At 49.3% G+C, this 134,252-nt stretch overlaps 3 protein-coding genes and 1 long non-coding RNA gene across 6 annotated transcripts; 2 read left to right on the forward strand and 2 right to left on the reverse strand.

Moving 5' to 3' along the window:
• Positions 1-6,039: 6,039 nt before the first annotated feature.
• On the reverse strand, positions 6,040-86,816 carry LOC139999758 (uncharacterized). The gene is made up of 3 exons (XR_011805268.1): positions 86,694-86,816; positions 7,062-7,175; positions 6,040-6,397 (listed from the first exon to the last, which is right to left on the reverse strand). It is a non-coding gene; the product is annotated as an uncharacterized lncRNA (long non-coding RNA).
• MUC16 (mucin 16, cell surface associated) lies at positions 37,405-79,456 on the forward strand. Its single transcript, XM_072029278.1, has 67 exons — positions 37,405-37,554; positions 38,395-38,883; positions 39,065-39,292; positions 39,950-40,448; positions 40,551-40,612; positions 40,722-41,000; positions 41,862-42,421; positions 42,459-42,678; positions 43,366-44,129; positions 44,167-44,416; positions 45,074-45,837; positions 45,875-46,124; positions 46,782-47,545; positions 47,583-47,832; positions 48,490-49,253; positions 49,291-49,540; positions 50,198-50,961; positions 50,999-51,248; positions 51,906-52,413; positions 52,507-52,568; positions 52,678-52,956; positions 53,614-54,121; positions 54,215-54,276; positions 54,386-54,664; positions 55,322-56,085; positions 56,123-56,372; positions 57,030-57,657; positions 57,908-58,050; positions 58,738-59,501; positions 59,539-59,788; positions 60,467-60,953; positions 61,047-61,108; positions 61,218-61,466; positions 61,575-61,642; positions 62,480-62,917; positions 62,955-63,204; positions 63,883-64,369; positions 64,463-64,524; positions 64,634-64,882; positions 64,992-65,059; positions 65,897-66,334; positions 66,405-66,591; positions 67,280-67,907; positions 68,161-68,285; positions 68,404-68,471; positions 68,921-69,093; positions 69,687-69,713; positions 69,988-70,133; positions 70,237-70,304; positions 70,490-70,662; positions 70,945-70,971; positions 71,166-71,314; positions 71,398-71,465; positions 71,759-71,931; positions 72,477-72,503; positions 72,673-72,815; positions 72,956-73,023; positions 73,355-73,527; positions 73,982-74,145; positions 74,864-74,931; positions 75,632-75,786; positions 76,291-76,454; positions 76,553-76,617; positions 77,269-77,444; positions 77,546-77,590; positions 78,196-78,275; positions 79,253-79,456. Exons 1-67 carry the CDS (start codon positions 37,405-37,407, stop codon positions 79,349-79,351), a joined length of 18,351 nt encoding a protein of 6,116 aa, XP_071885379.1. The 3' UTR covers positions 79,352-79,456.
• LOC101802332 (actin-like protein 9) lies at positions 83,498-86,070 on the forward strand. Its single transcript, XM_072029097.1, has 2 exons — positions 83,498-83,591; positions 84,675-86,070. Exons 1-2 carry the CDS (start codon positions 83,498-83,500, stop codon positions 85,967-85,969), a joined length of 1,389 nt encoding a protein of 462 aa, XP_071885198.1. The 3' UTR covers positions 85,970-86,070.
• A 10,848-nt stretch (positions 86,817-97,664) lies between the features above and the next one.
• Positions 97,665-118,644, reverse strand: NFILZ (NFIL3 like basic leucine zipper). Of its 3 annotated transcripts, none has more exons than XM_021278518.4 (3): positions 118,119-118,644; positions 104,524-104,684; positions 97,665-101,413 (listed from the first exon to the last, which is right to left on the reverse strand). In XM_021278518.4, exon 3 carries the CDS (start codon positions 101,389-101,391, stop codon positions 100,495-100,497), a length of 897 nt encoding a protein of 298 aa, XP_021134193.1. In that variant the 5' UTR covers positions 101,392-101,413; positions 104,524-104,684; positions 118,119-118,644; the 3' UTR covers positions 97,665-100,494. The 3 variants fall into 3 exon arrangements, with proteins under 3 accessions (XP_021134193.1, XP_038025203.1, XP_021134194.1); XM_038169275.2 differs by having other exon boundaries at positions 117,982-118,644; XM_021278519.4 differs by lacking the exon at positions 104,524-104,684.
• Positions 118,645-134,252: the final 15,608 nt, after the last annotated feature.

A 134,252-nucleotide genomic window follows, 5' to 3' on the forward strand; every position in this document is an offset into this window, starting at 1 on the left:
CCACTGAGAGTTAAAAATAGGCTGAGAAACTAGGAGGGGATGCAGAACTGAAGCCAAACCACAACATGAAATTTCTGTGCATATGTCCCATCCGCTGAGGCGGAGAGCTCTGCATGGTATGGGGTGTGAGTGTAGACCCCAGCATGGCCAGCAGCAGGTTGGCTCCTCGACCTACATTTTCTCCTAGTAGATGGGAGAAGATGCACAGGAAGCTCAGGGCAGGGTAGAAGAGTTCAAGCCATTTGCATTTGGAGACCAATGGCATTTGACTTAAACAATCTCACCTCTTTCCCCCCCCCCCCCCCAGATGAGAGATAATGAAAGAGCTTGAAGCCAAAAATAATAGATCATGTTCACAACCAGTCTTAGTAAAGAATATCTGTTAACTAAAATAATGACAATTTAAAGTTTCTTAAATAAATTGTATTATTTGGATTTACAAATGGGTTGAAGATGTAAAATAGAACAACACCAAGACAGCAGGGAATCGGGACAGAAAAAATATGTGCATATCTCAGTAAATGCTATCAGTTAAGAACTCAGCTAAGGAACATCACCAGATATTCAGGGATGAGGGGTAATGCATCCACATACTGAAAGGTGCATGGATATGAAATAAAGGAAGCACAAGGCAGGGAGACTCTCATTCAGTAGTGAGACAGCTCCCTCTGCAATTAAACTCTCAGAACTGAAGCAACAATCTGTTGGTTAACTACCACAATGGAGAGTGGAGGCTTTCTCTATGGACACAGCCTTTGCAGAGCTGAACACACTTGTGATGCCTACACCCCAAGCAGACAACCTTTGCCATCAGTGCAAGACAACTAGTTGGTGCTGAGTGTTCCCACTGCTGTTGGAGAAAGAACCTAGCTCTGCAGGGGCAATGCCTCTGGAAACAACTCAGCTATTATTTGCTACCCAGTAAAAAGTAGACTTTCCTGGGAGGAGGCAAAAACAAATAGATGTTGCAATAAATCATCCATACAAGCTGGACAGGTGTCCTGAAAAAGGTGTTTATTAATTCGATTATGCTAAGTACCAACACGGAATGAAGTCAAGGCAGGTAACTCTTGCCACAGCAGCCATAAAGCAGTCCTTTTACAAGGGTATTATTCCTTATGCATTATTTACCTGTGCTGTTAACTTTTAGGTCTAATTTCCATCAATTCCTTTGTAAAAGCTGTAAAAAAAAAATCAAGTATATAGAAATCAACGTTTTATCCTAAGCATATGCATACAGGAAATTACATAAGAACTCCCCTCCAGAAACTCCCTAATAAACTCAGAGGAGACTGGGCTGTGTTTGGATCTAATGACAGCACTACTGCAGGTAGCAAACAGCTCTGATTCCCCTATCAATGTGGAGTAACCCAGCCTTCTTTGAAATTGTACTGCAGAACAGAACAGAATTTTCTATTGTGTCCCTGTCAGGTATAGACTAATCCTGGAACTGGTATTGCATCAGCTCTTACAACCTAGTATTTTATATTTCATTGCCACAGAATGGAAGGATCCAGTTTGCTAATACATACGATGATGCCACAAATGACAGCCTGCATTTTGAACTGTGCTGTTATAACTAATTAGACAAAGTGTTCTTACATTAATTATTCCAGATGATGGAAAAAAAAAAAGTAATTTAATATTCTATACAAAAGATGTCAAGGTTAATGATTCAATCAGAAGAACTGCTAGCAGAAAAGAACTCCACATGACAGAAATTATGATATTAAATGAATAAAAAGAATTAAAGACTTAAGAATTAAAGGTGGCACCTACAAAAATCCAACATCCCCCTCTTGTACAATTATAAGGTTATATACATATATATATATATATATTTTTTTTTTTCAGATAAGCAAACCTTTGCTCTTTCACATTATATTTTCTCCAAACAAATTCACCAAGACCTACATTTGTAGCACAAAATGCTTCAAAAATCCTTCAAACATGAAGATTATTGCAGGGGGTGGTGTGAAAATCGGCCTGTTCAACTGCAGCATGAGTGTCACCAGTCTGTACCTTGGCACTCTGCCTTTAGGCACTGCGTGCAAGAGCCAGACACGGGTTCATATTTAAAGCTATAATTCGTCCCACTGCCACTGTACTATAGGGTTTATATCTTCAGTATAATGAAGATTATTTTTTTCCTATCAGATCCGTTTTGCCTCAAGCTAAGGAATCACATCACATTAAATACACTTAGGGGACCCCCCACCCTAAAAATCATCTCTTCTTTGTAAGTCTGTTTCTCACTTTTACTTGTTAATTATAAAACCACCTGTAAGATCTTAATTTAAAATGGATGCCTTTAGCTGAGTGCTCCAAAGATGTTGAGAAGTTTAATTAGGCAGCTATGGAAGCCTTGTGGAAGTAAAATACCAGTGTGTTCAGCACTGGGCTTTGGCACAGGGACAGACACAGTCCCCAGCGCTGTGCTCTGCCTTGTCCCTGCCTGCCTGTGTCTGCCAGTACACCAGCTGTGCATGAAGGAAAATGAGAACCAGGCTCTGCTCCTGCAAAGGGAAATGCGGGGGTTGCAAAGTCCCTTGTAATTTTAGTTAAGCCTGTAAAGGCAGGATGTAAAATGCTACCAGACAACCTCATTATGAAGTCCAACTTGGTAGACTGAGCTCAGGTTCCTTGTTGCTTTTTCCTTACAGTAAATGTTTGCCCCCTTTCATTCTGCATTGCTCCAACAAAGCCCAAATACCTTGTGTTTTATTGCTGCATGGTGACAAGGGCTGACCTTTCCCTCCACTCCCTCTACAAAAGCTTTTGTGTTTTATGTGTTGCTAGGAGGGAAGACATGGAAGGACGACTGTACCGCGTTAGCTTTGCCTTTGCCTTCTTCCCACCCCAAGGTGCGCTGCACGAGCTCAGTCTTTACCCATTGGCAGCTGCCACAGGAAGGAACAGATTCAATACAGAATTTAATCTGTAGTTAAACAGAAAGACAAAATGGCTTGGTCAGACAACAAGGGTTTTAAATGCCCTGCCATGAAACAGCACGAATACCAGGTGTACCTAAAAGACCACTGAACTGATACTGCTAATGAGACCATGACCTTGAGCAAAAAGCACAGCACCCTTGTGCCAGCACTAGCAGATGCTTCAGAAGAAGTGTACCAACCTCACAGGGTACGAGCAAAAAACAACTACTTCAAAAACAAACTACTTAGTTGCTTTAAAATATCTAGCTTTCAATTAGCCTTTTATGATTCCTTACTGTTGTCTTTTATTCACATCTGCAATGCTACTTCGTGAGGTATAGGATGGCCTCTAGTGGCCCACACAACGCACAAAGAGACCCTGTCTTATTTCTCTTAGCAAGGTATACACACAACAAGGGCAAAGAGGCAAACACAAGCCATGCACCAAAAACAGTCAGGACCGATAGCAGAAAACGTCCACACAACATCCCCACCCCCATACAAATAAAAAATAAAATAAAATAAAATAAAATAAAATAAAATAAAATAAAATAAAATAAAATAAAATAAAATAAAATAAAATAGTAACTTATGAGATCCACTTTTCATTTCTAGAAACATGGATAAAACCAATCTCACATCTTTGTTTAAGAAATCTGCCTTTGCAGAACCTCTGCCTTATTAGGACAACAAGGACACGGTCAGGGTCAGGGTGGTATCACTTTGGTATGAAATGAGCTCAGTGATCTCATTCCAGTCCCAAAAGGATGTTTTTGAACATTTCCAGTCCACTACTAGGATTGGCACCTGATGATTATTCAGCTCTCTGGGTATCTGAACCCACATGCAATGGCAGAGGGAGAGTTACCCTCCATTACATTCACTGCAGCAGCAGCACTAGGAATCAGGAGACAATGTAGTTTGCTTTTGGGAACACTAATCTCAATTCATCCCTCTAGTGCCAGTATAGGAGCAGCAACAGAAGGGCTGTGTGCCTTGTCTCTTGTCAATCGTAGGGTTTGCGCATTTCTGGACGAAATGAGAGAGCTGGGGTGCAAGAGATCCCTTGCATGCCTGCATGCCTCTGTCCTAGCCTACTTCTGTTTCTAAAGTCTATGCAGTTACATGTCCACATATTCTTATTCAGTCACGGTAATATTTGCATTTGGAGATCTCCCCTCTTCCCAGCTTGATAACTACAGCTGAAGAAACCCTTTCTTTCCTTCCTTCTTTCCTTTTTTTTTACTTCTTTCTTTCTTTCCTTCCTTCTTTCCTTCTCTCTCTCTCTCTCTCTCTCTCTCTCTCTCTCTGTTTCTTTCTTTTTCTCCAACATCAGACCCTCTTGCCACAAATCTATTTTTACATACAAAGACTTAGCTGGTGATACAGGTCCTGATGAAAGTTTTAAATGGATGCACAAACATAACCGCATTTTTGTAAGCATAAATCAACAGATCGGGTCCACAGCCTCCTTGCCCAGATAACAACAGGCTTCTTAAATGAAGCAGGACTTTAAGGTGTGTCAGCTGCTCAGCTAACAGAGCAACACTACCTGAGTTACTTCCATAACATTTGGAATTTGCTTGCAGAGGTAGCAGAGTTTCGAGGAGCCTGAAGCAATCTCATTTGGACAAGTAGTCGCAAGGCAACAAAATGAAATGGAAACATCGCTCAATGCAATACCTTGTAAAAACTACATTCATAGTCTTGGCATTTTATTTCAACATATGCACAGCAGGTAGGATGCATCTTGTGTTATTTCATACAATGCTCCAGGGGAATTTTAAGCTTTATAATGAAAGGGGAAGATTTTAAAAAGAAAACTGTGTATGTGTATCTATATGTCAAATCTGTACATCTGTGCTTAACTGTATGAAAGCTAGGACCAATAGCAGCAGATTGTATGGAAAATTTTCCTGCAGAATATTTGTCCAAACATATATGTACATTGCTGAGGTGTAAAATTAAGGCAGAACATAACTGAGATAATTTGTAGTAACAATATATTATTCTGGGAATGGCAAGGAGAGAAAAAGTCCAAAACAGTTAAAATTTGAGCAGCCTGTGCCTTGTGATGAGAGGTAAGGTTTCTGCAAGTAGTTGATCAGCCATAAGGTAGGTGACAATAACTGCAAAGGAGTTTGAGCAAATGGATCAAAGCTGCAACTTCAGCAGTTTGAAGTTGTTCTTGCTATTTTTCTCTCTCTCAATATTAAAGGAAATAAGCATAAGTATCTTGGTTCAGGTAGCAATAAGGTCCATGTTCTGGTAAAATAAAAAAAATCTCTCACCAAATTATTATTATTTTTTTAAACAATTGATGGGATTGTGCCAACTTCCATTATTTGGGTAAACAGAAAAAAGTTATTTCCACCACATTCTGTGATTTACCCCCAGACTGCAAGTATCCTCTACCCAAGAGTTCAGCACACCAAAAAGAAAATGTCCTTGCAATTTCTGCACACATAGCCTGTCCCAGTCCAGTTCAGCTCAGTACAAACACCAGAAGGTAAAATTCCAATCAGGTATAAGAACATAAATCTAATTTGTGGCATAAGAAGAGATATCTAGAAAGAAGGTTTCAATATTCATCATACAGGGCTCCCGTCTGTGCCTGTAAAACTGCTACAGGCACCCAGAGGGTCCCTTATTAAAACTGGTACACATCCATTGATCTCTAAAGGAAAATTTAAAACAAAAACAACCACAAAAAAGTCATTGTATACCATCTGCTTACACTTTAGAGTTTTTCTTTATGCCACTGCAGACCAGTGATTCTCTCCATGCAGCACAGAGAAGCACAACCCAGCCACCTGGGACTTCTGGGCCCTTTTGAGCCATGTTCTCTTGCTGCTTTGAGGAAGTACCTGTGTTGGAGATGTTCTTCAGGTGTGGCACAACCTTAGCAAAGGAGCTGTTGAGAGATCTGCTCAGACAGCAGTAGTGAAACAGTTTAATGACAAGAAGTAAATGAAAATAAAATAGAATGAAACTAGAGGAAACCGCTTCCTTTCACAGCCCTTACCTGCTCTGTGTTTAAAGTGCAGTTCTTCATTAATACCAGCAGAAGGAAGTATTTGGTTACAAACAAAATGCTGAAACCTGATAAATCAATCATAGTGTACTTTATTGAGTGTTCATTAACACAGGACAGTCAAAGAATGACATTTATTATGATTTTTTTCCCAACCGATTTATAAAAGTACTCATGTTTTCCAACTAAGGTTTTCTTTGTCACATCAGCAGAAGTGCAGGAATTATTTCTGTTTGAGAACACAAGTTCTCTCAAGGAAGTTCACTCCTGGTCAAACCAGCAGGCTTAAAAACCAGATCATCATCAGCCTTTCTGAAGGTGCTTCATGCTTTCCAGACTAGTCAGACCTTCCCTTCTCTTTCATTTACATTTCCAAAAAAAAATGAGTGTACACAGGTAGGTGTTCCAGGCAGGTACAAACAACTGGGTGCTGCAGTGGGAAAAAAAAAAATTAAAAAAAAATAAAAAAATGCTGCCTTGTATGAATGTTACCAGAGAAATCTCATGATTTTTTTTTTTTATTATTATTATTATTTATTTTTTTTTTATGGGAACTCAGATCATCCCGTGTAGCAAGCTTTGCCTTTAAATCACAAAGATGTTTACGACAGGATTAATTTCCATGAGTGGATTTTGCCTGCAAAGTCTTTTTATTTTGTAGTAGTAGTAAGGCCTGCCTCTAGGCATATATCTCTGTCCCTTCTCCCTTGTAGGATTTTGATGCTTGGTAGACTGAAATAATAATCAGACACCTCTGGATATTTGTACTTAAAGCAAAAGCAGGATTAAAATACATTTTTCCATACACCTTTAGAATTTTCAGAATTAGTCCCAAAGCTGATTTGCTTTGATTTTATTTTTCACCATACTTTTCATTACTATCTCTCTCTTTCTCTCTAAATGACTCTAGAATGCTGGAAACATTTCCTCCATTTAAAACAAACAAACAAACAAAAAACATTTGATACATACAGATAAAGCAAAAGAAAAATCACATTAAAGACAGCTAACTGAGCAGAAGTGAATTGTGAATCACAAATCGTTTCTCCCTTACTACCACTTGAAGAAAGGTCAAGGACAGTTGTTCAACTTACCTAACTGCTTGCACAACCAGGCAAGAACTCACACACGTCAGTCCTTCAGACCATGACATACGTGGTTGCCATAATTTCAGAAACTTCGGGAGGAACTTCTAATCGTTATCCAACCTGTGCAAAACAACCAATTAAGAATGTCTTTGTATCACATAAACACATGGAAATTGCATTTTATAGTGAAATAGCATTTATGTGAACAAGTCCAAGCTTCCAAGAACTATTTGAAGTAGAACAACTGAATTTATATTAGTTTTGTCGTGAATGTATTAGCCAGTTTACTACGTTACCTGTGAAAATGGCATTTAAACATAAATTATCTCAAGCATTTACAAAAAAAAACTTGGATATTCAAAGCAGAACTGTACCCAGCAAGTTCTACAACACAGAAAATATGACAATTTTTCAATCAAACAAAATGTTTCACTATTGCTTATAAACCAGCTGATTAAATTATAAGTGTATGCCAGAGACTTTTCAGACCATACAAACATCTATTGGCCTACAGGCACTGCTATTTGAAAATTGTGCCCCAGCCTGCATTGTTGTTTGAAGATTGACCCTCCTACACTAAGAACTGAGTTGATACTGAAGCCTCTCCAGCAGGGAACAGGCATGAAAAGATTGTTGGCATTTTCCGTAACCAGAACATATAGTTTAGTGGGAAATGTTAACTGGAATCTAATGGAAAGTACAGATTATTACTTTTTTTTCCTATGTCCATCTTGGACAACAAATTTCAACTTTGGAAGAAGTGAGAGACATTCATTCTGGGAAACAAAGAAAGAGAATGAGGATGGGAATTGAGGGATGAGGGAATCCAAAGCCATATAGAGTCTATGGTGTAATTTACACCTGTAATTCATGCCCTTTGTAGATTACTCATGATAAATAATTAAATAGACACAAAGCTTTGTGCTAAACTCATTCACTGTTGTCAGTGGTCCAAAATAGCTGAAAAGCTTTAATTATCTTCTCAGTTCATGGCTAAAGTCATGGCTATAGTAGTCTGTCTTCCTAAAACTAAACTGTCTGGTCATCTAGCAATAACAGCACATACATTCACTGAATTCTGCCACTATCTACTTTCATGCATCAAAGGTGTTCTCCTGAACTGATTTTTTCTATTCTCTCATTCAGATGCAATGAGAGATATTCTAGGGGATCAATGAGACTGAATAGAGTTGTTTTCTTGCAGTTAAAGCAGTGAGAACTAATCTTGGCCCCCCAAAATTTGTAGGATTCAGCTAGGAAAGGAATGATGAGGCCAACAGTTTTTCTTAGCAAACAAACTAGTCAGTATACAGAAATTCACAAAACACTAACGGGAAATATTTTCTCATCCTTAAAAAAGCTGTGCAACTGAAATGCAAAACTCATAAAAATTACTGATCGAAAGTAACTTCCTTTCTGTTGCATATCCACCCTGAACTTAAATATCTAAGAGATGAATGTGTGATATGGGATTGTGACCTTACTAAGGGTGTAAACTAGTCCTCATCCCTGATAATTTCATGCTCAGATTAATGCACACTGACCTTTTCAAACAGCAACTTTCTTATTTACTTTACGTAGAGGGAAAGTACCATATTCTAATTTTTAAATCCTTGGGCTGTAAGGTACAAGCAGGTGTGTCACTCACCAAACCCTCAAAGTATTGGCATTATGCAAGGTGCTTTAGTTTAAGAACATTGCACCTTGATCATCAGACTCATCTTCTTCCCTTCACTGTGAGAGTTATTTCCACAATACCAAGAGCCCAGTGTATACTGGAGAGAATTTTGGACTCATTTGGAAATCTATAGTCTTTTAAGAAAAAAGATGGATTGGACAACAAATTTATCTTGGTATAAGTTTATATATATTATCCTACCATTATGCTGCTTTTCAGGTAAGTTTAATTTATTTGCTACTTTGAGAGAAAAACATTCTCAATTAGTATTGTAAAGGTTTACATACCATTAAAGTGAAATGACTACCACTAAAAACTATAAGCAAAGATAACATTGTACTTATGCCTACATAGATACGTAAACAATACCGTTGATTTAATTTATTCAGAAATATATTGTACTGCAAGTGAAAAAAACTTTGCAGTACAATTTTGGGAGCGGCATGATTATTGTGGTCATTGATTTGTCATTTTTTTTTAGCACTCACATTTAATCAATTTTTTATCAGTTAGGAGAAAATGATGGATAGGAAAACATGGTTTTCCACGTAGTGAAGAATAAAAACAGGGAGGTACTGACAAAAGATGAACTGAACTGACTTCGTTTATCAAAATTCAGAACAAATTGTTACGCTTAGTTCTAGGAATCAAAGTTAATTTCATTTTCTGTTTTATTAAAGAATTAGTGAAATGTTAATGTTTACTAGACAATCTGCTTATGTACAAACTTCATTTAATTAAATTTATTTTTATTATTATTATTATTATTTTTTACCTGTGTAAAAGCACTATATGAAGAATGAAATTTTCAATGGCAACAAAATGACACAGGTCTCAGACTAGAGAATTCCCAAATCACTAAAACAATAATTCCTATAAAATAGGAATTAGCCATGTCAATAGCTCAGAATTTAAAAATTAGAAGGCATTAAACAAAAACAACAAAAAATAAACCAAGATATTTGTTTGATTTCAAGTTTGATTTCTTTCTACATGGAAAGCAGTTTTATAGTAGTTACTATTCAAAAGTAAAAATTTCAATTTCTGAAATGCATTCTGAAACATTTACAGTTAAAAGCCCAAATGACGTACAGAGTAATATTAACAAAAACACTCAAGACAAGTGAATACATGTTAAAGAAGAATAAAAACCAAGAAATGTCTTAGAAATATATATAAATACCATTGCACTCAGAAGTGGCTTAATTAATATCAGCTTACATAAAAGGAATTAACACTTTTAATAATGAATTACAAAAGAAACAAAAAATAAACATTCCTTTAAATAATACAGGCCTCCCTATGCTGGCAAATACCTCCAATATGGCTACTACTATGGAAAGGTCACTTCCTTTACACACCTAAGCTGTGACTGTGACACCTTCTCCCACTTCTCCCACAGGAGCTGCTGTCTCCACCACAGCTGTGGAAACATCTAGCAGTGAGAGCCAGGCCACATCTGTTCCTACCACGACAGCTTCTCCCACTTCCACTCCGCCACAACCTTCAGCTACTCAGGCAAAAAGTACAGGCCTCTCTACCAAGTCGGAAAACTCCAGCCCAGCTCTGGGAACAACCACAGAAGTCACTTGGAGCACAGCTGGCACATCCTCTACTGCTCTGCTAAGTAGCACTCCGCCAGAGACCTTAACCACTCCAACCACCATCCTCAGGGAAACGTCCACCTCTGCTACTGGGGCAACGTCTCTTCCTGCAGCCACCTCAGCTGTGACTCTCAGCACTACTCTGGAGACGGCTTCTTCCTCACCTGGGACAACAGCTGCACCAACCACCGCTCTATCAACTGCCTCCACAGCTACAATCTCAAGCACCTCACCCACCGAGACAGGAGCTGCTGTCTCCACCACAGCTGTGGAAACATCTAGCAGTGAGAGCCAGGCCACATCTGTTCCTACCACGACAGCTTCTCCCACTTCCACTCCACCACAACCTTCAGCTACTCAGGCAAAAAGTACAGGCCTCTCTACCAAGTCGGAAAACTCCAGCCCAGCTCTGGGAACAACCACAGAAGTCACTTGGAGCACAGCTGGCACATCCTCTACTGCTCTGCTACCTAGCACTCCGCCAGAGACCTTAACCACTCCAACCACCATCCTCAGGGAAACGTCCACCTCTGCTACTGGGGCAACGTCTCTTCCTGCAGCCACCTCAGCTGTGACTCTCAGCACTACTCTGGAGACGGCTTCTTCCTCACCTGGGACAACAGCTGCACCAACCACCGCTCTATCAACTGCCTCCACAGCTACAATCTCAAGCACCTCACCCACCGAGACAGGAGCTGCTGTCTCCACCACAGCTGTGGAAACATCTAGCAGTGAGAGCCAGGCCACATCTGTTCCTACCACGACAGCTTCTCCCACTTCCACTCCACCACAACCTTCAGCTACTCAGGCAAAAAGTACAGGCCTCTCTACCAAGTCGGAAAACTCCAGCCCAGCTCTGGGAACAACCACAGAAGTCACTTGGAGCACAGCTGGCACATCCTCTACTGCTCTGCTAAGTAGCACTCCGCCAGAGACCTTAACCACTCCAACCACCATCCTCAGGGAAACGTCCACCTCTGCTACTGGGGCAACGTCTCTTCCTGCAGCCACCTCAGCTGTGACTCTCAGCACTACTCTGGAGACGGCTTCTTCCTCACCTGGGACAACAGCTGCACCAACCACCGCTCTATCAACTGCCTCCACAGCTACAATCTCAAGCACCTCACCCACCGAGACAGGAGCTGCTGTCTCCACCACAGCTGTGGAAACATCTAGCAGTGAGAGCCAGGCCACATCTGTTCCTACCACGACAGCTTCTCCCACTTCCACTCCACCACAACCTTCAGCTACTCAGGCAAAAAGTACAGGCCTCTCTACCAAGTCGGAAAACTCCAGCCCAGCTCTGGGAACAACCACAGAAGTCACTTGGAGCACAGCTGGCACATCCTCTACTGCTCTGCTAAGTAGCACTCCGCCAGAGACCTTAACCACTCCAACCACCATCCTCAGGGAAACGTCCACCTCTGCTACTGGGGCAACGTCTCTTCCTGCAGCCACCTCAGCTGTGACTCTCAGCACTACTCTGGAGACGGCTTCTTCCTCACCTGGGACAACAGCTGCACCAACCACCGCTCTATCAACTGCCTCCACAGCTACAATCTCAAGCACCTCACCCACCGAGACAGGAGCTGCTGTCTCCACCACAGCTGTGGAAACATCTAGCAGTGAGAGCCAGGCCACATCTGTTCCTACCACGACAGCTTCTCCCACTTCCACTCCACCACAACCTTCAGCTACTCAGGCGAAAAGTACAGGTCTCTCTACCAAGTCGGAAAACTCCAGCCCAGCTCTGGGAACAACCACAGAAGTCACTTGGAGCACAGCTGGCACATCCTCTACTGCTCTGCTAAGTAGCACTCCGCCAGAGACCTTAACCACTCCAACCACCATCCTCAGGGAAACGTCCACCTCTGCTACTGGGGCAACGTCTCTTCCTGCAGCCACCTCAGCTGTGACTCTCAGCACTACTCTGGAGACGGCTTCTTCCTCACCTGGGACAACAGCTGCACCAACCACCGCTCTATCAACTGCCTCCACAGCTACAATCTCAAGCACCTCACCCACCGAGACAGGAGCTGCTGTCTCCACCACAGCTGTGGAAACATCTAGCAGTGAGAGCCAGGCCACATCTGTTCCTACCACGACAGCTTCTCCCACTTCCACTCCACCACAACCTTCAGCTACTCAGGCAAAAAGTACAGGCCTCTCTACCAAGTCCGAAAACTCCAGCCCAGCTCTGGGAACAACCACAGAAGTCACTTGGAGCACAGCTGGCACATCCTCTACTGCTCTGCTAAGTAGCACTCCGCCAGAGACCTTAACCACTCCAACCACCATCCTCAGGGAAACGTCCACCTCTGCTACTGGGGCAACGTCTCTTCCTGCAGCCACCTCAGCTGTGACTCTCAGCACTACTCTGGAGACGGCTTCTTCCTCACCTGGGACAACAGCTGCACCAACCACCGCTCTATCAACTGCCTCCACAGCTACAATCTCAAGCACCTCACCCACCGAGACAGGAGCTGCTGTCTCCACCACAGCTGTGGAAACATCTAGCAGTGAGAGCCAGGCCACATCTGTTCCTACCATGACAGCTTCTCCCACTTCCACTCCACCACAACCTTCAGCTACTCAGGCAAAAAGTACAGGCCTCTCTACCAAGTCGGAAAACTCCAGCCCAGCTCTGGGAACAACCACAGAAGTCACTTGGAGCACAGCTGGCACATCCTCTACTGCTCTGCTAAGTAGCACTCCGCCAGAGACCTTAACCACTCCAACCACCATCCTCAGGGAAACGTCCACCTCTGCTACTGGGGCAACGTCTCTTCCTGCAGCCACCTCAGCTGTGACTCTCAGCACTACTCTGGAGACGGCTTCTTCCTCACCTGGGACAACAGCTGCACCAACCACCGCTCTATCAACTGCCTCCACAGCTACAATCTCAAGCACCTCACCCACCGAGACAGGAGCTGCTGTCTCCACCACAGCTGTGGAAACATCTAGCAGTGAGAGCCAGGCCACATCTGTTCCTACCACGACAGCTTCTCCCACTTCCACTCCACCACAACCTTCAGCTACTCAGGCGAAAAGTACAGGTCTCTCTACCAAGTCGGAAAACTCCAGCCCAGCTCTGGGAACAACCACAGAAGTCACTTGGAGCACAGCTGGCACATCCTCTACTGCTCTGCTAAGTAGCACTCCGCCAGAGACCTTAACCACTCCAACCACCATCCTCAGGGAAACGTCCACCTCTGCTACTGGGGCAACGTCTCTTCCTGCAGCCACCTCAGCTGTGACTCTCAGCACTACTCTGGAGACGGCTTCTTCCTCACCTGGGACAACAGCTGCACCAACCACCGCTCTATCAACTGCCTCCACAGCTACAATCTCAAGCACCTCACCCACCGAGACAGGAGCTGCTGTCTCCACCACAGCTGTGGAAACATCTAGCAGTGAGAGCCAGGCCACATCTGTTCCTACCACGACAGCTTCTCCCACTTCCACTCCACCACAACCTTCAGCTACTCAGGCAAAAAGTACAGGCCTCTCTACCAAGTCGGAAAACTCCAGCCCAGCTCTGGGAACAACCACAGAAGTCACTTGGAGCACAGCTGGCACATCCTCTACTGCTCTGCTAAGTAGCACTCCGCCAGAGACCTTAACCACTCCAACCACCATCCTCAGGGAAACGTCCACCTCTGCTACTGGGGCAACGTCTCTTCCTGCAGCCACCTCAGCTGTGACTCTCAGCACTACTCTGGAGACGGCTTCTTCCTCACCTGGGACAACAGCTGCACCAACCACCGCTCTATCAACTGCCTCCACAGCTACAATCTCAAGCACCTCACCCACCGAGACAGGAGCTGCTGTCTCCACCACAGCTGTGGAAACATCTAGCAGTGAGAGCCAGGCCACATCTGTTCCTACCACGACAGCTTCTCCCACTTCCACTCCACCACAACCTTCAGCTACTCAGGCAAAAAGTACAGGCCTCTCTACCAAGTCGGAAAACTCCAGCCCAGCTCTGGGAACAACCACAGAAGTCACTTGGAGCACAGCTGGCACATCCTCTACTGCTCTGCTAAGTAGCACTCCGCCAGAGACCTTAACCACTCCAACCACCATCCTCAGGGAAACGTCCACCTCTGCTACTGGGGCAACGTCTCTTCCTGCAGCCACCTCAGCTGTGACTCTCAGCACTACTCTGGAGACGGCTTCTTCCTCACCTGGGACAACAGCTGCACCAACCACCGCTCTATCAACTGCCTCCACAGCTACAATCTCAAGCACCTCACCCACCAAGACAGGAGCTGCTGTCTCCACCACAGCTGTGGAAACATCTAGCAGTGAGAGCCAGGCCACATCTGTTCCTACCACGACAGCTTCTCCCATTTCCACTCCACCACAACCTTCAGCTACTCAGGCAAAAAGTACAGGCCTCTCTACCAAGTCGGAAAACTCCAGCCCAGCTCTGGGAACAACCACAGAAGTCACTTGGAGCACAGCTGGCACATCCTCTACTGCTCTGCTAAGTAGCACTCCGCCAGAGACCTTAACCACTCCAACCACCATCCTCAGGGAAACGTCCACCTCTGCTACTGGGGCAACGTCTCTTCCTGCAGCCACCTCAGCTGTGACTCTCAGCACTACTCTGGAGACGGCTTCTTCCTCACCTGGGACAACAGCTGCACCAACCACCGCTCTATCAACTGCCTCCACAGCTACAATCTCAAGCACCTCACCCACCGAGACAGGAGCTGCTGTCTCTACCACAGCTGTGGAAACATCTAGCAGTGAGAGCCAGGCCACATCTGTTCCTACCACGACAGCTTCTCCCACTTCCACTCCACCACAACCTTCAGCTACTCAGGCAAAAAGTACAGGTCTCTCTACAAAGTCGGAAAACTCCAGCCCAGCTCTGGGAACAACCACAGAAGTCACTTGGAGCACAGCTGGCACATCCTCTACTGCTCTGCTAAGTAGCACTCCGCCAGAGACCTTAACCACTCCAACCACCATCCTCAGGGAAACGTCCACCTCTGCTACTGGGGCAACGTCTCTTCCTGCAGCCACCTCAGCTGTGACTCTCAGCACTACTCTGGAGACGGCTTCTTCCTCACCTGGGACAACAGCTGCACCAACCACCGCTCTATCAACTGCCTCCACAGCTACAATCTCAAGCACCTCACCCACCGAGACAGGAGCTGCTGTCTCCACCACAGCTGTGGAAACATCTAGCAGTGAGAGCCAGGCCACATCTGTTCCTACCACGACAGCTTCTCCCACTTCCACTCCACCACAACCTTCAGCTACTCAGGCAAAAAGTACAGGTCTCTCTACCAAGTCGGAAAACTCCAGCCCAGCTCTGGGAACAACCACAGAAGTCACTTGGAGCACAGCTGGCACATCCTCTACTGCTCTGCTAAGTAGCACTCCGCCAGAGACCTTAACCACTCCAACCACCATCCTCAGGGAAACGTCCACCTCTGCTACTGGGGCAACGTCTCTTCCTGCAGCCACCTCAGCTGTGACTCTCAGCACTACTCTGGAGACGGCTTCTTCCTCACCTGGGACAACAGCTGCACCAACCACCGCTCTATCAACTGCCTCCACAGCTACAATCTCAAGCACCTCACCCACCGAGACAGGAGCTGCTGTCTCTACCACAGCTGTGGAACCATCTAGCAGTGAGAGCCAGGCCACATCTGTTCCTACCACGACAGCTTCTCCCACTTCCACTCCACCACAACCTTCAGCTACTCAGGCAAAAAGTACAGGTCTCTCTACCAAGTCGGAAAACTCCAGCCCAGCTCTGGGAACAACCACAGAAGTCACTTGGAGCACAGCTGGCACATCCTCTACTGCTCTGCTAAGTAGCACTCCGCCAGAGACCTTAACCACTCCAACCACCATCCTCAGGGAAACGTCCACCTCTGCTACTGGGGCAACGTCTCTTCCTGCAGCCACCTCAGCTGTGACTCTCAGCACTACTCTGGAGACGGCTTCTTCCTCACCTGGGACAACAGCTGCACCAACCACCGCTCTATCAACTGCCTCCACAGCTACAATCTCAAGCACCTCACCCACCGAGACAGGAGCTGCTGTCTCCACCACAGCTGTGGAAACATCTAGCAGTGAGAGCCAGGCCACATCTGTTCCTACCACGACAGCTTCTCCCACTTCCACTCCACCACAACCTTCAGCTACTCAGGCAAAAAGTACAGGTCTCTCTACCAAGTCGGAAAACTCCAGCCCAGCTCTGGGAACAACCACAGAAGTCACTTGGAGCACAGCTGGCACATCCTCTACTGCTCTGCTAAGTAGCACTCCGCCAGAGACCTTAACCACTCCAACCACCATCCTCAGGGAAACGTCCACCTCTGCTACTGGGGCAACGTCTCTTCCTGCAGCCACCTCAGCTGTGACTCTCAGCACTACTCTGGAGCCGGCTTCTTCCTCACCTGGGACAACAGCTGCACCAACCACCGCTCTATCAACTGCCTCCACAGCTACAATCTCAAGCACCTCACCCACCGAGACAGGAGCTGCTGTCTCCACCACAGCTGTGGAAACATCTAGCAGTGAGAGCCAGGCCACATCTGTTCCTACCACGACAGCTTCTCCCACTTCCACTCCACCACAACCTTCAGCTACTCAGGCAAAAAGTACAGGCCTCTCTACCAAGTCGGAAAACTCCAGCCCAGCTCTGGGAACAACCACAGAAGTCACTTGGAGCACAGCTGGCACATCCTCTACTGCTCTGCTAAGTAGCACTCCGCCAGAGACCTTAACCACTCCAACCACCATCCTCAGGGAAACGTCCACCTCTGCTACTGGGGCAACGTCTCTTCCTGCAGCCACCTCAGCTGTGACTCTCAGCACTACTCTGGAGACGGCTTCTTCCTCACCTGGGACAACAGCTGCACCAACCACCGCTCTATCAACTGCCTCCACAGCTACAATCTCAAGCACCTCACCCACCGAGACAGGAGCTGCTGTCTCCACCACAGCTGTGGAAACATCTAGCAGTGAGAGCCAGGCCACATCTGTTCCTACCACGACAGCTTCTCCCACTTCCACTCCACCACAAACTTCAGCTACTCAGGCAAAAAGTACAGGTCTCTCTACCAAGTCGGAAAACTCCAGCCCAGCTCTGGGAACAACCACAGAAGTCACTTGGAGCACAGCTGGCACATCCTCTACTGCTCTGCTAAGTAGCACTCCGCCAGAGACCTTAACCACTCCAACCACCATCCTCAGGGAAACGTCCACCTCTGCTACTGGGGCAACGTCTCTTCCTGCAGCCACCTCAGCTGTGACTCTCAGCACTACTCTGGAGACGGCTTCTTCCTCACCTGGGACAACAGCTGCACCAACCACCGCTCTATCAACTGCCTCCACAGCTACAATCTCAAGCACCTCACCCACCGAGACAGGAGCTGCTGTCTCCACCACAGCTGTGGAAACATCTAGCAGTGAGAGCCAGGCCACATCTGTTCCTACCACGACAGCTTCTCCCACTTCCACTCCACCACAACCTTCAGCTACTCAGGCAAAAAGTACAGGCCTCTCTACCAAGTCGGAAAACTCCAGCCCAGCTCTGGGAACAACCACAGAAGTCACTTGGAGCACAGCTGGCACATCCTCTACTGCTCTGCTAAGTAGCACTCCGCCAGAGACCTTAACCACTCCAACCACCATCCTCAGGGAAACGTCCACCTCTGCTACTGGGGCAACGTCTCTTCCTGCAGCCACCTCAGCTGTGACTCTCAGCACTACTCTGGAGACGGCTTCTTCCTCACCTGGGACAACAGCTGCACCAACCACCGCTCTATCAACTGCCTCCACAGCTACAATCTCAAGCACCTCACCCACCGAGACAGGAGCTGCTGTCTCCACCACAGCTGTGGAAACATCTAGCAGTGAGAGCCAGGCCACATCTGTTCCTACTACGACAGCTTCTCCCACTTCCACTCCACCACAACCTTCAGCTACTCAGGCAAAAAGTACAGGTCTCTCTACCAAGTCGGAAAACTCCAGCCCAGCTCTGGGAACAACCACAGAAGTCACTTGGAGCACAGCTGGCACATCCTCTACTGCTCTGCTAAGTAGCACTCCGCCAGAGACCTTAACCACTCCAACCACCATCCTCAGGGAAACGTCCACCTCTGCTACTGGGGCAACGTCTCTTCCTGCAGCCACCTCAGCTGTGACTCTCAGCACTACTCTGGAGACGGCTTCTTCCTCACCTGGGACAACAGCTGCACCAACCACCGCTCTATCAACTGCCTCCACAGCTACAATCTCAAGCACCTCACCCACCGAGACAGGAGCTGCTGTCTCCACCACAGCTGTGGAAACATCTAGCAGTGAGAGCCAGGCCACATCTGTTCCTACCACGACAGCTTCTCCCACTTCCACTCCACCACAACCTTCAGCTACTCAGGCAAAAAGTACAGGCCTCTCTACCAAGTCGGAAAACTCCAGCCCAGCTCTGGGAACAACCACAGAAGTCACTTGGAGCACAGCTGGCACATCCTCTACTGCTCTGCTAAGTAGCACTCCGCCAGAGACCTTAACCACTCCAACCACCATCCTCAGGGAAACGTCCACCTCTGCTACTGGGGCAACGTCTCTTCCTGCAGCCACCTCAGCTGTGACTCTCAGCACTACTCTGGAGACGGCTTCTTCCTCACCTGGGACAACAGCTGCACCAACCACCGCTCTATCAACTGCCTCCACAGCTACAATCTCAAGCACCTCACCCACCGAGACAGGAGCTGCTGTCTCCACCACAGCTGTGGAAACATCTAGCAGTGAGAGCCAGGCCACATCTGTTCCTACCACGACAGCTTCTCCCACTTCCACTCCACCACAACCTTCAGCTACTCAGGCAAAAAGTACAGGCCTCTCTACCAAGTCGGAAAACTCCAGCCCAGCTCTGGGAACAACCACAGAAGTCACTTGGAGCACAGCTGGCACATCCTCTACTGCTCTGCTAAGTAGCACTCCGCCAGAGACCTTAACCACTCCAACCACCATCCTCAGGGAAACGTCCACCTCTGCTACTGGGGCAACGTCCCTTCCTGCAGCCACCTCAGCTGTGACTCTCAGCACTACTCTGGAGACGGCTTCTTCCTCACCTGGGACAACAGCTGCACCAACCACCGCTCTATCAACTGCCTCCACAGCTACAATCTCAAGCACCTCACCCACCGAGACAGGAGCTGCTGTCTCCACCACAGCTGTGGAAACATCTAGCAGTGAGAGCCAGGCCACATCTGTTCCTACCACGACAGCTTCTCCCATTTCCACTCCACCACAACCTTCAGCTACTCAGGCAAAAAGTACAGGCCTCTCTACCATGTCGGAAAACTCCAGCCCAGCTCTGGGAACAACCACAGAAGTCACTTGGAGCACAGCTGGCACATCCTCTACTGCTCTGCTAAGTAGCACTCCGCCAGAGACCTTAACCACTCCAACCACCATCCTCAGGGAAACGTCCACCTCTGCTACTGGGGCAACGTCTCTTCCTGCAGCCACCTCAGCTGTGACTCTCAGCACTACTCTGGAGACGGCTTCTTCCTCACCTGGGACAACAGCTGCACCAACCACCGCTCTATCAACTGCCTCCACAGCTACAATCTCAAGCACCTCACCCACCGAGACAGGAGCTGCTGTCTCTACCACAGCTGTGGAAACATCTAGCAGTGAGAGCCAGGCCACATCTGTTCCTACCACGACAGCTTCTCCCACTTCCACTCCACCACAACCTTCAGCTACTCAGGCAAAAAGTACAGGTCTCTCTACCAAGTCGGAAAACTCCAGCCCAGCTCTGGGAACAACCACAGAAGTCACTTGGAGCACAGCTGGCACATCCTCTACTGCTCTGCTAAGTAGCACTCCGCCAGAGACCTTAACCACTCCAACCACCATCCTCAGGGAAACGTCCACCTCTGCTACTGGGGCAACGTCTCTTCCTGCAGCCACCTCAGCTGTGACTCTCAGCACTACTCTGGAGACGGCTTCTTCCTCACCTGGGACAACAGCTGCACCAACCACCACTCTATCAACTGCCTCCACAGCTACAATCTCAAGCACCTCACCCACCGAGACAGGAGCTGCTGTCTCCACCACAGCTGTGGAAACATCTAGCAGTGAGAGCCAGGCCACATCTGTTCCTACCACGACAGCTTCTCCCACTTCCACTCCACCACAACCTTCAGCTACTCAGGCAAAAAGTACAGGCCTCTCTACCAAGTCGGAAAACTCCAGCCCAGCTCTGGGAACAACCACAGAAGTCACTTGGAGCACAGCTGGCACATCCTCTACTGCTCCACTAACTAGCACTCCACCAGAGACCTTAACCACTCCAACCACCATCCTCAGGGAAACGTCCACCTCTGCTACTGGGGCAACGTCCCTTCCTGCAGCCACCTCAGCTGTGACTCTCAGCACTACTCTGGAGACGGCTTCTTCCTCACCTGGGACAACAGCTGCACCAACCACCGCTCTATCAACTGCCTCCACAGCTACAATCTCAAGCACCTCACCCACCGAGACAGGAGCTGCTGTCTCCACCACAGCTGTGGAAACATCTAGCAGTGAGAGCCAGGCCACATCTGTTCCTACCACGACAGCTTCTCCCACTTCCACTCCACCACAACCTTCAGCTACTCAGGCAAAAAGTACAGGCCTCTCTACCAAGTCCGAAAACTCCAGCCCAGCTCTGGGAACAACCACAGAAGTCACTTGGAGCACAGCTGGCACATCCTCTACTGCTCTGCTACCTAGCACTCCGCCAGAGACCTTAACCACTCCAACCACCATCCTCAGGGAAACGTCCACCTCTGCTACTGGGGCAACGTCTCTTCCTGCAGCCACCTCAGCTGTGACTCTCAGCACTACTCTGGAGACGGCTTCTTCCTCACCTGGGACAACAGCTGCACCAACCACCGCTCTATCAACTGCCTCCACAGCTACAATCTCAAGCACCTCACCCACCGAGACAGGAGCTGCTGTCTCCACCACAGCTGTGGAAACATCTAGCAGTGAGAGCCAGGCCACATCTGTTCCTACCACGACAGCTTCTCCCACTTCCACTCCACCACAACCTTCAGCTACTCAGGCAAAAAGTACAGGCCTCTCTACCAAGTCGGAAAACTCCAGCCCAGCTCTGGGAACAACCACAGAAGTCACTTGGAGCACAGCTGGCACATCCTCTACTGCTCTGCTAAGTAGCACTCCGCCAGAGACCTTAACCACTCCAACCACCATCCTCAGGGAAACTTCCACCTCTGCTATTGAGGCACGGTCCCTTCCTGCAGCCACCTCAGCTGTGACTCTCAGCACTACTCTGGAGACGGCTTCTTCCTCACCTGGGACAACAGCTGCACCAACCACCGCTCTATCAACTGCCTCCACAGCTACAATCTCAAGCACCTCACCCACCGAGACAGGAGCTGCTGTCTCCACCACAGCTGTGGAAACATCTAGCAGTGAGAGCCAGGCCACATCTGTTCCTACCACGACAGCTTCTCCCACTTCCACTCCACCACAACCTTCAGCTACTCAGGCAAAAAGTACAGGCCTCTCTACCAAGTCGGAAAACTCCAGCCCAGCTCTGGGAACAACCACAGAAGTCACTTGGAGCACAGCTGGCACATCCTCTACTGCTCTGCTAAGTAGCACTCCGCCAGAGACCTTAACCACTCCAACCACCATCCTCAGGGAAACGTCCACCTCTGCTACTGGGGCAACGTCTCTTCCTGCAGCCACCTCAGCTGTGACTCTCAGCACTACTCTGGAGACGGCTTCTTCCTCACCTGGGACAACAGCTGCACCAACCACCGCTCTATCAACTGCCTCCACAGCTACAATCTCAAGCACCTCACCCACCGAGACAGGAGCTGCTGTCTCCACCACAGCTGTGGAAACATCTAGCAGTGAGAGCCAGGCCACATCTGTTCCTACCACGACAGCTTCTCCCACTTCCACTCCACCACAACCTTCAGCTACTCAGGCAAAAAGTACAGGCCTCTCTACCAAGTCGGAAAACTCCAGCCCAGCTCTGGGAACAACCACAGAAGTCACTTGGAGCACAGCTGGCACATCCTCTACTGCTCTGCTAAGTAGCACTCCGCCAGAGACCTTAACCACTCCAACCACCATCCTCAGGGAAACGTCCACCTCTGCTACTGGGGCAACGTCCCTTCCTGCAGCCACCTCAGCTGTGACTCTCAGCACTACTCTGGAGACGGCTTCTTCCTCACCTGGGACAACAGCTGCACCAACCACCGCTCTATCAACTGTCTCCACAGCTACAATCGCAAGCACCTCACCCACCGAGACAGGAGCTGCTGTCTCCACCACAGCTGTGGAAACATCTAGCAGTGAGAACCAGGCCACATCTGTTCCTACCACGACAGCTTCTCCCACTTCCACTCCACCACAACCTTCAGCTACTCAGGCAAAAAGTACAGGCCTCTCTACCAAGTCGGAAAACTCCAGCCCAGCTCTGGGAACAACCACAGAAGTCACTTGGAGCACAGCTGGCACATCCTCTACTGCTCTGCTACCTAGCACTCCGCCAGAGACCTTAACCACTCCAACCACCATCCTCAGGGAAACGTCCACCTCTGCTACTGGGGCAACGTCTCTTCCTGCAGCCACCTCAGCTGTGACTCTCAGCACTACTCTGGAGACGGCTTCTTCCTCACCTGGGACAACAGCTGCACCAACCACCGCTCTATCAACTGCCTCCACAGCTACAATCTCAAGCACCTCACCCACCGAGACAGGAGCTGCTGTCTCCACCACAGCTGTGGAAACATCTAGCAGTGAGAGCCAGGCCACATCTGTTCCTACCACGACAGCTTCTCCCACTTCCACTCCACCACAACCTTCAGCTACTCAGGCAAAAAGTACAGGCCTCTCTACCAAGTCGGAAAACTCCAGCCCAGCTCTGGGAACAACCACAGAAGTCACTTGGAGCACAGCTGGCACATCCTCTACTGCTCTGCTAAGTAGCACTCCGCCAGAGACCTTAACCACTCCAACCACCATCCTCAGGGAAACTTCCACCTCTGCTATTGAGGCACGGTCCCTTCCTGCAGCCACCTCAGCTGTGACTCTCAGCACTACTCTGGAGACGGCTTCTTCCTCACCTGGGACAACAGCTGCACCAACCACCGCTCTATCAACTGCCTCCACAGCTACAATCTCAAGCACCTCACCCACCGAGACAGGAGCTGCTGTCTCCACCACAGCTGTGGAAACATCTAGCAGTGAGAGCCAGGCCACATCTGTTCCTACCACGACAGCTTCTCCCACTTCCACTCCACCACAACCTTCAGCTACTCAGGCAAAAAGTACAGGCCTCTCTACCAAGTCGGAAAACTCCAGCCCAGCTCTGGGAACAACCACAGAAGTCACTTGGAGCACAGCTGGCACATCCTCTACTGCTCCACTAACTAGCACTCCACCAGAGACCTTAACCACTCCAACCACCATCCTCAGGGAAACGTCCACCTCTGCTACTGGGGCAACGTCTCTTCCTGCAGCCACCTCAGCTGTGACTCTCAGCACTACTCTGGAGACGGCTTCTTCCTCACCTGGGACAACAGCTGCACCAACCACCGCTCTATCAACTGCCTCCACAGCTACAATCTCAAGCACCTCACCCACCGAGACAGGAGCTGCTGTCTCCACCACAGCTGTGGAAACATCTAGCAGTGAGAGCCAGGCCACATCTGTTCCTACCACGACAGCTTCTCCCACTTCCACTCCACCACAACCTTCAGCTACTCAGGCAAAAAGTACAGGCCTCTCTACCAAGTCGGAAAACTCCAGCCCAGCTCTGGGAACAACCACAGAAGTCACTTGGAGCACAGCTGGCACATCCTCTACTGCTCTGCTAAGTAGCACTCCGCCAGAGACCTTAACCACTCCAACCACCATCCTCAGGGAAACGTCCACCTCTGCTACTGGGGCAACGTCTCTTCCTGCAGCCACCTCAGCTGTGACTCTCAGCACTACTCTGGAGACGGCTTCTTCCTCACCTGGGACAACAGCTGCACCAACCACCGCTCTATCAACTGCCTCCACAGCTACAATCTCAAGCACCTCACCCACCGAGACAGGAGCTGCTGTCTCCACCACAGCTGTGGAAACATCTAGCAGTGAGAGCCAGGCCACATCTGTTCCTACCACGACAGCTTCTCCCACTTCCACTCCACCACAACCTTCAGCTACTCAGGCAAAAAGTACAGGCCTCTCTACCAAGTCGGAAAACTCCAGCCCAGCTCTGGGAACAACCACAGAAGTCACTTGGAGCACAGCTGGCACATCCTCTACTGCTCTGCTAAGTAGCACTCCGCCAGAGACCTTAACCACTCCAACCACCATCCTCAGGGAAACGTCCACCTCTGCTACTGAGGCAACGTCTCTTCCTGCAGCCACCTCAGCTGTGACTCTCAGCACTACTCTGGAGACGGCTTCTTCCTCACCTGGGACAACAGCTGCACCAACCACCGCTCTATCAACTGCCTCCACAGCTACAATCTCAAGCACCTCACCCACTGAGACAGGAGCTGCTGTCTCCACCACAGCTGTGGAAACATCTAGCAGTGAGAGCCAGGCCACATCTGTTCCTACCACGACAGCTTCTCCCACTTCCACTCCACCACAACCTTCAGCTACTCAGGCAAAAAGTACAGGCCTCTCTACCAAGTCGGAAAACTCCAGCCCAGCTCTGGGAACAACCACAGAAGTCACTTGGAGCACAGCTGGCACATCCTCTACTGCTCTGCTAAGTAGCACTCCGCCAGAGACCTTAACCACTCCAACCACCATCCTCAGGGAAACGTCCACCTCTGCTACTGGGGCAACGTCTCTTCCTGCAGCCACCTCAGCTGTGACTCTCAGCACTACTCTGGAGACGGCTTCTTCCTCACCTGGGACAACAGCTGCACCAACCACCGCTCTATCAACTGCCTCCACAGCTACAATCTCAAGCACCTCACCCACCGAGACAGGAGCTGCTGTCTCCACCACAGCTGTGGAAACATCTAGCAGTGAGAGCCAGGCCACATCTGTTCCTACCACGACAGCTTCTCCCACTTCCACTCCACCACAACCTTCAGCTACTCAGGCAAAAAGTACAGGCCTCTCTACCAAGTCGGAAAACTCCAGCCCAGCTCTGGGAACAACCACAGAAGTCACTTGGAGCACAGCTGGCACATCCTCTACTGCTCTGCTAAGTAGCACTCCGCCAGAGACCTTAACCACTCCAACCACCATCCTCAGGGAAACATCCACCTCTGCTACTGGGGCAACGTCTCTTCCTGCAGCCACCTCAGCTGTGACTCTCAGCACTACTCTGGAGACGGCTTCTTCCTCACCTGGGACAACAGCTGCACCAACCACCGCTCTATCAACTGCCTCCACAGCTACAATCTCAAGCACCTCACCCACCGAGACAGGAGCTGCTGTCTCCACCACAGCTGTGGAAACATCTAGCAGTGAGAGCCAGGCCACATCTGTTCCTACCACGACAGCTTCTCCCACTTCCACTCCACCACAACCTTCAGCTACTCAGGCAAAAAGTACAGGCCTCTCTACCAAGTCGGAAAACTCCAGCCCAGCTCTGGGAACAACCACAGAAGTCACTTGGAGCACAGCTGGCACATCCTCTACTGCTCTGCTAAGTAGCACTCCGCCAGAGACCTTAACCACTCCAACCACCATCCTCAAGGAAACGTCCACCTCTGCTACTGGGGCAACGTCTCTTCCTGCAGCCACCTCAGCTGTGACTCTCAGCACTACTCTGGAGACGGCTTCTTCCTCACCTGGGACAACAGCTGCACCAACCACCGCTCTATCAACTGCCTCCACAGCTACAATCTCAAGCACCTCACCCACCGAGACAGGAGCTGCTGTCTCCACCACAGCTGTGGAAACATCTAGCAGTGAGAGCCAGGCCACATCTGTTCCTACCACGACAGCTTCTCCCACTTCCACTCCACCACAACCTTCAGCTACTCAGGCAAAAAGTACAGGCCTCTCTACCAAGTCGGAAAACTCCAGCCCAGCTCTGGGAACAACCACAGAAGTCACTTGGAGCACAGCTGGCACATCCTCTACTGCTCTGCTAAGTAGCACTCCGCCAGAGACCTTAACCACTCCAACCACCATCCTCAGGGAAACGTCCACCTCTGCTACTGGGGCAACGTCTCTTCCTGCAGCCACCTCAGCTGTGACTCTCAGCACTACTCTGGAGCCGGCTTCTTCCTCACCTGGGACAACAGCTGCACCAACCACCGCTCTATCAACTGCCTCCACAGCTACAATCTCAAGCACCTCACCCACCGAGACAGGAGCTGCTGTCTCCACCACAGCTGTGGAAACATCTAGCAGTGAGAGCCAGGCCACATCTGTTCCTACCACGACAGCCTCTCCCACTTCCACTCCACCACAAACTTCAGCTACTCAGGCAAAAAGTACAGGCCTCTCTACCACGTCCGAAAACTCCAGCCCAGCTCTGGGAACAACCACAGAAGTCACTTGGAGCACAGCTGGCACATCCTCTACTGCTCTGCTAAGTAGCACTCCGCCAGAGACCTTAACCACTCCAACCACCATCCTCAGGGAAACGTCCACCTCTGCTACTGGGGCAACGTCTCTTCCTGCAGCCACCTCAGCTGTGACTCTCAGCACTACTCTGGAGACGGCTTCTTCCTCACCTGGGACAACAGCTGCACCAACCACCGCTCTATCAACTGCCTCCACAGCTACAATCTCAAGCACCTCACCCACCGAGACAGGAGCTGCTGTCTCCACCACAGCTGTGGAAACATCTAGCAGTGAGAGCCAGGCCACATCTGTTCCTACCACGACAGCTTCTCCCACTTCCACTCCACCACAACCTTCAGCTACTCAGGCAAAAAGTACAGGCCTCTCTACCAAGTCGGAAAACTCCAGCCCAGCTCTGGGAACAACCACAGAAGTCACTTGGAGCACAGCTGGCACATCCTCTACTGCTCTGCTAAGTAGCACTCCGCCAGAGACCTTAACCACTCCAACCACCATCCTCAGGGAAACGTCCACCTCTGCTACTGGGGCAACGTCTCTTCCTGCAGCCACCTCAGCTGTGACTCTCAGCACTACTCTGGAGACGGCTTCTTCCTCACCTGGGACAACAGCTGCACCAACCACCGCTCTATCAACTGCCTCCACAGCTACAATCTCAAGCACCTCACCCACCGAGACAGGAGCTGCTGTCTCCACCACAGCTGTGGAAACATCTAGCAGTGAGAGCCAGGCCACATCTGTTCCTACCACGACAGCTTCTCCCACTTCCACTCCACCACAACCTTCAGCTACTCAGGCAAAAAGTACAGGCCTCTCTACCAAGTCGGAAAACTCCAGCCCAGCTCTGGGAACAACCACAGAAGTCACTTGGAGCACAGCTGGCACATCCTCTACTGCTCTGCTAAGTAGCACTCCGCCAGAGACCTTAACCACTCCAACCACCATCCTCAGGGAAACGTCCACCTCTGCTACTGGGGCAACGTCTCTTCCTGCAGCCACCTCAGCTGTGACTCTCAGCACTACTCTGGAGACGGCTTCTTCCTCACCTGGGACAACAGCTGCACCAACCACCGCTCTATCAACTGCCTCCACAGCTACAATCTCAAGCACCTCACCCACCGAGACAGGAGCTGCTGTCTCCACCACAGCTGTGGAAACATCTAGCAGTGAGAGCCAGGCCACATCTGTTCCTACCACGACAGCTTCTCCCACTTCCACTCCACCACAACCTTCAGCTACTCAGGCAAAAAGTACAGGCCTCTCTACCAAGTCGGAAAACTCCAGCCCAGCTCTGGGAACAACCACAGAAGTCACTTGGAGCACAGCTGGCACATCCTCTACTGCTCTGCTAAGTAGCACTCCGCCAGAGACCTTAACCACTCCAACCACCATCCTCAGGGAAACGTCCACCTCTGCTACTGGGGCAACGTCTCTTCCTGCAGCCACCTCAGCTGTGACTCTCAGCACTACTCTGGAGACGGCTTCTTCCTCACCTGGGACAACAGCTGCACCAACCACCGCTCTATCAACTGCCTCCACAGCTACAATCTCAAGCACCTCACCCACCGAGACAGGAGCTGCTGTCTCCACCACAGCTGTGGAAACATCTAGCAGTGAGAGCCAGGCCACATCTGTTCCTACCACGACAGCTTCTCCCACTTCCACTCCACCACAACCTTCAGCTACTCAGGCAAAAAGTACAGGCCTCTCTACCAAGTCGGAAAACTCCAGCCCAGCTCTGGGAACAACCACAGAAGTCACTTGGAGCACAGCTGGCACATCCTCTACTGCTCTGCTAAGTAGCACTCCGCCAGAGACCTTAACCACTCCAACCACCATCCTCAGGGAAACGTCCACCTCTGCTACTGGGGCAACGTCTCTTCCTGCAGCCACCTCAGCTGTGACTCTCAGCACTACTCTGGAGACGGCTTCTTCCTCACCTGGGACAACAGCTGCACCAACCACCGCTCTATCAACTGCCTCCACAGCTACAATCTCAAGCACCTCACCCACCGAGACAGGAGCTGCTGTCTCCACCACAGCTGTGGAAACATCTAGCAGTGAGAACCAGGCCACATCTGTTCCTACCACGACAGCTTCTCCCACTTCCACTCCACCACAACCTTCAGCTACTCAGGCAAAAAGTACAGGCCTCTCTACCAAGTCGGAAAACTCCAGCCCAGCTCTGGGAACAACCACAGAAGTCACTTGGAGCACAGCTGGCACATCCTCTACTGCTCTGCTAAGTAGCACTCCGCCAGAGACCTTAACCACTCCAACCACCATCCTCAGGGAAACGTCCACCTCTGCTACTGGGGCAACGTCTCTTCCTGCAGCCACCTCAGCTGTGACTCTCAGCACTACTCTGGAGACGGCTTCTTCCTCACCTGGGACAACAGCTGCACCAACCACCGCTCTATCAACTGCCTCCACAGCTACAATCTCAAGCACCTCACCCACCGAGACAGGAGCTGCTGTCTCCACCACAGCTGTGGAAACATCTAGCAGTGAGAGCCAGGCCACATCTGTTCCTACCACGACAGCTTCTCCCACTTCCACTCCACCACAACCTTCAGCTACTCAGGCAAAAAGTACAGGCCTCTCTACCAAGTCCGAAAACTCCAGCCCAGCTCTGGGAACAACCACAGAAGTCACTTGGAGCACAGCTGGCACATCCTCTACTGCTCTGCTAAGTAGCACTCCGCCAGAGACCTTAACCACTCCAACCACCATCCTCAGGGAAACGTCCACCTCTGCTACTGGGGCAACGTCTCTTCCTGCAGCCACCTCAGCTGTGACTCTCAGCACTACTCTGGAGACGGCTTCTTCCTCACCTGGGACAACAGCTGCACCAACCACCGCTCTATCAACTGCCTCCACAGCTACAATCTCAAGCACCTCACCCACCGAGACAGGAGCTGCTGTCTCCACCACAGCTGTGGAAACATCTAGCAGTGAGAGCCAGGCCACATCTGTTCCTACCACGACAGCCTCTCCCACTTCCACTCCACCACAAACTTCAGCTACTCAGGCAAAAAGTACAGGCCTCTCTACCACGTCCGAAAACTCCAGCCCAGCTCTGGGAACAACCACAGAAGTCACTTGGAGCACAGCTGGCACATCCTCTACTGCTCTGCTAAGTAGCACTCCGCCAGAGACCTTAACCACTCCAACCACCATCCTCAGGGAAACGTCCACCTCTGCTACTGGGGCAACGTCTCTTCCTGCAGCCACCTCAGCTGTGACTCTCAGCACTACTCTGGAGACGGCTTCTTCCTCACCTGGGACAACAGCTGCACCAACCACCGCTCTATCAACTGCCTCCACAGCTACAATCTCAAGCACCTCACCCACCGAGACAGGAGCTACTGTCTCCACCACAGCTGTGGAAACATCTAGCAGTGAGAGCCAGGCCACATCTGTTCCTACCACGACAGCTTCTCCCACTTCCACTCCACCACAACCTTCAGCTACTCAGGCAAAAAGTACAGGCCTCTCTACCAAGTCGGAAAACTCCAGCCCAGCTCTGGGAACAACCACAGAAGTCACTTGGAGCACAGCTGGCACATCCTCTACTGCTCTGCTAAGTAGCACTCCGCCAGAGACCTTAACCACTCCAACCACCATCCTCAGGGAAACGTCCACCTCTGCTACTGGGGCAACGTCTCTTCCTGCAGCCACCTCAGCTGTGACTCTCAGCACTACTCTGGAGACGGCTTCTTCCTCACCTGGGACAACAGCTGCACCAACCACCGCTCTATCAACTGCCTCCACAGCTACAATCTCAAGCACCTCACCCACCGAGACAGGAGCTGCTGTCTCCACCACAGCTGTGGAACCATCTAGCAGTGAGAGCCAGGCCACATCTGTTCCTACCACGACAGCTTCTCCCACTTCCACTCCACCACAACCTTCAGCTACTCAGGCAAAAAGTACAGGCCTCTCTACCACGTCCGAAAACTCGAGCCCAGCTCTGGGAACAACCACAGAAGTCACTTGGAGCACAGCTGGCACATCCTCTACTGCTCTGCTAAGTAGCACTCCGCCAGAGACCTTAACCACTCCAACCACCATCCTCAGGGAAACGTCCACCTCTGCTACTGGGGCAACGTCTCTTCCTGCAGCCACCTCAGCTGTGACTCTCAGCACTACTCTGGAGACGGCTTCTTCCTCACCTGGGACAACAGCTGCACCAACCACCGCTCTATCAACTGCCTCCACAGCTACAATCTCAAGCACCTCACCCACCGAGACAGGAGCTGCTGTCTCCACCACAGCTGTGGAAACATCTAGCAGTGAGAACCAGGCCACATCTGTTCCTACCACGACAGCTTCTCCCACTTCCACTCCACCACAACCTTCAGCTACTCAGGCAAAAAGTACAGGCCTCTCTACCAAGTCGGAAAACTCCAGCCCAGCTCTGGGAACAACCACAGAAGTCACTTGGAGCACAGCTGGCACATCCTCTACTGCTCTGCTAAGTAGCACTCCGCCAGAGACCTTAACCACTCCAACCACCATCCTCAGGGAAACGTCCACCTCTGCTACTGGGGCAACGTCTCTTCCTGCAGCCACCTCAGCTGTGACTCTCAGCACTACTCTGGAGACGGCTTCTTCCTCACCTGGGACAACAGCTGTACCAACCACCGCTCTATCAACTGCCTCCACAGCTACAATCTCAAGCACCTCACCCACCGAGACAGGAGCTGCTGTCTCCACCACAGCTGTGGAAACATCTAGCAGTGAGAGCCAGGCCACATCTGTTCCTACCACGACAGCTTCTCCCACTTCCACTCCACCACAACCTTCAGCTACTCAGGCAAAAAGTACAGGCCTCTCTACCAAGTCGGAAAACTCCAGCCCAGCTCTGGGAACAACCACAGAAGTCACTTGGAGCACAGCTGGCACATCCTCTACTGCTCTGCTAAGTAGCACTCCGCCAGAGACCTTAACCACTCCAACCACCATCCTCAGGGAAACGTCCACCTCTGCTACTGGGGCAACGTCTCTTCCTGCAGCCACCTCAGCTGTGACTCTCAGCACTACTCTGGAGACGGCTTCTTCCTCACCTGGGACAACAGCTGTACCAACCACCGCTCTATCAACTGCCTCCACAGCTACAATCTCAAGCACCTCACCCACCGAGACAGGAGCTGCTGTCTCCACCACAGCTGTGGAAACATCTAGCAGTGAGAGCCAGGCCACATCTGTTCCTACCACGACAGCTTCTCCCACTTCCACTCCACCACAACCTTCAGCTACTCAGGCAAAAAGTACAGGCCTCTCTACCAAGTCGGAAAACTCCAGCCCAGCTCTGGGAACAACCACAGAAGTCACTTGGAGCACAGCTGGCACATCCTCTACTGCTCCACTAACTAGCACTCCACCAGAGACCTTAACCACTCCAACCACCATCCTCAGGGAAACGTCCACCTCTGCTACTGGGGCAACGTCTCTTCCTGCAGCCACCTCAGCTGTGACTCTCAGCACTACTCTGGAGACGGCTTCTTCCTCACCTGGGACAACAGCTGCACCAACCACCGCTCTATCAACTGCCTCCACAGCTACAATCTCAAGCACCTCACCCACCGAGACAGGAGCTGCTGTCTCCACCACAGCTGTGGAAACATCTAGCAGTGAGAGCCAGGCCACATCTGTTCCTACCACGACAGCTTCTCCCACTTCCACTCCACCACAACCTTCAGCTACTCAGGCAAAAAGTACAGGCCTCTCTACCACGTCCGAAAACTCCAGCCCAGCTCTGGGAACAACCACAGAAGTCACTTGGAGCACAGCTGGCACATCCTCTACTGCTCTGCTAAGTAGCACTCCGCCAGAGACCTTAACCACTCCAACCACCATCCTCAGGGAAACGTCCACCTCTGCTACTGGGGCAACGTCTCTTCCTGCAGCCACCTCAGCTGTGACTCTCAGCACTACTCTGGAGACGGCTTCTTCCTCACCTGGGACAACAGCTGCACCAACCACCGCTCTATCAACTGCCTCCACAGCTACAATCTCAAGCACCTCACCCACCGAGACAGGAGCTGCTGTCTCCACCACAGCTGTGGAAACATCTAGCAGTGAGAACCAGGCCACATCTGTTCCTACCACGACAGCTTCTCCCACTTCCACTCCACCACAACCTTCAGCTACTCAGGCAAAAAGTACAGGCCTCTCTACCACGTCCGAAAACTCCAGCCCAGCTCTGGGAACAACCACAGAAGTCACTTGGAGCACAGCTGGCACATCCTCTACTGCTCTGCTAAGTAGCATTCCGCCAGAGACCTTAACCACTCCAACCACCATCCTCAGGGAAACGTCCACCTCTGCTACTGGGGCAACGTCTCTTCCTGCAGCCACCTCAGCTGTGACTCTCAGCACTACTCTGGAGACGGCTTCTTCCTCACCTGGGACAACAGCTGCACCAACCACCGCTCTATCAACTGCCTCCACAGCTACAATCTCAAGCACCTCACCCACCGAGACAGGAGCTGCTGTCTCCACCACAGCTGTGGAAACATCTAGCAGTGAGAGCCAGGCCACATCTGTTCCTACCACGACAGCCTCTCCCACTTCCACTCCACCACAACCTTCAGCTACTCAGGCAAAAAGTACAGGTCTCTCTACCATGTCCGAAAACTCCAGCCCAGCTCTGGGAACAACCACAGAAGTCACTTGGAGCACAGCTGGCACATCCTCTACTGCTCTGCTAAGTAGCACTCCGCCAGAGACCTTAACCACTCCAACCACCATCCTCAGGGAAACGTCCACCTCTGCTACTGGGGCAACGTCTCTTCCTGCAGCCACCTCAGCTGTGACTCTCAGCACTACTCTGGAGACGGCTTCTTCCTCACCTGGGACAACAGCTGCACCAACCACCGCTCTATCAACTGCCTCCACAGCTACAATCTCAAGCACCTCACCCACCGAGACAGGAGCTGCTGTCTCCACCACAGCTGTGGAAACATCTAGCAGTGAGAGCCAGGCCACATCTGTTCCTACCACGACAGCTTCTCCCACTTCCACTCCACCACAACCTTCAGCTACTCAGGCAAAAAGTACAGGCCTCTCTACCAAGTCCGAAAACTCCAGCCCAGCTCTGGGAACAACCACAGAAGTCACTTGGAGCACAGCTGGCACATCCTCTACTGCTCTGCTAAGTAGCACTCCGCCAGAGACCTTAACCACTCCAACCACCATCCTCAGGGAAACGTCCACCTCTGCTACTGGGGCAACGTCTCTTCCTGCAGCCACCTCAGCTGTGACTCTCAGCACTACTCTGGAGACGGCTCCTTCCTCACCTGGGACAACAGCTGCACCAACCACCGCTCTATCAACTGCCTCCACAGCTACAATCTCAAGCACCTCACCCACCGAGACAGGAGCTGCTGTCTCCACCACAGCTGTGGAAACATCTAGCAGTGAGAGCCAGGCCACATCTGTTCCTACCACGACAGCTTCTCCCACTTCCACTCAACCACAACCTTCAGCTACTCAGGCAAAAAGTACAGGCCTCTCTACCAAGTCGGAAAACTCCAGCCCAGCTCTGGGAACAACCACAGAAGTCACTTGGAGCACAGCTGGCACATCCTCTACTGCTCTGCTAAGTAGCACTCCGCCAGAGACCTTAACCACTCCAACCACCATCCTCAGGGAAACGTCCACCTCTGCTACTGGGGCAACGTCTCTTCCTGCAGCCACCTCAGCTGTGACTCTCAGCACTACTCTGGAGACGGCTCCTTCCTCACCTGGGACAACAGCTGCACCAACCACCGCTCTATCAACTGCCTCCACAGCTACAATCTCAAGCACCTCACCCACCGAGACAGGAGCTGCTGTCTCCACCATAGCTGTGGAAACATCTAGCAGTGAGAGCCAGGCCACATCTGTTCCTACCACGACAGCTTCTCCCACTTCCACTCCACCACAACCTTCAGCTACTCAGGCAAAAAGTACAGGCCTCTCTACCAAGTCGGAAAACTCCAGCCCAGCTCTGGGAACAACCACAGAAGTCACTTGGAGCACAGCTGGCACATCCTCTACTGCTCTGCTAAGTAGCACTCCGCCAGAGACCTTAACCACTCCAACCACCATCCTCAGGGAAACGTCCACCTCTGCTACTGGGGCAACGTCTCTTCCTGCAGCCACCTCAGCTGTGACTCTCAGCACTACTCTGGAGACGGCTTCTTCCTCACCTGGGACAACAGCTGCACCAACCACCGCTCTATCAACTGCCTCCACAGCTACAATCTCAAGCACCTCACCCACCGAGACAGGAGCTGCTGTCTCCACCACAGCTGTGGAAACATCTAGCAGTGAGAGCCAGGCCACATCTGTTCCTACCACGACAGCTTCTCCCACTTCCACTCCACCACAACCTTCAGCTACTCAGGCAAAAAGTACAGGCCTCTCTACCAAGTCCGAAAACTCCAGCCCAGCTCTGGGAACAACCACAGAAGTCACTTGGAGCACAGCTGGCACATCCTCTACTGCTCTGCTAAGTAGCACTCCGCCAGAGACCTTAACCACTCCAACCACCATCCTCAGGGAAACGTCCACCTCTGCTACTGGGGCAACGTCTCTTCCTGCAGCCACCTCAGCTGTGACTCTCAGCACTACTCTGGAGACGGCTTCTTCGCCACCTGGGACAACAGCTGCACCAACCACCGCTCTATCAACTGCCTCCACAGCTACAATCTCAAGCACCTCACCCACCGAGACAGGAGCTGCTGTCTCCACCACAGCTGTGGAAACATCTAGCAGTGAGAGCCAGGCCACATCTGTTCCTACCACGACAGCTTCTCCCACTTCCACTCAACCACAACCTTCAGCTACTCAGGCAAAAAGTACAGGCCTCTCTACCAAGTCGGAAAACTCCAGCCCAGCTCTGGGAACAACCACAGAAGTCACTTGGAGCACAGCTGGCACATCCTCTACTGCTCTGCTAAGTAGCACTCCGCCAGAGACCTTAACCACTCCAACCACCATCCTCAGGGAAACGTCCACCTCTGCTACTGGGGCAACGTCTCTTCCTGCAGCCACCTCAGCTGTGACTCTCAGCACTACTCTGGAGACGGCTTCTTCCTCACCTGGGACAACAGCTGCACCAACCACCGCTCTATCAACTGCCTCCACAGCTACAATCTCAAGCACCTCACCCACCGAGACAGGAGCTGCTGTCTCCACCACAGCTGTGGAAACATCTAGCAGTGAGAGCCAGGCCACATCTGTTCCTACCACGACAGCTTCTCCCACTTCCACTCCACCACAACCTTCAGCTACTCAGGCAAAAAGTACAGGCCTCTCTACCAAGTCGGAAAACTCCAGCCCAGCTCTGGGAACAACCACAGAAGTCACTTGGAGCACAGCTGGCACATCCTCTACTGCTCTGCTAAGTAGCACTCCGCCAGAGACCTTAACCACTCCAACCACCATCCTCAGGGAAACGTCCACCTCTGCTACTGGGGCAACGTCTCTTCCTGCAGCCACCTCAGCTGTGACTCTCAGCACTACTCTGGAGACGGCTTCTTCGCCACCTGGGACAACAGCTGCACCAACCACCGCTCTATCAACTGCCTCCACAGCTACAATCTCAAGCACCTCACCCACCGAGACAGGAGCTGCTGTCTCCACCACAGCTGTGGAAATATCTAGCAGTGAGAGCCAGGCCACATCTGTTCCTACCACGACAGCTTCTCCCACTTCCACTCCACCACAACCTTCAGCTACACAGGCAAAAAGTACAGGCCTCTCTACCAAGTCGGAAAACTCCAGCCCAGCTCTGGGAACAACCACAGAAGTCACTTGGAGCACAGCTGGCACATCCTCTACTGCTCTGCTAAGTAGCACTCCGCCAGAGACCTTAACCACTCCAACCACCATCCTCAGGGAAACGTCCACCTCTGCTACTGGGGCAACGTCTCTTCCTGCAGCCACCTCAGCTGTGACTCTCAGCACTACTCTGGAGACGGCTTCTTCCTCACCTGGGACAACAGCTGTACCAACCACCGCTCTATCAACTGCCTCCACAGCTACAATCTCAAGCACCTCACCCACTGAGACAGGAGCTGCTGTCTCCACCACAGCTGTGGAAACATCTAGCAGTGAGAGCCAGGCCACATCTGTTCCTACCACGACAGCTTCTCCCACTTCCACTCCACCACAACCTTCAGCTACTCAGGCAAAATGTACAGGCCTCTCTACCAAGTCGGAAAACTCCAGCCCAGCTCTGGGAACAACCACAGAAGTCACTTGGAGCACAGCTGGCACATCCTCTACTGCTCTGCTAAGTAGCACTCCGCCAGAGACCTTAACCACTCCAACCACCATCCTCAGGGAAACTTCCACCTCTGCTACTGGGGCAACGTCTCTTCCTGCAGCCACCTCAGCTGTGACTCTCAGCACTGCTCTGGAGACGGCTTCTTCCTCACCTGGAACAACAGCTGCTATATCATTTATATCTCTGGCCACAATCACACCTCGAGAGACTGTAAGGAGTCCAGTGACAAACCAAATGGAAAGTACTTCTCATCTACTAACTACCACTGCAGGTCCCGAGCATTTCACCATCAACTTCACCATCACCAATCTCCCCTACGATTCCAACCTGGCCACTCCAAACTCGGCAAGGCTCAACACTACCCGGAGAGTCATGACCACCTTGGTAGGTAGCCCACGGCAGTGCCACGGCCAGGCCTCCTGCTGGCCCCTGCACCGGCTGGAGTGCAGGGAGAGGCACAGGGCTCACTTGTGAAACCTCTCTCGTTGGCAGCTCAACCGCCTTCTGAAGGATAGCAGCATTGGCCCCGCTTTTCTTGCTTGTGGAACGACGGCCTTCAGGTATGGGGGGAGCCCGAGTGTCCCTCTGCAGGTCCCATGAGTACTGGGTAGCCCGTCACGCTTCTGCTCTCCCCGCCAGCAGGATGGAGCGGGGACCATCTCCCTGCTGCCCTCCTCCCTCAGGGCCTCCCGTCGCTGCCCTCCCTCTCACTTGTGGGTCACAGCGTAGCCCCGAGAACGACTCCAAAGCCTGACCTTGCCCGGTGCTTTCTGACAAACGCCACAGGTTTAGAGGAGGCAGGAGAGGAAGGGCAGGCCGGCCGTGCCTGACGGCGGAATACAGAACACACATGCCCCACAAAGAGTCACGGAATTTCTAGGTTGGGAAAGACCTCAAGATCGTCGAGTCCAACCTCTGACCTAACACTAACAGTCCCCACTAAACCATATCCCTAAGCTCTACATCTAAACGTTTTTTAAAGACTTCCAGGGATGGTGACTCCACCACTTCCAAGGGCAGCCTGTTCCAATGTCTAACAACCCTTTCGGTAAAGAAGTTCTTCCTAAGATCCAACCTAAAACTCCCCTGACGCAACTTAAGCCCATTCCCCCTCGTCCTGTCACCAGGCACGTGGGAGAACAGACCAAACCCCACCTCGCCACAGCCTCCTTTGAGGTACCTGTAGAGAGCGATAAGGTCGCCCCTGAGCCTCCTTTTCTCCAGGCTGAACAAACCCAGCTCCCTCAGCTGCTCCTCGTAGGACTTGTTCTACAGGCCCCTCACCAGCTTTGTCGCCCTTCTCTGGACAAAGAAGTGGCTGCAGGAGCCCCAGGGCCTCAGCTTGCAGTGACAGGGCACAGAAGAGGGGCGCTCAGGCACGGGTTTGTGTTTTCCAGGCCAGTGGGGCGAGGGGACAACACAGGCGTGGACGCCGTCTGCACCTACACAAAGGAGCCCTCCGCGCCAGGCTTGGACAGGGTGGGCCTTTACCACGAAGTGAGCAACAAGACCGGAGGCATCTCGCGCCTGGGCCCCTACAACCTGGACAGAGACAGCCTCTACGTCAACGGTGACCAAGGCCTCTCCCTCTGCCTTCCTGCGGCTGCCTTCCCCAGCCCTCGCCCGTCCCCTTTCCCGACTCCAGCTCATCCCTCTCTCCCCCTTTTTCCAGGTTACAACGAACCACCAGTCACACCCAGTGAGTACCTCGCAGCAACGAGATGGACCCCGAGGGCAACCAGCGCCTCGCGAACCGCTTCCCCTGGGCAGGGGTGGTTGTGGGGCTGGGCTCGCAAACCCTGTCACAAGCGGGGAGCCTGCCAGCCTTCCCCATCGTGACTAGTGCCAGGGAGGAGGGCTGGCTGGCCAGAAACCTCTGCGCTTGTCCACCCAGTGCCTCCACAGCCTGGCTCCTGCGCCATCTCACTGCGCGTCCATGCTTCTTGCAGCTCCCACTCATCCACCAACGACCACTGCAGGCCCCGAGCGTTTCACCATCAACTTCACCATCACCAATCTCCCCTACGATTCCAACCTGGCCACTCCAAACTCGGCAAGGCTCAACACTACCCGGAGAGTCATGACCACCTTGGTAGGTAGCCCACGGCAGTGCCACGGCCAGGCCTCCTGCTGGCCCCTGCACCGGCTGGAGTGCAGGGAGAGGCACAGGGCTCACTTGTGAAACCTCTCTCGTTGGCAGCTCAACCGCCTTCTGAAGGATAGCAGCATTGGCCCCGCTTTTCTTGCTTGTGGAACGACGGCCTTCAGGTATGGGGGGAGCCCGAGTGTCCCTCTGCAGGTCCCATGAGTACTGGGTAGCCCGTCACGCTTCTGCTCTCCCCGCCAGCAGGATGGAGCGGGGACCATCTCCCTGCTGCCCTCCTCCCTCAGGGCCTCCCGTCGCTGCCCTCCCTCTCACTTGTGGGTCACAGCGTAGCCCCGAGAACGACTCCAAAGCCTGACCTTGCCCGGTGCTTTCTGACAAACGCCACAGGTTTAGAGGAGGCAGGAGAGGAAGGGCAGGCCGGCCGTGCCTGACGGCGGAATACAGAACACACATGCCCCACAAAGAGTCACGGAATTTCTAGGTTGGGAAAGACCTCAAGATCGTCGAGTCCAACCTCTGACCTAACACTAACAGTCCCCACTAAACCATATCCCTAAGCTCTACATCTAAACGTTTTTTAAAGACTTCCAGGGATGGTGACTCCACCACTTCCAAGGGCAGCCTGTTCCAATGTCTAACAACCCTTTCGGTAAAGAAGTTCTTCCTAAGATCCAACCTAAAACTCCCCTGACGCAACTTAAGCCCATTCCCCCTCGTCCTGTCACCAGGCACGTGGGAGAACAGACCAAACCCCACCTCGCCACAGCCTCCTTTGAGGTACCTGTAGAGAGCGATAAGGTCGCCCCTGAGCCTCCTTTTCTCCAGGCTGAACAAACCCAGCTCCCTCAGCCGCTCCTCGTAGGACTTGTTCTACAGGCCCCTCACCAGCTTTGTCGCCCTTCTCTGGACAAAGAAGTGGCTGCAGGAGCCCCAGGGCCTCAGCTTGCAGTGACAGGGCACAGAAGAGGGGCGCTCAGGCACGGGTTTGTGTTTTCCAGGCCAGTGGGGCGAGGGGACAACACAGGCGTGGACGCCGTCTGCACCTACACAAAGGAGCCCTCCGCGCCAGGCTTGGACAGGGTGGGCCTTTACCACGAAGTGAGCAACAAGACCGGAGGCATCTCGCGCCTGGGCCCCTACAACCTGGACAGAGACAGCCTCTACGTCAACGGTGACCAAGGCCTCTCCCTCTGCCTTCCTGTGGCTGCCTTCCCCAGCCCTCGCCCGTCCCCTTTCCCGACTCCAGCTCATCCCTCTCTCCCCCTTTTTCCAGGTTACAACGAACCACCAGTCACACCCAGTGAGTACCTCGCAGCAACGAGATGGACCCCGAGGGCAACCAGCGCCTCGCGAACCGCTTCCCCCGGGCAGGGGTGGTTGTGGGGCTGGGCTCGCAAACCCTGTCACAAGCGGGGAGCCTGCCAGCCTTCCCCATCGTGACTAGTGCCAGGGAGGAGGGCTGGCTGGCCAGAGACCTCTGCGCTTGTCCACCCAGTGCCTCCACAGCCTGGCTCCTGCGCCATCTCACTGCGCGTCCATGCTTCTTGCAGCTCCCACTCATCCACCAACGACCACTGCAGGCCCCGAGCGTTTCACCATCAACTTCACCATCACCAATCTCCCCTACGATTCCAACCTGGCCACTCCAAACTCGGCAAGGCTCAACACTACCCGGAGAGTCATGACCACCTTGGTAGGTAGCCCACGGCAGTGCCACGGCCAGGCCTCCTGCTGGCCCCTGCACCGGCTGGAGTGCAGGGAGAGGCACAGGGCTCACTTGTGAAACCTCTCTCGTTGGCAGCTCAACCGCCTTCTGAAGGATAGCAGCATTGGCCCCGCTTTTCTTGCTTGTGGAACGACGGCCTTCAGGTATGGGGGGAGCCCGAGTGTCCCTCTGCAGGTCCCATGAGTACTGGGTAGCCCGTCACGCTTCTGCTCTCCCCGCCAGCAGGATGGAGCGGGGACCATCTCCCTGCTGCCCTCCTCCCTCAGGGCCTCCCGTCGCTGCCCTCCCTCTCACTTGTGGGTCACAGCGTAGCCCCGAGAACGACTCCAAAGCCTGACCTTGCCCGGTGCTTTCTGACAAACGCCACAGGTTTAGAGGAGGCAGGAGAGGAAGGGCAGGCCGGCCGTGCCTGACGGCGGAATACAGAACACACATGCCCCACAAAGAGTCACGGAATTTCTAGGTTGGGAAAGACCTCAAGATCGTCGAGTCCAACCTCTGACCTAACACTAACAGTCCCCACTAAACCATATCCCTAAGCTCTACATCTAAACGTTTTTTAAAGACTTCCAGGGATGGTGACTCCACCACTTCCAAGGGCAGCCTGTTCCAATGTCTAACAACCCTTTCGGTAAAGAAGTTCTTCCTAAGATCCAACCTAAAACTCCCCTGACGCAACTTAAGCCCATTCCCCCTCGTCCTGTCACCAGGCACGTGGGAGAACAGACCAAACCCCACCTCGCCACAGCCTCCTTTGAGGTACCTGTAGAGAGCGATAAGGTCGCCCCTGAGCCTCCTTTTCTCCAGGCTGAACAAACCCAGCTCCCTCAGCCGCTCCTCGTAGGACTTGTTCTACAGGCCCCTCACCAGCTTTGTCGTCCTTCCCTGGACAAAGAAGTGGCTGCAGGAGCCCCAGGGCCTCAGCTTGCAGTGACAGGGCACAGAAGAGGGGCGCTCAGGCACGGGTTTGTGTTTTCCAGGCCAGTGGGGCGAGGGGACAACACAGGCGTGGACGCCGTCTGCACCTACACAAAGGAGCCCTCCGCGCCAGGCTTGGACAGGGTGGGCCTTTACCACGAAGTGAGCAACAAGACCGGAGGCATCTCGCGCCTGGGCCCCTACAACCTGGACAGAGACAGCCTCTACGTCAACGGTGACCAAGGCCTCTCCCTCTGCCTTCCTGCGGCTGCCTTCCCCAGCCCTCGCCCGTCCCCTTTCCCGACTCCAGCTCATCCCTCTCTCCCCCTTTTTCCAGGTTACAACGAACCACCAGTCACACCCAGTGAGTACCTCGCAGCAACGAGATGGACCCCGAGGGCAACCAGCGCCTCGCGAACCGCTTCCCCCGGGCAGGGGTGGTTGTGGGGCTGGGCTCGCAAACCCTGTCACAAGCGGGGAGCCTGCCAGCCTTCCCCATCGTGACTAGTGCCAGGGAGGAGGGCTGGCTGGCCAGAGACCTCTGCGCTTGTCCACCCAGTGCCTCCACAGCCTGGCTCCTGCGCCATCTCACTGCGCGTCCATGCTTCTTGCAGCTCCCACTCATCCACCAACGACCACTGCAGGCCCCGAGCGTTTCACCATCAACTTCACCATCACCAATCTCCCCTACGATTCCAACCTGGCCACTCCAAACTCGGCAAGGCTCAACACTACCCGGAGAGTCATGACCACCTTGGTAGGTAGCCCATGGCAGTGCCACGGCCAGGCCTCGTGCTGGCCCCTGCACCGGCTGGAGTGCAGGGAGAGGCACAGGGCTCACTTGTGAAACCTCTCTCGTTGGCAGCTCAACCGCCTTCTGAAGGATAGCAGCATTGGCCCCGCTTTTCTTGCTTGTGGAACGACGGCCTTCAGGTATGGGGGGAGCCCGAGTGTCCCTCTGCAGGTCCCATGATTACTGGGTAGCCCGTCACGCTTCTGCTCTCCCCGCCAGCAGGATGGAGCGGGGACCATCTCCCTGCTGCCCTCCTCCCTCAGGGCCTCCCGTCGCTGCCCTCCCTCTCACTTGTGGGTCACAGCGTAGCCCCGAGAACGACTCCAAAGCCTGACCTTGCCCGGTGCTTTCTGACAAACGCCACAGGTTTAGAGGAGGCAGGAGAGGAAGGGCAGGCCGGCCGTGCCTGACGGCGGAATACAGAACACACATGCCCCACAAAGAGTCACGGAATTTCTAGGTTGGGAAAGACCTCAAGATCGTCGAGTCCAACCTCTGACCTAACACTAACTGTCCCCACTAAACCATATCCCTAAGCTCTACATCTAAACGTTTTTTAAAGACTTCCAGGGATGGTGACTCCACCACTTCCAAGGGCAGCCTGTTCCAATGTCTAACAACCCTTTCGGTAAAGAAGTTCTTCCTAAGATCCAACCTAAAACTCCCCTGACGCAACTTAAGCCCATTCCCCCTCGTCCTGTCACCAGGCACGTGGGAGAACAGACCAAACCCCACCTCGCCACAGCCTCCTTTGAGGTACCTGTAGAGAGCGATAAGGTCGCCCCTGAGCCTCCTTTTCTCCAGGCTGAACAAACCCAGCTCCCTCAGCCGCTCCTCGTAGGACTTGTTCTACAGGCCCCTCACCAGCTTTGTCGCCCTTCTCTGGACAAAGAAGTGGCTGCAGGAGCCCCAGGGCCTCAGCTTGCAGTGACAGGGCACAGAAGAGGGGCGCTCAGGCACGGGTTTGTGTTTTCCAGGCCAGTGGGGCGAGGGGACAACACAGGCGTGGACGCCGTCTGCACCTACACAAAGGAGCCCTCCGCGCCAGGCTTGGACAGGGTGGGCCTTTACCACGAAGTGAGCAACAAGACCGGAGGCATCTCGCGCCTGGGCCCCTACAACCTGGACAGAGACAGCCTCTACGTCAACGGTGACCAAGGCCTCTCCCTCTGCCTTCCTGCGGCTGCCTTCCCCAGCCCTCGCCCGTCCCCTTTCCCGACTCCAGCTCATCCCTCTCTCCCCCTTTTTCCAGGTTACAACGAACCACCAGTCACACCCAGTGAGTACCTCGCAGCAACGAGATGGACCCCGAGGGCAACCAGCGCCTCGCGAACCGCTTCCCCCGGGCAGGGGTGGTTGTGGGGCTGGGCTCGCAAACCCTGTCACAAGCGGGGAGCCTGCCAGCCTTCCCCATCGTGACTAGTGCCAGGGAGGAGGGCTGGCTGGCCAGAGACCTCTGCGCTTGTCCACCCAGTGCCTCCACAGCCTGGCTCCTGCGCCATCTCACTGCGCGTCCATGCTTCTTGCAGCTCCCACTCATCCACCAACGACCACTGCAGGCCCCGAGCGTTTCACCATCAACTTCACCATCACCAATCTCCCCTACGATTCCAACCTGGCCACTCCAAACTCGGCAAGGCTCAACACTACCCGGAGAGTCATGACCACCTTGGTAGGTAGCCCACGGCAGTGCCACGGCCAGGCCTCCTGCTGGCCCCTGCACCGGCTGGAGTGCAGGGAGAGGCACAGGGCTCACTTGTGAAACCTCTCTCGTTGGCAGCTCAACCGCCTTCTGAAGGATAGCAGCATTGGCCCCGCTTTTCTTGCTTGTGGAACGACGGCCTTCAGGTATGGGGGGAGCCCGAGTGTCCCTCTGCAGGTCCCATGAGTACTGGGTAGCCCGTCACGCTTCTGCTCTCCCCGCCAGCAGGATGGAGCGGGGACCATCTCCCTGCTGCCCTCCTCCCTCAGGGCCTCCCGTCGCTGCCCTCCCTCTCACTTGTGGGTCACAGCGTAGCCCCGAGAACGACTCCAAAGCCTGACCTTGCCCGGTGCTTTCTGACAAACGCCACAGGTTTAGAGGAGGCAGGAGAGGAAGGGCAGGCCGGCCGTGCCTGACGGCGGAATACAGAACACACATGCCCCACAAAGAGTCACGGAATTTCTAGGTTGGGAAAGACCTCAAGATCGTCGAGTCCAACCTCTGACCTAACACTAACAGTCCCCACTAAACCATATCCCTAAGCTCTACATCTAAACGTTTTTTAAAGACTTCCAGGGATGGTGACTCCACCACTTCCAAGGGCAGCCTGTTCCAATGTCTAACAACCCTTTCGGTAAAGAAGTTCTTCCTAAGATCCAACCTAAAACTCCCCTGACGCAACTTAAGCCCATTCCCCCTCGTCCTGTCACCAGGCACGTGGGAGAACAGACCAAACCCCACCTCGCCACAGCCTCCTTTGAGGTACCTGTAGAGAGCGATAAGGTCGCCCCTGAGCCTCCTTTTCTCCAGGCTGAACAAACCCAGCTCCCTCAGCCGCTCCTCGTAGGACTTGTTCTACAGGCCCCTCACCAGCTTTGTCGCCCTTCTCTGGACAAAGAAGTGGCTGCAGGAGCCCCAGGGCCTCAGCTTGCAGTGACAGGGCACAGAAGAGGGGCGCTCAGGCACGGGTTTGTGTTTTCCAGGCCAGTGGGGCGAGGGGACAACACAGGCGTGGACGCCGTCTGCACCTACACAAAGGAGCCCTCCGCGCCAGGCTTGGACAGGGTGGGCCTTTACCACGAAGTGAGCAACAAGACCGGAGGCATCTCGCGCCTGGGCCCCTACAACCTGGACAGAGACAGCCTCTACGTCAACGGTGACCAAGGCCTCTCCCTCTGCCTTCCTGCGGCTGCCTTCCCCAGCCCTCGCCCGTCCCCTTTCCCGACTCCAGCTCATCCCTCTCTCCCCCTTTTTCCAGGTTACAACGAACCACCAGTCACACCCAGTGAGTACCTCGCAGCAACGAGATGGACCCCGAGGGCAACCAGCGCCTCGCGAACCGCTTCCCCCGGGCAGGGGTGGTTGTGGGGCTGGGCTCGCAAACCCTGTCACAAGCGGGGAGCCTGCCAGCCTTCCCCATCGTGACTAGTGCCAGGGAGGAGGGCTGGCTGGCCAGAGACCTCTGCGCTTGTCCACCCAGTGCCTCCACAGCCTGGCTCCTGCGCCATCTCACTGCGCGTCCATGCTTCTTGCAGCTCCCACTCATCCACCAACGACCACTGCAGGCCCCGAGCGTTTCACCATCAACTTCACCATCACCAATCTCCCCTACGATTCCAACCTGGCCACTCCAAACTCGGCAAGGCTCAACACTACCCGGAGAGTCATGACCACCTTGGTAGGTAGCCCACGGCAGTGCCACGGCCAGGCCTCCTGCTGGCCCCTGCACCGGCTGGAGTGCAGGGAGAGGCACAGGGCTCACTTGTGAAACCTCTCTCGTTGGCAGCTCAACCGCCTTCTGAAGGATAGCAGCATTGGCCCCGCTTTTCTTGCTTGTGGAACGACGGCCTTCAGGTATGGGGGGAGCCCGAGTGTCCCTCTGCAGGTCCCATGAGTACTGGGTAGCCCGTCACGCTTCTGCTCTCCCCGCCAGCAGGATGGAGCGGGGACCATCTCCCTGCTGCCCTCCTCCCTCAGGGCCTCCCGTCGCTGCCCTCCCTCTCACTTGTGGGTCACAGCGTAGCCCCGAGAACGACTCCAAAGCCTGACCTTGCCCGGTGCTTTCTGACAAACGCCACAGGTTTAGAGGAGGCAGGAGAGGAAGGGCAGGCCGGCCGTGCCTGACGGCGGAATACAGAACACACATGCCCCACAAAGAGTCACGGAATTTCTAGGTTGGGAAAGACCTCAAGATCGTCGAGTCCAACCTCTGACCTAACACTAACAGTCCCCACTAAACCATATCCCTAAGCTCTACATCTAAACGTTTTTTAAAGACTTCCAGGGATGGTGACTCCACCACTTCCAAGGGCAGCCTGTTCCAATGTCTAACAACCCTTTCGGTAAAGAAGTTCTTCCTAAGATCCAACCTAAAACTCCCCTGACGCAACTTAAGCCCATTCCCCCTCGTCCTGTCACCAGGCACGTGGGAGAACAGACCAAACCCCACCTCGCCACAGCCTCCTTTGAGGTACCTGTAGAGAGCGATAAGGTCGCCCCTGAGCCTCCTTTTCTCCAGGCTGAACAAACCCAGCTCCCTCAGCCGCTCCTCGTAGGACTTGTTCTACAGGCCCCTCACCAGCTTTGTCGCCCTTCTCTGGACAAAGAAGTGGCTGCAGGAGCCCCAGGGCCTCAGCTTGCAGTGACAGGGCACAGAAGAGGGGCGCTCAGGCACGGGTTTGTGTTTTCCAGGCCAGTGGGGCGAGGGGACAACACAGGCGTGGACGCCGTCTGCACCTACACAAAGGAGCCCTCCGCGCCAGGCTTGGACAGGGTGGGCCTTTACCACGAAGTGAGCAACAAGACCGGAGGCATCTCGCGCCTGGGCCCCTACAACCTGGACAGAGACAGCCTCTACGTCAACGGTGACCAAGGCCTCTCCCTCTGCCTTCCTGCGGCTGCCTTCCCCAGCCCTCGCCCGTCCCCTTTCCCGACTCCAGCTCATCCCTCTCTCCCCCTTTTTCCAGGTTACAACGAACCACCAGTCACACCCAGTGAGTACCTCGCAGCAACGAGATGGACCCCGAGGGCAACCAGCGCCTCGCGAACCGCTTCCCCCGGGCAGGGGTGGTTGTGGGGCTGGGCTCGCAAACCCTGTCACAAGCGGGGAGCCTGCCAGCCTTCCCCATCGTGACTAGTGCCAGGGAGGAGGGCTGGCTGGCCAGAGACCTCTGCGCTTGTCCACCCAGTGCCTCCACAGCCTGGCTCCTGCGCCATCTCACTGCGCGTCCATGCTTCTTGCAGCTCCCACTCATCCACCAACGACCACTGCAGGCCCCGAGCGTTTCACCATCAACTTCACCATCACCAATCTCCCCTACGATTCCAACCTGGCCACTCCAAACTCGGCAAGGCTCAACACTACCCGGAGAGTCATGACCACCTTGGTAGGTAGCCCACGGCAGTGCCACGGCCAGGCCTCCTGCTGGCCCCTGCACCGGCTGGAGTGCAGGGAGAGGCACAGGGCTCACTTGTGAAACCTCTCTCGTTGGCAGCTCAACCGCCTTCTGAAGGATAGCAGCATTGGCCCCGCTTTTCTTGCTTGTGGAACGACGGCCTTCAGGTATGGGGGGAGCCCGAGTGTCCCTCTGCAGGTCCCATGAGTACTGGGTAGCCCGTCACGCTTCTGCTCTCCCCGCCAGCAGGATGGAGCGGGGACCATCTCCCTGCTGCCCTCCTCCCTCAGGGCCTCCCGTCGCTGCCCTCCCTCTCACTTGTGGGTCACAGCGTAGCCCCGAGAACGACTCCAAAGCCTGACCTTGCCCGGTGCTTTCTGACAAACGCCACAGGTTTAGAGGAGGCAGGAGAGGAAGGGCAGGCCGGCCGTGCCTGACGGCGGAATACAGAACACACATGCCCCACAAAGAGTCACGGAATTTCTAGGTTGGGAAAGACCTCAAGATCGTCGAGTCCAACCTCTGACCTAACACTAACTGTCCCCACTAAACCATATCCCTAAGCTCTACATCTAAACGTTTTTTAAAGACTTCCAGGGATGGTGACTCCACCACTTCCAAGGGCAGCCTGTTCCAATGTCTAACAACCCTTTCGGTAAAGAAGTTCTTCCTAAGATCCAACCTAAAACTCCCCTGACGCAACTTAAGCCCATTCCCCCTCGTCCTGTCACCAGGCACGTGGGAGAACAGACCAAACCCCACCTCGCCACAGCCTCCTTTGAGGTACCTGTAGAGAGCGATAAGGTCGCCCCTGAGCCTCCTTTTCTCCAGGCTGAACAAACCCAGCTCCCTCAGCCGCTCCTCGTAGGACTTGTTCTACAGGCCCCTCACCAGCTTTGTCGCCCTTCTCTGGACAAAGAAGTGGCTGCAGGAGCCCCAGGGCCTCAGCTTGCAGTGACAGGGCACAGAAGAGGGGCGCTCAGGCACGGGTTTGTGTTTTCCAGGCCAGTGGGGCGAGGGGACAACACAGGCGTGGACGCCGTCTGCACCTACACAAAGGAGCCCTCCGCGCCAGGCTTGGACAGGGTGGGCCTTTACCACGAAGTGAGCAACAAGACCGGAGGCATCTCGCGCCTGGGCCCCTACAACCTGGACAGAGACAGCCTCTACGTCAACGGTGACCAAGGCCTCTCCCTCTGCCTTCCTGCGGCTGCCTTCCCCAGCCCTCGCCCGTCCCCTTTCCCGACTCCAGCTCATCCCTCTCTCCCCCTTTTTCCAGGTTACAACGAACCACCAGTCACACCCAGTGAGTACCTCGCAGCAACGAGATGGACCCCGAGGGCAACCAGCGCCTCGCGAACCGCTTCCCCCGGGCAGGGGTGGTTGTGGGGCTGGGCTCGCAAACCCTGTCACAAGCGGGGAGCCTGCCAGCCTTCCCCATCGTGACTAGTGCCAGGGAGGAGGGCTGGCTGGCCAGAGACCTCTGCGCTTGTCCACCCAGTGCCTCCACAGCCTGGCTCCTGCGCCATCTCACTGCGCGTCCATGCTTCTTGCAGCTCCCACTCATCCACCAACGACCACTGCAGGCCCCGAGCGTTTCACCATCAACTTCACCATCACCAATCTCCCCTACGATTCCAACCTGGCCACTCCAAACTCGGCAAGGCTCAACACTACCCGGAGAGTCATGACCACCTTGGTAGGTAGCCCACGGCAGTGCCACGGCCAGGCCTCCTGCTGGCCCCTGCACCGGCTGGAGTGCAGGGAGAGGCACAGGGCTCACTTGTGAAACCTCTCTCGTTGGCAGCTCAACCGCCTTCTGAAGGATAGCAGCATTGGCCCCGCTTTTCTTGCTTGTGGAACGACGGCCTTCAGGTATGGGGGGAGCCCGAGTGTCCCTCTGCAGGTCCCATGAGTACTGGGTAGCCCGTCACGCTTCTGCTCTCCCCGCCAGCAGGATGGAGCGGGGACCATCTCCCTGCTGCCCTCCTCCCTCAGGGCCTCCCGTCGCTGCCCTCCCTCTCACTTGTGGGTCACAGCGTAGCCCCGAGAACGACTCCAAAGCCTGACCTTGCCCGGTGCTTTCTGACAAACGCCACAGGTTTAGAGGAGGCAGGAGAGGAAGGGCAGGCCGGCCGTGCCTGACGGCGGAATACAGAACACACATGCCCCACAAAGAGTCACGGAATTTCTAGGTTGGGAAAGACCTCAAGATCGTCGAGTCCAACCTCTGACCTAACACTAACAGTCCCCACTAAACCATATCCCTAAGCTCTACATCTAAACGTTTTTTAAAGACTTCCAGGGATGGTGACTCCACCACTTCCAAGGGCAGCCTGTTCCAATGTCTAACAACCCTTTCGGTAAAGAAGTTCTTCCTAAGATCCAACCTAAAACTCCCCTGACGCAACTTAAGCCCATTCCCCCTCGTCCTGTCACCAGGCACGTGGGAGAACAGACCAAACCCCACCTCGCCACAGCCTCCTTTGAGGTACCTGTAGAGAGCGATAAGGTCGCCCCTGAGCCTCCTTTTCTCCAGGCTGAACAAACCCAGCTCCCTCAGCCGCTCCTCGTAGGACTTGTTCTACAGGCCCCTCACCAGCTTTGTCGCCCTTCTCTGGACAAAGAAGTGGCTGCAGGAGCCCCAGGGCCTCAGCTTGCAGTGACAGGGCACAGAAGAGGGGCGCTCAGGCACGGGTTTGTGTTTTCCAGGCCAGTGGGGCGAGGGGACAACACAGGCGTGGACGCCGTCTGCACCTACACAAAGGAGCCCTCCGCGCCAGGCTTGGACAGGGTGGGCCTTTACCACGAAGTGAGCAACAAGACCGGAGGCATCTCGCGCCTGGGCCCCTACAACCTGGACAGAGACAGCCTCTACGTCAACGGTGACCAAGGCCTCTCCCTCTGCCTTCCTGCGGCTGCCTTCCCCAGCCCTCGCCCGTCCCCTTTCCCGACTCCAGCTCATCCCTCTCTCCCCCTTTTTCCAGGTTACAACGAACCACCAGTCACACCCAGTGAGTACCTCGCAGCAACGAGATGGACCCCGAGGGCAACCAGCGCCTCGCGAACCGCTTCCCCCGGGCAGGGGTGGTTGTGGGGCTGGGCTCGCAAACCCTGTCACAAGCGGGGAGCCTGCCAGCCTTCCCCATCGTGACTAGTGCCAGGGAGGAGGGCTGGCTGGCCAGAGACCTCTGCGCTTGTCCACCCAGTGCCTCCACAGCCTGGCTCCTGCGCCATCTCACTGCGCGTCCATGCTTCTTGCAGCTCCCACTCATCCACCAACGACCACTGCAGGCCCCGAGCGTTTCACCATCAACTTCACCATCACCAATCTCCCCTACGATTCCAACCTGGCCACTCCAAACTCGGCAAGGCTCAACACTACCCGGAGAGTCATGACCACCTTGGTAGGTAGCCCACGGCAGTGCCACGGCCAGGCCTCCTGCTGGCCCCTGCACCGGCTGGAGTGCAGGGAGAGGCACAGGGCTCACTTGTGAAACCTCTCTCGTTGGCAGCTCAACCGCCTTCTGAAGGATAGCAGCATTGGCCCCGCTTTTCTTGCTTGTGGAACGACGGCCTTCAGGTATGGGGGGAGCCCGAGTGTCCCTCTGCAGGTCCCATGAGTACTGGGTAGCCCGTCACGCTTCTGCTCTCCCCGCCAGCAGGATGGAGCGGGGACCATCTCCCTGCTGCCCTCCTCCCTCAGGGCCTCCCGTCGCTGCCCTCCCTCTCACTTGTGGGTCACAGCGTAGCCCCGAGAACGACTCCAAAGCCTGACCTTGCCCGGTGCTTTCTGACAAACGCCACAGGTTTAGAGGAGGCAGGAGAGGAAGGGCAGGCCGGCCGTGCCTGACGGCGGAATACAGAACACACATGCCCCACAAAGAGTCACGGAATTTCTAGGTTGGGAAAGACCTCAAGATCGTCGAGTCCAACCTCTGACCTAACACTAACTGTCCCCACTAAACCATATCCCTAAGCTCTACATCTAAACGTTTTTTAAAGACTTCCAGGGATGGTGACTCCACCACTTCCAAGGGCAGCCTGTTCCAATGTCTAACAACCCTTTCGGTAAAGAAGTTCTTCCTAAGATCCAACCTAAAACTCCCCTGACGCAACTTAAGCCCATTCCCCCTCGTCCTGTCACCAGGCACGTGGGAGAACAGACCAAACCCCACCTCGCCACAGCCTCCTTTGAGGTACCTGTAGAGAGCGATAAGGTCGCCCCTGAGCCTCCTTTTCTCCAGGCTGAACAAACCCAGCTCCCTCAGCCGCTCCTCGTAGGACTTGTTCTACAGGCCCCTCACCAGCTTTGTCGCCCTTCTCTGGACAAAGAAGTGGCTGCAGGAGCCCCAGGGCCTCAGCTTGCAGTGACAGGGCACAGAAGAGGGGCGCTCAGGCACGGGTTTGTGTTTTCCAGGCCAGTGGGGCGAGGGGACAACACAGGCGTGGACGCCGTCTGCACCTACACAAAGGAGCCCTCCGCGCCAGGCTTGGACAGGGTGGGCCTTTACCACGAAGTGAGCAACAAGACCGGAGGCATCTCGCGCCTGGGCCCCTACAACCTGGACAGAGACAGCCTCTACGTCAACGGTGACCAAGGCCCCTCCCTCTGCCTTCCTGCGGCTGCCTTCCCCAGCCCTCGCCCGTCCCCTTTCCCGACTCCAGCTCATCCCTCTCTCCCCCTTTTTCCAGGTTACAACGAACCACCAGTCACACCCAGTGAGTACCTCGCAGCAACGAGATGGACCCCGAGGGCAACCAGCGCCTCGCGAACCGCTTCCCCCGGGCAGGGGTGGTTGTGGGGCTGGGCTCGCAAACCCTGTCACAAGCGGGGAGCCTGCCAGCCTTCCCCATCGTGACTAGTGCCAGGGAGGAGGGCTGGCTGGCCAGAGACCTCTGCGCTTGTCCACCCAGTGCCTCCACAGCCTGGCTCCTGCGCCATCTCACTGCGCGTCCATGCTTCTTGCAGCTCCCACTCATCCACCAACGACCACTGCAGGCCCCGAGCGTTTCACCATCAACTTCACCATCACCAATCTCCCCTACGATTCCAACCTGGCCACTCCAAACTCGGCAAGGCTCAACACTACCCGGAGAGTCATGACCACCTTGGTAGGTAGCCCACGGCAGTGCCACGGCCAGGCCTCCTGCTGGCCCCTGCACCGGCTGGAGTGCAGGGAGAGGCACAGGGCTCACTTGTGAAACCTCTCTCGTTGGCAGCTCAACCGCCTTCTGAAGGATAGCAGCATTGGCCCCGCTTTTCTTGCTTGTGGAACGACGGCCTTCAGGTATGGGGGGAGCCCGAGTGTCCCTCTGCAGGTCCCATGAGTACTGGGTAGCCCGTCACGCTTCTGCTCTCCCCGCCAGCAGGATGGAGCGGGGACCATCTCCCTGCTGCCCTCCTCCCTCAGGGCCTCCCGTCGCTGCCCTCCCTCTCACTTGTGGGTCACAGCGTAGCCCCGAGAACGACTCCAAAGCCTGACCTTGCCCGGTGCTTTCTGACAAACGCCACAGGTTTAGAGGAGGCAGGAGAGGAAGGGCAGGCCGGCCGTGCCTGACGGCGGAATACAGAACACACATGCCCCACAAAGAGTCACGGAATTTCTAGGTTGGGAAAGACCTCAAGATCGTCGAGTCCAACCTCTGACCTAACACTAACTGTCCCCACTAAACCATATCCCTAAGCTCTACATCTAAACGTTTTTTAAAGACTTCCAGGGATGGTGACTCCACCACTTCCAAGGGCAGCCTGTTCCAATGTCTAACAACCCTTTCGGTAAAGAAGTTCTTCCTAAGATCCAACCTAAAACTCCCCTGACGCAACTTAAGCCCATTCCCCCTCGTCCTGTCACCAGGCACGTGGGAGAACAGACCAAACCCCACCTCGCCACAGCCTCCTTTGAGGTACCTGTAGAGAGCGATAAGGTCGCCCCTGAGCCTCCTTTTCTCCAGGCTGAACAAACCCAGCTCCCTCAGCCGCTCCTCGTAGGACTTGTTCTACAGGCCCCTCACCAGCTTTGTCGCCCTTCTCTGGACAAAGAAGTGGCTGCAGGAGCCCCAGGGCCTCAGCTTGCAGTGACAGGGCACAGAAGAGGGGCGCTCAGGCACGGGTTTGTGTTTTCCAGGCCAGTGGGGCGAGGGGACAACACAGGCGTGGACGCCGTCTGCACCTACACAAAGGAGCCCTCCGCGCCAGGCTTGGACAGGGTGGGCCTTTACCACGAAGTGAGCAACAAGACCGGAGGCATCTCGCGCCTGGGCCCCTACAACCTGGACAGAGACAGCCTCTACGTCAACGGTGACCAAGGCCCCTCCCTCTGCCTTCCTGCGGCTGCCTTCCCCAGCCCTCGCCCGTCCCCTTTCCCGACTCCAGCTCATCCCTCTCTCCCCCTTTTTCCAGGTTACAACGAACCACCAGTCACACCCAGTGAGTACCTCGCAGCAACGAGATGGACCCCGAGGGCAACCAGCGCCTCGCGAACCGCTTCCCCCGGGCAGGGGTGGTTGTGGGGCTGGGCTCGCAAACCCTGTCACAAGCGGGGAGCCTGCCAGCCTTCCCCATCGTGACTAGTGCCAGGGAGGAGGGCTGGCTGGCCAGAGACCTCTGCGCTTGTCCACCCAGTGCCTCCACAGCCTGGCTCCTGCGCCATCTCACTGCGCGTCCATGCTTCTTGCAGCTCCCACTCATCCACCAACGACCACTGCAGGCCCCGAGCGTTTCACCATCAACTTCACCATCACCAATCTCCCCTACGATTCCAACCTGGCCACTCCAAACTCGGCAAGGCTCAACACTACCCGGAGAGTCATGACCACCTTGGTAGGTAGCCCACGGCAGTGCCACGGCCAGGCCTCCTGCTGGCCCCTGCACCGGCTGGAGTGCAGGGAGAGGCACAGGGCTCACTTGTGAAACCTCTCTCGTTGGCAGCTCAACCGCCTTCTGAAGGATAGCAGCATTGGCCCCGCTTTTCTTGCTTGTGGAACGACGGCCTTCAGGTATGGGGGGAGCCCGAGTGTCCCTCTGCAGGTCCCATGAGTACTGGGTAGCCCGTCACGCTTCTGCTCTCCCCGCCAGCAGGATGGAGCGGGGACCATCTCCCTGCTGCCCTCCTCCCTCAGGGCCTCCCGTCGCTGCCCTCCCTCTCACTTGTGGGTCACAGCGTAGCCCCGAGAACGACTCCAAAGCCTGACCTTGCCCGGTGCTTTCTGACAAACGCCACAGGTTTAGAGGAGGCAGGAGAGGAAGGGCAGGCCGGCCGTGCCTGACGGCGGAATACAGAACACACATGCCCCACAAAGAGTCACGGAATTTCTAGGTTGGGAAAGACCTCAAGATCGTCGAGTCCAACCTCTGACCTAACACTAACAGTCCCCACTAAACCATATCCCTAAGCTCTACATCTAAACGTTTTTTAAAGACTTCCAGGGATGGTGACTCCACCACTTCCAAGGGCAGCCTGTTCCAATGTCTAACAACCCTTTCGGTAAAGAAGTTCTTCCTAAGATCCAACCTAAAACTCCCCTGACGCAACTTAAGCCCATTCCCCCTCGTCCTGTCACCAGGCACGTGGGAGAACAGACCAAACCCCACCTCGCCACAGCCTCCTTTGAGGTACCTGTAGAGAGCGATAAGGTCGCCCCTGAGCCTCCTTTTCTCCAGGCTGAACAAACCCAGCTCCCTCAGCCGCTCCTCGTAGGACTTGTTCTACAGGCCCCTCACCAGCTTTGTCGCCCTTCTCTGGACAAAGAAGTGGCTGCAGGAGCCCCAGGGCCTCAGCTTGCAGTGACAGGGCACAGAAGAGGGGCGCTCAGGCACGGGTTTGTGTTTTCCAGGCCAGTGGGGCGAGGGGACAACACAGGCGTGGACGCCGTCTGCACCTACACAAAGGAGCCCTCCGCGCCAGGCTTGGACAGGGTGGGCCTTTACCACGAAGTGAGCAACAAGACCGGAGGCATCTCGCGCCTGGGCCCCTACAACCTGGACAGAGACAGCCTCTACGTCAACGGTGACCAAGGCCTCTCCCTCTGCCTTCCTGCGGCTGCCTTCCCCAGCCCTCGCCCGTCCCCTTTCCCGACTCCAGCTCATCCCTCTCTCCCCCTTTTTCCAGGTTACAACGAACCACCAGTCACACCCAGTGAGTACCTCGCAGCAACGAGATGGACCCCGAGGGCAACCAGCGCCTCGCGAACCGCTTCCCCCGGGCAGGGGTGGTTGTGGGGCTGGGCTCGCAAACCCTGTCACAAGCGGGGAGCCTGCCAGCCTTCCCCATCGTGACTAGTGCCAGGGAGGAGGGCTGGCTGGCCAGAGACCTCTGCGCTTGTCCACCCAGTGCCTCCACAGCCTGGCTCCTGCGCCATCTCACTGCGCGTCCATGCTTCTTGCAGCTCCCACTCATCCACCAACGACCACTGCAGGCCCCGAGCGTTTCACCATCAACTTCACCATCACCAATCTCCCCTACGATTCCAACCTGGCCACTCCAAACTCGGCAAGGCTCAACACTACCCGGAGAGTCATGACCACCTTGGTAGGTAGCCCACGGCAGTGCCACGGCCAGGCCTCCTGCTGGCCCCTGCACCGGCTGGAGTGCAGGGAGAGGCACAGGGCTCACTTGTGAAACCTCTCTCGTTGGCAGCTCAACCGCCTTCTGAAGGATAGCAGCATTGGCCCCGCTTTTCTTGCTTGTGGAACGACGGCCTTCAGGTATGGGGGGAGCCCGAGTGTCCCTCTGCAGGTCCCATGAGTACTGGGTAGCCCGTCACGCTTCTGCTCTCCCCGCCAGCAGGATGGAGCGGGGACCATCTCCCTGCTGCCCTCCTCCCTCAGGGCCTCCCGTCGCTGCCCTCCCTCTCACTTGTGGGTCACAGCGTAGCCCCGAGAACGACTCCAAAGCCTGACCTTGCCCGGTGCTTTCTGACAAACGCCACAGGTTTAGAGGAGGCAGGAGAGGAAGGGCAGGCCGGCCGTGCCTGACGGCGGAATACAGAACACACATGCCCCACAAAGAGTCACGGAATTTCTAGGTTGGGAAAGACCTCAAGATCGTCGAGTCCAACCTCTGACCTAACACTAACTGTCCCCACTAAACCATATCCCTAAGCTCTACATCTAAACGTTTTTTAAAGACTTCCAGGGATGGTGACTCCACCACTTCCAAGGGCAGCCTGTTCCAATGTCTAACAACCCTTTCGGTAAAGAAGTTCTTCCTAAGATCCAACCTAAAACTCCCCTGACGCAACTTAAGCCCATTCCCCCTCGTCCTGTCACCAGGCACGTGGGAGAACAGACCAAACCCCACCTCGCCACAGCCTCCTTTGAGGTACCTGTAGAGAGCGATAAGGTCGCCCCTGAGCCTCCTTTTCTCCAGGCTGAACAAACCCAGCTCCCTCAGCCGCTCCTCGTAGGACTTGTTCTACAGGCCCCTCACCAGCTTTGTCGCCCTTCTCTGGACAAAGAAGTGGCTGCAGGAGCCCCAGGGCCTCAGCTTGCAGTGACAGGGCACAGAAGAGGGGCGCTCAGGCACGGGTTTGTGTTTTCCAGGCCAGTGGGGCGAGGGGACAACACAGGCGTGGACGCCGTCTGCACCTACACAAAGGAGCCCTCCGCGCCAGGCTTGGACAGGGTGGGCCTTTACCACGAAGTGAGCAACAAGACCGGAGGCATCTCGCGCCTGGGCCCCTACAACCTGGACAGAGACAGCCTCTACGTCAACGGTGACCAAGGCCTCTCCCTCTGCCTTCCTGCGGCTGCCTTCCCCAGCCCTCGCCCGTCCCCTTTCCCGACTCCAGCTCATCCCTCTCTCCCCCTTTTTCCAGGTTACAACGAACCACCAGTCATACCCAGTGAGTACCTCGCAGCAACGAGATGGACCCCGAGGGCAACCAGCGCCTCGCGAACCGCTTCCCCCGGGCAGGGGTGGTTGTGGGGCTGGGCTCGCAAACCCTGTCACAAGCGGGGAGCCTGCCAGCCTTCCCCATCGTGACTAGTGCCAGGGAGGAGGGCTGGCTGGCCAGAGACCTCTGCGCTTGTCCACCCAGTGCCTCCACAGCCTGGCTCCTGCGCCATCTCACTGCGCGTCCATGCTTCTTGCAGCTCCCACTCATCCACCAACGACCACTGCAGGCCCCGAGCGTTTCACCATCAACTTCACCATCACCAATCTCCCCTACGATTCCAACCTGGCCACTCCAAACTCGGCAAGGCTCAACACTACCCGGAGAGTCATGACCACCTTGGTAGGTAGCCCACGGCAGTGCCACGGCCAGGCCTCCTGCTGGCCCCTGCACCGGCTGGAGTGCAGGGAGAGGCACAGGGCTCACTTGTGAAACCTCTCTCGTTGGCAGCTCAACCGCCTTCTGAAGGATAGCAGCATTGGCCCAGCTTTTCTTGCTTGTGGAACGACGGCCTTCAGGTATGGGGGGAGCCCGAGTGTCCCTCTGCAGGTCCCATGAGTACTGGGTAGCCCGTCACGCTTCTGCTCTCCCCGCCAGCAGGATGGAGCGGGGACCATCTCCCTGCTGCCCTCCTCCCTCAGGGCCTCCCGTCGCTGCCCTCCCTCTCACTTGTGGGTCACAGCGTAGCCCCGAGAACGACTCCAAAGCCTGACCTTGCCCGGTGCTTTCTGACAAACGCCACAGGTTTAGAGGAGGCAGGAGAGGAAGGGCAGGCCGGCCGTGCCTGACGGCGGAATACAGAACACACATGCCCCACAAAGAGTCACGGAATTTCTAGGTTGGGAAAGACCTCAAGATCGTCGAGTCCAACCTCTGACCTAACACTAACAGTCCCCACTAAACCATATCCCTAAGCTCTACATCTAAACGTTTTTTAAAGACTTCCAGGGATGGTGACTCCACCACTTCCAAGGGCAGCCTGTTCCAATGTCTAACAACCCTTTCGGTAAAGAAGTTCTTCCTAAGATCCAACCTAAAACTCCCCTGACGCAACTTAAGCCCATTCCCCCTCGTCCTGTCACCAGGCACGTGGGAGAACAGACCAAACCCCACCTCGCCACAGCCTCCTTTGAGGTACCTGTAGAGAGCGATAAGGTCGCCCCTGAGCCTCCTTTTCTCCAGGCTGAACAAACCCAGCTCCCTCAGCCGCTCCTCGTAGGACTTGTTCTACAGGCCCCTCACCAGCTTTGTCGCCCTTCTCTGGACAAAGAAGTGGCTGCAGGAGCCCCAGGGCCTCAGCTTGCAGTGACAGGGCACAGAAGAGGGGCGCTCAGGCACGGGTTTGTGTTTTCCAGGCCAGTGGGGCGAGGGGACAACACAGGCGTGGACGCCGTCTGCACCTACACAAAGGAGCCCTCCGCGCCAGGCTTGGACAGGGTGGGCCTTTACCACGAAGTGAGCAACAAGACCGGAGGCATCTCGCGCCTGGGCCCCTACAACCTGGACAGAGACAGCCTCTACGTCAACGGTGACCAAGGCCTCTCCCTCTGCCTTCCTGCGGCTGCCTTCCCCAGCCCTCGCCCGTCCCCTTTCCCGACTCCAGCTCATCCCTCTCTCCCCCTTTTTCCAGGTTACAACGAACCACCAGTCACACCCAGTGAGTACCTCGCAGCAACGAGATGGACCCCGAGGGCAACCAGCGCCTCGCGAACCGCTTCCCCCGGGCAGGGGTGGTTGTGGGGCTGGGCTCGCAAACCCTGTCACAAGCGGGGAGCCTGCCAGCCTTCCCCATCGTGACTAGTGCCAGGGAGGAGGGCTGGCTGGCCAGAGACCTCTGCGCTTGTCCACCCAGTGCCTCCACAGCCTGGCTCCTGCGCCATCTCACTGCGCGTCCATGCTTCTTGCAGCTCCCACTCATCCACCAACGACCACTGCAGGCCCCGAGCGTTTCACCATCAACTTCACCATCACCAATCTCCCCTACGATTCCAACCTGGCCACTCCAAACTCGGCAAGGCTCAACACTACCCGGAGAGTCATGACCACCTTGGTAGGTAGCCCACGGCAGTGCCACGGCCAGGCCTCCTGCTGGCCCCTGCACCGGCTGGAGTGCAGGGAGAGGCACAGGGCTCACTTGTGAAACCTCTCTCGTTGGCAGCTCAACCGCCTTCTGAAGGATAGCAGCATTGGCCCCGCTTTTCTTGCTTGTGGAACGACGGCCTTCAGGTATGGGGGGAGCCCGAGTGTCCCTCTGCAGGTCCCATGAGTACTGGGTAGCCCGTCACGCTTCTGCTCTCCCCGCCAGCAGGATGGAGCGGGGACCATCTCCCTGCTGCCCTCCTCCCTCAGGGCCTCCCGTCGCTGCCCTCCCTCTCACTTGTGGGTCACAGCGTAGCCCCGAGAACGACTCCAAAGCCTGACCTTGCCCGGTGCTTTCTGACAAACGCCACAGGTTTAGAGGAGGCAGGAGAGGAAGGGCAGGCCGGCCGTGCCTGACGGCGGAATACAGAACACACATGCCCCACAAAGAGTCACGGAATTTCTAGGTTGGGAAAGACCTCAAGATCGTCGAGTCCAACCTCTGACCTAACACTAACAGTCCCCACTAAACCATATCCCTAAGCTCTACATCTAAACGTTTTTTAAAGACTTCCAGGGATGGTGACTCCACCACTTCCAAGGGCAGCCTGTTCCAATGTCTAACAACCCTTTTGGTAAAGAAGTTCTTCCTAAGATCCAACCTAAAACTCCCCTGACGCAACTTAAGCCCATTCCCCCTCGTCCTGTCACCAGGCACGTGGGAGAACAGACCAAACCCCACCTCGCCACAGCCTCCTTTGAGGTACCTGTAGAGAGCGATAAGGTCGCCCCTGAGCCTCCTTTTCTCCAGGCTGAACAAACCCAGCTCCCTCAGCCGCTCCTCGTAGGACTTGTTCTACAGGCCCCTCACCAGCTTTGTCGCCCTTCTCTGGACAAAGAAGTGGCTGCAGGAGCCCCAGGGCCTCAGCTTGCAGTGACAGGGCACAGAAGAGGGGCGCTCAGGCACGGGTTTGTGTTTTCCAGGCCAGTGGGGCGAGGGGACAACACAGGCGTGGACGCCGTCTGCACCTACACAAAGGAGCCCTCCGCGCCAGGCTTGGACAGGGTGGGCCTTTACCACGAAGTGAGCAACAAGACCGGAGGCATCTCGCGCCTGGGCCCCTACAACCTGGACAGAGACAGCCTCTACGTCAACGGTGACCAAGGCCCCTCCCTCTGCCTTCCTGCGGCTGCCTTCCCCAGCCCTCGCCCGTCCCCTTTCCCGACTCCAGCTCATCCCTCTCTCCCCCTTTTTCCAGGTTACAACGAACCACCAGTCACACCCAGTGAGTACCTCGCAGCAACGAGATGGACCCCGAGGGCAACCAGCGCCTCGCGAACCGCTTCCCCCGGGCAGGGGTGGTTGTGGGGCTGGGCTCGCAAACCCTGTCACAAGCGGGGAGCCTGCCAGCCTTCCCCATCGTGACTAGTGCCAGGGAGGAGGGCTGGCTGGCCAGAGACCTCTGCGCTTGTCCACCCAGTGCCTCCACAGCCTGGCTCCTGCGCCATCTCACTGCGCGTCCATGCTTCTTGCAGCTCCCACTCATCCACCAACGACCACTGCAGGCCCCGAGCGTTTCACCATCAACTTCACCATCACCAATCTCCCCTACGATTCCAACCTGGCCACTCCAAACTCGGCAAGGCTCAACACTACCCGGAGAGTCATGACCACCTTGGTAGGTAGCCCACGGCAGTGCCACGGCCAGGCCTCCTGCTGGCCCCTGCACCGGCTGGAGTGCAGGGAGAGGCACAGGGCTCACTTGTGAAACCTCTCTTGTTGGCAGCTCAACCGCCTTCTGAAGGATAGCAGCATTGGCCCCGCTTTTCTTGCTTGTGGAACGACGGCCTTCAGGTATGGGGGGAGCCCGAGTGTCCCTCTGCAGGTCCCATGAGTACTGGGTAGCCCGTCACGCTTCTGCTCTCCCCGCCAGCAGGATGGAGCGGGGACCATCTCCCTGCTGCCCTCCTCCCTCAGGGCCTCCCGTCGCTGCCCTCCCTCTCACTTGTGGGTCACAGCGTAGCCCCGAGAACGACTCCAAAGCCTGACCTTGCCCGGTGCTTTCTGACAAACGCCACAGGTTTAGAGGAGGCAGGAGAGGAAGGGCAGGCCGGCCGTGCCTGACGGCGGAATACAGAACACACATGCCCCACAAAGAGTCACGGAATTTCTAGGTTGGGAAAGACCTCAAGATCGTCGAGTCCAACCTCTGACCTAACACTAACAGTCCCCACTAAACCATATCCCTAAGCTCTACATCTAAACGTTTTTTAAAGACTTCCAGGGATGGTGACTCCACCACTTCCAAGGGCAGCCTGTTCCAATGTCTAACAACCCTTTCGGTAAAGAAGTTCTTCCTAAGATCCAACCTAAAACTCCCCTGACGCAACTTAAGCCCATTCCCCCTCGTCCTGTCACCAGGCACGTGGGAGAACAGACCAAACCCCACCTCGCCACAGCCTCCTTTGAGGTACCTGTAGAGAGCGATAAGGTCGCCCCTGAGCCTCCTTTTCTCCAGGCTGAACAAACCCAGCTCCCTCAGCCGCTCCTCGTAGGACTTGTTCTACAGGCCCCTCACCAGCTTTGTCGCCCTTCTCTGGACAAAGAAGTGGCTGCAGGAGCCCCAGGGCCTCAGCTTGCAGTGACAGGGCACAGAAGAGGGGCGCTCAGGCACGGGTTTGTGTTTTCCAGGCCTGTGGGGCGAGGGGACAACACAGGCGTGGACGCCGTCTGCACCTACACAAAGGAGCCCTCCGCGCCAGGCTTGGACAGGGTGGGCCTTTACCACGAAGTGAGCAACAAGACCGGAGGCATCTCGCGCCTGGGCCCCTACAACCTGGACAGAGACAGCCTCTACGTCAACGGTGACCAAGGCCTCTCCCTCTGCCTTCCTGCGGCTGCCTTCCCCAGCCCTCGCCCGTCCCCTTTCCCGACTCCAGCTCATCCCTCTCTCCCCCTTTTTCCAGGTTACAACGAACCACCAGTCACACCCAGTGAGTACCTCGCAGCAACGAGATGGACCCCGAGGGCAACCAGCGCCTCGCGAACCGCTTCCCCCGGGCAGGGGTGGTTGTGGGGCTGGGCTCGCAAACCCTGTCACAAGCGGGGAGCCTGCCAGCCTTCCCCATCGTGACTAGTGCCAGGGAGGAGGGCTGGCTGGCCAGAGACCTCTGCGCTTGTCCACCCAGTGCCTCCACAGCCTGGCTCCTGCGCCATCTCACTGCGCGTCCATGCTTCTTGCAGCTCCCACTCATCCACCAACGACCACTGCAGGCCCCGAGCGTTTCACCATCAACTTCACCATCACCAATCTCCCCTACGATTCCAACCTGGCCACTCCAAACTCGGCAAGGCTCAACACTACCCGGAGAGTCATGACCACCTTGGTAGGTAGCCCACGGCAGTGCCACGGCCAGGCCTCCTGCTGGCCCCTGCACCGGCTGGAGTGCAGGGAGAGGCACAGGGCTCACTTGTGAAACCTCTCTCGTTGGCAGCTCAACCGCCTTCTGAAGGATAGCAGCATTGGCCCCGCTTTTCTTGCTTGTGGAACGACGGCCTTCAGGTATGGGGGGAGCCCGAGTGTCCCTCTGCAGGTCCCATGAGTACTGGGTAGCCCGTCATGCTTCTGCTCTCCCCGCCAGCAGGATGGAGCGGGGACCATCTCCCTGCTGCCCTCCTCCCTCAGGGCCTCCCGTCGCTGCCCTCCCTCTCACTTGTGGGTCACAGCGTAGCCCCGAGAACGACTCCAAAGCCTGACCTTGCACGGTGCTTTCTGACAAACGCCACAGGTTTAGAGGAGGCAGGAGAGGAAGGGCAGGCCGGCCGTGCCTGACGGCGGAATACAGAACACACATGCCCCACAAAGAGTCACGGAATTTCTAGGTTGGGAAAGACCTCAAGATCGTCGAGTCCAACCTCTGACCTAACACTAACAGTCCCCACTAAACCATATCCCTAAGCTCTACATCTAAACGTTTTTTAAAGACTTCCAGGGATGGTGACTCCACCACTTCCAAGGGCAGCCTGTTCCAATGTCTAACAACCCTTTTGGTAAAGAAGTTCTTCCTAAGATCCAACCTAAAACTCCCCTGACGCAACTTAAGCCCATTCCCCCTCGTCCTGTCACCAGGCACGTGGGAGAACAGACCAAACCCCACCTCGCCACAGCCTCCTTTGAGGTACCTGTAGAGAGCGATAAGGTCGCCCCTGAGCCTCCTTTTCTCCAGGCTGAACAAACCCAGCTCCCTCAGCCGCTCCTCGTAGGACTTGTTCTACAGGCCCCTCACCAGCTTTGTCGCCCTTCTCTGGACAAAGAAGTGGCTGCAGGAGCCCCAGGGCCTCAGCTTGCAGTGACAGGGCACAGAAGAGGGGCGCTCAGGCACGGGTTTGTGTTTTCCAGGCCAGTGGGGCGAGGGGACAACACAGGCGTGGACGCCGTCTGCACCTACACAAAGGAGCCCTCCGCGCCAGGCTTGGACAGGGTGGGCCTTTACCACGAAGTGAGCAACAAGACCGGAGGCATCTCGCGCCTGGGCCCCTACAACCTGGACAGAGACAGCCTCTACGTCAACGGTGACCAAGGCCCCTCCCTCTGCCTTCCTGCGGCTGCCTTCCCCAGCCCTCGCCCGTCCCCTTTCCCGACTCCAGCTCATCCCTCTCTCCCCCTTTTTCCAGGTTACAACGAACCACCAGTCACACCCAGTGAGTACCTCGCAGCAACGAGATGGACCCCGAGGGCAACCAGCGCCTCGCGAACCGCTTCCCCCGGGCAGGGGTGGTTGTGGGGCTGGGCTCGCAAACCCTGTCACAAGCGGGGAGCCTGCCAGCCTTCCCCATCGTGACTAGTGCCAGGGAGGAGGGCTGGCTGGCCAGAGACCTCTGCGCTTGTCCACCCAGTGCCTCCACAGCCTGGCTCCTGCGCCATCTCACTGCGCGTCCATGCTTCTTGCAGCTCCCACTCATCCACCAACGACCACTGCAGGCCCCGAGCGTTTCACCATCAACTTCACCATCACCAATCTCCCCTACGATTCCAACCTGGCCACTCCAAACTCGGCAAGGCTCAACACTACCCGGAGAGTCATGACCACCTTGGTAGGTAGCCCACGGCAGTGCCACGGCCAGGCCTCCTGCTAGGCCCCTGCACCGGCTGGAGTGCAGGGAGAGGCACAGGGCTCACTTGTGAAACCTCTCTCGTTGGCAGCTCAACCGCCTTCTGAAGGATAGCAGCATTGGCCCCGCTTTTCTTGCTTGTGGAACGACGGCCTTCAGGTATGGGGGGAGCCCGAGTGTCCCTCTGCAGGTCCCATGAGTACTGGGTAGCCCGTCACGCTTCTGCTCTCCCCGCCAGCAGGATGGAGCGGGGACCATCTCCCTGCTGCCCTCCTCCCTCAGGGCCTCCCGTCGCTGCCCTCCCTCTCACTTGTGGGTCACAGCGTAGCCCCGAGAACGACTCCAAAGCCTGACCTTGCCCGGTGCTTTCTGACAAACGCCACAGGTTTAGAGGAGGCAGGAGAGGAAGGGCAGGCCGGCCGTGCCTGACGGCGGAATACAGAACACACATGCCCCACAAAGAGTCACGGAATTTCTAGGTTGGGAAAGACCTCAAGATCGTCGAGTCCAACCTCTGACCTAACACTAACAGTCCCCACTAAACCATATCCCTAAGCTCTACATCTAAACGTTTTTTAAAGACTTCCAGGGATGGTGACTCCACCACTTCCAAGGGCAGCCTGTTCCAATGTCTAACAACCCTTTCGGTAAAGAAGTTCTTCCTAAGATCCAACCTAAAACTCCCCTGACGCAACTTAAGCCCATTCCCCCTCGTCCTGTCACCAGGCACGTGGGAGAACAGACCAAACCCCACCTCGCCACAGCCTCCTTTGAGGTACCTGTAGAGAGCGATAAGGTCGCCCCTGAGCCTCCTTTTCTCCAGGCTGAACAAACCCAGCTCCCTCAGCCGCTCCTCGTAGGACTTGTTCTACAGGCCCCTCACCAGCTTTGTCGCCCTTCTCTGGACAAAGAAGTGGCTGCAGGAGCCCCAGGGCCTCAGCTTGCAGTGACAGGGCACAGAAGAGGGGCGCTCAGGCACGGGTTTGTGTTTTCCAGGCCTGTGGGGCGAGGGGACAACACAGGCGTGGACGCCGTCTGCACCTACACAAAGGAGCCCTCCGCGCCAGGCTTGGACAGGGTGGGCCTTTACCACGAAGTGAGCAACAAGACCGGAGGCATCTCGCGCCTGGGCCCCTACAACCTGGACAGAGACAGCCTCTACGTCAACGGTGACCAAGGCCTCTCCCTCTGCCTTCCTGCGGCTGCCTTCCCCAGCCCTCGCCCGTCCCCTTTCCCGACTCCAGCTCATCCCTCTCTCCCCCTTTTTCCAGGTTACAACGAACCACCAGTCACACCCAGTGAGTACCTCGCAGCAACGAGATGGACCCCGAGGGCAACCAGCGCCTCGCGAACCGCTTCCCCCGGGCAGGGGTGGTTGTGGGGCTGGGCTCGCAAACCCTGTCACAAGCGGGGAGCCTGCCAGCCTTCCCCATCGTGACTAGTGCCAGGGAGGAGGGCTGGCTGGCCAGAGACCTCTGCGCTTGTCCACCCAGTGCCTCCACAGCCTGGCTCCTGCGCCATCTCACTGCGCGTCCATGCTTCTTGCAGCTCCCACTCATCCACCAACGACCACTGCAGGCCCCGAGCGTTTCACCATCAACTTCACCATCACCAATCTCCCCTACGATTCCAACCTGGCCACTCCAAACTCGGCAAGGCTCAACACTACCCGGAGAGTCATGACCACCTTGGTAGGTAGCCCACGGCAGTGCCACGGCCAGGCCTCCTGCTAGGCCCCTGCACCGGCTGGAGTGCAGGGAGAGGCACAGGGCTCACTTGTGAAACCTCTCTCGTTGGCAGCTCAACCGCCTTCTGAAGAATAGCAGCATTGGCCCAGCTTTTCTTGCTTGTGGAACGACGGCCTTCAGGTATGGGGGGAGCCCGAGTGTCCCTCTGCAGGTCCCATGAGTACTGGGTAGCCCGTCACGCTTCTGCTCTCCCCGCCAGCAGGATGGAGCGGGGACCATCTCCCTGCTGCCCTCCTCCCTCAGGGCCTCCCGTCGCTGCCCTCCCTCTCACTTGTGGGTCACAGCGTAGCCCCGAGAACGACTCCAAAGCCTGACCTTGCCCGGTGCTTTCTGACAAACGCCACAGGTTTAGAGGAGGCAGGAGAGGAAGGGCAGGCCGGCCGTGCCTGACGGCGGAATACAGAACACACATGCCCCACAAAGAGTCACGGAATTTCTAGGTTGGGAAAGACCTCAAGATCGTCGAGTCCAACCTCTGACCTAACACTAACAGTCCCCACTAAACCATATCCCTAAGCTCTACATCTAAACGTTTTTTAAAGACTTCCAGGGATGGTGACTCCACCACTTCCAAGGGCAGCCTGTTCCAATGTCTAACAACCCTTTCGGTAAAGAAGTTCTTCCTAAGATCCAACCTAAAACTCCCCTGACGCAACTTAAGCCCATTCCCCCTCGTCCTGTCACCAGGCACGTGGGAGAACAGACCAAACCCCACCTCGCCACAGCCTCCTTTGAGGTACCTGTAGAGAGCGATAAGGTCGCCCCTGAGCCTCCTTTTCTCCAGGCTGAACAAACCCAGCTCCCTCAGCCGCTCCTCGTAGGACTTGTTCTACAGGCCCCTCACCAGCTTTGTCGCCCTTCTCTGGACAAAGAAGTGGCTGCAGGAGCCCCAGGGCCTCAGCTTGCAGTGACAGGGCACAGAAGAGGGGCGCTCAGGCACGGGTTTGTGTTTTCCAGGCCAGTGGGGCGAGGGGACAACACAGGCGTGGACGCCGTCTGCACCTACACAAAGGAGCCCTCCGCGCCAGGCTTGGACAGGGTGGGCCTTTACCACGAAGTGAGCAACAAGACCGGAGGCATCTCGCGCCTGGGCCCCTACAACCTGGACAGAGACAGCCTCTACGTCAACGGTGACCAAGGCCTCTCCCTCTGCCTTCCTGCGGCTGCCTTCCCCAGCCCTCGCCCGTCCCCTTTCCCGACTCCAGCTCATCCCTCTCTCCCCCTTTTTCCAGGTTACAACGAACCACCAGTCACACCCAGTGAGTACCTCGCAGCAACGAGATGGACCCTGTAATTTGCTTCCTGCTCGTTCTGCTTGCTCTTCAATTTCATGTTCGACAGTTTATTTTTATGACTTATGGCATTAAGATTTTATGGTTTTGTTTGTTTTTTTTTTTGTTTTGTTTCAGTATCATACTAGAACATTTTATCTTTGAGGGAGTTCTCTGTCCCTGTCCTTTACTATTTTATATTTTGATGAATTTTTTGTTTTTGTTTTTGTTTTTCTTGTAGCTTCCTCTTTTCTAATAGAGAGAAATTTCACAGTCAACTTCACTATTACCAATCTTCTCTACTCATCATTGGGAGATATGAATTCTGAAATATTCAGTGCTGCAAATCAAAATCTTACATACCTGGTGAGTTTCAGTCAGGATCCTCTTGTGGCTATGTTCTACTTTGTTATTGTTTTTATTATTATTATTATTATTATTATTAATTATTCACTTTATTTTATAATGTTTTCTATCTTGTCAGCTTGACCGTATGCTCAAGAACAGCAGCATTAAGGCTGTTTTCAGAGGATGTACAGTGATGGTACTAAGGTATTCAGATCTTGATAGATTTTTCTTATAGAACATAATGAATTTTCATACTTTTACTGACAATAAGGATTATGTAGCTGTTAGTATATAGGATTAAGGCAGGCATTATCATATAATCCTTTCCTGATTTCGTGTGCTAGTAACCTGATAGAGCTGTTAAATTCTTTTAAATGTCATTACATAATTTCTTCTATGTTGATTGCGTTGATTTCACACCAACTTTACATGAAGGTGGTCTAATTTTCAATACAATTTAGTTAGATCATAGAAATGCTATTCCAATTGCATAAAGCAACATAAATTAGTTTCAAGAATTTGAAGGCATTCATTCAAATAATAACATCATTATACAGTATTTTAAGATTAAATCCAATTCCATGGTAGTGTGCAAACAAATGCAAACAAATGCACAGAGGTGTCATTCAGGTCTGCAAATGTGTGATTTTTAGGTCTGTGAAGAATAGAGAGGTCAGTGCTATGGATGCAGTCTGCACATACAAAGCCAATGCTACTCCTACAGAATTTGACCAAATCAAGGTTTACCATGAGTTGAGCAAGATGACAGCCAACTGCACTGAACTAGGACCCTACAGGCTGGATGCAGCCAGCTTTTATGTTAATGGTAAGTAGCTGAGCTGATGGCAGGAGGGAATCCTCTTCTGACTATTGATTTGTTATCAGACAGATGGAAAATTTGATTTGCTACATAACTGCAGAAGCAATAAAAACTTGAAGAAAGGGCACAAGCAAATACTAGGGAAGCAAAGCAAAGAAGCCATAATTTTTGCACCTTAGTACTAAGCAATCTATAGCGTACCATGAAGTTATTCTCCAGAAAGTATAACAACTGACCTCCCAACATACACTAGAAAAGCACTTCCCTGCAGAAGAACAGTACTAGAACAGGACACCACTTGACAAAAGTTGTACTTAAATTGTCAATGTAGAAATTAAATTAGGTTTCTGCAACAGGTAAATTCCCTTTCAACATCCTTAAGAAAGGAATAATTCTGTGCACTAGGGAAAGCAGCAGTTTGCCATTAACATACAGACATAAAATGAATTTATGCTTAGACAGTCATCAAATCGGCCCTTCCTAAAAAATGTTTATGTAGGCTGTCTCAAACAAAAATGATTCAAGTTGTGTTCTACTGCGGACAAAGCATTCCAAATTATAAGCCAGTTTCTCAAATACTGTCCTTTCCCCCCCTCCAGGTTATAATGAACTGCAGCCTGGACTATGTAAGTACTTTTAAATATCAATTGAAATGGCAAGAAGATTTTGTTAGGTAGTGAAAAAAAATGCACTAACCGAACAAGAGCACAACACTTATAAATTAGTGTCATGAAAATCTGGCAGCCTGTTAGGAAACTACAGCTGCTATGACCCTAAAGCTGATTAGAATATCTAATAATCTATCTAATGAGAATATTAATTTTTTCTTACAGGGATTTTCTCTAAGGATAATGATTGTAATTTATATTTTCAAACAATAATCTACCTTGCTCTTTACAGTCATTGATCAAAGTACAAAACATCTGTCACCACCAGTAAGAAACTTCACATTGAACTTCACTATAACCAACCTCCCATTCACTGCAGACCTGGGGATGCCAAATTCTAAAAAATTCAAATCAACTGAGAAAGTCATGTACAATTATGTAAGTCTGGCAGAATCATTCCTTGCTTAGGCACAGTTCTTTAAATATTGCCAATTTCTAGCCTTTGCCATGACATTGTACTTATATATTACTAAATTTCTAGGTTGACCATCTACTCCAAAAAAGCAGTATTGGCTCTATTTATATTGGCTGCAGAATAATGGCATTCAGGTAAGAGCCACATCTGGGAAAAGTCTGCTACCTGCTTCTTAAGAAGTTAAAAGTAGTTTCTCATTTCTCATATTCACTACATCAACATAATGTCACTGAGTGATTACCTTGATGATATACTAAAAGTTAAGATGGACTTCTCCATCAACCAGCTAATATCCTTAAAACAATGCCTCATTTCCTAGGTCAAAGGAAGACAGGGATGACACAGAAGTAGATGCCATCTGCAGCTATAGAGATGAACCTTCAGATTTCACGTTCAACAAAGTGACAGTTTACAATGAGCTGAGGAACATGACAAATGGCATCACTAAGTTGGGACACTACAGCCTTAACAGCCAGAGCCTCTACATTAACGGTAACAGGACCACCTCAAGGCATTATTCCGTATGTTGATGTAAACCATTTTGAAATGAGAACGAGAAGGATTAACTACATCTCAGAACACATAGCAAAAAGCAAAGGACAAAAGCCTATCAAGTATCACTAAGTTAACACAATCATGAATGCACTAACCATGATCCTGAAGTAATTATTAAAAAAAGAAAAAAAAACATGCTTAGCCCTGCTGCTCTTGAAAAGTAGAGGACAGAAAATATTCTTGAAATATTTTCTTAGTGATTGTCCATTTCCTTTTCAGATTACAATGAACCGCATGCTCTGTCCTGTAAGTATATTTAAAAACTGATACCTGTCAAAGCTACTCAAAGGCACGTCATTTTTATCTGATTTGGCAATGCTCCTAAGATTGCCAAATACCTGAAGTGTGTGATCATGTTCATAAGTTCTTCTTATTTAAATGTAAAAAAAATGCAAAGAGTCTTCTTTTTATCTGTGTAGTGTTTTTTTTCTCTCTTACAGTGGTGAAGCCATCCACCACACAAAGCCCAGGACAAATAATAGAGCAATTCACATTGAACTTCACCATAACCAATCTCAGGTTCACAACAGACCTAGGGACACCACATTCTGCTAAATTCAATTCTACTAAGAAAATAATGCAACATTATGTAAGCGAAAAATATGATGTTCTTCACTGAAATCACACAGTATTTTGGGTTTCCCATACTCACAAAGACCTTTTCCTTGTCAGCTTGTCCCCCTGCTTCAGAAGAGCAGCATTGGCTCTGATTTCATTGGCTGCAAAGCAATAGGATTCAGGTGAGCAACACAGCTTGGAGATGAACTTTAGCAAATGGATTTATGTTTGACAGACACTTAAAATGAATTTGTTTCCCTTTTCAAGTAGTCAGTATCATTAATATAAAGCTTTTATGCACTTTTTTTTTTTTATACTGTTTTTGTATGCTGTGTTTACCACATCTTAACTTCTACAGTTCATCTGAGAACTGAGGACAAATGTAATGACTTTGTGCTTGTTTTTAATCATATCAGAAGAAAAGCCACAGATTTGTAGAATAACTAATGGTGCTACATTATATTTAATTCCTCAGGTCAATGGGGACTAGTGATAACACAGCAGTAGATGCCATCTGCAACTATGGAAATGGCTCTCAAGTGCCCCAGTTGGACCAAGTCAAGGTTTACCAAGAACTAAGGAGCATGACAAATGGCATCACCAAATTAGGAATTTATAAACTGGACAACAAGAGCCTCTATATCAATGGTAAATGCATGATTTTATCATTCCTCCTGTCACTAGAGCAGTTTGGGACCACGGTGAGCCTTAGGAAACACTTCAGTTAAAAAAAAAAAAAAAAAAGTAACCTTAAGGAAAAGGTGGTTTGTCTAGAGTTCACTGCATAACTTGTGTAAGATGAAGTGTATGCTTCCAAGAATGTTTTCACAGACATTTTTGAAGATTTAAATTTCTATGTTACATTGAAGAGTAACTTAATTTTAGTCTTGATATCAGTCATGCATTTGCATATTACCATTTCACCTGATTTCTACTCTACTCTATTTCTACTCTGTTCTATTCGATTTCTACTCTACTGCTATTTAGTATAAGCAGCAGCACATATTTTTGCATTGTAGTCTTTGCTAATATAAAAGCTCCTTGTGCTTAAGTAATAGTTTAATAGATTCACGCCCTTGGGGACTGGTTCTGGTGATTCATTCCTGAGTCATCCATTTAATTATCCCCTCTTTTTCATTCTCCAAGTGTATATAGATCTTTTACATAATGTTTCTCTTGCACTTCCTTTCCAGGTTATAATGAACCACTTGAGAGATCATGTAAGTGTTTTGCCAAACTCATTCCAGGGAAAGCTATTAAAGGAGTGGTGTGCTAAAAAAAAACCACAAGCAAACAGATTCTTTGGAGTAGCCCTGAAGTTTGATAGGATTGGGAATGTCTTTGAAAGAAAAGAAAGCTTTTTGTAATCTTTCTCCTATTTGTTTACAGCTCTTAGTATAACTACTGTACAAAGCCCAACATCAAGTCATTTCACGCTTAATTTCACCTTGACCAACCTCCAATACACTGCCGATCTGGATGCACCAAGTTCCCGCAAATTCATTTCCACAGAAAAAGCTATCAACCATTATGTAAGTCTGGCTCTAGTCTTGCCCATTTTGTGTTATAGTGATGTGGTGATGTTTGGTCTGTATTAAACTCAGGATATGCTTTCAAGTTCTCAAATTTACCTTTTTTTTTTTTTTTTTTTTTTTTTTTTTTTTTTTAACAGATAGATCCTCTCTTTAAAAGAAGCAGCATAAGTTCTGTCTACATTGGATGTAAAGTGATGAGATTTAGGTAAGATTCCTGAAAGTGAAATATTAACCATTTGTCTCTTCTTATGCACCCTAAACTTACATAAGTTACCATGGATATACTGATGCCAGAAAACAGAAGCCAGTGGTACCTCCCTTTCTATTCATGACTTTCTTGCTGGTAAAAATATCTTGGTATCTAAATAAATAAAGTTCAATTGAGTATTCTCAGTTCTTGAGAAGCCACTGAAAGATGTCAGGATCCCAACTGTGCTGATAGGTTCAGAGCCTGTTTTTCCCTAGTGACATATACATTACACAGGGTGTTCTGTAAGTATTAGCAGTGTCCTAAACAATGTGACATTTTCACTTAGATCTGGGAGAGACATGGACAACACTGGCATTGATGCTGTCTGCAGCTACAAAAATGACATTAGCATTGCCAGATTTGACAGAGAAATGGTTTATCATGAGCTGAGCACCATGACAAATGGCATCACCAAACTAGGGCACTACAGCCTAGAGAAGAACAGCCTGTACATCGATGGTAAGCATTCATAAGCAGTATCAAATGAAGATTTTGGTGTCACTTGGAGATCATTCTTTATTCTTCCACTCCATCAGGGCTTGAGCATTAATGAACTTTCCCTTTGGTTTGTTGGGTTTCTGTGTGTTTTGACACTGGGGCAAAACCAAACCATCATGTTGTTGCCATTCTAGAAGCATTTCCATCCACTAAATCATACAAATACAAATCATACAAATACAAAATAGATGTAGAGCTTAGGGATATGGTTTAGTGGGGACTGTTAGTGTTAGGTCAGAGGTTGGACTCGATGATCTTGAGGTCTCTTCCAACCTAGAAATTCTGTGATTCTGCGAAATTCCTGGAGAATTTAATTTTTACATCACATAAACTAAACAGGGACACACCCTTATTGCTTTCATGGTGTGCATTTTTCTGTTGTAAAAATAAAAGCAGTCTACCTTTTTTTATTTAGGTTTCCACCTCAGTGAGGCAGCTACCACCAGAAAGCCTGTCTTGACTAAAGCTCCAGCCATAATGGGCTACAAATTGAGCTTTAGAATAGTCAATGAAAACTTAACTAATCCAGACTCTCAGTCTCCAGAGTATAAAGCAGCAGTGGAAAGCATCAGTAACAAGGTAAGGAGCTGCAACTCAAATACTGCCATATCTAATTGGTCAATTTTTGCAGCAACTTCTGTAGGTTGATTTTTTAATTAAAAAACTTCTGTGAGTAAAAATTTCTAGAATCTAAAAGATGGGATTGGCCTGTCAGTCCCTTTTAAGTTCATTCCTTTACATGTGGTCTTAAGAAATTATCTCCAGCCAAAGACAAGCATTATAAAATGCAACAGATTGACTTCATCTATTAAATGCACACTTGGCATTTTACTCAGGTATCTAGAAGTGCACACAAATCTCCACCAACTCACAGGTTTTATAATTTATAATTCATTGCTGAGAAACCAACACATTCTCTTCAGCACCAATCCATCCTGATAAAGCTTTACATAGGTAGTTCTTGCTTTTTAAATGAAGCCATAACATTGCACGCTTTGAGATGAGTCTGTTCTGTCCATGAAATATGGATGAAGATGACAGCTATCAGTCAGATTGCATGGTTTAACAATGGCAGCTTGCTCAGAGAAGACAAAAAGGCCTACCAAGCTGGAACTTGGACCCTATCACCAGAAGACATACTCTGAAGTAAAACATAAAAAATAAAAAAATCTCCCATGAACTCCAACTAGAAAAATAATAATCTAGTGTTGTTCCAAAGTTAGAGGCCCTCCTACTGCCCTAAAGCATCTACCATGAGGTCCAGAACTCATTATTTAATGTGACATTTTAATTTCAGATGAACCGGTTATACCGTCAGAGCAACCTGCAAGACCAGTTCCTGAACTGCAGTATTACAAGACTAAGGTCTGTAATACAATTTCATTAAGAAAGGTTTAAAAGGTTACTGCCTCCTGGTACTATTCCCCAATGGCCAAGTACTCTTGTCCTTTGCAAAATTCCTCCCCTACGTTCTCACATTGGAAATGGTTTGGTTAATGCCTTATGAGCTTATAAGTTTGAATTTTTCCTGACTTGGTATGGACTGATATTTTCCTCAGACTCAGGATTTTTGTAAGGTATTCCCAAGTCTCTGAATATCCCAGTAATTACTGATCAACATCAGCAATCTTAACTCTTTAAGAATGAGGACTAAAGGGCCAGCCTGCAGATTCTTCCCTCCTCTTCCCAACTTGGACTCTGCTACTTTTTAAGAGAAGGCTTTGGGTATATCTGTACTGTCCTTCTTTACATGTGAAGAGGCTTGGACAAGGGACCCTCACACTGGCTAGAAGATTTTTAAAGAAGTGATGATCATTCATGTTATTCATACAGGGTAATCATAAGCTAAGTTCACAGAAACAATAAGTATTGGTATTTTATTTATTTATTTACTGTCCCTAGCCAAAGGAAAATTCCCAAAGCAGCCTGTTCCAGATCTCCCAGTAGCATCACATTAGCTTAAACATTAACACAGGATAGCAGAAACCCCTAAGGAATTTTTTTTTTTTTACATGAAGCAGCTCTACGATCAGCCCATCTATCTCAGAATCTGTTTTCTCCACAGGAGTGGATCCATTGTGGTTGACTGCAAGTGCTTCTTCCAAGCAGAGCCCAGCATCAACAGGACTGTAGTTGAAAGGGCTTTTCAGGATGGGACTTCAAATGCAACTGGACTATGGTTGGGAAGCAGCTACCAGCTGCAAGAATTCTCAGTAGGTGGTATGTAAAGCTCAGATCTCAGGTGCCCCATTTTCACCCAGGTCAACCCACTGCCACAGAATTCCCTGCTTTCTAGTCTAACAATGGCAAAATGCCTGTTCCTCAATGACTGAACTGAGGTCAGTTGGGCTAGTCCTTTACCACATTCAGTCTGTCTCAGTCTAGACCTCTAGTTCTCAATACTTTAAGGGGCTATTCGATGTTAAACAGGAAGTGAAGTGATAGCTACTTACTGTAACTTCAAGCATTTAGAGATAAACAGACTTACTTTTTGCCAAATGTACAACTTCCTGAAGAACTGGCTATCTTAGTACATTGCTGAAGGACTGAGATTTCAAAGAGTATACTGGGAATTTATTGTCAGACGCCAGTGCAACTCACATTCTGTTGATCTTTTAGTACTTCATATTTTCCCAGCTAAGTCTTTTAAGCACAACAGATTAGCAGAAGACCCTCTGTTTCTCTTTGCTAGAATTTATCCCAATTTTTTCCATCAATTTCCAGGCTTGGAGCTAGCAATTGAGGCAGCAACTTACAAAACACCTCTCAACTCTGGGAAAGAAAACTTCAGATTAAAATTCAGAATCTCCAACCTTCCCTATTCCCCAGAACTGCAGGACTCCAGGTCACAGATGTACCAAGAGGTCAAAAAGAAAATTGAGAAAGAGGTAAACTAACAGCAATAGCTTGGATAGATTACCCTGTCCTAATTAAAGGTGCATTAAATGTACTCATTTTGCTCAATTGTTCCATTTCTTCCCATCAGCTTGATGTATTCAGAACTAGCAGTATGAAGGACTACTTTGCTGGCTGTAATGTTGAGAGCTTTGGGTATGTCCTTCTTCAGAAGTGTTTTTCTTTCACCCAGAGCATTTAGCAGAAATGGCATTCAAAGCTACCCCGTAGTGTTTACACCCCATTGTCAACCTTTGTGCTCTCGATGACAAGTATGAGGCACCCTTATTCACTCTTGTCAATTTTGCCTTTACTTCATAAGGTTTCTATCCAAATAAGAGGTGGTTCTGTTTCCATGATAGCAAAACTATTTTCACATAAGCAATTCCAGAGTAAAACAAATAAGCTCATTCCCTCGTTTAGCTTATTCAAATAAGCTACAAAACCTAAGATGTTAGTAAAACAAACAACAGAACTGACCAGCCTGAGAACAAAATCTAGTTTTGTGCATCTTCTCCAACACTACATTTGAGAAACAAATAAAATAGATAAACTGATTTCTCTTAGAAATGCCTTGCCTGGAATTAGTGAGTAGATTTCACAAGGATGCATGAGTTTCTTTACCATCTACCTTCAAATGTAAAAGTTGATCCATGCTAATAAAACATTGCTTAGACATCTGTAAGCATGAACCTAATGCTGAATTCCTCTCTCTGTCTCTACTCTACTCTACTCTATTTTATTTTATTTTATTTTATTTTTTGTTTGTTTTGTCCCATAACAATGGCTCTGGTTTTCATCTTCCAGGCCTGTCCATGGGAAAGCTTATGTAAGTGTAGATTCAGTCTGCAAATTCACACTGGAATCCTTCTCAAGGACTTTACAAAAGCAAGACGTGTATGAGGAACTGAAACACCTGACACACAGGTTCACCAAGCTGGGCTCCAGCTATGAGCTAGAGGAGCAGAGTCTGGTGGTTGAAGGCAAGTGCTCCAGAGATGACTTTGTGGGAAATTCTGTTACTTTTGTTTTAATCAGCTCTGAAGTGCCCTGTTTCTCAACTGTCCCACCCTTTCTTTTACAGGTTACTCTCCACTCACAACAGTAGAACAGGAGTCCAAAAGATCCGGTAAGTGCTTTTATGGAGTGATTCACCCTAAAGCCACCAAATACTTGAGCTACAGTAAATTAGTGTCACTTACCTTGAAATCGAGAGGTATCTAGGGCAAAAGTCCAGAAATCTAGCACTTTTGGGAGACAGAAACAGTATTGTGAGCATAACAACAACTCCAGAACTAATGGTAAACAGAAAAAAAATTACTCCAAGAAGTTGCTTTTCCATGCACCATGAACATGCTGACAAATAACAGTTTTTGCTGACACCATGAGCCCTGCACCCTCCCCAGAAGGGTCCAGCTGGCAGCTAACAACTTTGTCTTTCTGAACATCTCTGAAACCATCTGAGGGCTCTGTTTCTCCCTGAGCTGGTGTTTGAAATTGTGTCTTGGAACCTCTTGAGTCTGCCAAGGTTTCTGTACATTCTTACAAACTTCACACAGCTGAGGCATGTTTGTCCTGTGGCTAGGGAAGGCCAGATGCTGTCTTCCAGTGATTTTGACTCACTTACATGCGTGTACAGTACTTCAGAAATTTGCCAGGGCAAGATCTCACTCCATTCCAAGTAAAACATCTAGGAGTCCAGAAAACTGATGTGCCCTTATTTTGCCTTTGCAGAGCTTCAATTTTGGGCAATTATCCTCATCTGCATTTTCACCCTGCTTGGCTTTGTTCTTCTTCTCTTGTTATGCTTCCTGGTAAGTGGCCCTTGTGTTGTTCTCACCTCTCACTTTTGACTACAGCAGAGTCCAACGACCTGGGGAATTGCAGGGGGGCATTCAGACAACCAGAGCCATAAGAAGCCTGGTGGGAGCAGTACCATGATATGCACAGTAGCAGCAAATCCCAGGCCAAATCCACCTTCAGTTACTGTTAGTTTTTTCAAGCACTTCTGCAGAGAAGCAGGTGTAAGGGTATTCTTATAGCTTGCTAAGCAGTTTTCTAGGGAAGGAGGCAGTGGATCATGAATGAGATCCAGGGTCCTTTGCAGAGAGAAAAAAGATAAAGCAAAGGTAAAATAAGCACCAAGAGAACAAGCAGGATGAATTAGATCTTGTTCAGCACCCCTCTTCAACCTCATTCCTGTTCAGTCTCTGCAGAATAATCAAGACACTGATAAGGGAGTATAGAAGCAGAAAAATTCTTAATAACCTGCAGGTATCACATCTGGAATTTTGTATTTAATGCTGTTAACATGCAGACCATAGCAGCTGTGCAGGGCCATATCCAAGCTGCATCCCTTTGGAAAGAGCAGATCAGATCTTTTTCTGAACTCTGGTCCGTATTTGATAGGGGACAGTATCTTAAAAGCAGTTTCATCTTTAGCTGTGTTTGCTTTGTACCAGCTAAATAGCTACATCTTCAGACAACATGGATTCCTGTTCTTGGAGGTTCAAGAATAAGAATTAGTCAGCAAGATTTAGATGAGGGAAAACCTCAGATTCAGAACTGGGGTCTGTGCTAGTGTCTGCCTATGCAGCCTTGGCAAGTGTCTCACTCATGAAGTCCCTCCATCTGTCACGTGTATGAGTGTATGAGGGACATGTATCTCCCTTTGACAATGTGGTGGTTTAGGGCTGTTTATCAAAAGGCAAGGAGCAGACCTTTTTTTTTTTTTTTTTTTTTTTTTTTTTTTTTTTTTTTTTTACTATTAACATTGTTTTTTTCCCACCAGATTGTCTCTTGTCTAAGAAGAAAGTCACAGCTATACCAGGTTCAACAGGGCATGTACGGGGGGTTCTTCCCACATCTGAACACAAGAAAAGTGCATTGACAGAACAGATGAAGTCTGTCTTGACAGACCTGCTTGTCCCTCGATGAAGGAAAAAAATGTTTATAAGTACTAGAAAAATGTTTCTTTAATAAATTATGTTTAGCATTTTCTTGTCTTGGGATAAATCTTTGCACTATTACCACAACTATTTTCATACTATGGGAAATTGATAACACTGCAGATGCTGAGAAAAAGAATATTTTTTTAAAGCACTGCAGTATTTTACATGAATATTACACAACCAGCAGAAAATAAAAACTACCAGGAGCTACAGTTTTCAAGGCTGATCAGTGTTAGTTTTCTGAAAAGAGCTTAAAATAATAAAAATTCATAGGTATCACTAATATAAACTTTAAAACATCATCTAGATTTTAGATTTTTCTTGGTCTACCTTTTAAGAAGTAAATGTAAACTGATGAAAACGTCATATTTAAAATGATGCCAAGAGATTATTTCAAAGTACATTGCTAGGTCTGAGTGTGATACTGTCACATTGAGTCTTCTGATTGATACTGATTTCAGCTGAAATTATGCTGGTTCCTTGCTGCAAGACAGAATTCCTTGCATTTCTTCTGTAGCAACACCTGACATCTCAAACCAGAAACATTTGTCTGCCCCAAGATCTCTGATCTTCTGCTTCTCAGTGTTGAGCATTCCCTAGTCCAGGTCCTGATGTTACTTTATGAGATCAGGACCTTTTCCTGCCACTCAAATCATGCTGAGCTGGACAGCCTTGCCTGAGAGCTCAGCATCTGCAGCATTCCTTGATTTTCTGCAGAGCACAGGAGATGGTGCTGATCTCCAGGTAGTTATTTGATACTGCCATTAGGTGAACTATCCGCTGAAAGTGAAAGCACTAGAATTAATGAAACCACAATTACTCATTAATCCTTCCACTGCAGGCAACATTTCCACACAGTCAAACTGTCTTTTTACTTTCAAAGCAAAACTCCTCAAGGGCAGGTTGGACCGGTTCACCTCCCAGGTCAGGCTTGGCAGTGCAGAGTGGAGCCAGGGGATTAGAAACCTATTTGTTTGTTCAAAGATTTTCAAGCACCCAATATTATGTCAGCAACATTGGCTTAAATGCTTTCACAGCTGCTTGTGAAAGATCTTGCAGGTTTCCATGCCACCCACACAACTAGCGATGGGGAAGCTGTGAGCAGAGGACTTTCCAGCTCTGGCTTTGATGGCAGCTGCTCAGGAAAAGACAGATGACAGAGTGGGGCTGCCAGGGGCCTGTGCTCAAGCAGCAGCCACAGGCTTCTACCACACATCTTCCCCATTTTTGATGTCCCCACCACACCAAGCATCCTGCTCCCCTCTCACTGCGGAGCCCACTATCTCACTCTGCACAAGTGATGCTGACAACAGGACAATGCAGTGATGTGACAGCCAACATGAACTGGGAGTACACAGCACTATTTTGTGGAGCTGCTTCCTAGAGGTGCTGATTTTTTTTTTATTTTTTTACACCACGCTCACAGGAGCACAGCTGCCCGTGTGGTGCTGTGAGTTTTGCCACCTCCTGCTCCCCTCAGGGCTTTGCTGGGGCCTGGAGGAGAGGCCAGCACACGCTGTGGAGTGCCCACCAGCAAACCCCTTTGCTGGCACCACTGCCGCTTCTGGGCTCAGGACAAAAAACAGCAGTGTCCCAGTAGAAATCCTGGCAGCACCCTGGGTTCAGGTCAGACTTGAGAGCACTGGGGCAAGCTTATTTGTGCCATAGCAAGACACACAGCAGATGTGATTTAGAAAAGCTTTAGTTTAGATGCAGCAAAGCAGCACTCAGCCCTGTCCAACCCCTTTGTGGGGGCTCCAAATAGTCAAGAAACCATCCTGGTGTGATATATAATTCATGAAACAAATTATTACATTACACGAATTATTACAAGAAGATGGTTGATATTAATAAAGAAGGGTGAGATGTTGGACTGTGGCCATGGGGGTCGGCAAGCCCCATGATTGGTGATAACATCAGACTCTTAACGATGAGGCCATCAGGACCGTAAAGAGTTTAGAGGGAACAAAGAAGGGTGATTCAGGAGACGCCATGCAGTCTCCAGTTGCTGTTCTCCAGCCATTAAGGCATGGAAGTTTCTGGGTGTTTTCTGTTGCTGTTATATGCAAAGTTGTTTGACCAATGAAGAGCTGTTTTTGAAAAGGACTGCTGTGGGGAGAAGGGTATAAGAGGGGAGCCTGCCCTCAAGATGAAAAAGGCAACACGATGTAATGAAGTCATGCCACCAATAAAGAAGCAGGAATGAAAAAAGAATGAATAGGGACCAGCTAGCAGAACGGAGACCCGGACGAGAACAGGCACATTGATCTCCTCATGAAGATAGGTTCGGCCAAACTCAGCAAACCACCCAAAGAAGCTCGTACAGAAAGTCACTGGAAATGGGCGCACCGGAGCTGGAGAGAAGCTCAAGCTGAGAGGAGCGGAGCCGCGCACACAACTGCCCCTCGCTGGTAAGCAGTTGTGCATTGTGGGGATTATGGGGAATCATACGTCCTTAGGAACAAAGACTGCCCTGGTTAACCTTACAGCATATTCCCTTTATTAGCAATCAGTTTATGATCCTGAAATATGGGACCAAACGGAGGTCAAGGTGTGGGATTCTGCTACTAAAAACAAGGTTGTGGTGGGATTCCTCGGCACCTGGCCAGCAGTCTCTGAGGCCTTAAAGAGCCCTGTGGGGCCACAGTCAGACACGTGTGGTTTGCCAGACAGTGAGGGAGCTGTGGGCTCCTTTACTGATCTGACTGCTACGCCATGGGCCCCTCTGCTGCTACAGCCATCGCAGGCCTTTGCTGTTCCGCCCCCGGTGACCTGGACGAGCCTTTTGACCCAGGCCCTACTGGCCTTGAAGAGGAGACGGATGTTTCCCTTCGATCCGGGAAGAATAGGATACATAAGGCCTGAAGGCCTAGTTGCTTAACAACTTAAAGCGAGACATATTGTTCCCACGACTAGCCCTGGAATTCTCCGGTGTTTGTAATCAAGAAAAGGAATGGAAAATGGAGACTGTTATATGATCTGAGAAAAATGAATGAAGTCATGGAAGATATGGGAGCACTTCACCCAGGACTCCCAACTCCAACTATGCTCCCCCAGTCATGGACATTAATAGTAATAGACTTAAAGGATTGTTTGTTACCTTTTCTGATTGTACATATGTATAGGCATACTCGGGTTTAATATGTAAAAGCAACGTTCTGTATATTTAGAAAGTTTGATGTTTGTGTGTGCGTTTTGGCAGAGCATAGACTCCCTGCACACCCAGTGCTGTTTACTTGTCTTTCATAAATATTACTAAATTCAGATTGAGTTGTATCTTCATTTATAACACTGGCAATAACATTTCCTATGGGATTGCTGCAGACATGCCTTTCTCTGCCAACACAGCTGCTGCCACATGCCAAAGGTCCCCCTATCCCTGGAAGACCAGGTACAGCAGACCCCCCCACACCTTTGCCATCACAGGAAGGGCATGCAAACCCCAGCCCTGTTAGCTTGTCTCCCACACCCAGTCCCAAAAAGCTGTGCTGTTAAACAGCAAAAGCTAAAGCTGAAATATGCCAAGGAAGGGGCACCAAGGCAGCTGAGAGTGGAAGGAGGACTGGGCAGTGGTGAGAGCAGCAGCAGCCTGCGGAGGAAAAGCTTGAGCACACTATGGGGACAGCTGAGGCCCAACAGGAAGGAGCCTGTGCATACCACAGTGCCACTCAGCATCCCCTGCACGGTGTTGCAACGCACTCCCTGTTGTGCTTGGACATGTGCCCGCGTTTGCTCTGGAGCCGCAGTTCCCAAAGCAGAGTCCCCTTGCTAGGGCAGGGCCAGCTCACGGTGACGCAGGTGGCCCAGGTCCAGTGGTGACCTGGCCCCAAGGCAGGGGCTGTGGCCACCGGTTCCCAGAGATGGGCAGTGCCTCTGCCCCAGGGTGAGGATTAGCAGATGGGTGTCAGCCAAGGTCAGGGCCAAGGACCCTGACTTGGTCTTGGGGACATGCCCTGGGCCAGCAGTGGTTCCTTTCCTCCCAGCACCATCTTTGGCCTCCCGCTGGCCCCGTTCCCCTCCATGCACTGTGGATATGCTACAGCTGTTCCTCAGCACTTCTGTCCTCACATTTGCCTTTAGGTGACATGTCTCAGACCAATGCAGCAGCATTGAGGCAACGCAACATTCCACCAGCTCTCATGTGCATGCCCAGCGTGCTGCAGCCTCCGTGGTGCAAAAGTGAGCTGGATCCGTGCCCGCCAACAGCCAGAGAGCAGCTGCATGGCGCGGCAGTGCTGCTGCATCTCACGGTGCTGCCTCCTCAAACAGTCACGGTAGCACCCAGCCTCAGCAGCAGCAGCAAATGCCTGCTGGCATCCGGTGGGGAGAATTAAGCAGGGTTTCATGAGTGATGAGCCCTGCAGGAAGCAAGAGGCTGTTTTCCTTGGGTGCGTATAACCACAAAGGAGCTGCTCCAGGCACACCGAACCGTGAAGGATCCCTCAGGCGCTGGCTTCTAGCCAAGCAGTGCTAGAAGAAACACCAAAGCCAGCCCAGCAGCAGACCCCCACCCCCATCCCCTCAGGACATGAGAGCTGGCATCAACCGAGGCTGGGTGTCACGCTCACTTTTCCTCCACACTCCTGTCAAAAAGCAGCCAACACCACTGGGCATCATGTGTGGCATTACTGACCTTCTGCTTGGAACACAGAGGCAGCAACTGCCCAACCGTTGGGCTGAAGGGGTCTCTCTGCTCTCCAGGGAATCTCCACGGGGCCAGGGGCCATGCTGCAGCCCAAAGCCTGTGCCCCAGCAGCACAAGCATGCTTTCACCTAAGACCGAGTGTGGAGCTCAATGTGTCGCAATGCAAACATCACCATCCCACTCCCACGGGTATTTCTACGTCTGTAGCGATTCTCCTGCGTCCCTTGCTAATCTGTTATTCAGAGGGCGCCAGACCAAACAGCATCGGCCACCCCTAGCCCTGCAGTGTTTGAGGATAGCAGCATTTCCCCAGGGAATGGGCAGCACCCACCGCGCAGCCAGGAGGGCTTCACCAGCCAAGAGTGCACAGCTTGATCCTGCTTATAGAGGGGGGCAGAGAGGTGTGACATTTGCTCAGGATCCCCCAGAAGGGCAGAGCTCTGCCTGTTTTAGGCAGACAGGAGCCTAGGAGGGAGCCTGGGACATGGAAACTCAGGGTATGCACTGACACCACATAAGCCCTGGCTGATGTCACAGTTCCCTCTGCAACATCACAAATTGTTGGCTATTCTGCCCAAGCCTGCTAAGTGGGAAGCCAAGCTCCCTTTCCCAAGAAGGGCTGTGCAGGAGGCCACAGGCAGGTGGGATGGGATCTTCCCAGGATGAGGACTCTCTGGGGACAAGGACTTGCTCCCCAGTATCTTCACTGAATGAATGCCACCAGAATGAGCTGGGGATGAGGTCTGTAAGCAGCTTCTCCTCCACCACCATCAGCTCCTTCTTGAGTGAGGACCTGGGGTTGCGAATAGGACCAGTCGTGATCGATATGGGCACAAGGAGCTGCAGAGCAGGATTTTCTGGACATCAGGCACCCAGTGCCGAAATCAGCACCCTGGTGAGCCACACCACAGTGTTGTCCGAGGGCCTGGAAGAAACCAGATCTGAGGCTTTTTTGGGGGAAGAAGCCTTGCTTTACCCAGACACTGAAATTGTTGAGGTGATGCAGAATGGCATCATCATCAACTGGGAGGCAGCAGAAACCCTGTGGCAGCACATGTTCGAACACAAGCTTGGGGTGCCCCCTGAGGAGCATGCGCTGCTCATCACAGAGCCCCCACTCAGCCCCACCAGTGGACGGGAAAATATGGCAGAGGTAGCCTTTGAGTCACTGGGCTCCCCTGGAATCTTCATGGCCCCTCAGCCTGTCCTTTCCACCTATGCCCATGGCAGAACCAGCGCCTTCGTGGTAGACATTGGCCACGTTGTCACCCACGCTGTGCCGGTCCACGATGGGAATTGCTTGGCTTATGCCATTAAGAGGACAGACGTGGCAGGGTCATGCCTCACCTGGTACCTGACAATGCTTCTGGGGGACATGGAGCACACACTTGGCAATTGGACGTCCCCCGTGGTGGAAGACATCAAGCACACATGCTGCTACGTCGCTTTTGACTTCAATAATGAGTGCCTCCTCCCACCCACTAGCTGCACGCTGGATTTTACCCTGCCTGACGGGCAGACCATCAGCCTCGGCAAGGAGAGGTTTCAGTGTCCAGAGGTGCTCTTCAACCCCCTACCGACATGGGGGGATTCCTATGTGGGCATCCACGAGATGGCCCAGAGAAGCCTCGACCTGCTTCCAGAGGACATCAGGTCACTGATGCACAGAAACATCCTCCTGTGTGGAGGGTCCTCACTGTTCGAGGGGCTGCCGAGGAGGCTTGGCAGCGAGCTGGCTCAGTGCCTGCCCTCCAGCACGGAGGTGGAGGTGGTGGCCGCACCGGGAAGGAGGCATGCGGCCTGGATGGGGGGCTCTGTCCTTGCCTCCCTCACAAACTTCCAGTCATGCTGGATCCGCAGGGATGAGTACTACGAAGAGGGGCCGTGCATCGTCCACCAGAAATGCTTCTGAGGTGACGCCTTACACCAGACAATGAGCATTTGTTTGATTTTCTCACTGTTACAGGCCACACAACAGGAAGTGGTAATAAAATATTCTATTAAGAACCATCATCTCCCCAGTCTTGCAGAGTAATCAGCTGAGGGGATTTGGTAAATTCCAGACACGGGGATGAGGCAGCAGTGCTCCCCACATACACATCACCCACCATGGAGAAAGAAGCATCCTCAAGGCCAGCAGGGGCCAAGGCTCTGACGTGGCACCAAACCTGCCCTGAGCCACCTGGTCCCTCATCCCCATGCATACCTGCTGCCTCGCTCCTCCATCCCTGTCCCCACAACTTTCCAGGCACTGACTCCTTGTGCAGCACTGAGGTGACATTGCCACCCCCAGCAGAGACTGATGGGTCCAGGAGCATCCCACAGCAGCTCAGGATCCTCTTCTCCCAGAGCTTCATGCTGTGGTTTGCACAAGAGCTGCTCCCTTGGGGCTGCAGTCCCTGCACCCAGTAAAGGTCTTCTGCTCCCTGTGCGACCCCACAGTGCATCCAGCCTTTGTGATCACTTCCAACAGCAGAAAGCTGGCCACGAACAGCTATATTCATGCAAAAAACAGGTGCTCAGAGCAGCCTGACACAGCACAAATCAAACCTGTGTAGAAAAAGCAAAGCCAAAATCCACAGCACCATGAAACACCCCCTTTCCTCCCTCCCCCAACACCTGAAGGGCTTTCCTACCTGGACCAGGCAGCTGGGAAAGGGACCATCAGGGGCTTGGTGCTGATGGATGGGGAGGGAGGGAGCTGGATTCCACCCTGTGCCCTCTCCTAGGGGGAGAGGCCTATCACCCCCCACTGGGTTTTGTAGGGCTTATGAGCTGCAGCCACAGCTGCCCTGCTGCCCTCCCAGCCCTCAGGGCTCCATCACCACCAGCTGGGAGCCAGGAGCTGCCCCAGGAGCTGCTCAGGGGTGGGAGATACTGAGCTCCCTGCAGCTTTGAGGGCAAGAGCTCCTTGTCTGCTGCAGGACATGGGGGACCTGTGCCCACATCCTGTCACCCGCTTCAGCCCTCATCCTTCTTTCAGCCCTGAGGTGTCTCTGTGCCATGAGGACCCCTTATTTACTGCACTCTGGTGGGCAGAGCTAAGGTACTGCAGCATGTTTAATCAGTGCCCATGAATGGCAATGTGGTAGATTTTATTTCCTTTTAACAGAGCAGAGTTGTCTGCCCCCTTTCCAGTTCCACAAGCATGCATGGGCTGCAGCATTGTCCCACCCTGTAGCTGCCACCTGTGAACACCAACACTGTAGAGAGGAGCAGGAGCCACAGAAAATATCACCAACCATGTTAAGCTCAGCACCACACCCTCCCTCAGATGGCCCCCAAGAGAAATCACGCCAAATTTACCAAAATTTCAATGAACTCCCCTTGAACTATGGAAGCTGTTGTAGGATTTGGTGCCAGCTTTTGAGCTGGTGGCAGTTTTATTGTGCCCAAAGGACAGACACAACCTGATCTCATCATTACAGTGCTGCTTTTGGGTCTGCCTGGGGTCTGCACTGAGCCACAGGATAGGGTGGGAGGGATGTGGGAGGCTGCAGGAGGGATGTTACAGGAGTGCTACAATAATGCAGGAGGGATGCCCCAAGGATGAGGGAAGGAGGCAGGAGGGAGGCCACAGGGATGCTGCAGGGATGTCAAAGGGATGCCACAGGGGGGATGCCGCAGGGAAGCAGGAGGGATGCTGCATGGAAGCAGGAGGGGTGCCAGAAGGATGCTGCAGAGACATGGGGGATGCTGCAGGGATGCAGGGGGCATCTTGCAGGACACTTTCCCACGGCTCTCTGACAAGCAAAGAGTGTCTGGCTCTCATGTTGACTCAAACTAGCTACTTCATTTCCCCTGAAACTTTCCGGAGAAAACAAGTTTTTATCTCACTAGAAACCCAGGCCGCAGATGCTGGCTGCCTGGGAGGAGCAAGTAGCTCCTGCACACCAACAGCGGCACTCCTGGTCCCGCCAGCCGCTGCCTCCGCAGGGATGCGCTGCAGAATGGGGCTGCACCCACAACATCGAGCTGACGGCATTCTGTACCTGGTGCAGCTGCAAACCACGGTCCCATGTGCTATGGGATGGAACACTGCAAATTGGATCTCTGTGAACTGAGTGGGGTGACCAGGCGCAGCCCAGGGGCACTACTGTGCATCCCGGGTGTTAGCTGAAATGCCAAACTTCTGGCTTTCAGACTATACCTCTTTCTGCTAAAGACTTAAAAGAGGGATAGGACTCCAGTTTTGACTTTGGCGAGCTTTGCAGTGAGCTCTGAGAGGATACCGCCATGGTGCCTGCCTGGCATGCTTGTACTTTTTGCCCAGCAAATTCCCCGTCCTGTTTCTGTGCCAGTGTTGGGGTCCCAGCCCCCTGTCTGCTGGTGCACCCAGAGGCCCCTGCCTGGCCATGGCCCCACTTCACAAAGCCAGCAGTAAATTCGGGGGGCAGCACAGGGCATTGCCCACCTGCAGCCAGGCTAGCAGCGGATGCATGTTCTCTATGCTGAAGGGAGTGGTGGCTCATGGCTGGCAGCAGCCCCCAGGTTACCTCTTGTTTGGTGACCTACAGTGAATCCACAGCTGACAAGCCACCCTCCGGCACATCACGGGCTCAGGGCAGCCCTGCACTTGCTGTCAAAGCCCCGTGGCTCCCCATGCACCTTTGAGCAGGATGCGAAACCCCCTTGACCATACATCCTGGAGAGGTGAGGGACCAGGAGAAGCAAGATGGTAAGATTTTGAGGTTAGTCAAAATGTTGCGGTAACTTAGTGGAAAGTATTTTTCTGCCATAATCTCATTCTGATGCCTTGCCTAGGTTTTTCTTGCTGTATTAAGGAAATGCAATGAGTGTGGGAGGTGTGAACTAATGCTACCACACTGGGAAGATGGTGATGACCTGAAATCTCAAAAGGATGTTCATCTCCCTGCTTTACAAGTAAAATGAAAAAAAAAAAAAAAAAAAAAAAAAAAAAAGAAAAGAAAAAAAAGAAAAGAAAAGAAATTATTTGTCTTTTAGAGAAAAAAAATAGCTGCAAGACAACCTTGTCAGCAACTGTTATTTAAGAGCTCAGACATTTGCTCATCTCTGCCAGGGACAAGTGTTAACCTTTACACGCAGGCTTTCCGCTCCCTTCCCTTTCACTCATATATTTTCTCCTCCGCCTGCTGCCACCACCTGCAACAAGCTTCCTTTCCCCAGTGAGAGTCCCTGCTGCTGACTGCTGCCACATCACAATGCTCCAGGAGTGTCCCCAGCCCCGTGCAGCCACTGGCTTGGGGGAAACATTTCCAAGCAGCCAAACCTCCCTGTGACTCACCTGCAGGGCTGCCTCTCTGCTCGGAGAGGTTTTCCCCAGATGCTGGGTGAGCACAGCAAGAGCTCAAGTGGTGACACAGGATCCTTGCACAAGAGCAGCCAGTGCAGGTGGCAGAATGCAACCCAGAGCATTGCAGGATCATTGGCGGGCAGAAGGAGCACCTTGTTCTGCAGCTGGATTTAATGTCCTCCAAATTGTGTCTTTGTCCTTCATCTGCACTGCTTAGTATATTGAAGTCAGAGGACACGAGTGCATCTGTGCACATCATTTCCCCAGGCCACAGCAATCCAGTGGCAGGCTGAGCTGTACTGCAGTCACTTAGGGCAGGGAGGGACTTGCCCACCACCCACAAGCAGATTTAATATATTTCATAGCCTCCAAGAGGACAAAGCAATAGTATTTTCACCCCAAATCCAGTTCAGTTTCTTTTTCTTTTGTAGTGATGGCAAAACAGCAAGGTCCAGTGTGTGGGACATGGGCACTGGCTGCCTCCCATGTCCTGTCCCTGCGGTGCCACCACACCAATCATCCCCTGCACCCCTGAAGCATTGACAGCATCCTCTGAGCACTGAGATGAGTGATGGACTTTCCATGAAATCTCACAAATTCTGCCCAGTTTGGTAGGGGCAGACACTACTAGTGACTAATGGCTGCTACTGTTATGGGCTACGGAGCTTCAAACTGGGGGAGTTTTTCCTGTGGCCATGCTGCACACACAATCAGTCATGTTGTATCCCAACAATTGCATGGCCACCTGGGTCTCTGTAGTCTCATGCTTAAATTCCATGGTGGTGTTAATCAAATAGGATATTTTCCTTTTTTTTCAAGGCATAAAATAAGATTTGACAGCATCTCCTATTCCCTTCTGAATTTTGGATATTGCTGTTCCATTTTACTTTCATTTCCTTTTTTCATTCCCCCTCCTACAAATGCCAAGCAATTCAGGAAGACTACACTTAACATTAGCTGGAAAAATACTGAGACAATGAGGCATATTGCCTGGGTTATATCAAAACATTCTGATTTTGTTTAACCAGTGCATCCATCCAGCCAGGGGAGAGGTTCCTCATTGCCCACAGACATATCCCAGGTTGGTCCAAGGAGAGATTAGCAAAGGCAGGTGCAGCAGCAAATAGGGAATCAACAAACCCATCTTAACCAGCTCCTGACTGGCTGGCTGGGCTCAGCAGAGGTTATTTTTCCCTCAGAAACAAAACAACTTCTTGTCAAAGAAAATGTAGTAAAAAGATGCATCCCTTTTGTCTTGGTTAAAGAAACAAGAAGCAAACACATGCAATGCCAAATTTAAGCCTTTGCCATTTTGGAGAGGGGAATTGCTTACAAAATTAAAACTTATCATGTCACACATCTTTCATGTACAAGGGAGGAAGAAATAATTTTCTAATGGCTCATCTACAGGGGAAAGGCTCAGAGGGATTTCCCTGTCCTTTAGCCAGAGCAGGAGGGCAGCAGAGGCAGCACAGAGGGGGTCGGTGATGGCAGCCCTGTGGCACAGCCCAGCTGTGACATCCCTGCAGATGGAAAACAGTGTACATGGAAAATCAGAAGGAAAAGCACGGACATTGCTGGCAGGGGCCTGATCACACCCAGACACTGTCCTGGGGGCTGGCCACATCTTGAGCTGGAGATGACCAAGAGGCCACATGGATTGGTGAGTTGGCACCATCTGGTGTAGGAAATTGGGTGAAATTAATAAAAGCTTTTCCACCCCGATTTTTTTCTTCTGATCCATTCCATAGGAGTGACCTCCAGCAGCCGATGTAACCACTTCCGCACTCTGCGCGTCACCACTAAACAATCGGGGTTAAAGATGTGGAAACCAAACGCAGGTGTTAAATTTTGTGGGGCTCCTCCTCAGCCTGGGCAGTGCTCGCCTCTTGTCTCGGATGCAAAAGACAGTGCTGCAGTCAGACAACACGGCCAGACACAGCAGAGAGCTGCTGGGCCACAGCAGTGCTGGCATGTCTGGTGTTGTCACCACCCAGGCACAGCTAGCTGTGTTCCAGATGTGGCAGCGGGTGTTATTCCCTGCAGGTGCCAGTGCAAAGCCAGCCACGAAGCTCTGGGTCTGTGCAAAGAGAGAGACAAAACAGCAGCGCAGAAATAGCAGGCAGCTTCCAGGTTCAAATTAACACACCAAAACTTGAGTTCTGGGAAGATTTTCCCAGAAAAACAGCATTTCAGGAGGTTCCTTGAAAGTTGGGTTCATGCTTTAGTCCAAGCTAATTGATGCACACATCACTAAGCAAAGCTTTTTGGGCAAAATGAAGTGGACACAGAGACAACAGGACAGGGGCTGCTCAGGGCAGCGGAGCTCAGCGCCTGCTTGGCCACAGCCTCCCTGCGCAGAGGGCAGGGAAAACCAGAGGCACTGGGAGCACAGCGAGGGCCAGGAGCCCAATCTGCTTCTCCTTAGGGATTTGGGGGCTAAGCTTGAGTTTGGGCACAGTCCTTGGTTAACATCAACACCTAGCCCTAACACAGCATGCCTGCAAAGACTTTTAATATCTAAAATAAAGGAAAAGAAAAGTAGAGTCAGTCAAGTTTTATTCATTGCGGAGCGTTGCTTTTTGAGTAGTTTGCTTCTTTGAGGTCGAGGAGTTGTCAAACCTCCTCGGTTCCCTCTGATGTGTTAGCACACTTATCAAGTATGAGTAAAGCTACGTGCGAGAAGTGAAAGATTGTGGTCTTCGTAAGAACTGATATCAGAAAGCCAGCCTAAAGATGAATAGCTTAGTGTATTCACACTTCTTCTGTTGCATTTATTACATTATATTTACAGGGTAATGTATGGGTTATGCTTTCTTTTTTCTTTTCTTTTTTTTTCTGCATAGTTGATCACGAATTTGAAAGACTGTGTATCTGATAAGAGAAAGATAGAAACTGGAAGGCAGCTACACAAATACAGACTCCCACGCACCCAAGATACCTCTTTAATAATCACTTCATCTTAGCACACGACTGAGCACTACTGCACATAAACAAGGACATTTGGTGGCATTGGGAAGCTACACAGCAGCTCCTTAAGTGTTCTGCATTAAAAGGGAGCTGAATCACATAATAGTTTTGTCCTTTTGCAAGCCACAGGGTGAAGCTCTGTTGGCTGAAAAATGCCCTGGGTGATGTCTGGGGTACCTCAGGGCCATTTCTCCAGCTGAATTCCAGCCTGTCCCTGCTCTGCAAGGACCTCGCAGACATTTTGAAGTTGATCATCCCCAAATCCCCATAGGATAACTTAGGCCAAGAAACCCATGGTCATGCAGGTTTCTACCAGAGGACTTACTTCCCTGGAGGCCCAAGGTCACAGACAGAGAGGCATTGTGCTGTCTGACTTGCTGAGCACTGAATTGTTACAGAGGCTCTGACCACCAGGATCTTCCTATTCCTTACTGGAAGAGCTGCAGGTGGCCATGGAAAGCCTGCATGTTTTCCTGGTGGTATTCCATAAGCAGCCTCTTTGTGTTTGACTCAGCCTTTCAAAATCCCTTTCCAGGTTTTCACAGGTGGGGTCCAAACAGCAGCATGATGACAAAGCTAGGAACTGGGACCAGTTTGCACAACTGGGACCAGTTTGCACAACTGGGAGGACAGACAGAGCATGGTCAGGGGCTGAGACAGAGCAGTTCAGGAGACCTTGTGCAGAAGACACCTGGATATAAGCATAAGGACATCTTTTATCTGGAGTAGGTTTTTCAGCCGAGAAGAAAGAGGGGTGCGATCCAGGCAGCTCAGAGCCCAGCCCACAGATCGTGTGAGGAGCAGCCCTTGCATGGCTGATAAGGCCAGCAAGAGATAAGGGACAGAAGCGCTCTTGCTGCCTGTGGTCACTCAGTCTAGCCCTGCACAATCTCTCTGTATAGGAAACAATAAAACCCAGCTCTAAGCCCAGTCTCCAGCACAAGCAACTCACCACAAGGACAAGAGCATCACTATGAAGGCAGAGAAGCAATATTACGTCCCGACCAGCATTTATAAGCACACTGAGCCCCCTGCAAGCCTCAAAGGTTGCAAAACAGCTGCAACTGGGGCTACTGGCACTGCCAAGGCCACCTGGCATTTCAGATGGTGGAGATGCCTGCCAGAAACCTGGCCATTACTTTCTTTCTCATATAAAGACCCACCCTCTTATATAGAAATTACTTTCTACGACTGACATGGGATTAAGTCAGAAGACTATTGGATGGGGGATTCAGTTTATGTTTGAGCATGAGTTGCCCATGGCACTGTCTGTTCCTCTAGGTGAGCAGGGGATACGACGCAATGCAGGCAGCAATTCATTTTGTAGATGGTAGTTTTGTATGGTTTAGAATTTTTCCTTCTGATTATTTTATAAGAATGGAAATATAGACATGATAAAATTAAAAGTAGATTTTTGAAATAGCATTGCCCTTACAGGTACACCCAGAGCTATACAGTGTGCCAGACAACGGTGTATTCTGGGTGCAGCACTTGTTTCCAGAAGTCATTGCTAACTTTTCCTACCTCAGTAATGATTCAGTTTTGGTCCTTTGCTAAAGGTCATCATTAACTCATGCTCTTAAGGGAAAACTCTGTACTCATCTCTCCATCTAACACTGTGAAGGTGTGAAAAATGGTGCATGAAACATGCAAGATTTGTTGCTGATTTTTAGTGTGTACACTGCCCAGCAGCAGAGGAATGCCCTTTCCAGAGGCAGAGGGATGCAGAAGCCCTTGGACCAGACCACAGCCCTGCAGCATGGCAGCAGTACCTGCCTCCCATGCTCCTGATGAACCAGTCCTCCCTGAGCCCACCCTGTTGCTTTTTGACCTCATGTATATTTCTGACGTCCACAGCATCCTGTGGTAACAAGTTCCACAGTTTAACCATGTGCTGCATGAAATAATACTCCCTTCAGGTCATTCTGCACTATAGAAAGCAGTGAGGGATTTTTCCCTGTTCAAATTCCACAGGACTGCCATGGTGTGCATTTAGATACCTGTAGCACATCCCTCCCAATTACCTCTTCACGATGGGAGAATCCAGGCTCTGTGCCAAAGCCATTCTGTGTGACTGCTTGCCAACGTTGCTTGCAGACAGGAGGAGCAGAATGGCAAATGGCAGTGTTAGTGTGGGTTCAGTGGGGCACTGGGGTGATGGGAAGCACTTATTACTGCTTTCCAGTTACTCATCCTCTATGATTTAATGTCATGGCTTTTTCCTTTGTGCGTTAATTCATATTTATCATCACTGAATTGCCCCTCAGCAGTTTGTGAGTGGTGAGACCTTCCCCAACTTACCACAGCCATTTTTAGCCTTTTTCAGCCCAACTTTATAATGCCAGAACTTTTTCTCATTTTATTGTTTCCCCTGTTTTCTCAACCACTTACTGTATACATTGACTAGAAAACAGATGCAAGCACGATGCCTCTTACATTAACACCTAAGCTGTAGTTCCTAGAATCTGCTTGGGGCTTTTGAGCACTTTCCATTATGATCAGCAAAACTGTCACCTGAAAATTTTATAGCAAAATGGTTATATGTTGCGATTCGAGAAAAATGTCTACTGACTGTAAAGGGCAGAGGTGTGCAGAGGAGGAGAGCACTGCTTTAAAATACACCTTAAAATAACATTGGAAGTCCGAAAGACCCTGGCTGATAAGAGCATCGCACTGTGAAGGCAAAAGTGTCATGAAGGGCTCCAGGCTGCGCTGTACCACCTGCAGCAGGGAGATGCCACGTCCCTGCCTCCCGTTCCTCTTCCTTTCCCCTCCTATCTTCATGCCCCACACTCCCCAGGCGTGGTCCCCGCACTGCTGCACTGCCACCCGGGTGCCACCCGTCTTTTCCCCATTCCGGGGCTGCAGCTTTGAATCCCTGCAGACAGCAAAGGGACTTGAAGCGAAGGCTCTCATTTCCTGGGGAAGTCCTGTAACCACCAGCTCATATGCAAAACAAAAGGCTGATATTTATACACAATTTCTTCCTTCTCTGGTTGTGCTTTCGAATGACAGCGATCACGGCTCTGGCACAACCCGTGCTGGCCGTCTGCACCGGGGAATCAGGCTCCATGCATGGGGCGATGCTGGCAGCCTCTGGTACAGAGGCATGTGCCAAAGGACCAGTCGCAGGCCTTGGCCCTGCTCCTGTCTCAAAAAGCCTCCAGCCTGCTCGTGGGACTCAGTAATGACGCAAACCACCTCGTGCATGGAGCTGTGGCCATCATGGTGAGGAAAATTACAATTCCTCAGTTTCAGAAGAAAAAACTGTGCCTGAGGGAGCTGGAGGATGGTGAAAGGGTGCACTGCAGAGCCAGATTTAACAGTTTCTGCCTTCAAATCTCCTGCTCTGTTTTATTTCCAAATTTCACCTCTGCCATAAGAATAAGCATCACCAAAGAGTACTGGTGAGCACAGGCCTCTGTTTGCCAGTGTCAATAATGATATTATATCTCTGGCATTGGTTTATGTTTTCCCATGGCTTCAATCAAGGTTATAATCTTATATGCCAGTCATTGCTGAAGCAATCTTTTCCCTCTGACTCTTCCATTCTGGTAAGCAGATTAAAAAACCAGAATATGTTTTTGAAGGGATCCAGGCAAGTTCATGGGACTTGGATCTCTTACCACGGATGGACAGTATATGTAATAAAACATACAAGACATGCAAACTTTCTTTTACTTCTTGGGCCTGAGCCCAATTTTATCCATAAAACCTCCCTGTGGTTTTCAGGTCGGATATGTAAAGCTTCTGGATTTAGAGTTTCTCAGCACCCAAAACTGCTGCTGTGAAACTGAACTGAGTGAACCCCAGCACCTACAGCCAGTGGGCAGCAGAGGAGTGCCCCTGCCTCCTTCTCCTGCCATGCACCTGGCCCTTGGAAAACCTGAAATATTTCCCTTGCCTTCCCCTTCGGACATGCATACAGTTGCTTTCTAATATAACACTCACCCCGCAATTAAATAGCTTGAAAACTACCTGAAATTACCGTGGAACAAAGCCTGGTTAATTAATTAACTTCTAAGCTGAAGCAGAAATAGGCCACCCCCCTTCCAGACAAGCCCTGCAGCTTTCATGAACTGAAACAATTAGTGCAATAAAGGCTCTTATTTGAAGACATTATCATATTTGGGGATGGGGTAGCCAACAGAGAAGGCCTCAGGTGCCAGTAGGAAGCTCTCTAGAAGAAGGCAGCAAAGGGGAAATGGAAGGAGTGGGAATATCCCAGATGCAAACTCTGGAGAGGAAGCAGCAGTGGAGAAGGTGCTGCAAGCAGGAGTGAGACAAATGAGGTGTGGGGCTATGGCGGGCTCCCTTCACCCCAATTTGAGCCCCAGCTTACCACTCCTGCCATCTTCTTGCCCTCTTGCCCAGCAGCTCCCACCACCTTCTACCCAGCTCCAGGCTTGGCCACACGTGGGAACTGTTGCTTGTTGCCTCCCCATCCGCAGTGGAGCCCCATCTGCTCCCCACCTCCGACACCTGCAAGGTTAGACCAAAGGCAGCGGGTCCAGGGCACTGCAGGTCCCCATGGGCCATGGCCCCCCCGGTAGCACCCAGCCCTGTCACCAGGCTCCTGCTCCTACCCACGGCACCAGCTCGCCACATCCCAAAATGTCCCTGCGGCGCTTGGAGCCGGAGGAGAGCCCTGCTCCAATCCAGTGGTGGCTGGGAAGGGCGGGAGTAGGGGAAGGCGACTTCTTTCAGCCGAGTAACATCTAAGCCACCTTCTTGCTCTGGGCTGTCTCTACCTATTCTAAGGGGAAGAGAGGACTGGGGGGATAGTACAGGAAACAGACACACTTGTGGTTTCTTTTAATTTACAAGCATCACCATGGCAAATTTCACACCTGAAGAGCTGTTGCAGCATTCTGGTTTCCCCTCGTGCCAGCAGGTACAGTAGTGCTGTGCACCTTGTGCTGCAGCCAGCCTTGGTACCCCACAAGTGAGAAGATCCACCAGCTCCTCGCACCAACCTGAGCACTATGGTGCTTGAGATGAACAGTCAGCTGCACTGATGCTCACTGGGTGTAACACCAGTAACACATCTGCAGCATGGCAGCTGCAAAACTCCAAGGTGGAGATCTGTGGACCCTGCTGCAAGCATGTGGCCAAACACAGAAGGAAAAGATATTTATGGGCAGAGGGAAGAGGGATCTGAAAGGTACGTACCCCACAGCCTGTTTGGTCCATGCCCTTCCCAACAGCTACCCGTGTTCCTTCTGAGTAGGACTTACCTCCATCTATCCTGCTGGCTGCTCCCGAGGAGGAAGTCTCATTACAGACACAATCCCAACAGACAGGCCAATACACTTTACATAGCTTCTGGAAACAGAGTTTTATTAGGCATAACCTGCTGATACACCTCTTCTGCCCAGACCACCCTGTGTACAGTTTACATTATAGAATCACAGAGTTACAGAATGGTTGAGATTGACAGGGACCTCTGGGTCCATCTGGAACAACTCCTGCTCAAGCAGAGCCACCCAGGGCAGGTTGCCCAGGACCATCTTCATTGGACTGTCCAAGAAGGGAAACTACAACCTCTCCGGGCAGCCTGTGCCACTGCTCAGTCACCTGTCCAGTACAAACAGAGCCTCCTGTGTTCCAGTTTGTGCTCACTGCCTCTTGTCCTGGCACTGGGCACCACTGAAAAGACCTGGCTCCATCTTCTTTGTGCCCTCCCTTCAGCTATTGACAGACATTGATAAGATCTGTCCGAGCCTCCTCTTCTCCAGGCTGAACAGCCCCAGCAGCCCCAGTTCCCCTTCACCAATAAGGGACCTCTTTTCCAAACCAATATTAGGGATTTCTACATCCCATGTCAGATAGCATTTCTTCTCCTTTTACACTGCCTTATTGTTGGTGCATTATTGGTGTTAGCTATAAAAATGTTTTCTAGGAAAATATTCTTGACAGCTGTCCTTATTCTGCAGAGCCTGACATGCTAGTGAAAACAGTGTGACATGTCGCAGTACCAGGCAGTCCTCTGAACAGCAGAGCCAGCGAAGCAGACTCCCAGGTGTCTAAGCTGAGGCTGAGCTCCCACCTTCACTGTCTGTTTTCCAGCAGGGCTGAGCAGGCAGAGCAGCTTTTCCATCAATAACGATGTGATAGGCTTGTGCTACATGGTCAGGGTTCAGTCAGTCAGGGGAACAATGCTACCCCAACTCACTGCCATGGCTGCAGTGCAGACTTTCCCAAAAGCCAAGTCGTAGGAAGGCAGGATGAAGAGGGGAAGTGTCCAAGCAGAAACCCCAGGGCATACATACATTACATGCAGTGCGTACACAGGTAAAAGGGAGCAAAATGCTTTAAAAAGTGAATGAGGCTGAACCTGAATGCATTTGATATCCCAGTGATATCCATAGAGATCTGGATCAGAGCAGTCTCCTGGGAGACAGGGTGGAAACTCCCATCACCAGGAATAGATAACTAAGGTGGAAACAATGGTAGAAGTGTCCCAGCAACAACAGACTTTGGCTGCTTGGAGTCAGAGCAGAAGCACTGCAGGAGAACTGAGTACTGGTTCTGAGTACTTTCAGTACTCAGTACCAGAACTGAGGACTTTCCACAAGAAAGGCAGCTACTTTGCCAATGCTTCCCAGCACCTCCATGCACACTTCTGCTGGGAGGGAGCATTTCCCACAGACCAGACAACACAAGGGAGCCTCGAGCCAGGAGCGAGCTGGTTGCCTTATCCCCATAAAAGGTAACCCACTCACAGGGCGTGCTGGACTTTTCCCTTCCTGTCACAGGTACTTCCTCCAGGGATGGAGATCAGTGCCTACATATCCAGGAGGTCTCTCAAGCAGCAATGTGGCCTTTACAGTTTTTAGAAAGTCCAGCCCATTCTGTTCCATATCTGCAGCTCCTACAGTGGTGCTGCACACTCTGTGCCAGCAGGGACCCAAAAGACCACACTTATAACCCTCTAGTATTTTAATCCTCTAGTATTTCTGAGTGCTGCAAATCTGCTAGGCACTGAAGCACAAGAGGCATCTTCTGTGCTAAGTCTCCAGTTTGGTTTCTCCAGCTTTCATAGTGTGGTAAATGGAAATAATCAATCAGTTCATCCAATGTGAACCCAGTATTGGGCCAGTCAAGATTTACCTTGAGTAATATAAGCAAACAGGTATTGACTGAGATGCTCACTTGCATTTAAAGCCAGTAAAATATTTTTTAAAAAATATTAGAAAATCTAAAATGTTGAAATGTTTTCTGTTCAGTTTGCTAGCAATTGTGCTAACAATATGTTAATTTTGCTCTTTAAAATATATATATATATATTTGTAAGTGATTCATTTCAAAATAAGGAAACGGTTCAATCAACTCAGCTAAAGTTAAGAGTATGTTTTATAAAGGCAACTTCCAAATATAGAAGTATCATTTCTGAAAATACCTTATTTACAAAGAAAGAAGTAAAACTAAGATATATTTCGCATTTTAGTAAAAAACAAAGAAATATTTAGTCCTCCAAGATAACTGTTGCAAAGACAAATGAAACTAACTATCTTCTGGACCACACTGTCTCTAAACAAAGAGAAAAAGAGTTCATTGCCTCTGAAGATAAATTACGACAAAGCGAGAATAAAATGGACTAGATTCTGCTCTCAGACCTCTCTCTTTTTATCACGATTCCTTTTTCTTGCTCCAGACAGCTGGAGGGTCTGAAACTGTTTCCATCAACTGTTTCAGCACAATTAAAACTTTAGCTTCATTAGTGATGATGAAGGTGATGACAAAGCAAAGGGAATTAAAATGAAATTTTAATGGTCAATTTAAAAGGGAATTACACCAAGAAGCTGTAGTCATGTTGTGGAAACACTATTGCATTACATGGTGTGGGCACCACCTCCGCTGTCTTAGCATCTTCTTGCCTCTGACCCCTTCACACCTCAAATTTTAGTTCAGTTTCTGAGCAGAGCAGCCAGGTGAAGCTGAGACATACTCACCCAGCAACTGTGGGGTCTAGTAGGTCCCATACAGGAACATTGACATAATGACCAACTGCAGTTGTGCTGTAGTAATGCTGCCCAGCTCTATAAACTCCTTTATCATTTATGCAAAACGGATAAAATTATTGCCTTCTTTGAAACATAAGCCATTTCCCTCCCACCCCCTCCTTCCAAACCCTTCATGTCGTTGGAAGGTCTCACATCGGCCCCCAAGGAGGCTCTTCCTCTTCTTCCTCAGCGGGAGTCCAGGCCACTCTCCTCTGAGCCACTGAGGGCTTTGGTCTTAATCCGGAGTTTGTGAGGCAGGGCAGAATAGCTTCGGCCCTTAGGATGATCTTCTGAAGGGCAGGGCAAGCTATATGGGGGTAGGGAAGTTTTGGGCACTTGCTGCTCATCATCTTCATCTGAGACAGCTGTGGTGCTCTCCTTGTTCACCTCTGCTGGACTGGGAGAAGGGGACAAGAAGCAGGCACTGCCTGAGAAAGGCAAATGGAAAGAATATTTGTTGGGGCAGCTGTAATCAAGGAAAGGAGAGCAAATTGTGGATCTGAAGGCTGAATCAAGTCTCTTTGGCTGTTGAAGGTCAGGTGTGTTCATAGGAACCGGCTTTGCATCACAGCCAAGGATGTTGCTGGATGCGTCAAAGGTTTTGCATGAAAAATCAGCTGGCTCCAGCACCTTTGGCACAAAGCTCTTCGTTGTGAAGAGGCAGGAATCTCCAGCAAAGGGCTCCACCTCAGGGAATGGGGAGGCTATTTTGTGCCCTCTGAAATAAATTCCAAGGAAGTCCTGGAGGGAACGGCCCTGGTAGGTGCTGGTGTCTGGGCTGATGAGCCCAAAGCGCAGCTTCAGGGACAGCAGCTCTGTCCTGAGAATGGCATTCTCCTCACTGAGAGCAGCCAGCTGGCTCTCCATGGCAAAGTCATTGAGACGCCTCTTCTCCCGTGAGCGCTTGGCCGCCTCATTGTTCTTGCGCCTCTTCTCCCAGTACATGTTGTCCTTCTTCTCATCTGGCATGAACTCCCGCTTGCGCCGGGAGGGCCCTCTCACCTTGCTGTGGAGGAGCTTTTCCTTGCTGTGCTGAAGCGCAAGGTCACTGATGGTGCTCAGTGGTGTCATGTAGCTGTCCATGGTTGCCAATACCACTCCGGTTCTGCCAGAATTAAAACATAAAACTATTACCACTAAATATGCTATTAATTAATAGCTGTGAATAAATTAACATAGTCATGCAACTTTTTTTCTGTGTTAGTCACACCAGGAACACCTCAGCAGTGTCTGCAAAGTCCACCATGGTGTACCCAAAAAACGCGTACAACTGAGGGAGTTAAAGAGGATACTTTTTGCTGACTTCGTGAACAATCACAAACGCTGTGCCTGACTTCAATCAGAATATCAAAAATTGTTCGCACATAATCTCCCACTGATCTCCCACTGCCTTTGCATAGGAAGTCAGCCTCCTTGCCCCTGTTTTACAGATAAGGAAGGTTCAGGAAAGAGAACTGATTTGCCTTAGTCATGTGCCTTAGTAGCAAGGCAGTAGGATGAAACAGGACTGCAGATCAAGTGCAGCTACTCAGTCCCAAATTTTCCTCAAAACCCCTAGTCTTACTCTGGAAAGCTGGATTTGAGGATGTTTGTTATTTTGATAGGTCTGTAAGCAACTGGGGATGAACACAGAAAGTGTGGTCTAGAAGCTACTTGTACTGTTGGCACAGCTGTCCACAAAAGTCTCCATCTAAAGACAGTGACCATGGTACATTGTTGACTACAGGAAGAAGCTAGCAGAGAAGACCAGTGGTGCAGTCTATGTTGGAAAATTAAATTAATAAGAGATCACAGGACAACTGCAGAGAGTTGTCACACTGCACATCCCCATCTAAACTGTAAGCTGGCTGTAACACAGGAAAATTCTTCCAGGAAAATCAACTCAGCCCTCTTGCCCTGGGAGGGATTGTGTTGATCAAGTGTCAATGTCTAGAAGTAAGGACTTGCATGCAGTTCCATCAAACACCCTCTGTACCTCACAGACACCTAGACAGGGAGCTTAGCATGAGATGCTTGTCACCCTGAAGGTTTCACATACTATCAGCTGAACTACCTGGGCTATTGTCTACTGCCTGTAAAAGAACCCAGTGACTAGTTCTGGTTTAGAGCTCCAAGTACCTTAGGTCAGGTGAGAAGAATCACATTTGTGAGCATAACAGAAGTTTTGGGAAGCTGCTTTGTGGTATCAAGAGGAGACAGTTTTTTATGACAGCTCTACAGGATGGATAGGGAAGGAGCAGAGGAAGATCCAGCTCAGAAATGCTCCACTGAAATACTTCTCAGAACTTAGGTCCCTTCTAATAAAAAGCTGGGCCACAGGAAGCAGCCACTTTGATTGTTGATTAATGCACCAAAACTTATGTATTTGCCATATTTCCATCCCTAAGGCCCCTCATTTTAGCTTTGTGACTACATCATGTTGGGACCCACAAAGAGCAATGGACAAAAAAATGGCTGAGATGCCCTCCACACTGTCTGGTGGGTTGCAGTACACTTCACTAGTACTGCAATGCTCTCATGGTTTGCCACATAGCTAGAACAATAATAGTAGCTGTTTATATAATTGCAAAGTGCTTTTCTGAGTCATGGGCAGAACATCACCAAGGTTCCTGGCAGAGTTGGTCAGAGTGCTGGGGAAAGGAGGGCTGGCTGACATTTTCAGCTGAAAAATTTCTCCCCCCCCCCCCCCAAGAAAAAAATACTTCCGTCTGAAAATTGACAGAACTCCAAGGAAACAAAATCAGCTTAACACCCATTATTTAGTTTTTAGCCAGTAACATTCAGTTTGAGCATTTTTGTCTTTCAAACAGCTATTTAGGAATCAGATTAAATGGCCATATTCAGAGGAATGGCTGAAGTGAGAAGGCAAACTCTTTTAGAAAGCCTGGGCCATATATGTTAGCATCATCAGATGCTGTAAGCTTGTGAAAATCTGTCATGTGATAGACCTTTCTGAAAATCAACACTTCTAATAATCAGCATGACTATTAACCAACATTCTTACTAAATCAATGAGTGACATGATTTGCTCTTTTCTTGGTGATAACCAGCTACAAGCAAATAGAAAGATATGATTCACAATCTTTGAGGGCACGTCACTTTGGGCAGGGATGGTGTGTTGCTCAGAACACAGAAGGGAACTTATTCAGTGAAGGACTTACAGAGTCAGAAACGATAAAGAGCCACGATTGGGAACTTCTTTTGTTCTTTACAAGCATTCACATCAACACTAGCCAGAAGAGTTCATGTATCGGTGGAAAACATAAACAATTCCTAAACACTGTCCAGTTGAAATATGTTTGGAGTCTTTTGAAAATTTCCAATGTTCTTAACTTTCCAAGTATCATGCAAAAGACCACACTTGAATGTCTAGTTTTCCAAGAGTGACTATTGATTTCTTAAAAATCCAACATCAGAAATCATAAACAGAACAAAAGATTGGAAGCAAAATACTCTTTTTGCTCATTTGCATAGCACCACCATCTTTGTTTTCTTGCACAGTACTCACTGAAAACCATACTCCTTTTTAAGGTATCTCAAGATAGCACTCAACAGTGAGGCATTAAAGATCACTAGAGGATTTCAAAAATCAAGCAATGTGTAAGTGTAGATGAAGGAGTTCCATCATGTACACAAAGAGTTAAATATATATCATACAGCAGAAATGTGAACAATGAGCCTAAAAATGCTAATCTTCTGCAGAAACTATTTGATTAAGTATTTTGTTGCTTGCAGGCAAAATATCTGCTCTTTATTTTCACAGATTTAAAGACCTTCAGTATTGTCAGGTTGTCATCTACTATGATCTCTGCACAATGCAGACCTGTAAAATAGACAAATCCATATCTAACTGCTGTCCTAGTTTGTTCAGCGTGACCAGAACTCTGTTCTGGTTTAAATCAGGACAAGTTCCAGGAAAGTACTCTCTTTCTGAATCAGTGTGATTTGGTAATTAAATACATTTGGAATGCATTTGTTTTAATTTAGCTGTAACTCTGACATCTCAAACACAATGCAAAGGTTCTGAGAGCAGCTAAAGACCAAAACAAAGAATCTCCTTTAGCATGAATATGTTTGGGGTAATTTCTCTGGTTTTTGATCAAAATTACTCCTGATGTCAAAGCATCAAAGGGAGAATTTCAATGAGTGTACCTGTGGTTTCTGACAGCGTCAAGAGGCAGAAATATGCTATTGTTTCGGGGCTTAATCACTTACCAGGAATTTTTCAGGTTGGTATTTGACGTGACTTCTTTGTTGAATGAGTCAAAGATGAACAGGTGGCTTTTTCACTGTTTAAACTTATCACCCACATTGGGCAAAGTAGCTTGTTTTTTCCCTGTCCATCTCTTGCTCCTGGTGCCTGTCCTTATGAGATCCTATAAGAAGTTTCAAGATTGCTGTAACCAACACTCATTGTTCAACATAGCTGGGAAGCACAGGAAGTAAGAGGGACCCAAAAGAGGTATTTATGAGACAGAACAAAAAAGCAACAAAAAATTTAGCTATTTCTTCCAACAAATTCATCTCAGCACAGAGATGTTCAACGCTTTGCACATTTGTTTAATCCCTCACACTTTGATCCATGCTACCAAGGTGGGAGTTTCCTGATGACTTAATACTGCCCAGGTGGAAGCAGATGGGAGTGAAGCAGCGAGAAGTGAGGGCTGAGTCCAGGAGAAGAAGCAGGAGTCAGACCAAAGGCACAGCTGTACCTACCTGGAGGCGGGGAGGGTTTGGGGACTGTTTGAGTGAGAAGTGGGAGGTAGGGGAAGTTCTTATCGGAGGCAGGATCTGGCCTTTTAAGGGCAAGGAATGAAGGCCTAGCTGGGCCAACATGTGAAAGCATTGAGTCTGAGGCCACAAAGCCTGAAGTCTACCTGTTATTTATGTCTGCAGCCCACAGTGTCACACATATACCCACACAATTTTTGTCTTGAGAGTCTTCATGAGTGCAGACTCCATCAACCAAGCACACAAGGTGTCACACAGTTTGTAGCCACAAGAAGTGGAAACATTAATATTAGTAATGACGGTCATGTACATTATGCAACAAGTTTCATAAGGTGCATTGGTATCTATTATTTCTGTGGCAATCACTTAATGACATTCTGATATGCTTAATTCTTGGAAGGACAACAGACATGCTACATATTATCTGCATCTTAAGAGGAAGAGAAAGCACGGAAAAATGGAAAACAGTGATGTTATTCCTTAATTTTTCACTTCTAACTTGCACTAAAGCTGCTAGTTCTGTTCACACAGAGCATGTTTCTGAACAATGCTCTGGACAGAGCAACAACTTTTCTAGTCTCCTACTTCTCTGAGCAGACAGAAAGCAAGCTACATTTTTATGTTAAGACTTTTAAATACATGCATTAAAAACTATCCTTACCACCTCTACAATGCATCTGATTAATTTCGGTGCTGTCCAGGGATAGAAAAGTTGATGAACTCAGCAAGGATTTGCCTCCAGGACTAAATATCTCAATTATCACTTGAGTCTGCATGGGACAGAAAAGCTGCAGGGGACACTCACAGCTGCACGGGACGCTCACAGCTGCACAGGGCTGAATATGTAATGTCTTAATGTATTGCCAGTGCTAAGCCATTTACATGTCCGTGAAAACATCAGCATGTTACACTACAGTTTTTGTGCATACACTCGACATGGTTGAAAGACCCTCACTTCTGGTAAAATGGCTTTTAGTCTGCTAACAGAAGGCCATGGTAGGGCTCAGGCTCCAGAGGTCTGGTTCAGACGCAACTCTTCTTCTTTCTCTTATCTCCAACCTGAGCAGCAGCTCAGAGCAGACTCTGATGAACTGTTCTTTCTAGAAGGCTGTACAAAGTCCTCCACCAAAAATACGTATCTAACAGGAACTGTTTCACTGCAGATATACAAGATGATACACACTTTTCTTTAAACAAAACACACTGCCTCAGTAAAAGACTGGTGAATCTCACTTTTTTGTGATCATAAATTAAGCCGTCAACTCTCAAATTATTTCATTCTTTTTTTCCAAGGATGCAATAAAATTTGAATAGTTCCAGCAAAAGGCAACCAGAACAGGCTTAGATTTAAAATAGTTTCTGTATACATCAATGCTAACTCATTATTTCTTAAGAATAAAGATCATGTGCTGGAGTTAGCGGGCAGTGGATATAAACAAAAGAAAAGGAAGCATGTTTTCATGCAATGTAAAATTTAAATGTGAAGTTCGTTGCCTTGGGATAGTGTGTCAATCAAAAATAAAAGTGGAATCAAAAAGATCGCACCAGGCAGATCTTTGAACTGACACAATCTAATTGTTCTTATACCCTGAAATACTGGGTGAATTTGAGTATTATATAAATTTCCAATGAGTGTTATAGCAGTTGTAGAATAGAATTGTAGCTGTGGGTCACTCATCTTCTCTTTGAATTAGAACAGAGAATGAGCCAAATCTCATACTAAATTCATTCATTTTAATAAAGTGAATATTTATATTCTATTCTTTTCAATTTACTAATTTTTGATGTACAAATCTAGATGTTACCGTTTCTCATATGTCTTCCCTTTCTGTAAGTTGCAGTCTTTTTCTTAAATCATCCACTTTTTTCCCCCTACTTAAATCACAAATTCTACATAAATATCTACAATCATCAATTATGTTTTTGATCTCGGTCTCATTTAAAAACAGAGCTGAGAGGGCTATTTTTAAACAAGAATACAGGAATTAAAGCCCAAGTATAAATCTACATATATTTACTTTACAAAGGAAAAATCTGTGTAATTTAGAAGTGCACTTAGTTACTTAGTATAACTCCTCTCTGTTAGAGATGTCTTTTCTTTACTCTGAAGTGAAAGTGTAGTATTAAAAAAAAAAAAAAAAGGTAATTCAAAACAATTCATTTGTCGTGGTAGTGGTGAAGTCTTTCCCAAGACATGCACCGATCTCAGCATATACTCTTTACTTGATTTTAACTATAACTTATAAAACAAAACCAAAAACAAAAAAAAAAAAAAAGAAGAAGAAAGCTCCCGCTGTTTTGTTGTTGTTGTTTTTTAAATAAACACATAATTCTGCTATGCAATTAACTACTCCAGTGAAAATTTTCAGATCAAAGTTTTATTTCCAACTTTTTTACTGCACATGATTCGGCACCCATGTACATAAGAGGCAATCCACAGAAACATCACTGGAATTTACTCTAACTTTACCATAGTTAAACTGGGAACAGAATTTAGGATTGAAGGAATTTAAATCAACACAAAGTTTGAGTCATGCTGCCCTTGTTTTATGATGATATAAATTAGCTTGACAGTTACCCGTTTTTTTCACTCTTAAATTATGTCAGCTTAAACTAAATCAGAACTCGTTTGTTAATCTCAAAATGGTCTACTGCTTAAAGTGTCTAACCCACAGGAATTATTCAGAACGTACACTGATAAAATGAGATAATAAACAGGCCCTGGTAAGCATGGCACGATTTACAATAGAACCTCCTGAAAACTTCTAGCAGGAACACCATGCGGTACAAACACTGCACTGTAAGCACCTTAGTAAACAAGTTTCAGTCCCCTCTGCTGCTTGTGCTGTGGTTTGGTAGTATCTCACAATGCTCTCTAAACTTACTAGCCTATTCAAGATAAAAGGATATCATTCTAATTACTCATATTCCTGATTATTTCACATTCACACTAAAGCAGCGGTTAGCAGGTGCTATTGAGGAATAGATATTACTCATTGTTTGCATTTCAATGGCAGATGACTTGGTCTGTTGACTGAAGTGGACAGAGAGGGAGAAAACAGAGCAGAGGCTACCGCCCTGCATTCCTGAGCTTCAGGATGACTGCTTCTGTGGTTGATACTGGCAGAATCATTCTTGTTTGTGAAGCTTTACACTCAAATTTAAAGCAAAACTGTCAAAGGAACAAATAGAATATGCCAAAGCCATATATCTGCTGCATATCTGTTTTGAAAACACAGAAGTGATTATTGGCTAACACTGCCAAATGTTGCTGCAAGTCTGTCAGTTGTGATATCTTTACAGAGCCTCAAAACTGAGCATTTTCACCATAAGGGCTGGGTGTTCTAAAGCCTGGTTTCCACAGAAGCTTTGTACTCAATAGGGTGCTAGTTTGAAAATCAGATTCCAGGACCCTGTAAGGATTCTCTGGAATTGATCACTTTTAAAACCTGTTCACAGTCTCTGAGTCTGTAGAAGAAAACTTGATTTTCAGGGGTCTGAAAGATGTATTTTACTTTCTGGTGTACTAAAATTCTAGGCTCAGAGAGATTAAAACATTGCCTTTGGGTCTTAATCACAATACGGTGTGTTAGGGTTGATTTGTAGTTTTGTCTTTTGGTCTTGAGGTATGAGACTTCAAGCGATGTGAACCTACACAAATTTATCAAACTACCTGGAGCCAAAGTGCAGGTTCTTACAGCTTGTCTGCTGTATAAACCTTCCTCGATTCCGTTACTTATGGTAAAACCCCATACCAATCTGGAGGCTGCCCTGCCCATGGTAACTAGCCTCAAAGCTAGCTCAGATATTGCTCTATGTTGAACAAACTGACCTCTAAATTTTACTGTGGGCCTACAACGGATATTAAGACTGGAAATGCTCTGAAAAACTCTTAAAACCATGAAGTTATTTATGATTCTTTGCAAGCTACAGTTCTGCAGTTCTTGGTCTGCAAATGCCTCGGTGTGTGGTGCTGGTGAATAAAGAAATCTCCACAGTTTGTTCCATCCAGCTTGTCCCTGCTTCCAAGACACCTGCACCCATCACACCACAGTGCAGTATTATACTAACTGCATAAACGTTCTAACTTTTTTTTTTTTCTTTTTTCCCCGGGAAACCACTTTAAAAAACTCCTTTTATTTAAAAATGCTTAAGGAAGCCTAAACTTTTTTGTTTGTTTGTTTGGGTGGAGAGCATCAATTTTTCAGCAGACTGTGCTTGGCTGGGATAATTTAGTTGAATTCTGAAAGATGGGATTCTGAAACTCATGTGTTTCAGCAGAAGGTACAAAATCAGTCAGTATGTTCAGAACATTTTTGCTGATATTTTTAAACAACAACTGAAACATTCTTGAGAAAGCAGGCTACAGCTGAAAGACAGGCTAGATCTGAGTATTTTCTAGACATGTTTTAGTTGTCTTATTCCTTCAGTTTCAGCACCTAATAGGCAGACCCTGCTCCAGGAACATATAAAGCATGAATAACTGAATTGTACCTTTTTCACTTGCCAGTTGTGCACCACACAGTGCATGGTAGCACAGAGATATCTGAGCTATTTCATTTGGATGCAGTGGTGCTGAGACAGACCAGAGTTCCCTCAAGTTAACTCATGTCAACAAGATCACTTACACTACCAGGGCACAGCCACATTTACTACTGCAGCTTGTGTACCAGTAGCAAGCAGAAGCACAGTCAGAGAGCACTAATTTGCATGACCAGACCTCATACTGTATCAAATCTGTGTTACATCACTTATAGTAAAGCAATAAATAAGACATAAGAAGATTATGCCATGCAGGGGTGTATATGGTGGGTATGAACCTCTTAATTCTTGTGCGTGCAGGTTTTATGTGGCCTTCTATGCTACCAGGAAGGTGGGGCTGCATTTACCTTGGTGTAACTCTGGAGCAGGTCTTCTGCTTGCACTGCTGTTGGGAGCCAGCACTGGAGGTGGATGTCCACAAGTGACGTGCAGCTTGCGGGACGCTCAGCCCTGCACTGCTCTCCGCCTCGCTCTGCCCTACCCAGGGATGGAAAATTCCATCTGGTTCATACTGAATCTGACAAAAACTGCTGTCACACCAGCTTCTTTAAAATGAAGATCAATTCATGAAGATAAGCTCATAATTATCTGAAAGTTACCCCAGATGTTATAGCAATGCCTCATCAAGAGGAAGAAATGAGAGGCAGACCAAACCAGCAGGTAAGTCCCTTCCTCCCCATAGCACAAGAATGTCGTTGCAGGCTACAAAATCAATGAGTCCTGAGAGTGTGTTTAAAATTAAGCGTAGGCAAAGAGCTTTTTATGTGACGAGGCCAGAAATGCTGGCTTAAGCAAAGCTGCCACTGACTTTTGCAAGTCTGTGGCTTTCGGTCTTGGAAATGAGAAGTCAAGAAACATCAGAAAATAATTCAACACCTTTCTGATCTTTCCTAGACGTAATCAGCCATGGTTAGTAAGTCTTCAGAACATATGAAATCCCCATTTAAAAAACTGTGAGCCATCACTTGAAAATGACAAAATCCCCCACTCCATGGAAGCTGCGAGATACCACTGCCACAGAATTATCAACAATATTTTAGGAGGAAAAACAAAACAAACCCTACTAAAAACAAGGACCCCCCCTCATTTTCAAAATCCATTCCCTAGGAAACACCAGCCATAAGAAAAGAAAGCCTTCTCCTGCAGCTGATACTCCTGACTCCTTTCTTCACCTTTTCATGCCAGAGACACATGTACGCAGCAGAGTGCCACAGTTTTGCTAACCCAGCAGTGCTGTCATCTACATTCCAGTCCTAAGAAACAATTTTGTATTAAGTGAACAAACCTCAACTGAGCTCTCCCACTTGCTCTCTAAGTCTTTTCCTTCTCCCAGTACCTCCGGGATGCAGGACCGATCACAGTATCCCTTTTAAAAAACTTCTTTAAGATCCCAAATAAAACTAATTTAATTGCTTACCCTTCTGTTTCAGATTGATAAATTGATACTCATAAAATGGGAAGCATTTTCGCTAAGGTGTGTTGAGCCGATCAGGAGTGGAGCATAGTGAGGGCCACAGATTTCTGTGCATGGTGCCTTCTTATTGTTTTCTGGCAGGAAGACCCCCATCCCTGTGTTCTTTTGCAGTAGTCCTGTCAAAGGATCTGATGCTGTCTAAAAGCTCTCCTTTTTCTATTTAAAGGAAATGAGCCATTGCTACTGGGTTGTCTTGAAGGCTGCTGGGCCTCCTCCACTCTCTGAAGTGTGTGCAAAGGGCACCCACTGCAGAACGTGATCACGTCTCTCATTCATTAACTGTTAATATCAAGATTTTTCATCAGAGGTTTCCCTTTCACTCTGCTATCACAGGAAATAAATGAAACTTTTGAAGATTTTGCAAGGCAGAGTCATGTATCGGCCACCTTCTGCCTCAGTTTCTATAAGATACAGAACTGGTGGCAAACCCACTTCTACTAAAGATGAAACTCCTCATTTCAGTCCCAACTCATTGAGTTTTTCTGTGCCCAAAGCAACAGGGTGTTTATCTGTGCTTTATCAGATTCAAAATGCATACTTCTGGGTAACTGAAGTGAAATGGTTATGTAAATTCACCTGCTGCAGTCCTAGAAATAATATTACTAGCTCAAAACTGATTGCTGCAGATTCTTTTTAAAATCACATGAAAAGATGATAATGCTTTAAGCTACTATTGCATGAAGCTACTGTAGAGAGACAAATCTGGAGTGCCTCTGTACTACTCCAGATTTCATCCAGAGCAACAGAAAACCGCAGCCAGGCTATTATGTTTTGTACAGAAAATGGAAATACAAATACAAAATGATCTTTTCCATCCCTTGGGTCATTCCTTGCAACATTATTATACATGGTACGCTTTCACTAGACCAAAGCAGTAGGAATTTCTGCTTAAACTTCTTGACCACACAAGAAAATAAAGATACCCTTCTTTATCAAAACACTAAGCTAAATTTTGCTGTTAATGGCATCTTATCTGACTTTCTGCTGTTAATTGCATCTTATCTGGCTTACTGCAAACGTTTGAAAAAGGAGGGAACCGAGGCACAAATTCAGCCAGAATTTGTTGCACAAATTTCAGCTAGACACAATGTACTCACCAGTGTGTTTGCTCTTGCCAGGAGCTCTTTGGTCTGCGAGATGCCCAGGAGCACGGGAACAGTCCTCGCCTCCCCAAGCACTGATGCTCGGACAACACTTCACCCCCAGTTGCCGTGACCGCATTGACATAGTAGCATAGCAAGAGCATGCGTCAAACCACTACTATACAGCAACCTAGCCAAGAGGTGGAGGACAGCACTGCAGCCACGGGAAACTGAGTGAAATTTCAAGGAGTGTGAAAGGGCAAACAGCAAAAACTGGTGTATGCTCTACAGGCTAGTATTTCAGTGAAAAGGGCAGGGCAGGATGAAGCTGGGTTGTGGGGTCCTTGCTTGCAGGTGGACAGATGCTTTAGTGTCCCCCAGATGAGAAATTATGAAGCTTAATAGGATTTTCATGATATTTGCTGTTTTTCTGGAAAGTCTCTGAGTTTCCTCCTTAGGTAGGAATCTCAGCTTTTGATTACAGAAAAATATGTTTAGTTCTTGTGGATGCAGACAAAGGATTAAAACTGTATCAGTGTTGAATGCAAAACCAAGACAGATGGAAAACGTCCCTCCAACAACATCTAAATCAACCCCATAAACAAAACAAAACAAAACAAAACTAAAGCTCTTCACAATTTGATTTTACCTCTCAGCATCACTTGATTTGAGGGAACAAATTCTTAAATTTCTAAAAACATGCTGCGAAGAAGACACCTTTTTAAGTAAAAGCTAGAATGTTTTCATAAAATAGCTTATGATTTACAGCCTCTTTACTAGAGGGTGGCACTTCTCAGACATCTTAAAGGATGTTGGAATTTAAATAGTGTTTTTATTAAACAAAGTCTTTTAAGTTTGGCAAGAGAAATGTCAAAGTCTGGAGTCGTTAGTCTTTTCTGAAGCACTGCCTGGTGCCTGCAAATTATTCCACTGATGTTGGCATAGAAGCCTTACTACAGTTAGTTACTGCAATAACTTTTTCTCATAAGCAGAGATGCTAGATATGCAATAACTAGCATGTAATACACTTATGAACTGTACTTTCCTTCTGCTGACAAATCTTTGAATGTTCCCACAAAATTTAGCCTTTTATAAGCCACAGCACAGGAAATTTAAAAGTTATGGTGGTAAAAATTGACCATATCTAGGTATTTCAGAATTTTTAAGTCTTCTACTCTGTATGAGACAGAAATGGCATTTGTTGCAAATAGTAACAGGAGGTTCCAGCCTTCTGTTATGCCTCTCATGTCCTTCTGATAGGTTTCTTAGTCAACAGAGAGTTATTTACTGTCATACTCTCTTTAAACCTTGAACTGTCAAAGCAATGCTGGCTACTAATCTTTCTTTGATATTATTCATTGAAGGGATTTAAAAATAATCTTGTTCAAAATTTTCACACTTTATATGTAGAGTAGTCTTGGAGAGTAGGTATGTTTCAGCTACACATGAACAGACCATCATCATTCACTCAAAGCTTCATTCTCTTCCACACCACTAAAAAGAATGCAGCAAACTCAAATTTCACATTTTATTCTGCTCAAACCTCTGAAATCATAACATACTTGATTTTGCATGTTTCATCAGTAAACACAGCAAGGAAAATGCATGTAATAGTCTCACGAAATCCATAAAGACTTAGGGTGCAAAACTTGCTCACAGATATCATTATTACCTTTCTATAGGAGGCACAAACCTGCTTCCCAGGTCTGACTTCTGTTATATAGGTATTAGCCATACAGAGCAGAAGAAACGGTTTAGCTGGGAATGTAAAAAATATACAAAATTGTTTTCCTTCTCTCTGAAGTTACAGTATTGATCTCATTACACTGTCTGCATGACTCTTGTCCCCCTCTTTATTTATTTTATATACCTGAATTCCCTCTACAGATGTAAACTGCAGCTCACGTTGGAATGACCTACAAGCGAGATGCATGCAGAGTTCTTCCCGTGACCGATCTGAACATCTGCAAAATTGTTTCTATGGGCTTAAAAGAAAGCATTTTGTTTTTATCTGAAATTAAATGCTTCAGGATAGTTAACCATTCTTTCTTAAGGAACTGATTAATTTCTGCATGAAAATGATTGTTTGAAATGAAAATTCATAACATTTGGCTTTGCAAGTCTGAAGTAGTTGTTGTTTAGAAGCATTTTTAATGTTCCTAGAAGCAGCTCCCACTTTTTCAGTCAAAATTATTTGTCAGTGAAACTCATTAAAAAACAGTTTTAGGGTCACTAGTATGTCATTGCTTTTTGAATGTAGTAATTCAAAAAAAAAAAAAAAAAAATACCCAGTTGTAATCTGTAAGGTCTAAAAATACCCAAGAGCTGATTTCCTTTCCTGTCTTCATAGTTATTAATATACTGTCGAACAATACATATGCACATTATGATGTAGGTAATGTTAGTTTAAATGTTCATAAATGAAGAGTAAACCTTGAGAACTGATTGCTTCTGCTAGCCCAATCTTGCTTCCTAAAATCTGTAATGACAAAAAATACAACTTGCAAAACCAACTAAAACAATCTTACTCCCATTTTCAAAAATAACCTGTGAAATTCAGTAGCCAAATCTACAAAGAAAGTAAATGGGATGTGCGTCTGTAGTAGCAGTTTCAGATATCTACGATCTATATCTACAACATCTACAATGTTCTGAAATTATTGAGTGATGTAGGTACCTAAACCTCACTGAAACTGAATTAGCTCTTTAAATGCAAGGAACTGGAAATATGAATTGCCTTATGATGCAAGAAATCCCAGAGCCAACTGGGAATGGAGGTGAACTGCTGTATCAGGTACAGGGACTGTGAGTGCAGGAAGTGGAATAGGTATCCAAAGGCCAGGAGGTAACAGCACGAAGTATGAAAGAAAATTAAAAAAGATTAGAGCTGATACTTTAAATCCTTTTGTAAACCTCATCAAAGTGCTCTGCTAAATGCTCAAATCCAAGGAGATTTTGCACATTTGACTTTTAAGGAAAAAAGCTATCCTTTTGTATTTCAGATTAGCACACGTCACTGGTACTGAAAGTCACTGAATGTGAGAGAAAACTGAGTTCCTCCCACAATCTTAGTTTATATATTTAGTGACAGAACATTTCAGGTAATCTCACAAAAAAAAAAAAAAAAAAAAAAAATCTCCAGAAAGAGTTCTTCAGCATACTGATTTACTATTGCCAAGTATCTGTAGCAGTAACAAGACTCTAGCTGGAACTGCATTTTATGTTACTTATATAAATAACCAAGCGATTATGAACAGCAGATTGAGGTTTGGCAGATTTGCAACATCCAGATAGATACACATCTCTGTCATATATGAGTGTCACTTGCTTTTTCAACTAATACACACTGTCTCAATAACTTGCATTTTATATCTACAATCTTGCCCCTTATGTAGAAGGGGAAATTTGGTTAATTCCACAGAATTCAGGATGGCAGTTTCATTTTCTTTTGCAACTCAGCTTTTCTCTCTAGAGGTTTATCTACTGCATATTAACTTACGATGACTATAAAGTATGAAAAGAAACCTATTTTTGCATTAGACAGAAAGCAAAGAAAGGGCTACTGCTATTACAGGGACCTGAAAAGATTTGAACGCACCATGATTTCTGTGTGGTAAGGGATGCTCGAGGAACCTGAGGGACCACCCTTGTGTGATAGGTGTCCCAAATACTCCAAGACAGCAGGACCTCTCTGCCGGAGCACCTCAAAAGACCAATTGACAGCACGTCCCCAGTTGCCCTGTAGTTTAGTGGATGGTAAGCACAGTTAACAAGAAATGCTGGGGATACTTCCACCTGCAGGAGAGGAATTGTTGTGTTTTGGAGTTCACTGGAAGCCAGTAGGAAAAGTGTCTTCGAGGTCCAGCCTTTGGTTTTGTTCTTACTTCTCTGTAATATTCAGCTCTGGCTGCAGATTTCCCCGCCATTTTGAACTGCTTCAAGCACCAAAGACTGCCCTTGAAGTGGAAGTCTGTGAACCTTCTAAGTTCATGACTATGGCATTCTTTCCTCTCTTTAATTAATATAATTAAAATACTTCATGCTTTATCTTCTTCACTGTAAAATTATTTTTTTGCTGCCACAAAATAAGGATGGTGAATCCTGGGTAGAAAAATGGCTGCTAAATACTCCCTTTCTTCACATAAAAATTTCATGACAGGTGTCCGCTTTAAAATTCAAAACCAAAGCTACTTCACCACAAGATTCAGAAATAAAACACAGTAACTTTACACCTTTCTTCAGGTATAATAAATATGCATCACCTGACACCTGCCTATATAGAAATTCCCCACCTTTGGAATAGTTTCTTTCTTTCTTTCTTTCTTTCTTTCTTTCTTTCTTTCTTTCTTTCTTTCTTTCTTTCTTTCTTTCTTTCTTTCTTTCTTTCTTTCTTTCTTTCTTTCTTTCTTTCTCAAACTTGTTTCAAAAGGAGAAGTCAGAGTAGAGGGGGAAATGACAACCCCTCCCCATCTTTGAAATGAGATGCAAAAGCTTTTTCAAAGTAAGAGAGGAAAAGGCTTGTCCCCAGAAGTTTGTGAACTGAAGAAACCACGTTAAAAGTTGAGCAATGACAGAAAGAAACAGAGTCCAACACAGTATTAATGATTTTTCACACAGTTTTCAACATCTGGATCATCTGAATTTTTTATCTATGCTCTCTGTGCTTCTAATACGGCAATGGACATAGTAAAGGGCATATGCATCATTATCTTCCCCATATGGAGTAAGCAAAGGAAAGGCCAATTATGCAGACTGAAATAAAGGATGGGGTTTTCAGAACAGGTTTGCAGATAGGGACTAAAGCATTTTAAAAACCTGGAAAAAGTCACAGGAAGGAGAGGATGAGGAGGCGGGAGATGGAAGCAAAAGGTTTGAAACACATACAAACCAGATGTTTGTATCTGGTTGTGTTGTCAATGCAAGCTCACCAGCTTAGGAAATTCAAAACAGAGGCATGGTTAAAATACAAAACTGAGCAAGTACAGCTACTGTGCAGGGTCTTCCATGACAGGAGTTGTTCTTGGCCTTGGTAAATATTCACTCCATAATAACCGCTGGTTTCACCAAGGCCAAATCTACTGCCTTTCTCAGCCTTGTCATCTCTGCAGTAAAGCTTTGTACTTTGGCTGAGTCCTTCTGCTGGGGTGGGAGCTGAGAAAGCTACCTTTCTGCTATGGCTCCTCTGTGTCAACCCCTCTCTTTGGAGCTGCAAATGCAGCACTTAACATTCACCGTATTGTTATCAAGTTCTACCACTGTGCTGACTGCCATAGACATGCCAGGTGATGCTCTAGAAATAAAAATCTTCTCAATACAAGAAATAAATTCTTCCTTACCCTCACAGACAGGCAAGTGCAAGCTCAAGAACAGACAACAAAAATGTGAGTGCAACAATGAGGCAAACATATTAGAACCATACAACAAAATCCACAAACATAACCACTCCATCACTCCCCACCAAAGATGGGAAGAGAAACTAAGGAGGAAGGTATCAGGCACTGCAAGATAGTGAGTGTATGTGTACCCATCTTTGTCCACAAACAGGTGTTGGTGTTCTGGCAGGGAGGAGTGCTGAATGTAGGGAGTTTGGAAAAAGGCAGATTTGGGGACAGATGGAGTGGGAAGTATAGTATGCATAGAGATAATACATAGAAGAGCGAAAGAAAGGAAAGAGAAGACAGAAACGAAAAGAAAAAATAAAAGAGAAAATAAAAGAGAAAATAAAAAAGAGAAAATCGGAAAAAAAAAAAAAAAGAGAGAGAGAAAAAGAAAAAAGAGAAAAAATAAAACAGAAAAACAAAACAAAACAAGAAGCTAGCAATTTCCACTCTGAAAGTCACCTACTTTTCAGAATGGCCAGCAGGGTCTAGGGACCAGCACAGGCACGGTTTCCTGGTGGAGCTCTGCTTCCTTCTTTGCCCCTCGGCACCTAAAGAAGTCCCGGTGCCTGAGCTCCTTCTCACCGCCTGGCCAGGACTCACCTTGTGGGTCAGATGCAGCAGCCAGGGTTGTCTGACATCAGCTCCTGGCCCAAGAGTGCCCAAGCAGAGTAAGAGGATGATGAGCTCTTCTTCCAAAGGCTGGCTCAGCACTCACTTGCATGTGACACCTCTGCCTTGAGAAACATGTCAGTGGGTCAGTGAGGATCTTGTTGTTTTTTGGTTTTGTTTTTTTCTTTTTCTTTTTTTTTTAACTTTTTTGCATAACCAGGTCCCAGGAAAGCTGGAGTCATGCAGTGATTACGTAAGAGGCGGTGGCAGGCAGTGGCAGAGCAGGCGGCATCGCAGGGGTCAGGTGGCTTTGGCGGCACAGCTGCTTTCGAGCTTTCGCAGAGCTTCCCGTTAGCATTTACAACCAAAACGCTCGTCAGCCGTGGTGGTGGCAGCAAGGGGGGTGGCCTCCTTTCTGATCTTGAAATTTAAGAAACTACTGTAGGTGTTGAGTCACACAGAAACTGAAGCGGTGAGCGCCTCACGCGTGCAGGAGGCTGCGTCAGTGAGGGGTAGAGGTGGCAGCCAGGCAGAGACCTGCTGAGGAGATGTGATGGGGAAGTAAGAGGGCAGGCTCATGGTGCACATGTGATGAATGCAGGAAGCAAGATCCCCTGTTGGATAAGAGGCAGGACAAGTTGCTATGGCTTAAATAAATAGGTCCAGAGAGATTTGGGGCTGCCTCAACTCACCTTTAGCCTTCTTCTCTACCAGGTCCCAGCACCTGCTTCCAACTCCTCATGCTTCCTCCCCCTCTGCCACCTCCCAGATATGTTCCTGTGTTGCTGAGGGATGCCAGGAAGGAGCAGTCCCTGCTTCAGACCCTGCCTGCCCACAGGGCAGCGGCAGTGCTCACCTCACCATCTTAGGGGCTCCTCAGCTGTCATGGCTCCACAGAAGCCTCAGTGAGTGCCTTCCCTCATCAGAGGTGTGTCCTGAGGCAGCCACAGACTGGTAGCTAGGTCCTCATCAGCCAGGGTATGATGGCCACCGGACAAGTCCACCTGGCTGCCTGGGCCCATATTGTCACTCTCTGTGAGGAGTCGGTGGTGGGATTTGCACTTAAAACCCCGGTGCTGCATCAGGGCTTCTTGCTTGCCTCAGTGGCTGGCTTGAGGATGAGGGGCTTGTGCATGGAGGTGGCTGCACTCACAAGATATGTAAAATGATTTAATAGGCTTATTTTAGAGTATGTTGGAATATTTATGTCTGTCTTCCCTCACATAAGAACAGAGTCACTCTTGGTGGTTTCTTCCTTGTGGAAGGTGGCCCCACTCTCTGTGCAGGCTGGTGCAGGACGGTAGCGTGGCTCAGCCAGCAGGGATGGTTGATTTGGGTTGAAATCTCCAGTTTTGTGGTCTGGCAAAGGAGCCTGGGCACATGAGCCTGTAAAGGGAAATATCTGACTGGGGACTGGGTGCAGAGCATGGGCTGGCCTCAGGGGACAGAATTCCCTGTCAGAGGATGATAATGTTGGAAAGGATATCCGTGTCTCTTGTGCCATGTCTGTGATGTGGCATGCTCCAAGAGCTATCAATAGGTCCTAGACCCTTCCAGCTGTTGGGACAACTTACTGAGTTTTGTTCAGGAACTACGAAATCACCGTGGACAATACAATGAGGATCAGCTATCTGGGGGCAGCAGGCTGTGTGATATTCCTGTGGCTGTGTGTGATGCCAGAGCCTTGTTCTTTCACACAGATGTGGCATTCATTCCTTATCTGCATCCATGGATCTCCTTCACACCATTGCTTTTGGATGTGGTTCATTACTGATGAAGTGTTAGCACATAGTAAAATCACAGAATCACAGAACTGTAGGGGTTGGAAGGGACCTCGAAAGATCATCGGGTCCAACCCCCCTGCCAAAGCAGATTCCTCAGAGTAGGCTGCCCAGGTAGGTGTCCAGACAGGCCTTGAATATCTCCAGAGAAGGAGACTCCACAACCTCCCTGGGCAGCCTGTTCCAATGCTCCATCACCCTCACTGTGAAGAAAAAAATAAAGTCAAGGTAGATGACATCCAAGGCTCTCCCTCCATCTACCCAGCTGGTGATGCCATCATAGAAGGTAACAAGGTTGGTGGAGCAAGACTTCCCCTTGGTGAATCCATGTTGACTACTCCTCATAACCTTCTTCTCCTCCAATTGCTTGGAGATGGCATCCAGAACAAGCTGCTCCAATACCTTTCTAGGGACAGAGGTGAGACTGACTGGCCTGTAGTTTCCCTTTCTATCAAAGATGATAGAGAGCGGTTCGGTGATCACATCTTCCAGCTCCCTTAGCACACACAGATGCATCCCATCGGGACCCATGGATTTGTGTGCGTTGAGCCCACTCAGATGCTCCCAAACCACTCCCATGTCCACGAGGGGGGAGCCCTCCATTTCCCAGACCCTTTGTCCTATTGCCAGAGGCAAGGAATCCCGGGGGAGTGCCCTTGAAGCAAAGACTGAAGCAAAGAAAGCATTCAGTATCTCTGCCTTCTCAGTGTCTCCTGTGACCACGACACCCCCCCTCATTCAGCAAGGGACCCACATTATCCCTAGTCTTTCTCTTGCTGTTTACATACTTGAAAAAAAACTTTTTATTATCCTTTATCTCTTTTGCAAGGCTCATCTCTAGGTGGGCTTTAGCCTTCCTCGTCACGTCCCTGCAGGCCCTGACAACACATCTATACTCCTCCCAAGAGGACAGGCCCTTTTCCCACTTTTCATAGACCATCCTCTTTCTTTTGATCTTATTGATGAGCTCCTTGCTCATCCATGCGGGTTTCCTACCCCCCTTCCCCGATTTTCTATTCCTTGGGATGCACCGACCCTGAGCATGGAAGAAGTGCTGCTTAAATGTAGCCCAGCTCTCACAAGCACCCTTGCCTTCTAGCAACTTATCCCATGAGATACTCCCAAGCAGGTCCCAGAAGAGGTCGAAGTTGGCTCTTCGGAAGTCCAGGGTAGCAATCCTGCTTTTAGCCTTACTTCCTTTGCCTAGTTCCATCTGGAACTCCACCATCTCATGGTTGCTGCATCCCAAGCTGCCCCCAACCTTCACATCCCTAACAAGGCCATCCCTGTTGGTAAGAATGAAGTCCAGGAGCACCCCACACCTCATCAGCTCCTCCACCACTTGCATCAGAAAATTGTCCTCAACGCATTGTAGGAACCGTTTGGACTGTTCATGCCTGGCCGAGTTGCTTACCCAGCAGATGTCTGGGTAGGTAAAATACTGTGGTAAAGATACCCACAGCTAAGTAATTGATTCCAATCAATTAGATTCTCCCTCTGAATTCTTCAATGTAGGAGGTTACGGCATCCTTTACTGATATTTCTGCTGTTGTCTTAAGCAGGCATTATATCCTGCACTATATACCCTAAGCTTACAAGAGTTTTGCTCATAGGTTGTAGTATAGAATGAACCAGCTTCCTCATTTGTTGAGGAAATCCAGGTACAAAAAAGGTGATAGCTTGCTGTGGGTCAGGACTAACTAACAGAGACAGTGTAGATGATGGTTGCAGAAGTGACCCTTCAGACAAGTCAGAGGTATTGCTCTATAGATTTAAATTCCTAATCAATAAAGTGAGGATTGATTCATTGGTTAGGCTGCCAATAATTTCTTGCTACGGAATGCATCTGCCTTGGCAGTGCTGGGATCTTATTTATGCTTTTGCTTTCTGTTGTAATACCGTGATGAAGTTCTACTGATACAGCTATGCTTCACTTGCAATGCATACCCCAAGGACAGAAAAAGGAGGCTCTAGCTCTGCTGAGGAGCCAGTGCAGTCCAGAGAAGCAGAAATCACTGTTGTGGTCTACTTTACCTGTCTGTAAACACATCGATAGCCTGTGCCACCTGGTGGACACCAAAAATGAAACACGATGATGCACTGGAGTGAAATAAATGTTTGCTGAAAGTATGAATGCTGCCTTGGATCCCAGATGTCCAACCTACCCTGTTCCAGTCCCTTGAGATGGAGTGTAAATGCAGTAAGGGCTGAACCTCCCAGTTTGAGGAGTACGAATGGGCCTGGAGATACACTGCTATGACCTTTTAAAAGTATCAGTGTGCAGAAGGTGGCCCTGTACATTGCCAGGGTTTACTGTTTCTTAGCAAGAATTAATGTGGCTCTCTCCGGGTGAAGTCTGTCTGTGCTGCTTTCTGGCACATATTCACTGTGTGCAGTGAGTTAGCTTGCTAAGTCCTCATGGTCCGAGAAGGGATAGGAGTCTTATAAGAAGCCCTGAACTCTATGACTGGTTTGGTCCATCCCAGCAACAGGAGAAAATTTTATTTATTCCAGTTTCATTCATAGCAGTGGGTGCTAACTTTTACAGAATCTCTTTTCAAAATAATTTTAAAATTGCCTTATAGCACAGTATAGCTTGCTTGCTTGCCTTTTTAATCTCTGCAAACTGAAATGTGTAAAAGCACTGAAGGAACCAAGGAACCTAGATCCTAGTCCTCTGGATAACGTTTTAAAGTTGCTCTGGTATTTGGCTGTATTATACTGGTAGACTGAATTTCCTTGAGCCTTCAACAGTAAAATTTCAGCCTGAGGGCCATAGACATATGCATATGTGAAATAGACATTAAACCCTATTTCTGTAAAGTTGGCTTGTTGGCTTTTTTTTTTTTTTTTTCTTTTCTTTTTGTTTCTTTTCTGGCTGGTTCAGGCAAGATTAGTATGAGCAAGGAAGAGAGCAAATCCTCCCTCCCAGGACAGTGGGCCTGGGAAGAAGCTGAGCTGTAGAGGTCACTCTTCTCCCTTGTTGTTCCCAAAAGTGGAAATCAAAGTATTATTGATCTCATTTAACTTCAGATATCTGCAAAAGCAGAGTTTCTACATGTGAACCTATTCTCTAAGATTCATTCTTTAATTAATGGAGAGAAACAGCCTTTTGTTTGGTGTGGGTGATCTGATCTATTCTACATGTTTATCTTGAGAAGAAAAAAATGCTTCTTAGGACATTTCATTGCACTGGATATATTATGTTTTGTTGGGATGAGAACTGCAGTGTTGCCAAACCAGCTTTGATTCCTGCTGCAAGCCTATGCCAGGAGCACCAATGAGAAGCAGCACATTAGGTTTTTCTAGCAGGCTGTAAGATTGTCCTAGAATAAGAAAATAAACCCAGGACTTTTAGTGTTTGCAAGAAAGTAATTTCTAGGGACTGAAGATGCAGGTTTCATCCGTCAATATTGTTACCATTCACAAAACTCTTTTTTTGGCCAGACACTCTAAATCAAGATCAACCTTCATAGACTTTTTTCAGTGCTAATGTAGTCCACTTCAGGAGCATGTATTTTTATGAGAAAACCATGAGTCTGATCACAGAAGATCAGTGATCACCTTCAACCCTTTTTATTTATTTATTTATTTTGTATTGCAACAACACATCTACATTGCCTCAAATCATTGGTAGTACATATCAATGACACACATTATTCAACCCAAACATGAGCCAGCACTGATGTTGCGTGCTCCCTGGTGCACTGCTGGATATGCAGCATGCATCATGTCACTTCTATTGAGCACACTGATTGCAACTGAATTCTGTTGCGCAGTTCCCACAGCAACATCCCATTGACAAGTGGGTTTTCCTGAAATAGCCTCTGTCATAGGAATCTGGTGCCCTCCCATCCTGGGCTCACTGGCTCCAGTCTCTGCTGTGCAATGTGATGTGGTGTGGAGGTCCAGCCAGAAGCCACGACAGGTACCCTTAGCTCTCGGGAGCTGGGCCCTGTGGGGATGGAGGGCATGAGGTGTCTGCACCAGGACTTATAAATAAGCAGCGGCCACTTGATGCAGAAGTGGTTCAAAGTGGAATTGAAAATTTATGCTTCATACTAGTTTGACAGACCAAGCCATATTAATTTTAACTGTGCTCAGAATACACTATTTTGCTTCATGTTTTCCACTGGGAAATAAGGCTGCATTTGTTTGTTTGTTTGTCTTGTTTGTTTGTTTTTGTCTGGCAAGGTAGATATTTTCCCTCAGAAAATGATGAATTTGTGAGAACTGTTTTTTATCTGTGGAAAAATGAAATTCTGACTTAAAGACCCTTACTATCTTCAGAAATTAGAGTCAAACTGCTACATGTGTGAAGTGGTTAGTTATGAAAGGAGATACAAATAAAAGTATTTTTAAGGAAATGCATAGTGAACAGTGATTAGGTCATCACATCAGGTTGTAAGAGCGTTCCTCTAGCTGATTGCCTGCATTTGAGATTCTCAGAGATCACTTCAGAGACTATTTCATCCAGTGGCTTCTGTATTGTAGTCTGCTATGTGCTGTGAGCATTAAAAGAGCTGTGTGAAATGTTTTGTTCAAACTATTTTTTTTTTCCCACAGAATTATGGGTTTTCATCAAGTGGGAGTTTTCCACAGCAAATACCAATTTTCAATTAAAATTGCATTTTCATAATAGAAGTTTGGGAGCCTCTCTTATATCTCCTCCCTTTCCCCAACAGTTTTCAGTTTCGACAATCAAAACACTGCAGCCAAAAGATTCCCACATTGTTTTTATTTTTCAGATATGTAGTTTTAAGATTGCCTCCAAAAGTTGTGAAGAAAAACTTCTAAAAAAAAAATGCCAGAACCTTTTTCTGTTTATTGTTGTCAAAATCATTGCCAGGAACAGAAAATTTATAAACAGCTCTAAATATATAGTCATGGGACTGCCGGACCTCCTGCTGCAAGGGAATCTTCCCAGTTTCCATGGAGGCTTTTGCATGGCTCCCAGACACACGGTTCCTCTTTGCTTCTCTTATTGACTCAGGATAGAGCTGAACATGCATAGTGCTGGTACCAGAATAGCAGGAAACCTACAAGTGTCATATTAAGTCTCACCTTTCCTGGTGAGATGCTGTATCTGAACCTCATCTTCAAAACCTCACCTCACCCATGTACCCACATGAGCAACCACAGAGTGTTCCTCCTTTGCGCTCAAAGGCTGTGGGCTTACCTCCCTTTTGGCTTCTTTGAGCCCTTCCCCAAAACCCAAGCAAACAAATGAGTATGCTCTACCATCACCTTCATTTCAGCTGAGCTGGGCTTTACCTTTACAGTTTACTGACTTTGAAAGAAACTACTTGCATGTTGGCAGCAGAGAAGGAGAGGAAATAGGAAATACCTCTATGGCATTTTCTAGGGCATAACTGCTTTCAGTGGTCATTCACTCCAGTTACCAAGAAGAATAGACCCTGTCTACAGCTCCTCGCACTGTTCTGTCAATTTCTGCAAGGACTTAATAATGAGACATAACAGATTTTAGGCTGAATGAAGCAAAATCCTTTATATAAGAGTAAGCTCTGTAACTCACTGACACATTAAAGAAATTCAGCTAGAACAGTGATTTGGATTTGGACTGCAAGGATGATAACAATTGGCTTCACACTGCACTGGTCTGGGAGATATTTGGCAATTGGGATGGATTTTGTTTCCATCCCTGCAGTTCTGCACACTTGGGCAAAGATTTTGGCAGGCCTTGTGCCTGGGAAGTAGTTGGCCTGAGGGGCTGGAAAGCTCCTTGGTCCTTTCTGTCGTGCCTGAGCCATTGTTTAGGAGTTGGCAGTAAGTTCTGTTATTAAAACACACTGACATCTGTAGGGCCAGTGCTGTCACTCAGGGACTAGGGTGTGCCAGTATTTCAGCATTTCATTGCTATACCAAGGGATGATGCTGATCGAACAGCTCAGGATGAGATGCGGCAGCACAAGAGGCTGACTGTGCTGCAGGCAGCTCTCAGGGAAAGGCAGAGCAGAGGGAGGATTTTTCATTGGATTATTCATATACACAGGAGACCCAAAGGGGACTCCTTTACCACTTCCCAGCAGAGAGGTTTTTGGGCTTGGTGAGATGAGAATAAAAGTGCCACGGGAAGCTTGCAAACTACTGGGAGAGGGACTGAAACTGTTGGCGGTGTGTGTCAGTTCAGGTATAATTAGGAAGATTGCACTTTTCCTCTTCAGAAACTCTTTTTCAATCTTCCCCATACCTGTTTTCTCTGGCTTGGCTTTTACAGGCAGGGTCTACACTTTCTGCTCAGCAGAAATGTGCTCATTCCTCCATATTTCAGTAAAGACCTGAAGCTGAGCTGAGAATCCACTCCTTTCGTGTTGTGGCCATATAGATGTCTACACAGGGAGTCCCATGCTCAATGACCTATGTAAGTGTAGATGTTTGGGGGAACAGAGATAAGCCCCTCTTGATGTGGGAGCCGCTGCCATTTATGTTTCTTTATGTTTAATGTTTAAAGTTTCATTGATGGTTCTGCAATTATCCCCTTGATGTCAAAGTACAAAATTAGAGCATCCCATATAAATAAATCAGCACTTCTGTGTTGTCATTCATGTTTTTGCCTGTGATTGCTCATGCTGATGAGAAGTATGAATTTCATTGTGTTATGGCCAGTGAAAATGTGAACTGGCAGAGTGGTTTTATGGAGAACGGTCAAAGATCTTGGGAAGGGGGATTGGTGATATACATCCAGATATCAACATTCCTGACACTTAGTAGGAGCAAATTAAAGCAGATATTCTGTTGTAGCAGCTCTATATATGTGCGAAAGTAGCCCTTCAAAACTGCACAAACAAGGCTGAACAAGAACAAAGCAGGTAAAAAAAAAAAAAAAGAGACAGAGGAAGCAGTTATTCGAGATCACATACTGGGACTGAGAAAACTGGGGAGTAAATGACTCTTTGACTTCCTTTCCTCTCTAATACCAGAGGCTAGAGTTTCAAAGGAAGCCAACTGCCAAAATGAAATTTGTAATCTTTTGTTTACGACAAACAAAACTTGTGAACGTGGGTGCAGAGCTTTTCTGCAAATCTTTTCCCTATATCTGTGGCTGAGAGTGCTGCTGTTCTGATAACTGGCACCATCTGTGTAGGAGGTAATGTACAAAAAGCTGACCCTGAACACTTCCAGTACGACAGCTTTATGGGAGAAAGGATGATGCAGTGGTTAGGGTATAAACCTGATATGTAGTAAGTTCTTATTGAACTGTTGTTGCATTTTGTGATCTAAATCAAATAACTGAGTCTCTGTTTGACTTAGTTCCCATCTTACTAGTGTTATCTACCCCACTTCCTAGAATCTCTACCTTTTGTCTTGCGTATTTAGATTCATAAAACTGCAAAAAGAATAAACACAGTAAGCTCATAGACAATAAGCGTACTTAGTTCCTTAAGAAATATGATTCCCCACAGCCCTATGCTCAGGCATGTACACCATACTGTTCTAAAAGCCACAAAATAGCCTAGGTGGATGAGGATTTTTTATGGTTACTTCATAGATTTTTAAATGAAAATAGTATAAAAACCATTTCCAGTCAGTGATATTTTCCCATAGTTCACTTAAATCTTTCCTGTACTCCTTTGAATACTCTGTAGAAATTCTAGGTTATTTTTCTACATTGATATTAGTGCTGTAACACAGAGAGAGGCCAAATGCTGCTTCTATTTGAAGCAAAAAGAATCAGGATTTGCTCAAGGTTTCTGGGTAGCTGGAAAGTGGAGACCCAAAGCTGGGGTGAGTGCTGTCATAGGGCAGCTCTGACAGCTCTCTCAGACAGGGGCTCCATGCACAGTGTGCAACCTCACAGACATCCCTGATGCATGTTCACAAATAAGTGCCAGCATTTGTATACTTCCACACTGGACTACATATCACTTAGCACTTCTTTTAAATGAAAAGCAGCTGATTTACTCACTTGTGTATTTTGCTGCTGCATCATCAATAACTGTATTTGAAACATGCTATCCCAGTCTGTGCAATAGATCAATATAATAAACAGAAATTACAGAATTTTATTACTTGTACCAGGGCAGTTTATTAATCAGTTCATGCAGTTCAATAGAGTAAACAGGATTTTCAAAATGAGTAGACTGGGTACAGGAAGGGTGTGGGGCAAACAATAGGTTTTCTAATAAAAATTAAATCACATACACCAGGCAGAGCCCAGGAGTTCATGTTCACGGTAGTTAAGGTGAGGTTGAAAGGTTTGGGTTTCCACTTTGGGTAGATAACTTACAAACTAGTTCACAGACAGTATAAAGAAAAATACAGCTTTTGCTATTGTGTGTATGTAGAGCCCTGCACACCAGTGTCCTTGTGTTTATGTGGGGATGTGCACACACAAACGTATCTAGATGTGCTTGGGCAGAAACATGCCTGACTATTTCTGCATCTGTACCAAGTGGTACCAAGGTGTTATTTTGCAACCTGAAGGGTAGAAAACAAAGTGCAGAAAGGGAAAATGAAGATTAGACTTGTTCTGACTGTAAGTCATATTGTCCTTTGGAAACCGTTCAAAAGGAACATTGACATCCTCCTTCCATTGATTTGGTGGGAAGAATGAGCTCCACAAATTCCCCTCACTTAATTCCCTCATCATTTAAACTCTACCTATAAAATCTATTTTCCCTTACATGGGTCTTACAGTTTGCGGCTGTGTTAAGGCATCCCCTGATCCCAGTGACAGCATGAACTGTGTAAGTTGAGATCTCCTTCTCCAGTGTTGTGAGCTCCAACTTCCATCTTGCCAAACTGGCTTTCTTAATCCGCTTTGTGGCTCTGACTCCTGAGTAGAAGTGGGATATTGGAAGCAAATGCTCTACTGCCGGTATACAGAGAAACAAGGTTGAAAATCACAAGGGCAGAAGTGACAAGGGTGGAAGACTAGGGGATGCTACTATCAAGTAAAGGAAGAGATTTAGAAAACCTAATTAAGAAAACGTGGAGGGGAGATTTTTGTTCATTTCTAAAGCAACATTAACGTAGACAGAACAGATGATTGCACATGACATGGAGGATTAAAGATGGCAAAGTAAAAGTTAATACGACCGTTAAAATGTACTTCCTATAGTTTATACTTGCCTCAGAATATAATCTAAAATTTTCACTTTGTCAATGTCTAGCAACCAATTGCTAAATTCTTAGACCTTTATGAAAGTATATTATTCTGTGTTTTTTATGTCACAAAAAGTTTTCCTTGCCTTCCACTTTCTTTACCTGCACCTGTGTAATTCTTTCTGTTCACACTTTACTAACTCTCTGACCCTTCTCTGCCTTTGCTTTCTTTGCAGCTCCTCTCAGTCTAAGTTTATTTGTGAAATTTTGGAATATGCAAAAACAATGCTAGAGGTGTTAAACAGGCTGCCCTAATTATCAAGTCTTGGGTCTCTGCGCAGTTTCTTTCTCTTTGTTCTGATTCTTTGCAGCTTTACAATTAAGAAAATGGATGCTGGACTAGAAAAGTGCTAGCATGATCCAATATCTATCTTTCTGTGTCTGGTTTTTAACCAATTTACAGTCCATAGAACACTTTTTCCATCCTTGTTTCACTTTGTATCAGTTGAAGCACAAACACACAAAGCACCTTTTCCACTGATTGTACGATATGGTTTATCTTCTACTAATCATTGCAACTTTTTTTTCCATAACCTATTGGTTTTCTTTTTTAAAGTGTTTGTGTATCTCCTAGTTAAATGTTATATCAAAGTGTCTGTAACAAGACAGTATATTTTGTGATTCCTGTAGTTATTGACACAAATATTCATTTTCATTTTTGAAGGTAAGGTTTGCATAGACACACACAATAAATCATTTTATTACCCTTACCATAGAGTCTGTGTAATATAAGAACATGCACAGGAGGGGTACCAAAGCATCCTAGTTTATGAAATCTTTACACAATGTATTTTTATACACGTTTGGACATAGATTGGTGAAGACTGTAACATTATTGAACAGTTGTGCTGATGGAGGTGTTATGCTTAAACCTGCTATCAGAGCTGAGAAAGAACCAAGCCTGTGATCCTTGCTGTAAACCATTAGTTAGGTCAGTTTGTTTATGAGCCTTTCCTGTTAGAGCCTGCCCTTGCTGGCATTTCCCACCTATGTACTTGCTGTGCTTCTTGCTTGCAAATAAAATCATTGTTTTCAGTAAGACCTGCTACAACAGAATGTACTGTGTTCAAACTGCAAATGACTGAGGCAAATTCACAAAGAATTTGGTTAACTGTGCATTTCTGGAAAGCACTGAAAGCACTGGGGAACAAAAAAAGACAGAGAGAGCCTTAATAGGCAGAGGTAGATGTCCACATATTTCTCTATGCCTAGTGAGGATTTCCTACTCACTTTAGGTCCAGGGTTCTTGACTGATTGTCATTCCTGCTTGTTTCCCAAAATTCCCTTATGCAAAGCTAAAATCAGTTTCTTATGTTTGTTGAGAATGGCACGGCACGCTGATGCTGTAGATCTGGGGATGAAGATGATTCTCCATTGTCTGTTACCACATCCCTATTTACACCATGCCAAAGGATGTGGCAACTGCTATATCTCTGACATGACCATGCTTTACACCCACATTATACTCTTTTGCCTCGGGAGTAAATGACTTGAGTTGGAAGGAAATTTTCCTACAGAAGAGTTTTCCATCTGAAAATGCTGATTAGACTGAATTGAAATGTTCTGTGGAAAGGTTTTGATTCCATCAAAGCTTTTGGTGGAAACAAAGCAAGCTTTGTGCAGGCTGTCTGACGGGCCGAAACTGCCTTGACTTATGCCAGCTTACCCATCTACTCGGGGCTTTCTGGCTCTGTGGCCACAAGATTTCCCGGCCACCTGCCCGGTGGACGCCAAGACACTGGTTAGGTGCCGGTTTTTGTAGCGCTGCCTGCATGGGTGCGGCTCTGTGACCACACACTCTTCAACTCCCTGAGTCAGGGATTTTGATTTTGAAAGTCTCTTTTGATTCCTTCCTTGTTTTTTTTTGTTTGTTTTTTTTTTGATTTTTCATCCCACTGAAAATGGCCATGCCTTATTTCACCTTTCAGACTTATTGTCAGGAGCACACGTTTTATGCACTAGAAGGTGGTGTCCATTTGTTTCTGCTGGTAATATGATTTCCAGCTCCAGGATCAAACTCTGAAAACACAGCAGGGGATGTGTTTTTTCTTCCCCGTTTTGCACTGCCTGCTCACAACTGCCACCTGCGGTTTGACCATGGCAGTCACACTTGGGTCACTGCATTAAAATTGCTCTGCACTTACAGACTTTAGACAGAGCACAAAGCACAAGCTTTAGGAAGAGTGCAGGAGTGTTTGGGAGGACAGAACACAACCACTTCGATTAGTTTATTAGAAGGCTGTGAATAATAGCAGAAGCCAAGCTGCTGGGCCTGCAGTGGGTGGTTTTGTTCTCGAAAAGGGGCCACAGCACAGCCTCATCTAGCTGCAGTCCCTCAGGCCACAAGGTGCTCAGGCTTTGACCTAGGGCAGGCATCACAGAGAAGAAGAGATCTGCATCCCATGGAGGCCAGCACACAGCTTCCCTCAGCAGCTCTCATTTTTCTGCCACCACCATCAGGTTTTCCAGAGAGTACTGCCCTTGTTGGCCTTCACACAGCTGGGATGTGCTGAATGGACCTACACAGAGAGTGCAGGCGAACCTATATTTTATCCTCTTTCAACGTTTTTGACAAAACCTGATAAAAAAAAAAAAAAAAAAAAAAAAAAAAAAAAAAAAAAAGGAAGTGGGAGGGGACAGAAATGGGTCAGGATCAAATACCATTTTATTTTTTAAAGCTCCCAGCTCCCCTCTGGTGCTATTTTTCTTCTGTTGTCCAGACAATGCAGCAGACAGCCCTATGCCCCAGCCAGGCTACCAAAGAAGATAAGCAGTCCCTTTTCAGCAATGGCAACTACAAACTGGCTGGGTACTTAATTGATTAATTTAAATGGAAAATGTATTTAACAAAGAATTCTGTTATTTAACCTTTCAACACCTTATTTTCTCTGAACCATGATTTCTTTGTTCTGTGCAAGGCAGCTTCAGCCTGTCCCAGAGCTACAAGTGGAAGCAGGGTGCAGAGGTCACAGACAGGGAGGGTCTGCGAGTTGAGGACAGGGAGAATGGGAACTAAGCAGACCTCAGATCAAGAGTCAGATTTCTTGGTGCCCGTAAGTCCTCCAGGCTTTGTGAAGCAGGCCCTGAAACTGCCATCCCAGCAGAGCAGCAGCCTCAAAGAGACCTTGTGAGCAGCAGTGGAAATGCCAGCCACTGCAGCCTGATCTGCCTGCAGAAATCAAACAGCACAACATCTTACACTGACCAAAGCCAGTCGCGTAAGGCCACTACAGGCTGCCCAGAGAATTAGCTGCCAAAACCACCTGTCACTGCTTGTGCTGTTTTCTGGCAGAGGGATGAAAATAACCTCTGTTCATGACATGGAGAGTGCCTCATGCCCCTACGCTGCCTGGCTCTGTGCTGCTGCTTCCTTCAGCCAGGCAGGCAGCGTCCCACTGCGTATCTGCACACTGTAGGCGTGCTCCCGTCCTGCGTGGGATCGTATGAAGCCAGAAGATGAGCAATGCTGAATTTCCTACCGCTCCCCAACAGCCTCTCAGGCAGCACCAGCACCTCACTTGTTTTCAAAGATTCCTCTTACTGATCAAAAAAAACACCCATGAAGATGTGTTTACAGATTGCCCTGCCAGCAGTCTATCTGACTTCTATCTGACAGGCAAAACCAAGTTAACATTAAAAAAATTAGAGGCAAAACAAAGACAATACCCTTTGACAGTCCAGGTCTTACCTGTCCTACCAGATTCCTTGACAGCAAAATAAGTAATTTCGTCCTGCTGTAAAAATATAGTTTCTTTTCCTGAGGACTTGGACACATTGTTAATACCTAAAACAGAATGCCAGCCCCATCACTTGCATTCCTCTTGTCAGTGAAGAAGATAATTTTCATTTAGTTTTGCATTTTTCAGCGCTTTGCACATCCTTTTTTCTTCATGTGCAACAGGTTAGCTACTTCTGTTCTACTGTGTATTGATGCATGTGATGGTACTCTGTGCTGGGGATTGTTCAGTGTCTCTGAACCAAGAAGGCCTTTGATCATAAAAAGAAGACATCATCTGGAGATGAAAGTGTGAAAACAGACAAGGTGGATGGGAGCTTTCCTTATGGGCCCCTGTGCAAACACTGGCAAGACATATCCTTCCTTTGTTTCACTTGCCTCTGCTGTAACTAGAAACAAGTGGATTTCCTACCAGGGAGGGAGGGAAGGGGAGAGTGTAGGAGCAGTCATTCACCTGACTTTTAGTGAGAAATCCATCATTCCAAGATGTATTTTACCAGGGCAGAACAAAAGCATTCTGTAACTTCATGGCTGCCAGACATTTTGGAACAAGGAGGGTGATGAGGGTGAGTAGGCCCGTGCCCTTGCAGTGTCTCCAAATTGCCAACAGCCAGAGCCATCCAGAAGGGCTGAGATCTTGCAAAAACAAACTGCAATTTCCCCCAAACTGGATCAAATCCGAGTGCTTCAGTCATGCAGCTCAGCAAGGGCAGCACAGAGGCAGCTGCCACGGTGCTCTTCCCAGGGCTGCTCCCCTCTCTGTGCAGTGTTTCTGGTTCAGCCATTTGTGCTATACAGAAATGCCTGCAGCTGCTTTGTGTGGGCAGAAAGCAGCCAAACCCAAAGAATTTCACTGCTGGCCAAGCTCACAACAGAGGGGACAGCCCCAGGCAATGCTGAACTGTGCCCTGAGCAGACACACTGACAGCACTTCTTGGGGAGAGATGGGAAAGAACCCTGGCTTCGAATATATATTTTGCCTTGGTTCAGTAAATTACTGAGGGGTGAGACAGAAAGGTCGATGAGCACACAGCTGTGTTAGTCACATAGCTGCTATGCTACTGAACAAAATGAAAATGCCTATGTAGCTGAAAGAGATAGAAAGGTGAGTGTGCGCTTGTGATATCATGGTGCAATTGATAAATAGTCATGTACTGGTGATAAGATAGGCTTGCTGGTGATAAGATAGGTTGGAATGTGATAGATCTGCATTGGCAATCTGATAGATTGTTACATAGTGTTGATCAGACGGGACTACTGATAGTTTCTCATGTCCCCTGTTATCACTGTGGGTGTTAAAGTTAGATGTTCAGCTTTTCCCTTGCAAGATGGAGAATGTGTAAGTTAGAAGAGCTTTAACATTTATGTAAAACCTAGGAAAATAATGGTGACTAAGAGTAGGAGTAAAGGAGAAAAAAGTGTGCAAGAAAAGAGAGGATTTGAGGGAATTAATAGAACAGAATTGACCACAGAGCACTGAAC

This window comes from Anas platyrhynchos, chromosome 29, assembly GCF_047663525.1.
Source record: "Anas platyrhynchos isolate ZD024472 breed Pekin duck chromosome 29, IASCAAS_PekinDuck_T2T, whole genome shotgun sequence".
NCBI classification, from domain to species: domain Eukaryota; kingdom Metazoa; phylum Chordata; class Aves; order Anseriformes; family Anatidae; genus Anas; species Anas platyrhynchos.

What these genes read in the sequence shown, in the direction of transcription:
- MUC16 (XM_072029278.1), top strand. Translation starts at nt 37,405, where the DNA reads ATGGAAAGTACTTCTCATCTACTAACTACCACTGCAGGTCCCGAGCAT. An exon ending in GCCTGCCAGCCTTCCCCATC is followed by an intron (nt 47,546 to 47,582) that starts GTGACTAGTGCC and finishes GGCTGGCCAGAG; the next exon opens with ACCTCTGCGCTTGTCCACCC. An exon ending in CTACGTCAACGGTGACCAAG is followed by an intron (nt 52,414 to 52,506) that starts GCCCCTCCCTCT and finishes CCCTTTTTCCAG; the next exon opens with GTTACAACGAACCACCAGTC.
- LOC101802332 (XM_072029097.1), top strand. Translation starts at nt 83,498, where the DNA reads ATGTCTCAGACCAATGCAGCAGCATTGAGGCAACGCAACATTCCACCA. An exon ending in GCAGCCTCCGTGGTGCAAAA is followed by an intron (nt 83,592 to 84,674) that starts GTGAGCTGGATC and finishes TTTCCCAAGAAG; the next exon opens with GGCTGTGCAGGAGGCCACAG.
- NFILZ (XM_021278519.4), bottom strand. Translation starts at nt 101,391, where the DNA reads ATGGACAGCTACATGACACCACTGAGCACCATCAGTGACCTTGCGCTT.